The sequence below is a fragment of the Pelobates fuscus genome, chromosome 3, assembly GCF_036172605.1.
Source record: "Pelobates fuscus isolate aPelFus1 chromosome 3, aPelFus1.pri, whole genome shotgun sequence".
Lineage (NCBI taxonomy): Eukaryota > Metazoa > Chordata > Amphibia > Anura > Pelobatidae > Pelobates > Pelobates fuscus.
In genome coordinates, this window is record NC_086319.1 from 358,211,313 (window position 1) to 358,355,491 (window position 144,179).

Genomic DNA, 144,179 nt, shown 5'->3' on the forward strand with positions numbered 1-144,179 from the left:
TCCTTTCACTGACTCCTCGTCTTATATACCCAGATTGCATAGTTCACCTTACATCAGCCTTGTATAGGTTGTACCATATAGTAGCAAAGAAGTGATCTTATGAGGCTTATGCTAAGTACGGGGTACTGCCCCTGGTTATTAATCAGTGGTCTGCAATTGTTTTGTTCAGGCGGTAATATGCTTACATTGCCCTAGAAGGGAGTGAGCCAGAGTAACGATGCTAGTGTATCTGATATCTCCCTACCTGTGCTGGGGTTGTCTTGGTGTGTGCTCTGGGCTGTTTTGCATCTTGATCTTGTGTGACTTGTGTACTACTAGGGGGAGAGTCAGGTTATGCAGGCCTGGGCAGTACATCTCTTGGTGTCTTGCGATATATAGGTATGTCTACCAAAGAACTGGCATGATGTTGGTACACGTAGTGGGCTGGGCCAGAAACCAGGACTAACCTAGTCATTGTGCCCATCTATATTGCATCACCTGTGCTGTCTGTATCTCTCTTTGCTGGTAGTCCCTACTCGTAGGTATTGTCTATTCAATGGTTTGGGCCTTAGTGGGAAGGCACGTTTGTGCGTCATGTGGTCTTTAGGTCGGGATAGGGTGTGTTCCTATTGAGTGATAGATCTTGAGGTGTGTATTAAAAACATTTTTTAGCACACCCAATCGCTATCTTTTTAGTTGGCTATTAGGTTGTGCTAAAAATTGAAGAAAGAGTTCCTTTTTTAATAATATCTAGTCTCGTGAAATGTCCTTTAAATACGTAAGTGGATTTATAATACCAATAAGGAGTAAATAAGCCATTTCCTTTAACGTGGGAACTTTAACCCCTTAAGGACCAAACTTCTGGAATAAAAGGGAATCATGACATGTCGCACATGTCATGTGTCCTTAAGGGGTTAATATCATTCTTTTTTTTTTTTTTGACATTCTTTATTTGTAGTTTTTCAATACACAAATACGTTGGAAAATTGAACAACGTTAATAAAGTGGTTAAAACGATAGTACTTCACTTAAGTCCTCAAACAGGTATACATAGTCATGACAGTAGAAAATAACAATAGCATACAAGGATATTGGTTCAGACAAGGTTAACAACTTTCGCAGTGAGATACATATGCATGACAGTAATAAAAAGAATTGTGACATGGATAGGCTCATGCAGGGTCCCCCAGGCCCATGAACCAGGCCGCCTGGTGTCAGGGCGGACTTTCAATGTCTTAACTGTTACTGTTTAATTAAATAAGGCAACGTTTCTTATGTTAAGAGTCTCATGACCCAAATGCCCGATTAAACAACTCTATACACCATGTGTGGGTGCTTGTGGAGACTCTATACTGAGACAGTAACAGGTACTTCTGTATGTACAAGCAGGAGGGTTTTGCCTAGTTTTGTGCAGCATCGTAATCGTGAGTATAGTCTGCAGGTGGGGACAGTGGGGAGTACGATACCCGGGTGTTTGACACAAAGTCCCCTGTCCCGTGTGGGCGGTTCTTCTACAGATCTCAAGTTTCATGGGGTGTATCAGTTAACTTTAATGTCTGCTTCCCTTGTCGGGTGGAATTCATGTTGTGTCTGTTCACTACTATTCCCCCGCTGTACTGTCCTAGTAGTCGCTAGCGTTTGGCATTTATTGCTACCCCTATTTCTATCACCTTCCGTGTCTTTGATCACTAGTGGCGGTGGCAGTGTGAGTGCGGTAGGCTATATGAGTTTATGAGAGGAGTTTGGATCTAGGGTTTGGAGAGATGTTATCGCGGTCTACGTGCGTGTTATCTTCTACCTAGTCTCATTCAAGTCTAAGTCAGGTGGTAGCTGGCTCCCGTCCTGTTCTGTGTGAGTTCTGTCGGGGTGGCATGTGCGTTGCGAGTCTGTGTGTGATTGCTAATAGGCATCTGAGTTGTGATGGGGTGGGACATGTTTGGTGATGTGTAGTAGTACCGCGTAGCGTATGCGAGAGTGTGTCAGACATTTGTCTGTCTCATTGTTCTGCTATTTTCAATTTTCCTATCATGGTGTGGATACTAGTAATCTTTGCCAGTCTTTGTTAGTTGTAGTCGAACCAGGACAGTCCCCTCGTCGGGGGACCCCTCTTGCGCCGGTGCGTGGTCGCGTTTATCTGAGGGTGTCCTATGTATCCCGTCTAGCCTCACTTGCCGTTGAAGTCGTCTTGTGTTGTCTATACAGTGTCCGTTCCAACTTTACCTGTCGTGCACCTGTCAGTTGTTATAATCTGTCTGACGTCAAACCGTCCTGAGTAGGGAAAAAGGAATAGGGAGGAACGTAGGGGATTTCTGTCACAGGAGAGTTTAGTCGGGTATTGTAGAGTCAGTGGGTTCATGTCAGCCTGTCGGGTTCTCCCGTGCAGCGGCAGTGGTGTCCCCGTCCCCCTCCGTGTCGGCCCCCGCTGCTCTCCTGGATATATAATCCATCCACGGGAACCACGTCCGGGCACAATTGTCTGAGCGGCCCTGCAGGGATGCCGTCATCATTTCCATATCGTATATAGATTCCACTCTGGCTATCCATTGTTGGTATGTGGGCACTGCCGGGCTTTTCCACATCGTTGGTATGAGTGTTTTCGCCGCTGTCAGCAGGTGTATGACAAGACCTTTCTTGTATGCCTTCATCGGCGTGGTCGTGTGGTTTAGCAGCATAGGCAACGGCTGAAAGGGGACCTCCGTTCCCGTGATGTCTTTGATTGTCCTTTGCACCATTCGCCAGTATGGTATGATGTGCGAGCACTTCCACCATATGTGTATCCCTGTTCCGTCTTCTGCGCCACATCTCCAACACACACCTGGGATCGAATCATGTACATGCCGAAGAACGTCCGGTGTTCTGTACCAATGCGTCAAAATTTTGTAGTTACATTCTTGGTATTTGGTGCAAATAGTCCCTTTGTGCGTCAGTTGGAATATTTTTCCCCAATCTTCTTCCGTAAGTTCTACCTCCACATCTCTTTCACTTTTCCGTGAATCCTAGGGGTGTTTTGCCCCCGTTGTTTTGGAGCAATGTGTATAGGGTCGAGACCCCATGTGAAAGGTGCTGCCTTGCCGCACAGAGTTTCTCCAGGTGGAACAGTGGGCGATGTAGGTGGTTTTTGCCCGCCACTGAAGTAACATAGTGTTTAACCTGATGGTATCGGAATTCATCCAGTCTGCTAGGTCTACGGTCAGTTAGCAATTCCGCCATTGTTTTCAGATTCGGTCCAACACACCATTGGTTAATATGTACCCAGTCCTGTGCCCCTAGGTTCCGTAGGTCAGCCGGGTTGAGCCCCCCTGCCAGTTTCGGATTATTGGTAATGGGCGTGAGCGGATTGGGAGACGTCGTGAGGTTCCTGTTATAGCGCACACTGCACCAAACCCGCAGCGTAGCATCTATCATTGGGTTACCTGTGCGCAGTTCCCCAAGTGATGCGTCGCCTAGCCATAACTGTGCAGGGATCTTGCCTCGGGCCTGCTGTATTTCAATGTGAACCCATTGCTTTGTGCATGGGCTGGCATGCCAGTCGACCAGTCTATGGAGGTGGGTAGCCTGATAGTACATAACGATTGACGGCAGTCCCGCACCACCCTCGGTCTTTGGGCGTTCCAGTGTGGACCTTTTCACACGCGATGGTTTGTGGTTCCAGACGAACTGCCGGATGGTGGTCGTCACCGATTGAAAAAAGCTCCTTGGAATAGCCGTTGGTAATGTCTGGAAAAGATACAGAATGCGAGGCAAGACATTCATTTTTATGGCATTTATTCTTCCAAACCACGAGATATATATATATATATAGAGCCGTCCACCGTTTTATATCTTGTTGTATGGCAGCTAGAAGGGGTGCGAAGTTGAGTTGGTATATGTCCTTTGTGTCCTTTGGCAACCAAATGCCAAGGTAGCGCAGTTTGCTGGTGCATATTTTGAAGGGGAAATGCGTTTGGAGGTGATGTCTGAGCGCCTGGTCCCCAGTGAGTGGCATAGCCTCGGATTTGTCCAAGTTGAGCTTTAAATTGGATATTTCACCGTAAATACGAAATGCCTCCAGGAGATTCGGCGTCGAGATTCTCGGCTGCTCTAGGAAGAAGAGCATATCGTCGGCATATGCCGCCACTCTATGCTCCTTCCCTCCTATGCGATGTCCCGTGATCCCTCCGTGCTGTCGGACTGCTTCCAGAAAGGGTTCGAGTGTAAGAGCGAACAGTAGAGGGGACAGGGGGCATCCCTGCCTCGTGCCGTTGCTGATGTCAAACGAGTCTGTCAGTACTCCGTTGACCCTTATGCGAGCTGAGGGCGCGGTGTACAGCGCGGCGACCCAAGTTCGTAGTCGCGGCCCAAACCCCATGTGGTTCAGGGTAGCGGCCATATAGTGCCAGTCCACTCTATCGAACGCCTTTTCGGCGTCGGTAGATAGGAGCACCATATCTCGTTTGCCAGCTGCCACGGTGTGTATGATGTTAAGGGCCCGGATGGTATTGTCCCTTGCTTCTCTCCCGGGTATGAACCCTACCTGATCCGTGTGGACCAAGTCTGGAAGCGTCCTTGCCACCCTGGCAGCCATGGCCTTGGCGAAAAGTTTTACGTCCGCGTTAAGCAACGAGATCGGCCGGTAGCTGGAACAGTTGGTCGGGTCTTTACCTTCTTTCGGTAGGATCGCGATCGTTGCCCTCAAGGAGTCTTTAGGAAAGCTTCCCCCGTCTTGAATGGAATTGAGTCCCGTCAGGAGTCTGGGCAAGAGGATGTCCTTAAACGTTCGAATGTAGGCGACTGGAAGACCATCGGGTCCAGGGGCTTTGTGCGGTTTGGTTGTCTTCAATGCTCCCGCCAATTCCTCAACTGAGATGGGCTGCTCCAGGACGGCTGTTTGTTCTGGGGTCAGTTTACGTGTGACATGTTCCTCTAAGTATGCCGCAATCCGATCCTGATAGAGTCTAGCCTCATTCCCCTTTTTAGGCTGCGTTTGGGCATACAATGCTGCGTAATATTCACGGAAGGCCGATAGAATGCCTTCAGGGAGCTGTGTAATGGCCCCCGTTTTCGTATGAACCTTATGGAGGTGCCTAGATCTCCGCTTTTCTTGTAGCATCTTCGCCAGTAATCTCCCACTTTTATTTGAATGCTCGTAGAAATATCTCAATGATTTCCTAGCCGTATGGATCAGGCCCTGGGATAAAATATCCCTGAGCTCTCTACGGGCCTCCGTGAGGCGGAGGTAAGTGCCATCGTCTAGGGAGACTTTATGGGCCTGTTCCAGATCAGCAATTCTACGCGTTAGATCGGCAATTTGCGCCTTCCTTTGTTTCTTTCGTCTAGTGCTCGCAGTTATGAGGTGTCCCCGGATTACACACTTATGGGCTTCCCATAGCGTCAGAGGTTGCATGTCCGGGCTCTCGTTCGTCTCAAAGTAGTCGGTTAAAGTTTGGGTCATCGTGGTGGTGAACTCCATGTCCTCCAACAAAGATTCATTCAGCTTCCACTGCCTCTCTCGCGGTTTAAAGAGCGGCGAGCGTGTGTGAATCTGCACCGGTGCATGGTCCGAGTGGTCCATGATGCCTATGTCAGCGCCGTGCAACAAGTTGAGGTACTCTTGTGCTATAAAGTAGTAGTCTATGCGACTATAATGCGAGTGTACCGAGGAATAATGGGTGTAGTCTCGGCCTTCTGGGTGGAACGACCTCCAGCAGTCCACTAATCCCATTTTGTGTAGGGAACGTTGTGCTGCTCTCAGGCAGTGTGAGGGTATCGAGCTTTGGCCCCTGGATGTGTCCCGCAGCGGGTCCAGTGGCATCAGATCACCTGCCATGATCAGTAAGCCTTCCCTGAACCTCTCAAGCTTGGACAACGTTCGGCTAAGGAAAGTGTGTTGTTTCCGGTTTGGGCCATAGAGTCAAGCGAAGGTGTATACATGATCAGCGATAGTGCCTTTCAGGAAGAGATATCTTCCGTTCGGGTCTGCCAGGGATTGTGTACATTGGAATGGTACGGTGTGTGAGAACAGAATCGCGACTCCGGCCCTTTTGGCTTCGGCGTGATTCGCGTAGTATCCCAGGGGAAAGCGCTGATTTTCTAGTTTTGGTGCGTTCCCACCTTTGAGGTGGGTTTCCTGGATGAAGGCTACAGAGGTCTTGGCGCTCCACAGTCGGCGGTGCAGATGGGCCCGTTTTTCTGGGGTGTTAAGTCCCTGGACATTGTTGGACCAATATTTCAACTGTGCCGGGATAAACCCCTGTGCGGCAGCCATTCCACGGGGGAAGTGAGGGGCGGGGAGAGTCCCACTCGCCACTGCACCTGAAAGTTACTGGGAAGGGATTTGTCGGGGAAGTGGGTTCTAGGGGGATGGGACGGTCCGGTGTCCAGTCAGTCCCGTGGGTGGGGTACTCGTGAGTGTGACAATGACCCTGTACTGGTTTGTTGTGGATCCTATGGGTCGGCGGTCAGCCCTACCCGGAGCCCCGGTGATATTTACAAATGGGTCAGTCCCAGTGAGGTTGAGGCCGTCGTAACCAGTGGAGAGATTCGGTCTATATGTCCTTCTACAGCTACCGTCTCCCACAGCTCCCAACCTGATGAAGGCGTTGTGCAGTGTTTGATTGGGGGTGCGGGGTAAGTTCGTGACCCTCCGGTTTCCTGTGTAGCAGTAAGGTCTTCCGTGTGCCCTGTACTGTGTGTGTGGGGGGGTACGTCCCTCTACCCTGATATCAAGACCTCCCCCTTCGTGTGGTATCCGTGGGGTTGTGTGCTGGTCATTATGTCAGTGCAAGTCGTAATTCCTGTGCGCCCTCTGTGTGAATCCCGTGGGAAGTTGCAAGGTGTCACATTTCGGGTCCTACGTGTCATGGCCAAGGGGCCTTGCTATTAGTGTGCCTGTGCGGGTTTCCTTGGATTGCGTAGTAGACTGGGGCGGTGCGTTATCGCATCAGTCGCGTAGTGCGTGTACGGCAGTTGTGTGTGCTATAAGGTGTAACGTTACCACTGGCACGTGTGTGCGAACTTCCGTGGGAGGATAACCACCCCTAAATGTGTAATCAATGTGGCTGTGTAACAATCATGGGTGCCCACAAACATGACAACCAACTTAAACATGTTTAAACAGGAAAAAACATTGTGCTGTACAGTAACCTCCCGATTCAGATCCGGAATCCCAACAAACGGCATAGAATCTTCCCTCCCTTAGGCCCCCAGCCTCCCATGCCCCCCTCAACACCCCCCCACACCGCCCCCCCATTAATCAGGCTGTGGTCCATTGGGTATCCATGTATAGTGTTCGTGTACAGGGGACCACCCTTTGTAGTGTGTCCATTCACCATTCGTTGAGTCAATCTACTGCTTCCCGTCGTACCCCCATACAGGGCCCATCCCTCCCAACCTGGCTGGGATCCCCCTTGTCGGGAAACGGTATCGGAGGTTACCTGGGAGTATTTTGCCCTAATTTTCAATTCCCTGGGCTGATCCTCCTCCCCACCTAAGTAGATCCCACCCTTTATCCCAAGCTAATACTAGTGTGCAGTGCATAAAGAAAGTACATACCCCTGGTAAGCCGTCGTGTGGAGGGGACCGGTTCAAGGGGGCCCCGGGGCAGGCATCCGGGGCAAGATGTTAATCAACTGGGTCGCTCAGGATGGAAGTCCAGGCCAGCTGCTGAGGTCTGTAACCGGTTATTCTTCAGGATTCTCCGGGCCTCCTCTGCGTTGTGTCGGGGTAGGACCCACTCTGAGGTTATGTGCCACTTCCAACGGGCCCGTGGCCCTGGCCGGAGGTCCCTCCAGGATCCAATTTGGGATCTGTATTGCGGGCAGGCCCGCCGCCTGAAGAAAGCGGGGAACGTCATTCGGCCAACGGATGATGTGCCATACATTGCCAGCCCTCGCCTGGAGGCTAAAAGGGAACCCCCACTTGTAGTTTATCCTCCGTTCTTGTAACAGCCGGGTTAATGGTCTGAGCGCTCTGCGGGCATCCAAAGTAATCGTGGATAGGTCTTGGTAGAGGGAGACCTGTGAGTCCATGTAGGTTATCCGTTGCTGCGCCCTTGCGGCCTGCATTATTGCCTCCTTTAGTGGGAAGGAGTCAAGGGAGCAAATTATGTCTCGCGGGAGACCATCTCTTCTGGGCGCCCGCAGGGCCCTGTGTGCCCTTTCTATGCCAAAGTAATTAGGGGGCGATTCTCCCATGAGGTAGGTGAATAGGCCTGTCAGGTCCTCGTGTGGATTCTCTCCCTCAGTTTCCGGGAGGCCTCTAATCCTGATGTTCTTGCGGCGTCCCCTATTATCCAGATCCTCAACTTGGCGGCGGATGTCCAGGAGGATGTTTCCTTGCCTCCCGGTCGCCAGCTCTGCAGCTTGCATCGTTTGGGTGCTTTGCAGGCGGTCTACCTCCAAATTATCCACACGCTGCTCCAGGGCCGTAAGGTCCCTTCGGACTGCCGTGATCTCTTCTCGGATGACTGCTTTCAGTTCCGCGACCATGTCGGCTTTGTCTTTACGGGTAAGCATGTTGGCGGTGATATTAGCCAGCTCGGCTGAGATCTGGGACAGCGTGGGGGCCGTCGGCGAGGTCCTGCCCGAGAGCGCTATGCTGGAGGCCGGGGAAGACGGTGCCGGCGTGGCATTGCCGTCTAGGCCCTGCGGGCCATGCGGGGCCAGTAAAAATCCGTCCATCGGGCCAGGATTATGTTTCGCCGGTATCATCCCGGAATTGTCAGCAGTGTGGGATTTCCTTGTTTTCCCCATTTTTGACGTTTTTTAACGCTATTGTGCTGGGTTTAATAGGTTGGGGCCTAGGAGCTGAGTAGTAATGCGTCTCACTCCATCGGCAGTCAGGCCACGCCCCCCTTTAATATCATTCTATGCAATTACACAGTTCTAGATAGTAAGCTGATTTCAGCAAGGTCCTCAATCCTTCATAAATTCTTGTTCCTCTTGTCATATGTAATAGTTTCTCTTATTTGTGGTTTTATCATCTTTGTAAAACTGTACATAAAGGCAAATTAGAAGTAATCTGAAACCATTGTGTGTTTGTGTTTTTTTTTTTTATATATTTAAGATATGTGATAAAGCCTCATTGTGCATTATTGGTAATGAAGAATATGTTTACGTTACTGCATCTCTTTACTTGTATCTGCTCTGTGGGAACTCATTCGTAGCTTTTTGGTTAGACGCATCACATATCGTCTGCATAACTTAGCAAGTTCTGAAACCGTCCCAGAGTACAGTTCTAAATAATTTTAAGGACAACTATGCCAAACTGTACCAGGCATAGCTTGCAATGGAGCATAAGATTTGTGAAATGAACTGAAAACTTTGATCATGCAACTTACTGCTTTAGTGTATAGAACGGTATTTTTCTGTCATATGGTGGCAGTACCAGTGGGTTTTGCTCCTTCCTGTGGACAAGCATCTAACAAGCTTAATTAAATCAACAAAACCCCTCCCCCTTGCCCTATAAGAAGGGCTATCCGGCAAAACCAACCTCAGTTTCCTTTCTTGTCCCGAGAGGGAAGGACACAGCATCTGGAGGGTGAGACACACAGGCTGCTGGTCTGGGGGATTCCGGTCCGAGAGCTGCCCGGGCGGTTAGCTGAGAGACCATGCTACCTCCGTTATGGTTACGGAGCAAATGGATACATTGCCTCTTATGCCGAGAAGGTTCCGGCGAATACTTTCTGGAGGCGGTCTTGATGACCTGCGCACAGCGGTGGAACGCACGCCCGGGAGGTGATGCGTTCCACCAAAAGTTTCCGGTGGTGCGCATGCGCATGCCGAAACTTTATAAAAAAAAAAAAAAAAGCGAAGTTTGATGCTCGGCATAGACGAAGCTGTGCAGTACCCACTGACAGCATGGATGCTTGCCAGAAGTGGTACGCCGTGTCACCTACCCCCCACACGGTTAAGAGGCATTTTGAGGTAAGGTGAATTAATCTTTCCTTCAAAATGATCTCTGTAAAAGTTTAGACACTTCATTTGCAAAGTGTGAAGCCACGTGGTAAGAAGAGGACGAAGATGACGATATGCTCTAGGAGGAGTTACTGTGAGCAGTATATGTACCCACTTTATGCACTATGATGAATTGCTGTGAGCAGTATAGGTACTCTCTATATGCTCTGACGAATTGCTGTGAGCAGTATATGTACTCGCTATATGCACTATGACGAATTGCTGTGAGCAGTATATGTACTCACTATATGCACTATGACGAAGTGCTGTGTGCAGAAGATGTATGCAATATATGTACTACGATGTGTTGCTGTGAACAGTATATGTAATCACTATATGTTCTATGACGAGTTACTATGAGCAGTATATATACTCACTATATGCACTATGATGAATTGCTGTGAGCAGTATATGTACTCACTATATGCACCATGATGACTTGCTGTGTGCAGAAGATGTATGCAATATATGCACTACGACGTGTTGCTGTGAACAGTATATGTAATCACTATATGTTCTATCACGAGTTACTATGTGCAGTATATATTCTCACTATATGCACTATGACGTGTTGCTGTGAACAGTATATGTAATCACTATATGCTCTGTGTGTGAGTGTCTAAGATGACTCAGCCTCAGTAGGGGTACACACTATAAAGTCCTTGTATAAGGACAAGAACCTCTTTAGATGTATCCACTAGATGCGCTATGTCGCATTGTTTTGTTATCCACTCGACCTTAGTAGATGCACCCACTATATGCTCTATGCCGCGTTTGAAGTGTGGCCTCCGCTTCATTAGTTGTATGCACTGTATTCGTTAGGAATGAGAACTCAACCTCCGTGCATGCTCTGTTAGGAGTTACTTGAGGACTCAGCCTTAGTATATGCATCTACTATATACTCTGTCGAGTTGATGTGTGGTCTCAACTTTAGTAACCACTATAGGCTATTTTAGGGGGGTTCTTTTCCTTTTTTATACTCTATATAAAAAAAAAAGCCTCACTAGTTTCTGGGATATAGGTATACTCTATATGCCTTATGTATGAGGTACTGGGAAGACAGGGCCTCAGTATATGTCTTCACTAGTTTCTCTATGGATGAGTTACCAGGAGATGTATGCTCATTAGACGGTATAGAGATGGCATCTTCACAGTAGCTCATATATCTATATCTGTATCTATATCATCTCCACAGGAGTTGCGTAACCCTGGTATATGGCATAGGTTGTGTAGGTATGCTTTCTGTTCATACAAGATTCAGTATCGGTTACTGATATCTCTGGCAATTTGGACGGTTAACGCACACACACAATGTAGGTGTTTTTCATCAACACACTGCAGAACAGGATTAACCTCTGCCCCAGTCGTTTCAGAAATTGCAGTGGTCTAATAAATTCCGTTACTTGTAGCAGGTGATTAGCGTGTAACCTCGGTACTGTCTGAAGAAGTACTGTTGTGTATATTAAGGCGATTATTTTAATTTTTGGAGATCAGACGGAGCGTACAGAGGGAAAAATTTCTGAGACCGACGTTTCCCCAGCAATCCATATATTCTATTGCCTATTCATAAGAGTCCCTAGATCTCGTAACATGTTAAAAAAAAAAAAAAAAAAAAGAAATCCCACTGTTTTCTCTCCCCGATCATAGAAGAAGGGGTGTTGGTAGTAGCGGATCCAATTTTCTAATTAGATAGAGTTAATTTCAGGAAGTCTGTTTTCCGTCTAATGTTTTCTGGTTGTGGATCGCTACAGTTGCTCTTTTTTTTTTTCCCCTTCATGTTTCGTGGTAATGATTAAGGGAAAATCCGCAGATTCCAGGGGTTTTAAGGTGTATTGCCACCCTTCATCTCTTCATTCCGTAGATACGGCAGAAGGCTGTAAATATTCATGCGCACTCTTCTACAGGGTTGGTACATCAACCGGCAGGGAGGAACCGGTGTAGGCGCTCTCTCTCTCTCTCTCCTGCATGCGGTTATCTTGCTGAGGTGCAAATTCATCTAGTAGATATTTCGGTAGTTCCTTTCAGAGGGATTGACATAGCCGTCGAGCTCAGAGAGGGTATTTGGAATTAGGAAGTTTGGTCCTTATGTCCGTGTAATTTGACTCTCTGGAGTGGAAAATTGTTGTTCCAGCCAGGGCTCTGTTGACAAACTTTTCAACGACCAAGTCACTTCCTGTTTCAGTACAGGTCCCTCGGTGAGGGATTACTCTCTTTGTAATGTGTCTTACTTCCGCTTACGTTTTTTCTAGTTGTCTTAGAAAATTAGGTCTATCGGAGCCTTATCCTGGTTCTTATTCCATGCTGCGCATAAAGATTCTGATTCCCAAACGTTCAAAGCTCTATCGGTCTCATGATGTATAGGGATCTACCCTAGTGGTTCTGTAGAGTTTCAGGTTGATAGCCTGACTACGGCTAGGGTTCTTCTTCATCATCTAGGTCTGCGGGAAGATTTGTTTGGCTATGTTGCTTGGCAACTATATATCCTGTTTAAAGGTCTACTTTCTGATAAGGGTTAGAAATTTTGGGGGGGGGTTTTGGGAACACCCCTGCTGGTGTGTTTCATTCGTCTAAAAACCCTTGCTTTAATGTCTTCTGGTTTTTTGTTCGGCAGGCTTCGGCGTTTTCTGTTTTGAGGTCCAGGCCTTCAAGCCTGAGAATCCTGCTGTTCTTAGAGTTTACATCCAGTTTTTAAGCTTGAGTTTTTTTGTAATCTGCCAGGTCCAGACATCCTCCTAGAGTTCTGTTTTCCCTTCCTGGTATTTTTGTCCTTGAATTTTGATATATTTTTTTTTAATTCTTTTTAGGTAACACCCGTTTGATCCTGTTAAAGGGTTTCCCTCACAAGTTTTGTTTCTCCAGGACACCTTCTTGGGGGCCATCTTATCGGCTAATAGGTTCAGAGAGCTTCAGTCGTTTTCATCCCCAGATGATTTTTCAGTATTGCTCATGGACACGGTGGTTCTTCACGCTAAACATTTTTTTTTCCCTACGGGTTGGTACTAAGTGTAGCTTGAAGGAGCTTTGTAATGTCTCTTTTCCTAGGACTGAAGAGCTCAGTTATTCTGGTCCTCTGTTTGTTATCCTCCCATAAAAGGTGTAAGGATACAGTGATTCCTGCAACTCTTTTGTTTCATTTGACTCAGGCGAGTATGTTGGTTGGCCATTTTCTCCCGGTGGTCTTCAAGTTCCGGCTTCTCTCAGGACGCTTGGAGTATTGGCTGCCTCTGGGTCAGTAAGAACACTTGTTTTTTCTAGTGGCCATCTGTTAGGCACCATCTTGGGCTTACATTCCACATTTTCATAAAGCTCTACAGGTTAGAGATGTTCTCATCCTCTGAAACTGCTTTTTAGGCGTATAAGTTGCGACCTACGGTGACATTGAACCCGCCCTAGTTAAGGATCTTGCTATATCCCACTGGTACTGCCACCATATGACAGAAAAAACAGAAATTTTTACTTACCGTAAATTCTTTTTTTCTTAATATGGTGGCAGTACAGCTTCCCTCCCTCTATATTACATTTTCTTGATTCAGTATGAGTTCTATTTGGGATTTTTCTTGCTACTTACTGAGGTTGGTTTTGCCGGATAGCCCTTCTTATAGGGCAAGGGGGAGGGGTTTTGTTGATTTAATTAAGCTTGTTAGATGCTTGTCCACAGGAAGGAGCAAAAACCACTGGTACTGCCACCATATTAAGAAAAAAAGAATTTACGGTAAGTAAAAATTTCTGTTTTCCCTTCCTTAAGACTATTCAAGAGTCATGCCTTCTTATTCTTGGAATCAGACCTGAGTGAAAAGGTCATGCAGATCACATGCATCAAAGTAGGATATATGTATTTATCCATTTGTATGCATGTTTTTAACCCGTTAAAGCACCGTCACACAAAACTTACCTTTCTCCTGTTGTTGCTTATTTTCTTCCTCTCTCAGGATCTGTTCTATTCTTTCTGATCTAGTTTTCTTTAAAACAAAAGATACAGTTGGGACTACTTTGTCTTATGTATATTTACTACGCCTAACATTCTCAGGCACAGGAAATTGAGCTGACTTAAGCTTCTCCCTGTGTCAGAGAAAGTACTCACCCTTCTCCTTGACAAAGGAAATGGAGTTGAGTTAAGCTCCTCCTTTGGTCAAAGAAAGACAGACTTGGGGAAAAATACATAAGACAAAGTTCCTACATTATCTTATGTTTTAAAGAAGACTAGATAAAAAAAAAAAAAAAGAAAAGACTAACAGATTCTGAAAGAGGAAACGATAGGAGAAAGTTCTGCGAGACAGTGCCGCTTTAACCCCTTATGGAGGGTGGGTTTTCTATGCCGTCCTAAAGGAGCTGGGCCGTAATGTCCTCGCCACTTACCTGATCTGCGTTACTTATGGTCTGGGGGACTGCCTGACAGCCCAGACAGACCCCCCTCAGCAAATAAGGCCCCCACGGGCCATGTGATCACCCTTACAGGTCACATGGCTGCAATAGGAGTCTGTGGTTCTGCTTAATTGTTTGTGTTACAGATCCCTCTGTCTTAGAACTATAGTGCTTTCCCGGTGGATTTGTGTAATTGCCTGTCCGTACTTCCCCCGTTCGTTTGTTTGTTAATCTACCGAACAAACTGCCGAACAGCCGGCCACCCAGAAGAGGAGTGTGCTGCTGGTTAACCTATTGGCCCCAATTCGAACGTTGTGGTTAACCGCAGACACCTCCTAATGGAAACCGTATGCTGGGTGGTCGCCGTTCGTATGCCGATCACGAGGCGGCGGCCATCTTAAATGCACAAATACACAGCGGTGTTCGTCGACAAACTTATGGAACTCAAAACGGACACTTTTTTTCTCCTGAAAACCGCCGACCTCCATTCCTTGTCATCCGGCATACGAACACCGGTCCGTTCGGGACTTTTATTTCATGAATGGACTTAACCCAGATAGCCATCCCATGGAGCCCTTCGTATACCGAAAGAACAGTGTGAAAGACTTTGGCTCCATGGCGATTGAACTGTGTGTATTGGATCTGAGCGCCATTCGGTAAAAATGTGTGCTCAGATCTAGGCTATCTGGGGATACGTTATGTGTGGAATGCATTCGGTAGTTTTGAAGTTATGGAATTTTATGTATTTTTACTGTATTATTTATGTCTGAGCCACTGTGATTGGCTAATGTATCATACTTGTCAGTCTTCCATCTGGTCCCCTAGGGGAGTGTCCACCAGGTGGGAGACCTGCATAAATCCCGGGTAGGTAGTACTCATTAAAGCAGATTCCAGGTTTACCCTCAAGACGGAGCTTGGTCTCGTGTTTGGGTGGATTGCTACTATAGTGTATTCTTTTGCCTGTTCCAGGATAGGAGTTCGGATAATTCTCTGTTTGGGAGTTTAGAGCATTCCCTTATATTCCGTTCGAGAGTTTGGCGGTCTACAGCAATGGTGCCTGTGTCTCTAAAGGGGGAAGATCTACTGAACGGCGGTTTCACTCATTTATGCCGGGAGTGTCAACGGTTTGCTTTACTAATTTTATTCTTTATTTCGTTTTATTATTTTCAGCAGCAGGGATGTTGCCTGACAGCCCAGACATGTGTGTATGAATATATGAACCTTGAAAAAAAATAGCACTGGAGGGACTTGAAAATATAATAAAAATAAAACTTTTTACTTTTATTCAATGGATGATTGCCAAAAGAAAGACGTTTCAGTTCACAAGCAAACTTTTTTCAGGATAAAAGAACAGTGGATACAGTGGTTAAATGGCTAAATCTTCATGATGAAAACGAAAACAGAGTGCTCGTGCCCCTGTTACTGATTGCTGTGCTTGCACCTGTCCACAAAAAAAATGCGGGATAAAAATTAGATTTGCCTTTCAGCAGGGAAGTAAAGCGATCCTGTTTCAGTGTATGCGTTCTAGCCAGTTACCTCGGAAACCGCTGGAACGCAACTTCTGGGCTTAGGAGCGAGAGACTAGGAGTGTTTCGTTCGGCACTCGTCTGGTTCTTATAGTAAGTGTGTGTATATAGATTCATTCCAAGTCTATTTGGATAACGATATATTAATCGCAAAATACAGTTCGAATGAAATGACACATCTTTCAGATATGTTGATAATTTAATACTGTATGTATGCTATAAATAAGGACACTGAAATTGTTGATTTGTATATACTTTTCACAGTATAGAAAGTGGCTAACTTGTGCAAGATACTTACAATAACATTTTTAACTATTTTAATGTCCCCATAGGAGCCTTCAGTAACAAGCTATTTGTTAAATCTTGCCTAAAGGGAAACTTGTTTTGTGGCGATTACTTATATATTAGCAAATAAGTGATCGGCTCAGGCAGTAAGTGTAGTGGTGTTATGGAGTTTGTGGAACCAACAATGACAAAAAGAATAAGGTGAGGCCTAATAGAAAGCAGTTGTTGTTGGGGGATGCTCTCAAACGAGGTGTGGAGTTAAGAAAATAGTGGCTTTGTGGAGGTACTGCTTGCAGAGACAGGAGACGTATTTGTAATATTGTTAAGCGAGCAAAGCAGGAAAGGGAATTGGATGTACTTATCCATCTAGGGACAAATGACTTGGCTTGCAATGAGGTTTCAGATGTAAATTAATTTTTATTTATTTATTTTTTGGCCATTGATATACGGCATTTTACTTCCACACTGAAATTTTCAGAAGTTTTGCCTGTGCATAATGACAGGCGGATGAGGATTAGAGACTTTAACTTGTTGCCGGTGAATTGTGTCGGGAGCAAGGATTTGACTTTATTTCTCATAGTGTCTCTATTTTGAATGGAAATGAGCTGTATAAAAAAGATTGTATGCATCTTAAAAGGAAACCAATATATTCTCAGTGAGCAGTTCTGAGGTTTTGCTAGGATGTATTTAAACTAGGAGGGGGGCAAAAGGGTGATATAACATCAACCCAATTGCCCCCCAAAACAAGGACAGAAGGTGACTGTAGCAAGTGTGTTTTAAAAAAAAAAAAAAATCTTAGTCATGTCTACAAATGCTCGCTGTTTAGGGAATAATTGCAACTGATGTACATTTAGTCGCTGTTACTTAGACATGGTAGAATGAGAAAAATGACTGGGACATAGCAATACTCTATATGTAAAAAGACAGAGAAGGCAAGAAAGGGGAGGGGTGGCCCTGGATGTGAAGGATAGCCTAATAAAAGTTAATGAGGCGAACATAGTCTGTTTGAGTTACATTAGGATTTGGTAATCATACCGTGTGATGAAACTACCCTATGTATTCGGGAATTTGACTTTTTTTTTGGTTTGGTAGTTGAAACTACCGCACACAGACCATCCCCCTGGCTCATGAACGTCACAGTGAATTAAGTGCTCTCCCGGTGTGGTCGCCGTTCGTATAGTCTAACACCACAAGCAAGAGAAAAGGGCAGCCATCTTGTTCACACGAAAGGAGGCAGCGAGGCGCTGTTCGGTAGTTTTGTTCACACAAATTAAAGGGAACAGATGAGCCATGGTGTACTGTTCGTGCATTTGTTTGGTTTCAAGACCTTCCGACATAGACCGACCGCACAACCTAAAGTCATTGAACTATTTCTGGGCAGGAGCCTTGTGTGGTCGGTCAAATTAAGACATCCATAAAATTCCAAAACCCCTGAACTGATCTGGGTGATTTTTGGATATGTTTGTCACACAGATCAAGGCTATTAGGGGATATAACTTATGGGGATTTTATGTGTTTTAGGGTACTTTTTACATTTTATGAAAAATGTGTTTGGTTTAGTTTTTTGCCTGGAGATAATTGAGTTATTACAGTATCTGACCCGATTATCTCCCAGGCAGAGAGGAGGGATTGTGTGATATGTAGGGGAATGTCATACTTTGTAACCATGTTATTATTGGTTGTTAACTTTGTGTTGGAGTCCCCAACAAGGTCCATGTGGGAGTGCCCCTTGCATAAAAGCCAGTGTGGCACCATTAACTTCTTTCCTGTTGTACCCTTCATCTAGTCTAGGCTAATGTTTGGGCAACTGTCTACTTGCTGGGGAGAAACTACTTGGATGCTGCATTCGTCTGGAACCGTTCAAATCTACACCTTAACTGCAAGCTATAATCACTCAGGCTTCAGCAGTTTGGGAGAAAATAGGCGAACAGGGATCTATAAATTCCAGCGTTTGTAACATACAATAACTCCGGTAGGTGTGATTTGTAGGCCCCCCAGAACAAATAGAAGAGTTGGATAATCTACTAGTTGAGGAAATGGCTAAAATGACACTGATTGGGAAAGTTATCATCATGGGTGACTTTAATCTTCCTGATGTGAACTGGAAAACTAAAATAGCTGCTTGTGCCAGGAGCGCACACATTCTAAACTCCCTACTGGGATTATCTCTCAAAACAAGTTGTTGAGGAGGCCATACTACATTTAGTGTTACCGAATGAAGAATTGGTATCGGATATTACTGGATGTGAAAGTTTAGGCTGCAGTGATCACCAGTCAGTGTGGTTTAATATAAGAACAGTGACTGAGCCACACAAACAAAAGTTTAATATTTAAGAAAAACAGACTTTTCTAAAGTTAGAATATGTGTAAAAGAGTCATTATCAGACCGGAGCAATTTAAATGGAGTCTAAGAGAAATGTGATTATTTAAAAGTTGCACTACTGAAGGAAAGAGAAAATTGCATTAGGCTTGTCAGTAAGGGCAAAATATTAAATAAAACGTGGTACTCTGCAGAAATGGCCAAAATTGTAAAAAAAAAAAAAGCAAAAAGTTAGCATTTAGTAATTATAAAAAAAAAACAGTGAGGGAGACAGAATGATCTGTAAGATTAGGCATGAAGAAGCTAAGCAAGTTATAAGAACCTCCAAAGCACACACAGAAAAGAAAATGGCACAATCAGTAATAAAGGGTATAAAAAATTTTTTAGATACATAAATGAGAAGAGGAAAGTAAAACTTGGATTAAAAACAAAGGAAGGGAGGTATGTAGAAGAGGATAAAGGTCTAGCTGACTGCCTCAAAGAATATTTTTGTACAGTATTTACATATGAAAATTAAGGAAAGGGTTAGGTAGAAGGACAAATGAGTACCGTATTTTTCGCTCCATAAGACGCACTTTTTTTCCCCTCAAAAGTGAGGGGAAATGTCTGTGCGTCTTATGGAGCGAATATGAAGCTTTACTTACCTGTCTTGGAGCGTTGGCCGGCAGCAAAGGCGCACCGCGGTAGTGGAACTTGAATTTCATGTTCCGGTTTCCGGCGGGACTGAAAGGAAGTGTGCACAAGCTGAGTGCGCACTTCCTTTCAGTCCTGCCGGAAACCGGAACATGAAATTCAAGTTCCACTACCGCGGTGCGCCCTGTGCTGCCGGCCAACGCTGCAAGACAGGTAAGTAATTATGGGACAAGGGGAGGGGGACAGTATGGGAGATAAGTCTATGGGGGGGGGGGGGAGATGAAGTCTATTGGGTGGGGGGGAGATGAAGTCTATTGGGTGGGGGGGAGATGAAGTCTATTGGGTGGGGGGGAGATGAAGTCTATTGGGTGGGGGGGAGATGAAGTCTATTGGGTGGGGGGGAGATGAAGTCTATTGGGTGGGGGGGAGATGAAGTCTATTGGGGGGGGGGGAGATGAAGTCTATTGGGGGGGGGGAGATGAAGTCTATTGGGGGGGGGGGAGATGAAGTCTATTGGGGGGGGGGGGAGATGAAGTCTATTGGGGGGGGGGGGAGATGAAGTCTATTGGGGGGGGGGGAGATGAAGTCTATTGGGGGGGGGGGAGATGAAGTCTATTGGGGGGGGGGGAGATGAAGTCTATTGGGGGGGGGGGAGATGAAGTCTATTGGGGGGGGGGGAGATGAAGTCTATGGGGGGGGGGGGAGATGAAGTCTATTGGGGGGGGGGGAGATGAAGTCTATTGGGGGGGGGGAGATGAAGTCTATTGGGGGGGGGGAGATGAAGTCTATGGGGAGGGGGGGGGGGAGATGAAGTCTATGGGGAGGGGGGGGGGAAGGAGATGAAGTCTATGGGGAGGGGGGGGGGGAGGAGATGAAGTCTATGGGGAGGGGGGGGGGGAAGGAGATGAAGTCTATGGGGAGGGGGGGGGGGAAGGAGATGAAGTCTATGGGGAGGGGGGGGGGGAAGGAGATGAAGTCTATGGGGAGGGGGGGGGGGAGATGAAGTCTATGGGGAGGGGGGGGGGGAAGGAGATGAAGTCTATGGGGAGGGGGGGGGGGAAGGAGATGAAGTCTATGGGGAGGGGGGGGGAAGGAGATGAAGTCTATGGGGAGGGGGGGGGGGAGGAGATGAAGTCTATGGGGAGGGGGGGGGGGAAGGAGATGAAGTCTATGGGGAGGGGGGGGGGAAGGAGATGAAGTCTATGGGGAGGGGGGGGGGAAGGAGATGAAGTCTATGGGGAGGGGGGGGGGAAGGAGATGAAGTCTATGGGGAGGGGGGGGGGAAGGAGATGAAGTCTATGGGGAGGGGGGGGGGAAGGAGATGAAGTCTATGGGGAGGGGGGGGGGGAAGGAGATGAAGTCTATGGGGAGGGGGGGGGGAAGGAGATGAAGTCTATGGGGAGGGGGGGGGGAAGGAGATGAAGTCTATGGGGAGGGGGGGGGGAAGGAGATGAAGTCTATGGGGAGGGGGGGGGGAAGGAGATGAAGTCTATGGGGAGGGGGGGGGAAGGAGATGAAGTCTATGGGGAGGGGGGGGGAAGGAGATGAAGTCTATGGGGAGGGGGGGGGGAAGGAGATGAAGTCTATGGGGAGGGGGGGGGGGGAAGGAGATGAAGTCTATGGGGAGGGGGGGGAAGGAGATGAAGTCTATGGGGAGGGGGGGGGGGGGAAGGAGATGAAGTCTATGGGGAGGGGGGGGGGGGGAAGGAGATGAAGTCTATGGGGAGGGGGGGGGGGGGAAGGAGATGAAGTCTATGGGGAGGGGGGGGGGGGGGAAGGAGATGAAGTCTATGGGGAGGGGGGGGGGGGGGAAGGAGATGAAGTCTATGGGGAGGGGGGGGGGGGGGAAGGAGATGAAGTCTATGGGGAGGGGGGGGGGGAAGGAGATGAAGTCTATGGGGAGGGGGGGGGGGGAAGGAGATGAAGTCTATGGGGAGGGGGGGGGGGGGAAGGAGATGAAGTCTATGGGGAGGGGGGGGGGGGGGAAGGAGATGAAGTCTATGGGGAGGGGGGGGGGGGGGGAAGGAGATGAAGTCTATGGGAGGGGGGGGGGGGGGGAAGGAGATGAAGTCTATGGGGAGGGGGGGGGGGGGAGGAGATGAAGTCTATGGGGAGGGGGGGGGGGGGAAGGAGATGAAGTCTATGGGAGAGAGAAGAGGAGAGGGAGGGGGGGACACTATGGGACAGGGGAGAAAAAAAATATTCTGTACAAACTGTCCCATAGTAAGAAACACTATGGGACAGTTTGTTCAGAATATTTTTTTTCTGGGTTTCTTCCTCTAAAAACTAGGTGCGTCTTATGGTGAGGTGCGTCTTATGGAGCGAAAAATACGGTAATTTGTTACATGTGAGTTAACGGAGAAATAGGTTCTATTTCAACTGTCAAAAGTAAAGACAAGTCAATGGGACCTGATTTAATACACCCAAAGTTATTAAGAGCTTAGTGGTGTATTGGCGAAACCATTAACAGATTTATTTTACCAGTCATTAACGGGCGTAGTCCTAGATGATTGCAAACTCGCCAGTGCTGTGTCTATTCACAAGAAAGTTAGTAGGGAGGAGTCTGGCAACTATAGGTCAGTAAGCTTTACTTCAGTAGTGGGGAAAGTAATGGAAACCCTGTTAAAGGATAGGATTGTTGAACTTCTAAAATCACATGGATTTCAAGATCAGAGACAACATGGGTTTACGTCAGGGAGATCATGCCAAACTAATCTTATTGATTTTTTTTTTTTTGATTGGGTAACTAAAATAATAGATCAGGGTGGTGCAGTAGATATTGCTTACCTTGATTTCAGTAAGGCTTTTGACACTGTTCCACATAGAAGGCTTATCAATAAACTGCAATCTTTAAGTTTGGATTCTAATATTGTTGAATGGGTTAGGCAGTGGCTAAGAGGGTTGTAGTCAATGGCGTATATTCGAAGCAAAGTCTAGTTACTAGTGGGATACCTCAGGGATCTGTATTTGGACCCATTCTCTTTAATATTTTTATTAGTGATATTGCAGAAGGTCTTGATGGTAAGGTATGGTTTTTTTTGCTGATGATACGAAGATATGTAACAGGGTTGATGTTCCAGGAAGGATAAGCCAAATGGCAAACTAGAAAAATTGTCAGTTGTGACAACTGACATTTAATGTGGATAAGTGCAAGATAATGCATCTTGGATGTAAAAACCCAAGGGCAGAGTACAGAATATTTGATAGTCCTAACCTCAACATCCTGAGGAAAGGGATTTAGGGGTGATTATTTCTGATGACTTAAAGGTAGGCAGACAATGTAATAGGTTTTGTTTTGATCACAACTTGTATAACTGACTCCGTTCTTAAGGGGTTAAGGGATTAATACGCTTTGCACTTCTCCTTGCATGTACAGTTGTACTCAAAAGTGTACATACCCTGGCAGAAATTGTGAAATTTTGGCATTGAATTTGAAAATATGACTGGCCATGCAAAAAAAGTATTTTATTGAAGGATTATCATATGAAGTAATTTATTATCACATAATTGTTTGGCTCCTTTTAATTCATGATGACAGAAATCACCTAAATGGTCATGATCAAAAGTTTGCATACCCTTGCATGTATGGCCTTGTTACACACTCACAAAAAAATTAAAATTGCAATTAAAGGTTAATTTTGCACAGCTGTGGCTGTGTATAAACAGTCACTGAGTTTGTTAGCTCTCACGTGGATTCACTGAGAAAGCTAGATACTGAGCCATGGAGAGCAGAAAATAACTGTCAAAAGACCGTTGTAACAAGGTGATGAAATAGGATATAAAAGATATCCAAAGCCTTGAAAATGCCAGTCGGTACTGTTCAATCATTTATTAAGAAGTGTAAAATTTGGGGCTCTTTTGATACCATCCAAAGAATAATAAAGTGCGCCATACCTTTAAAACACTTAATATGTGTAAAACCTAAAATTCCATTACATATAGTATACCAATATTTTAAAGTGCATATGCAATATCCAACATGTGAAAATATGAATCCAAAGGAGGAGATACACACTTACAGATAATAACTGTAGGACGCTGCACTGGCGCTGATTACCCCTCAGGGTGATATACAAAGCAAGCACAAGAAAGAAACAGGGTAGTATGTAGCAATATGAGACACCCATATCCTACTTAGTAAAATAGAGATAAAACATAACAATTAGTGCATTATATATCTATTGCATACTACCCTATGTTTCTTTCTTGTGCTTGCTTTGTATATCACCCTGAGGGGTAATCAGCACCAGTGCTGTGTCCTACAGTTATTATCTGTAAGTGTGTATCTCCTCCTTTGGATTCATATTTTCACATGTTGGATATTGCATATGCACTTTAAAATATTGGTATACTATATGTAATGGAATTTTAGGTTTTACGTATTAAGTGTTTTAAAGGTATAGCGCACTTTATTATTCTTTGGATTGTATATGTAGTGATGTTTGGAGCTATTTTTCACTTTAAGGTGCAGCTTTTGGGTTTATAAATACTGCTTCACTTACTATAGATAAATATTTTTGATCACTATAATCACATAGCGCCTTCCTTTTGTTTGTAATATTTTTTATATTGTACTCTCTTGATACCAAGCCAAGGTCAGGTAGACCAAGAAAGATTTCAGCCACAACTGCCAGAAGAATAGTTTGGGATACAACGAAAAACCCACAGGTAACTTCAGGAGAAATACAGGCTGCTCTGGAAAAAGACAGGTGGTTGTTTCAAGGAGCACAATACAACTATACTTGAACAAATATTTCGCTGCATGGTCAATTTGCCAGAAAAGACTTTACTGCGCCAATGCCACAAAAAAGCCTGGTTACAATATGCCCGGCACCACCTTGACACGCATGGAGAGCAGAAAACTGGCGCAAGAGCATACTGAGAACAGGCAGCAGCTAAAATAGCCTGCCCTTCGGTGGGTCCCCGCTCAGTTCTCAAGCTGGTTTTAGCTCATCTTGTGCCATTACAGAGAGAACATCTCTGAAACATATCAGACTGGTCCCACCCATACGGGCGTCACAGCTTCTGGCACATCGTACTTTGGAGGGACGAGACCAAAATAGAGCTTTATGGTCACAACCATAAGTGCTATGTTTGTAGAGGGGTCAACAAGGCCTATAGTGAAAATAATACCATCCCCACTGTGAAGCATGGTGGTAGCTCACTGATTTATTTTTTTTTGGGGGGGGGGGGGAGGGTGAGCTCTAAAGGCACTGGGAATCTTGTGAAATTGATGGCAAGATGTATGCAGCATGTTATCAGAAAGTACTGGCAGACAATGTGCGTTTTTATGCACGAAGGCTACGCATGGGACACTCGTGGACTTCTCAACATGACAATGAACCTAAGCACAAGGCCAAGTTGACCCTCCAGTGGTTATAGCAGAAAAAGGTGAAGGTTCTGATGTGGCCATCAGTCTTCTGACCTTAATATCATCAAGCCACCCTGGGGGGATTTCAACGTGCGGTTCAGGCAAGACGACCAAAGACTTTGCATGACTTTGAGGAATTTTGCCAAGACGAATGGGCAGCTATACCACCTGCAAGAATTAGGAGCCTCATAGACAACTATTTCAAAATACTGCACACTGTCATTGGTGCTAAAGAGGGCAATACACAGCATTAAGAAATAAGGGTATACAGACTTTTGAACAGAGGTCATATCATTTTTTACTCGACTAGACTTCCGTTTCACTTCACTTGACAACCTATTCTAGCCTAGTTTAATGTAAGCCTCACTCTCTAGCTAACAGCACACCATAAATCCCAGTACCCCCCACTACACCACTCTTGGCAACTCCTACTATACAGGGACTTGGCACCTCCTCAAGAACCCCCAACGACACACTATTTTATATTCAGGTACAGCCTAGACTAATGAAACCCAACACACTCAACTTTGAATATACGTCATCCCCCAATCCCGAAGGTCCAGGAATACCTGCAGCACTGGGACACTACAACTAGGCTTATCTATGGCATTGGCCATGTGAGCCACAGATAGTGGTGCTGTTACCCCCACATAGATGAGTGGACCACACTCTCCTTTTCTTTATCCATACCTCTCGTTATAACCGATCAGTCCATTATAATAAAAATGTGCGAATTGTCACTCAATGATGCCATGTATTACCTAAGATATGCTCTTATGTAACATGTTAATGCTTTTGTGACCATACACTTATGACTATTACTTATTCGTACTAAAAAGAAAGATTTGTAAAAAAAGAAAACGGTACATATATTTCCAATTCTCCAAGGGTATGCAAACTTTTTTTTATTTTTTGTCGTGCAGGTAAGTACATAGCTTTGTCAAAGCGCCACAACAGCGTGTCGATATATAAATGCATACAGGCTAGCTAGTGGCATGAGTTTTTGCACATTTTTCATATATAAACAAGTGAAATATAGCTGATGGGTGTCTGCAGTGAAGACTAGTAAGTATGTGGAGTATGCTCATGGTGCAGAAGAATATTATTATTTAAGTTAGGCTCGGTACAGGCTAAGAGTGTAGCAACATGTGTGGCTCTCCTGTAGTGAAAGCAAGATTATAACACATTAAACATGATGGCCCGCTGAATTATAAGCGAGGTGCGCGTGCATAACTGATGTGTTCTGGTGGAGACTGTTTAGGTGAGCCTGTATAATGTTGCTAGTGAGGTTAGCCCCTGAAATGCCTCAATGTAGTATAAGGTGTACACAGCAGTACGTAGGCGACTAAAGAGTCAAAGATAATAATCAAAGGTTATAAAATAAAATTGCTGCATGAGTGTAAAAGGGCCTAGTATAGCACCCTGGTGCCAGTTGTGACATAGAGAACTGTGGCCCTAAGGGATGTGGGTGATGTGTTTGGAATGGCATGTCCTTGTCAGCCAATGCCTCTGCTCGGTATTGTGGGTGAGCCTCTGGGTTTTGCTGTATGAGGGAGGTACGCCATTGTATCGGTGTGGCTTCTCCAGGCTTGAGAGCGGGTTTGCTTCTGGGATCCATGGTCCAGGGCTCTGAGAGATAACAAGTCCCTCCCCGCCAGGAGACCGTGGAGGCTTCGGGTGGTCCATCGCTGAGTTTCCGCCGTCACGGTCTTTTCTGTGTAGTTGTGGTTGGACAGCCTTCCGACTCACTGTGTCTGAGGCAGGTTTCTCAAATGCTTTCAAGGATGCTTTGCCCATAGGGGGCTCAGGTTTGCTCTTGCTACTCCACATGTTCACTTGTAGCTGGGACTGTGAATGTAGCGTTCGGGCTTCTATCTTTTGCCAGAAACACTCAAAAAAAACCTCTCAAACACCTGATCCAGGCATTGCAGCATGTCGTCCACCAAGCTCGCTAGGGTAGTCTCCGGCCTGTGCAGTTCGCACCCCTGTTCATGGAGCTCGTCCACCATCTTGAACGTTTCAGCCGGATACACCATGTGGTAGGTGTCTGTCGAGTGCGGTGTTGAGTATAAGGGACTCGCCATGGGGGACCGGGATAACCCCTGCCGGTCCATAGGAGGGAAGGGGGGGGGGGCGACTCATCACCAGTCAATGCAGTAAGAGAGCGGCCGTCTCTCCTACGCTCGGTCGCTGGTAGGGTGCAAAGCCTCAAGTCAGGGTTTTCGGTGGCGGAGAGGCTCGTGAGAGGTGTCTCCTGCACCACCGGCATTTCAGGAACAGGCATAGTCTAACTCTGCGTCCAGGTAAGTGTTTGGTTTAAAAATATCATCGATTGTGAGATGCTAAATGCGGGAGCCCATGCAACACATGTCTAAACCGCTCAGCAGCCAGGTCCCCCCTCCCCCTCCCCCCCCCCCCCCCTGTTTTTGCAAACATTTGAGCATAACTGTGTAGTATTTACATTTGAGCATAACTGTGTAGTATTTACTTGCATGAGCCTAATATAGGAAACACCAGACTCCTTAGTTTAGTCTATTAAATATTGTTAAAGTGTGTGGCGGAAAAATAAATATGTATGTATATGTATGTATGTATGTATGTATGTATGTATGTTTGTTTTTTTGTTTGGGGCAACATCGATATTGATAATACAAGAATGTGTTGTGGCATAATCTTTTACAGGAAAAAGGCGGTTGAGATGTGCCGGTACCGACTATGTAGTAGGCATGGAAATAAGAGGGCAAAAAGGAAAAATACAATGCCGATGTATATTTATTTAGACAATGAACATAATACAGTGTATATTACATTATGAGGGCATTTTTTTTACAAAAGCCTGACGCATTTCCTGTACAGGTTGTGGTATATACAATGAATAAGCTGATGATTTCCATCGACCCAGTGATTTATTGACCTGCACTTGTATGTCTTGGCTGGATGCTGTAGAAGCCGCTCCTATCCTAAAAGAATGTCCAGAATATTAACTAGGTTTCAAACCTAGTCTCATTAGTAATAACCGTACGTATAACATACATTTTCAGGTCCTCAGGATAGACTTGTGTAATGACCGTAAAGGTTGTAATGGTAGTGTAGGTAGTGATAGAATGAATCCAAAACTTTAACAAAACACCATTTATTGTGAGTGGGGTAATATGGAATATTAACTCGTTGGCTAGTTTTAGAGATGGGTAGAGATAATATGTAATGATGTTTGACCAGATTGGATCTTTTAAGACAATTCTGGGAGTTGTTTCTGTTGTTAGTGAATTCCCGTGACCAGTGAACCCCATTAAAAACCGGGTAAACAGCTGTTTTGATGACTACGTTAGTGTTAGGGTCAAAAGGGGCTGAGTCCAGTAAGTCGTACATGTCTTGGAATAATTGTTTATGGATTGGTAACATTTGTTACTGCTGGCTTTTTGTGTACCTTAAAGTATAGTCTTGATCGTTTAAGATGATAGGAAGCTGAAATTGTTTGGAAAAGTAGAGAAGATGTGATGTTGTATGCTGGTCAGGTATAACTTGATAGTATTGTGAGAGTCTTAATTTAAGGTGGCAAAAAGTAGCAAATCCTACCAGTGATATTAAATCAGACATGTTGACAATGTTATTTTCAGATCTGAACCTCATGTATAATGAGAAGGCCTTATAATAGGAGCGACAAAGATTAAATGATAGAGCCATTTTTGACAATGCTTGGCTATGGGTCAACAACTCATCTAATCCATTATTAGTTTTTGGAACGATGGGGCGGCTTTGGCTAGTCGTGAGGCAATAGGAATGCCTGGAATTAAAAAAGGGATAGACAGTTTCTTACTCAGTCTTGGATACCTTCAGTACAACAGATATTCAACAATATCCTGGGAGGCAATCAAAAGAGAGACTAGGTTAATGTCTTAGCCTTCCAGGATATCTTTTTTGAAATTCGATGGCACCATGTGAGCTGAGTAGGGTCTTGTGGTTCAGTAGCGGGGAGGGCCCATTGATGGTATAGCAAGACTGTGTTTCTAGTCTTTCATTAATCTTTCCCATAGAGGACAAGAGTGATGATATCATTGCATGGATATCATAGTTGTTTGAGCTACTCATGCCCTCACTAGCATCAGATTTATCAGTTAGTATGCATGAGTCGTAACAACACCTCTTTCCTAGATGTTACTGGGAAAGGAATGTTACCCCTGCGTAGTTCTGCCGTTATACATGGAATGTTCCATGACCTGAGGGAATCAGGGCTATATATATCACCTCTATGTGCAGGTGTAGTGGACCTGGCTGGAGTGCTGTGAAGTGACATGTCATCACCTTCTTCTGGATTCTGAGACATACTGAAAATATAGCAATAATTTGCTTGTATCAAACTGTTTTACTGGCTGGCTAGCTAGTGCCAAGTGGTGAAGCAATTCACGCAGTTGGTGACAGATGAGGCCCTGCTAGTTGCCAAGCAGCTTGAGAGGCTCTGTCGATGCGTTGGCACGAGGGGATTTCGTGGCCACCGAACATTTTAAACTTTTAAAGCATAAGACCGATTGGGCATGACAAGTATGCAACCATGCGAGGCAGCTAACTATGCTTTGGACCTAGGGACATGGGTGGATGGGTGTTGGCCTTTAGAACCATCAAATGACCCACCTGTTGCCAGAATGATAAACCGTAACCTGATGTCCACTGACAGACAGAAACCCATCTATAATACTGTAACAAGAGGACCTAAAATTCATTGACAATATACATATAAATAACATATGACCATACACTTATAAATAACATGACACTTTTAATTTGACATGAGCCTGGATAACCACTTTTAACCTGCTTGAATGCAGAGCATAGAAAGGGCATACAAGGAGACATACTGTAGTAATAGGTATTGAGCACTAGAGGGCCACAAGCCAAGGATCTATTTTATATTGTTCGTTCGAAATACGAATGTGATTTGTATTATACAGTCAGAACTTAATTGGCGTTCAAACGTTTTAGTTTGTACTAAATCAGAGCTTGTGACCCTCGCGGGGCATTGTTTTTTAAAATGAACGAATGCCTCGCCGAGACCCCTTAAAGCGGCACTGTCATGCCGAATCCCGTTTTTTTTTTAACCCCCCTCCCGCCTCCACTACATCCAATCGACCCCCTAGTCACCCCCAAATGCCCCTAAGCCCCCCACATTACCTCTTTTTTTAATTCTTTATCTTCTGCCCCGATCTATATTCAGGGCGCCGCCATCTTTGTGTGGGTAGGTGAAGTCCCTGTGGGACACGTCATCTACCCACACTACACAGACTGTGAGATTCCCGCACATGCCCAGTGAAACACCTGGACATGCGAACGGGAATTTCACCTATTCATTCATTCATCAGACAGACGAATGAATGAATAGAAAAAATCAGATGAACAAACTAACACTGTGTATCAGTGTTGGTTTGTTCGTTCAGTTTATTACAAGGAGGGAGCTACCGGCGTGCAGCTCCCTCCTTGTAATATGTAACTATAGAAGCGGCAGGGAGCAGTGCTCCTCGCCACTTCCTAAGCCCCCCATGTCCCCCCTCACTCTATGGGGGTCAATATGACCCCCATAATAGGACATGGGAGATTAAAATCTCCCCAATACCCCTACTCGCTATACCGCGAGTAGGGGCATGTCCACTAAACAGTGAGCAGCCTGTGGCTGCTCACTGTAAAAAAAAAAAAAAAATGGTAATAAGGGGGGGACCTACTGTCCCCCCCCCCCCCCGGCCCCCACCCCTGCGCGGTGGGTGGGGGCCCTAATAAAACAATAAGGGGGGGGGACCTTCTGTCCTCCCCCTGGCCCCCACCCCTGCGCGGTGGGTGGGGGCCCTAATAAAACAATAAGGGGGGGGACCTATTGTCCTCCCCCCCGGCCCCCACCCCTGCGCGGTGGGTGGGGGCCCTAATAAAACAATAAGGGGGGGGGACCTACTGTCCTCCACCCCTGGCCCCCACCCCTGCGCGGTGGGTGGGGGCCCTAATAAAACAATAAGGGGGACCTACTGTCCTCCCCCCCTGGCCCCCACCCCTGCGCGGTGGGTGGGGGCCCTAATAAAACAATAAGGGGGGGGGACCTACTGTCCTCCCCCCTGGCCCCCACCCTCAGCATCAGGTGAGATGTAGTCTGCAACATCTGGAGTGTTGAAAGTTAACTACTTCTCAGATTCTGTGTAGACCTTAAGTTATCACTTGTGGAATAAAAATGCATGTGTAACTTGTACCCTGAGAGAAATCAGAAACCACAACTCTGTAAGTTAAATATCTTCAGACAGCCGATAAATTGTCAAATTGTTTGCAAACACTTTACCCACTTACATTGGGAGGGTGCCAGGCCACTCCTGGCACCGTAACCTACCTTGGGCTCTAGTTATTAGATTGCTTGAAGTGTTCCTCTACTTTCCATCAATCAACAGCCAAAGGATGGGGGAATAAGTGGTCAGTGTTGCATCCCCCTCTCCATGTTTTAGCCCATTGTCTGCTACCTGTGGGTGATGATTTGGGGAGTGAGTCGATTTTACAGGTACCATTTATGACTGTTTGCCTCTGGACTGCGGTATGGGGAAAGCTAGACATGTGTAATTCGTTGGACGAATTTCAGAAATTCGGACATTTGGATTCTTCGAATTTCTGAAAAGTGGCAAAACAGGATAGGGTTGGGGTTGGGGTAGGTTTAGGGTTTGGGGTAGAGGTAGGGGTAGGGTTAAGGTTAGTGGTTGGAGTAGGCTAGCCCAAACCCTACCCCTAAACCTACACTTACCCGAAGTCCCGAATTTCGGAATGCCGAACCAAATATTTTTCCAATGCACATCCCTAGGGAAAGCAATGATTCCAATCTACTTAATGAGTAAGTCTGTACAATTCACCTGGCCACTTAGTGACTACATTATTGCATTACAAAGTAAATAAAATCATTTTATTTATGATGTGGTATGTTTTTAATCTTTCGTTATTTAGTAATTCATTGATTTTGTATTAGGATGAATGTGGATGATAAAACATTTGACCAAATTTCCGTTATTTAGCACATTATATTCTCGTACCTGGGAGGGATCAGTCTGATATGGAAATGGTAGGAGTTCTTTCTCTAATGGCACAAGTGAGCAAAAAAAACGTTTGAGACCTGAGCTGGTACGACCTGAAGGGCAAATGATGGAGTTTTTGAGCGTTTGCCCATTCTCATTTTCTCTGGTTTTGCTTCAATGCGTTTTGTCATACCTGCCTACATTGGGGTTTTTAAAGCTGTGTCCCTTTAACAAAGGAGGCCAGCTGACCTCTTCCTGTGTTTTCCTTCTCAGAGTGAAACCAAACAATCCACCTGTTGTTTATTCACCTCTGTCCTCATTCCTTTCTAGTATACTGTTCATCAATGGCATTCTGATCCCACACAGAAACCAAGAAGGGGCTCTTCATTTCTAATTATCAAGAGAAAACTCCAGACACAGCCTGTGCTTTTATCAAATTAACTTCTCATTTTAAAGGCGAAATGTATTGCAGTGATTACACTTAATAAACCTCTCAGAATTTCTGAACTAATGAAATATACTGCTTCATGCTTTAGATTGTATTTAAACTGTTTATGCTGTGCTTGCAGATGGAAATCATTTTCTAGCCATTACATGTGTGTGTGTATGTTATTTTTATATATATATATATATATATATATATATATATATATATATACACACACACACAGTGTGTACATATGCTATATATATATAAAAATAAACATAGTAACCGCTATCATTCTCATCAGTCTGCAATTATCGTCCAGCGCACGCTATCCCATTTGTAACACCTAAAGTGCGCTTGCTTAGGTTTCATGGTATGAGTTATGTATTCTGCTCCTTGCTGGCACCGTGGAGGGAATCCGTTTGGCCACATGGAATTAATGTAAATTTAATGATGGTTCGACCCAGCTGGGAGGTTAAGACACAATACACACTCTGCAGGAGTCTGTCTGTCTCTGATCTGCAGCTGTTTGTTAATGACTATTGCAGGAGCAGGTGTATGCATATTCCTTGCTTATCGTTCCCGGCGTTTGCAAGCTTTCCAGATTCTCTCTACCTTTGTGTGGTTTCCTAATACACACACATTCATACATTTTTCTAGCGGTAACGTGTCCAGCATTTGCCTCACGTTTTTGTTGGACAGCATTTTCCCTAGTTCTATAAACACAAGGGTATTTATTATTGCACAATAGCCTTTTTTTGTAGCTTTTAAAAACTTGTATTTTCTATTCATGTCTATCTCACTAACTTTATATGGTCATATCATACATAACCACCATCCCGGCGGAGGGGATTAAGCTTCTATACTGCATTGTCTGCGTGGGATGTCTGTTTTTCCTGTTCCCATTGTATAAAACAAGATTAGAATCCAGCACTATTGTAGTGAAAGACTGGAGACATCTGTTTGACATGGACCTCAATATATTGATAGTAGAAAGATGATTTCAAAACAAAGAAAAGAAAGCTACAGAGATGTGTATAACTACTGTTTAGACTTGGCTAGATTTAATGCAAAATCTCCTAAAATGGAGCGAGTTAAAATTATGTGGCTCCTTATCTGGTCATTGGCTGGTCCCAAATCAGCCACTGTGCAATGAGAATGTGCATCAATATTAGCATAATGTGCATGCTTGTCAGCTGAAGTAAAACTCCAAACACCATTACCACTACAGTGAGCTGTAGTGATTATGGTGCCAGAAGTGATGAAGTAGCCCCCTGTGTAAATGGTCAAACAGTTTGCTACTAGTTTGACCACTAACCTGGGGTTTGCAGGATGCCGACTTCCTGCACTGAGCCTAGTACTATTATAATGTGAATATGCATTTTTTTTTTTTCCTGTCGTAAGTGGCAGTACTGTACAAGTGGGTTGTTTCCTCTTACATCTTTCCTCCAGTAGCTTTAATAGCTCGAATTGTACAAAAGATACATGCAGACAAGGCAAAGGTTTTAGCTATTCTCCCTTACTGGCCAAACCGGAGCTAGTTTTCCAAAATCAATCACTTGGCAGTCTCTCATTGGGTTCTTCCTTACTGGAACACCCAGACATCCCCATGGAATCTTTAAGCATGTTTCGATTGATGGCTTGGCTGCTGCAAGAGTAATTCTCAAAGAGCAGGGTAGTTCAGATGCGATCTGTGACACCCTCCTTTCCTCCACTTGTAATTCTACAACTAAGATTTACCTCAGAATCTGGTAAAAGTTTTTACAATGGTGCCTATCTAGGGACCTTCAAGGTTGGTCTTCCATTCCTTGTACCCTGGCTTTTCTTAAATCAGGCTTCAACTCAGGCCTTAGTGTATCATCACTTAAACTTCAAGTGTCGGCCCTCAGTCATTTTTTGTTAAAGGATTTGGCATCAAACAGACTTCTTCATAGATTCTTTAAGTCTGTTTATCTTAAACGTCCTCCTCGTCTTTCTGCCTTCCCCACATGGGATTTAGCTGTAGTGCTTAAGGCAATGTGCACGTCGCCCTTTGAACCTTTGCAAGAAGCTTCTTTGAAGATATTGACTTTAAAACAGCTTTGTTGGTAGCAATTACTTTGCCCAAAAGGGTTGAGGAACTACAAGATATGTCTTCCTCTCCAGAATTTATGATCTTTCACCAAGTTTTATTGCACCTCAGACCTACCTAAAGTGGTTTCTAGACAGCACTTCGACCAGCCTATTGTCCTGCTTTCATTTTGTCAAGATCACTCTACAGAAACAGAGAATTGGCACTGCCTAGATGTTAGAAGGGCCTTGGAAGTATTCCTCCAGCCCCTTACAGGATTTCAGACCATCTATTTATTAATTTTCAAGGTGCATTTAAAGGCAAGATAGCTTCCAAAGCTACGTTGGCCATAAATGCAATGGCTTACGGAGGCCATTATGTTGGCTTATGTTACCAGCAATGGCTCCCTTCCATTTCCGGTCAAAGCCCACTCCTCCTGAGCCATGTCAACTTCCTGGGCTGAGCAGGGTACAGAGGGTGGGGGAGTGGTGGAAAAGACTAGCCATCTGTTACACATATTGAAATATTTTTGAAATATTTGCCTATTAAATCCTATCAGCCATATTATAAATTACTACAGGTAACTGCACGTACAAATATTACAGTAATAAACTATCGGTAAAATGGTAACATTGTAATAGTAAATTTAATATGTAGTAAAAAGATGGAAGGAATCTAGTAAGGTATCTTATGAATCCCAGTCCATACCTTAAAACTGCAGCGTAAAGATTCTTAGTTGCAGGGATGGAAGTTAAATTAGTTGGGGCTGTTATGACATATAACATGTTTAAAAACCTGATTCCTTTTGCTGAACTACTAGTCCCTCTATCCCAATTTAGATCAGGGTAATTAAAATTTCCAATAATTAAAGGACCACTATAGGCACCCAGACCACTTCAGCTTAAAGGGACACTCCAGGCACACAGACCCCTTCTGCTCATTGGAGTGGTCTGGGTGCCAACTCCCACTACTCTTAACCCTGCAAGTGTAATTATTGCAGTTTTTCATAAACTGCAATAATTGCCTTGCAGGGTTAACTCTACCTCTAGTGGCTGTCTACTAGACAGCCACTAGAGGTCACTTCCTGGTCCATGGCACAGGAAACCTGTGCTAGAGCGGCGCTGGACGTCCTTACGCTGTGTGAGGACCTCCAGCGTCGCTCAAAACCCCATAGGAAAGCATTGAAATGATTTTCCAATGCTTTCCTATGGGGAGACGTAATGCGCGGCATTGCCGCGCATGCGCATTAGGTCTCCTCGGCCGGTGGCCGGGATCAGTCTCGCCCACCGGCCGACGCAATGGACAGGAGGAGCGTCGCGGAGGAGGAGACAGCAGCGAGGGACATCGCCGGTAAGTGACTGAAGGGGTTTTCACCCCTTCAGTAACCGGGGATTAGGGGGTGGGAGGGAGAGGGACCCTCCAGTGCCAGGAAAATGGATCGTCTTCATGGCACTGGAGTTTCCCTTTAACCCCTTAAGGACACATGACATGTGTGACATGTCATGATTCCCTTTTATTCCAGAAGTTTGGTCCTTAAGGGGTTAAAGAAGTGGTCTGGGTGCCTGGTCCAGCTAGGGTTAACCCTTTTTTCTTTTTTTTATATTTAGGTTAATCCAGCCACTAGTGTCTGTCTCATTGACAGCCGCTAGAGGTGCTTCCGCGCTTCTCACTGTGAACATTTTCACAGTGAGAAGACGCCAGCGTCCATAGGAAAGCATTGTAAATGCTTTCCTATGAGACTGGCTGAATGCGCACGCGGCTCTTGCCGCACATGTGCATTCAGCCGAGGAGGAGGAGAGCTTCCCGCTGGCGCTGGAGAAAGAGGTAAGTTTAACCCCTTCCACCCCCCTTAGCCTGGCGGGAGGGGGACCCTGAGGGTGGGGGCACCCTCAGGGCACTATATGTTTTCTATGTAACTATTATGTTTTCCTGGTCCTATAGTGGTCCTTTAATCATTTTACACAGAACAGCTGTTCTTCCTCATCAGTATTGACATTATGTGTTTTAACATATCCCAACCAATAATTGATTTCCCTTATTTTGCCCCAAGCAGATATCTAGCCATAAAGCTTCCACATTTTCCACGTCGCATTCAGCTTCCTTAAGATTTGGCTTTAACTTGTGGTGGACATACAAACATACCCCACCACATTTACGTTTTTTTTTTTTTTTTATACTTCCTAAATAATGTGTAACCATTCAAGTTAACACTTTAAAGCACACTTTGTTTATCCCCCTTCGGAGTACGTTTCTGTCTTATGCATACTTGTTATAGTTAGGTCATTAAGAGAACCTTTCCTCCTAGGCACCAGTCCTGGTATAGTACAAATATTAATTTCTCTGTAATGTTGAAGTGTCTCTCTGTCTGTTTACAGTAACCAGCTAAAGTCGGGTTGTTCCTGAGCTCCCTTTCAAACTCTTGGGGGGTGTTGCAAAATGGAGCAGGTTTGTAAATCTGAGTCAGGATAGATGGGCTTACCTGGAGTTCCTCAGAGAGATAGAGGTCGCCAATCCGGGCCTGCAGTCTGGTGGTGACTGGATATGTAGTCTCAGGAGCTATTGTGTCCCAAGTCGTTGATGAGTAGAACCTCAGCTGGCAGGATCTTCATAAACCTCACTATGGAATCCAGTACCTGAGCCAAGAAGGGCCGGGCAGTAGGGAGCGTGTGAATAATTCTTCTGGCCACCCTTACTTCTACAGTAGGACCAGTTTGTTCCAAATCAGTAATCCTGTGAGCCTGTACCAGCGTCTCGACCATTAATTTTGACCAGCTGCGACATGAGACACACAAGTATTGATGCTTCAATCTGCAGGACTGGGGCTGTGACTCTGAGGACTGATCTGATTCTGAGTTCAATCGGTTTAAATCCTTAATGATTGTTGCTTCTGTTAACTGTCAGATACTTCTTAACTCCATATTACTACTGCGGATTAATTGTATTGCCAACTGCAAAGGTTATAAGGAGTCTATACAGAAGCATAACCAAGCCCCGGTGCAAAAATTACCTACCCCCCCATTTGTCTCATCCTCCTCCCAGCCTTTAAATACATCTCATTCTACCCCGCTCTCAGTGTTCTCCAAATTCCCCCCAGCTCCCACATGTTTCCATTTCACCCTCAGTCCCTTCATGTGTCTCAATTCCCCACGCCCCTTCCATCTGTTAGTCTCCCCCGTACCTTCCAAGTGTCTCAATTGCCCCTCCTGTCCCTTCCATGTGTCTTGATTTCCCCCCCCTGTCAATTCCATGTGTCAATCCCCCCCAGTCCCTCCATGTGTCAATCCCCCTCCTGTCCCTTCCATGTGTCAATTCTCCCCCCCCCCTGCATGTGTCAGTGCCCCCCCCCCCCCAGTCTCTGCAGGTGTACATTCACCCCCATCCCCAACGTGTCAATTCACAACCCCGCTACTCCATGTGTTCATTCATTCACCTCCCCCGTCCCTCCATGTGTCAATCCCACATTGCCCTCTGTACCTGCTCTCTCTCCTGTAGCATCGCAGAGAGGACAGCGGTGCTCTCTCGGTGAGCACTGCCAATCAGATCAGGTAGAGGGAAACAGAGGCCCCTCTACCCCAGTCCGCTCGGCCATGCTACTTCTTGTGACCAGCATGGAGGCGGAGCACACTTCTGTGCGCTCCCCTCCTGCCAGTCGCCCGGCAACTGCGGGTCCCAGGCCAGTGTGACTGTGCACCGGCCCTGAAGTGATGGCTGCTCTGGGGCACAGCTGCTTCAGGGCCCCCAGGAGTAATGGGCTTGGTCGCAGCTGTGACCCCTATGAATGTGGTAGTTATACCACTGAGTCTATATGTATCCTGCTGCTCTAACCCTGTGTACAGTGTGCTGAGAGCTAATAGTGAATTAGGAGTAGCTGACATGGTTGGAGTCTATCAGCATCTTGATGCTTTAACCATGTTCACTGTGTTCTAAGATATAATGGAGTAGCCGACATGTTTCAACAGCAGCAATATTTAATAGAAATCTAAAGTTATCATAGTAGGAACACTACTGAAGTAAAATATAGAGAGAAAGCAAACGCATTTTACAGAGATATCTCTGTATTGCAGCTCTGTAAATTCTATCATGGTGATCCTGGCTGTGTGGGATAGTTCTGAGTATCTCCTTATTGCGCCCAGTTCTATTACTTCCCTGTTGTATGGGTATCTCTGTAGTCTGCCCAGCATGGATTATTGTATAGATATCTGTGTGTTGTGCCCACAACTCTGTGTATGTATATTTGTTCTCAGTTCTGTTTGTGGTATGATTATCTGTGGTATATGGTAATTAAATCCCCCACCAAACCTATTTTTTTTTTTTCTTTCTTTTTAGAAGGGGTGTTGGACATCAAGTCTTAAAAGGAACACTCCAAGCACCATAACCTCCATACTCACAGAAACAATTCAAATAATATTTTTTTTAAAAGCAGGATTATCTGTTATCGACGTCCAGAGTATGGGGTTAAACAGTTAATTAACGATGCACCCCCTTAAAGGGAGATTAAAGATTATTGCAATTAAGTGGTTATGGTGCCCAAAGTGTCCCTTTAAATCTTCAAATCAGATCACTCTAGTGAGAATTTCCTCTTCTTACATTTATACTTGGATGTCTGTATTTCCTTTCTCTTAACATATAGATGCATTTTTATTTTTTGAGTGATTTATCTCACCCATAGACAATGCCAGTAACTTGTACCCAAAGTTGAAAGGGTAAATGTTTATTTTATTAATAAATTAAACACACAAATAGGACTATCAATAAAGTCCAGTAAATGTTCAAAATTGGATACCAGTGCAAAGTTCTCAAATACACACATTATTTAGCATAAAAACTTACACAACACTCAGCACACATATTGCACACATTGATGTAGGGCCCTGGTGATATTGAACTCTACACACACTATGACATTAGCTCTTTGGGAGTGGAGCCCTGTTTAGTGGAATGTTTCTACCTCCACCACTGTCCAATCCCCTTGTGGGGAGACTTCCCCCTCAGGAGAGAAGCTGGTAACAGATGTGATGCTAGCACGCGATTCGTCCAGAGGGGACAGCAGTTCTGCCCACCTTCCCAGCTCAACTCCTCGCACACCTCCACGGCCCCCTCCCTCCGAAGCTGCAAGCAGCAGTGTCCGGCCGATGATCTGTTCCACCAGCCCCAGTTCTGACCCTCTGGGGCCACGCTCTTGATGCCCTCGCTCTGACTCATATATGGTGTATAATCCATCACAAGGTTGGGCTAACGAGTTACCTGCAGAGAGGGTCAGGGAAAACTAAGCATCATTATACAGAGTGATAGCTTGACTATAAATATTTAAGTAGTTATCATTTTGGTGGAATTGTGATGATAGTCCATATGAGTGTAGTGTTTAGTGGTATGCAGTATAAAATGGCAAAGTATATTCTTTTAGGGTAGAGATGCTCTGAATCATTAGCAGACACCTGGCTCTGTATTGCAAACTCTGGATAAGTCAATATTGACTTTTCTAATGTATATCTAACACCATCTCCTCTATTCTCTATTTTTTTTTTTTTATTTATAAGATTTTATTAAGTTTTTAACATAGATATATATAAACATTCATACAAAGACATTGTCATTTTACAAAGAGATATGGTACAAAAATTGCATATTAAAGTTCTTTCAATTGCAGTACAAATTCTATTATTCAGAACCAGTCTTTTTGTGTTTTCCCCTTCTTTTCTAACAATAATTCCATATCATGCAACAGACAAATACAAAAAATCAAAACATTTATTCTCCGATGTTGACATTACCTATGGATTTTTAGGTATTCGGTTCCGTTTTCTACCATCATTCCCCATCCCCAAATGTCCAGTTTATAAGAATAAAAATTATTTTCTGTAAACTTGCACAGCCTATCTTAATGAGGTGGTCAGACTCCATCTGCCTGTACTAAAAAGCACCAAGCTCTCTATGTCAATTTTTTCCCAATAAAACAACAATACTCACACACACACCTTTCGCTATACCAAGATTCGAGGGGGAGAGGGTTAGGGGGAACAAACTTTTTCAAGCGCTATAGAGCACAATAACCAGGGTTCAAGAGATGCTTGTCTCCAACCGTCTTTTTATACTACAGAGCCTTATATTTGTATACCTATCGGTCTATCGTTCTTATTTTCCCATAACCTTAAGACCCACATCATGTGTTGTTGCAAGAGTCATGGAGAGAAAGACTGGGGAAGACTCTATGAAACGTATTACGTTTCAGTCATAATTTGGCAAATTTTCATTCTGAAGAAGATGGTATTAAGTATGTTTAATAATTTGTTAAGGCCCTTTCCTTTTCTAATTCCCCTTTCCTCCTTCCTCTTGGTTATAAATCCCTTTCTTAGATGTTTCTACCTTGCCCTAGATTTCCCTATTGCCCTGGCCCTCTATTAACAAAACCTAGGGGGAGAAAAAAAAAAGAAAATCACACTCCCGCCGAGGGTCAGTCCCGAGTCAGTCTTAAGAACCCGAAGGGCAACACACATCCTTCTAACTACTAATCAGGTTTCTCATAACCACAAGTATCTTAAAGGTGAATGCACAGGGTTCACCCCCAGCCACAGATCCATAGCATACACATCTTAGTGTAAATTAAGAATCATTTCTTCTACCTAATTTTATAATCCATTTCTGCCATTGTTCAATTCTCGGATTAAAGTAGTGTTCTTGTCTTAATATCCCTATTTCCATTTTACAGTTATTCAAGACCTGCTGTTTTATCAGCTCCCAAGTCGGGGAGTCTGGAATTTTCCAGAATCTTGCAAGAGTAGCTTTAGTTTCTATGAGAATGTGGATTATTAACTCTTTTTTATCCTTTGGAATTATAGGCCAGCCCAAGTGCAATATCATAGAGCTACAGGTGTAATCAAGATCTACCTCTATTACTTCCCTGCAGAATTTCGCTACCTTTTGCCACAATGAAGATATAATCGGGCATGACCACCATATATGGACGTAGTCTGCTCTCAATGAAGCGCAACGCCAGCAGAGATATTGAGATCCTGGATATATTTTTGTTAATTTAGTTGGAACATAATGCCATCTATTGATGACTTTATAATGACTTTCCGTTAGGTTTAGGCAATGTGAAGCTTTCAGTACCGCTTTATTGGCCTTAAGCCATTCCTTTCTCGTAATTATAATTTGTAAGTCTCTTTCCCATGCTTTTAGGGCTGGAAATTCAGGGATTGCCTTATACTTACTAAAAAGTTTTAAGCTTTTAGAAACTAGATTTTTATTATGTCTGATGTTTATCAAGTCTACAAAAAGTTGTAATCCCTCGGAAATCTCAGTTATTCTGTGTCTCATTAGAAAATGTTTTATCCTTAAATACGCAAAACTTTCTCTATAAGAAAGCAAAAAAATTTGTTTAATCTCCTCAAAAGGTCTAATTTGTTGCTGTTGGAATAGCTGATCTATTCTATTAATACCTTTGCTTAACCATGGCTCTAGATTTAAGTCCTCCATATTACTGGCCAATACGTGCAGTGGTAGGTCAATGATAATTTTATCTTCAATCTTGAGTCTTTTTTTCCAGATTCTCCATTGACCCAATAGGTTAGCTAGGATTATACCCATATCATCTTTCTCAAACTTATCTATACTCCAGAATAAAGTCGTTAAGTCCGGAACTGCCGCTTTCCTAGCCTCAATTTTTTCCCATGTTTCACCACAAGAACTCTCTTTCATAGAGGAAATAACATGCGCAAATGAACAAGCTTCATATATGTCCATAATATCAGGGATTCCCATCCCTCCCAATTTAGGCTTTAAATTCAGAATTTTTTTATTAACTCTGGGTTTTTTCCCCAGCCATATATATTTGTCTAAAGCAGCTTGAATCATCATGAGCCATGGTTTAGGCATTTTCAATGGTAACATACGGAATATATAACTCCATCTAGGAACCAAATAAGACTTTACAATGTTAATTCTACCTGTCCATGATATCTCTGCTGTTCTCAAGTCCTTTAGTTGCTTATTAATTTGCATCATTAGAGGTAGAACATTATATTCCATAATCCTAAAAGGATTACTGGAAATCTTAATGCCTAGATAGGTAATACATTTTTTTGCCCATTCGAAACTATATTTCGCTTTAATATATATTTTCTCTTCCTTCTTTATATTTTTGGCAAGAATAGTTGTCTTATCTACATTTAACTTAAAGTTGGAATAGTACCCAAATTCATAAATCGCCTTTAACAATTCGTCTATTGATAATATAGGGTCTGATATAGTGATTAGGACATCATCTGCATAAAGTAAAGTTTTAAGTTCCTCTTGACCTATTGTTATTCCCTTTATTTTCTCGTTAGACCTGATGTCACAAATCAAGGGTTCTATATATATCAAATATAGCAGCGGGGACAGAGGACACCCCTGTCTTGTCCCATTTCTTATGTTAAACCACTCAGAGGTTATTCCCCTACCGATTGTTCTTGCCTTTGGGGAGCTATACAGGGCCATGATAGCGCTCAGAATCCAGCCTTCGAAACCAAAGGCCTTTAATGCCTCCCAAAGGAAGTCCCATCTGACCCTGTCAAAGGCCTTCTCCGCGTCCAATGACAGGGCCAGCAATGGAGTGCCCGATTCTTGAACGTGTTCCAAAATGTCAATCACTGTCCTTATACTATTATTTGATTGTCTGTCCTTCATAAATCCAACCTGGTCTCCATGGATTATGGACGGGAGTACTCTTTGTAATCTCTTTGCCAAAATACTTGCATATATTTTTATATCGGAATTTAGTAAGGATATAGGACGATAATTCCCCACTGATTCCGTCGATTTATCTGGCTTTTGTATGGGAATTATATTAGCATATAGTAATTCGTTGGGCAAATCTTTTTCTCTAGCTATGCTATTGAAAAGATCTTCAAGGTGTGTTACCAACACGTCCTGGAACTGTTGGTAAAATATATTTGGAAAGCCGTCCGGCCCCGGGGTTTTGTTTTTTTTTAAAGACTCTATCGCATTTATTATTTCTAGTTTTGAAAAGGGTTCATTAATAGAATTCAGTTGTTCCCTTGATAATTTTTTTAGGGTTTTATTTTGAAAGTATGTTTCTGGTTTATAAGGGGGTTCAGGTAGATTATACAATTTTTGGTAAAATGAGTTAAATGCTTTACCTATATTTTCAGGCGTTAATTGGATGCCATCATCTGTAATAATTTTTTGTATTAATTTGTTTAATTTCGCACCTTTAACTCGATTTGTGAGCATTTTATTTGCTCGATTTCCTTTATAGTACCATTTTATTTTTAGATATTCGAGTTTTTTTGAGGTTTGTAAAAGTAGAATTTTATTGATTTTATCTTTTATTAATCCTATTTTCTCACTTATCTCTATATTTGGATTATTTTTGTTAAGTTTTGTTAGTTTATAGAGAGACACATATAATTCTGTCAGGGAAGCTTCTTTTTGTTTTTTCTTGATTGTACCTAATTTAATAAACTGTCCCCTCAGCACGGCCTTATATGTACACCAAACTATGGCATCTGAAGTTCCTTTATTCTTATTCTCCTCAAAAAAATTGTTTGTTAATTCTTTTATGGTATTTATATCTTGAGCCTCCCTAAGAAGGAATTCATTTAGTCTCCAACTATTTCTAATTTTAATATCTGGTGAGATAGTGAGATCAAGTATTACTGGGTTATGATCTGACCAGGTTACGTCATGAATCAGAACCTTTTTAGTCTTGTATGAGACCTCTAACGAACCCAAAAACAGATCTAGTCTAGAATAGGTACAGTGTGCTTTCGAAAAGCAGGTATAGTCTTTTTCTGATGGATGGTTTATCCTCCAAAGATCTAATAATTCATAGTTATTTATCAACATTGAAAATTGCATTGAGGATTTCTTTCCCCTTTTATCTTGCGTTACCCCTGCCAATGAGTTCCTATCCAACGTGCCATCCAGAATACAATTAAAATCTCCTCCTATAATGATTTTACCCTTTTTAATTTTTTCTAATTTACTCAGCACCATTTGTATAAACTGAACTGAATTAGTATTAGGAGCATAGATATTTACAATAGTGAATTCTTCATCCTGTACTTTACATATGGCTAAGATGAACCTGCCATTTTTATCTATATCCTGGTATGTGACTTGAATATCTAAATCATCTGTCGCTAGTAAAGCTACTCCACATTTCTTTTTATCCTCTAATGATGAGCAGATTTGGATTTTAAAATTTTTGGGGATGAAACGTTTTATATCTTTCCTTAGCCAATGAGTTTCTTGTAGTAATACAACTTTTGCACCTTCCTTTTTAATATATTGATACACCATGGCTCTTTTAGTTGGGTTATTCAGGCCCTGTACATTCAGCGTCATAAACTTAACCATAGTCTAAGCCTTTGAAACTCGAGACCGTACCCCCCGGCGGGAGGGAGAGAAAAAAAAAAGAAAAAGAGGGGGGGGAGGAAAGCACATAACAATTACATTCATATGACCTCATGTAAGACGAACATAAGGCCACACATACCCACATTTGTTGTAAAAAATTCCGTCTCCACTCCCACTTAGTGGAAGACAGAAAATGCATCCCAGAACTCTGGGAATACATCCACAACGAAATATGGAGTTACTTGGGGGAGCATGAGAAAACCCTCCCCGAGAGTGCCGCTGGTGTCCATATATACCCAGCGGGAAGGAGAAGGGAAGAGAGAAAAAAAAAAAAAAAAAAAAAAAAAAAAAAAAACTTTTATGTACATATCAATCCTAAACCACGTTGTGAAAACTACTTTCAATATAATTTCAATTTCCTATCATACATCGTACTTTCCTTATGGTCTAAAAATTACTCTAGACCAGTAACATCTCGTGTATTCATCTTACTATTCAATTTACTCCAATAAATGTACTTATATATATATTATCCCATTTCCCTTTGGCCAAAAGTGCCTTTAAGTGTGATTATTTCAATTTCTTTATAACAGTTTTATATTACTAAAATCTGTCTTTACAGTCTAAAGTGTTATCCATACAATATCTTGTGGACCAGATAGCCAATTTAGCCCCAAAAATACAGTAAACAAAAAAAAAAAAAAAAAAAAAAAAAATATATGTGTACATTCTCCTACTCTTCACTACTACCTAGTAAGTTTATATTAGTGATTTCAATATTTGTGCTTTAGAGATTATTTTGAAGCAGTGTTCTATCATACAGAGGATTCCTATCAATTTAACTAATCAAATTACACCCAAAAGTGTCCATATCTATCATTATCTGTGGGTAATCTCGTTCTCCTCTGAGAGGATATACTTTCACGTGAGTGTCATTTATATATACCATAACCTGTTCCCCTGTTATGTAAAAATTATATAAATTATGTAAACAATTTTCAGTATAGATATTGCAATTTCCCATGTACCAACTGCTAGATTATACACCTTTATAAGCTGTAAGTAACCCGATCAGATCAATACCTTGTCAGCCATTTACAGTATAGTATGTCTGGTTATTATATTTACATCAGAGGAGAGAGAAAAAAAAAAAAAATTCATCCCTTAGTCGATCCGCTGGCATGTCCAAACTTATTGATTAATTTTGCATATGGACCTCCTGTAGCCATTTCCTGGCTAAATCTGAGTTGGCAAATACCAGAGTTTTTGCTTCATGAGTGATAATTAATTTTGCTGGGAAAGCCCAGAAGTGTCTAACATCATTTTTCCTTAGTGTCTCCAGAACCGAAGCGAATGATCGCCTTTTCTTCCTCGTTTCATATGATAAGTCTGGGAGAACTTTTATGTTCGCGTATTCTTCTTTTTTACTGCCTTGCCTTGAGGTTTTTCTTATTTCTTCTCTAAATAAGTATGAGTTGCAGCAAACCATAATATCTCTGGGAACTTCCATTGGGAGATTTTTAGGTTTTGGAATTCTATGATATCTCTCTAGAAATTTATGATTATCATCCTTCTGAATGCCCAGTTCCAGGAAGTATGAATCCAAGAATGCTTTTATTTTTTCTTGTGTGATACTCTCCGGGATGTTCCTTAATCTTAAGTTGTTTTGTCTTGATCTGTCTTCAAGATCATTTATCTTTGATTGTAGCTGTTGGATTTTCTGGTTTATTTCTCCCTGTTGCTGCTGTTGGTCTTTAATTAGTGAGTCAATAAGATCCATTTTTCTTTCGACTTGGTTAATTCTGAGGCCTATCTCTTTAATTTCCTTTTTTAAATCCTCATTATTGCTGAGAATTTCTTGTTTTATTGCTAATAGTTGCTGGTCTAGGCAGATTTTTAAAAATTCTGGCGTAACCATCGAGTTTTCCATTTGAGATGTTTCTAATTGGGATATTTTTTTCTCTCCCGCTGTCAAATTAATTTCTTTCACAGAACTCTCTGGGAATGATCTATCTGTTTGGGGGGAAAAGAAATTAGAGAGTCTTTTCTCCGTCTTGTTCTCTTTTCTTTCAACCTTCTCTTTATGTTCTTTATCTTTATCTTTGCCAAGGGACACTTTATTTTCTTGATTTCTTCTGGTTGACATAATCCCAGAGATATCATACAGCACAGAGAAAAAAAAAAAAAAAAAAATCACCAAAAGTATATCAGCTTAATTCCTTGTGTGAGATAGTTAATCAGCGAAAACGTGTTTCTGCAGCTTTAATAACGTTTTGGTTTATGTATCACGTTACGCCCTTAGATAATTGTTTGATTGATTAGAATTAGTTTTTCTTCTCTCTACTTCATCTTCATGGCATTTTTATTCTTGAATTCTTCTAGTTGACGTAATTTTTAGTGATATCGTGCAGCACAAAAAAGAACAAAACAAAACAACAAAAAAGAAAAATCACCAAAAATATATCAGCGTGAGTCCGTTTAGTCAATGTAAACGTATTTCTTCAACTTTAGTGACATTTTGACGTTTTAATTTATGTATCACGTTACACCCTTAGATAATTGGTTGATTAAAATTAGTTTTCCTTCTTTCTACTTCATCTTCATAACTCCTTTTTTTTTTTATTTTTTCCCTTTTTCCTTTAAGAGTATGCATTCATAGGTGGAGGTTCTTTATATGCACTCTTTACTTTTTCCAAGCTATGGTGTTTAACTCTGTTCAGTTTTAGGATAAATTATGGGAAATCATGGGTTTTCCCCCTCCTTCGCTTCCAATACACCGTTTCCCAATTCCTTCTATATTTATGAAGGCATGTAAATGTAAAAAAAAGAAAAGTAAACTAAAATATCACTTTCTCTGTCTTACTTTTCTTCCGCTTTCACTTTCCGTTGAATTATTTTTACCACCCCACGTTTAACTAGACCTGGGGGGAATTACTGCAGCGGGGAAAACAAGAAAAAAAAAAATTCCAAGATATTGTATTGCTTTGTCGGGTGCTGAGTGCTGAGTACCAATATGTATAATTGTTGTAATTGGTATAATTCTCACCCGTCTTCCTTAAACTGCAACCGCCAATCAGCCTTAAGTTACAGCCAGCAGCTTAAGCGTGTAGTTATGAGTAAGAAGTCCAATGCTCACAGGTCTCTGCCCCGACCTCAGCAATAATAGGGCGCCTCTATTTCTCCCGCAGTACATGTATCCACTCGGGTCGAAGGCACGCCCGGGCTAAACCTGAATCCTGGATCATAGATCTCGCGTTTCATTCAAATCTCCTCCGTCCGCCATCCGACTCCCACGGCACTCTCGGCGGGCTTCACTCCCTCCACCCCCCTTACGTAGCGCTCGCGCGCACGCGTCCTACGTCATCCCCCCCCCCTGTAAATTTACATTCTCTATTATAGTGTGCCAGCCCTCATCTATTCATTGTAATATTTCTTTCTCTAAAGATGCTACTTTATCAAAGGGATATACAGGCTCCCATTAGTCCACCGTCAACAACCACCCTTCCTGCAGGTTCAAGGTTATGTGGCACAGGGTCAAAACTAAATACTATGAAACCAATGTAACATGCAGGGACCAGATGAGTGAAGATGGCTCCTTGCTTGTAGGTGGTAATCACAAATATTATGGGAACATGAATTCCTCACTCCTTGTTTCCCGTAAAAGGATGTAGATATATATATAACTTTACTTACATAGATATTCAATGATTCACTTCATCTGTTGGGATGGTTGCCAAATTGGGACCTCTCAGACTTTGTGCATTTAATGCCATTAGTAAGGCTTTGATGTTTCTTGCATGTGCCTTCAGAAACTCCTGAGATCTCCAAATTGAAGTTCTATTTTTACTTCTTTATTTGTAGTTATTGAAATTTACATGTCTGCTTTGTGAAGTCATGACTAAATGCTACTCGTAATATGAAATGCGTTAAGTCTTTGAAACTTATCCCCACTAGCTAATGTTTGTCTTTTCCTGAAAAATAATTGCAGCAACAACAATTTTAGCACTGATATCAGGGCAATTCTACTTTCTATGTTTGTTGCTGCACTGAGTCTCTCGAGCAGTTTGACACCATGGACCAATAAAACATGGAATAAAAGTATTTAGAAAATTGTGCAGACTGGATGGGCCGAATGGTTCTTATCTGCCGTCACATTCTATGTTTCTATGTCTATGTGTGCATTCCATTTTTTTTTGCTGGAGGTATATCTAAAAACAACTTGCAAAAGCTGCAGTTCTCTTCTCTACCTCCTTTGCAAGTCTTCCTCTTCTAAGCCCACTCAGACTTTCTGTGACTGTCCAATGCACCTCCATGAGAAGTCTTTGGAAGGCAGGTGTTCTGGGACATTGCTGCCTCTTGAGTTTAGCTCCACTGAGCTAACCAAACCAGGAAGTAACAGGACCTGTTGTCTGCTTGAAAGCCAGTGAGTTATTGAAATCTTTTCTTTTCCATTTACAAAACCGTAGTGGACACACTCTTTACACATTAAAGCATTTCAATAAGCTAAACTGCTTTAAGGATTTGTAGTGCCCCTCTAACCCCTTAGTGACTGTGGACATACAGGTTACGTCAGACAAAAAACGGTCCTTAACGACCGCTGACGTGCCCTGTATGTCCGCGGCCAATATGAGTGCTGGAAGCGTTCATGATCGCTTCCAGCTGCTCTAAGGGTATTGCAGCGATTACTTCTGGGTTTCCCCACGTGGAGCCCGGCAGTGTACTGCAGAGCATCGGAAACCATCAGGCAAGTTTCCAATGCTCTGCCTGTATGCTAAGTGCCTCGAGGGGTTGAGGCACTCAGTGAAGAAAAATAAATAAAAACTAACCCCCTCCCCAATATTAACCCCCTCCCATTCACTTACCCGATCGCCGCCGTTCCCCTGCTGGTGATCGGTCTTCTTCTCCGTCTGGGGGGGACTGTCTGATAGCCCAGACAGTCCCCCCCTTGGAAAATCAGGACCCCCAGGGGCCATATCACATGCCCGCAATAGGCGTCCATAGGGCTGCCTGCAGGGAGACTGGCAGTCCCCCTGCTCGTGAAAAAAGTTTTTTACAATAAAAAAAATATTTAAAATAAATAAATAAAACTCATATATATATTTTTTTATATATTAATACTAAGTGTATTTTTTTATTAATATATGCATATTGTAATATAAAAATACACTTAGAGTAAAATTATGTGTGTGTAAATATAACTATATATTATACAAAATGCATAATTACATACATATGTCCACATACATAACATAAATCATTTCTTAAATATACATGTAGACTTCAGATATATAAATATGTATATATATTTAAATTCTACATGCATATTTATGTAATATCTTTACATAATTAAGTAATGTTATTGCAATTTGGGGGACCTGCCTGACAACTGAGGCCAAAAGTCCAGATAATTTAATTTGCTAGCACTGTATTTAATCCTGTAACTTTTCAAGACACCCTAAAACCTGTACATGGGGGGGGGGGGGGGGGGGGTGTTTTACTCTGTAGACTTTGCTGAACACAAATATTAGTGTTTCAAAACATATCACAGCGTTGATATTGTCAGTAAAAGTGTTTTTTGCATTTTTACACACAAACGGCACTTTCACTGATGATATCATTATTGTGATATGTTTTACAGTTTTGAAACCCTAATATTTCTGTTCAGCGAAGTCTCCTGAGTATAACAGTACCCTCCTATGTACAGGTTTTATAGTATTTTTGAAAGTTACAGGGTCAAGTCTAAGGCCGTTTTTTTCACATTGAAATTTGCCAGATTGGTTATGTTGCCCAAGAATGAGAATTACCCCCATGATGGCATACCATTTGCAAAATAAGACAACCCAAGGTATTGCAAATGGGGCATGTATAGTCTTTTTTAGAAGCCACTTAGTCACAAACACTGGCCAAAGTTAGCATTCATAATAGTTTTTTTCATTTTTAACATACAAATATAACTGCTTACTTTGGCCAGTGTTTGTTACTACAGTATATACTCGTGTATAAGTCGAGTGCAGTTTTGTGACCAACAATTGTGAAATATGCTATGCCTCATGGATAAGTCGAGGGTAGTCTTGGGGCTATGAAATTCTGTTATTTTTAGAACTATATACACACACACACTCATACAAACACACACTTTGCATTATATACACACTCTGCTTTATAAACACACACTCTGCATTATATACACACACACTCTGTGTGTATATAATGCAAAGTGTGTGTGTGTGTGTATATATAATTAATGCAGAGTGTGTGTGTGTGTGTGTGTATATAATGCAAAGTGTGTGTGTGTGTACATAATTAATGCAGAGTGTGTGCGTGTGTGTGTGTGTGTATATATATAATGCAGAGTGTGTGTGTGTGTGTATATATATATATATATATATATATATATATATATATAATGCAGAGTGTGTGTGAACTGGGTGGGGGGAGGGCATTTTTATTATTTTAAATGTTTTTTTTTCTTTTAATATTTAAAAAAATATATTTTAATATTATTTTTTTATTATTTTATTTTTATTTTTTTGTCCCCCCTCCCTGCTTGTCAACTGGTCAGGGAGGGGGCTATCTTAATCCCTGGTGGTCCAGTGGATGGGCAGTGCAGGGGGGGGAGTCGGCAGGAAGCGTTTACTTACCTTTCCTGCAGCTCCGTGCAGCTCCCCTGTCTGCTCCTACATTAAGTTTTGCGGTCTGCGTGCCGCGCTGAGCATTGCCACGGCAATCCGTGGCAACGTTCTGACGGCCGCGGGTCTCGCGAGACTTACAGTGGGAGCTGACAAGGGAGCTGCACCAAGCTGACAGGAGCTGCAGGAAAGGTAAGTAAACGCTTCCTGCCGGCCCCCAACAGGACCGCCGGGCTTAAAATGAGCCCGGCGGTCCTAGTCTGTATTATGGCAATGTAAGTTGCCATAATACAGACAGTGACTCGAGTATAAGTCGAGTGGGGCTTTTTCAGCACAAAAAATGTGCTGAAAAACTCGACTTATACTCGAGTATATATGGTAAGTGGCTACCAAAAAAGACTACACCTACCCCATATCGAATACCTTGGGTTGTCTACTTTTAAAAAAAAAATATGGTTTGATGGGGGTAAATTACATTGGCTGGCTTTAAAAAATTTACCAAATAGGACATTGGTGCATGATGATCAGCTTTGAAAATTCCAAGTTGGAAAACTGGAATGCGCACCCTCCAAATAAGGTCTTTTAGCCCCCAGAGAACCCTACACACCTATACATGGGTGGTATCCAGGGCCGCCATCAGGGGGTGACAACCATGATGGTTGTCACGGGCCTGGAGGGCCTGGCCGCCCGGGCCCCACTGAACTGCCACCGGTGCATCTGCACCGGGGCCTACACGCTGATGGGGCCCATCAGGTGGACCAAGCATTTGGTGCCACCCAATGGGTCCTATTACCTTCAGGGGCCCAGTCAGCGCTGTAATAGCACGACCGGGCCCCTTATTAAAAAAAAATGCAGCCGTAACGCAATTGGTGCTGGGAGGAAGTGACGGCCGGTCACTTCCTTCCAGCTTACTCCGCATGGGAAGGAGGACGCAGCCTGAATGCCGAGAGGAGAGGCAGCCGACGCCAATCATCCCCAGCCACCCTCCTGCAATGCAAAGAGGAAGAGGAGGGTGGCTGAAAAATTAATTTTGTGTGTGTGTGTATGTTTGCCTGTATGCATGTATGTATGTATGTATGTCTGTCAGTATGTATGTGAGTATGTATATATGTATGTATGTCAGTGTGTTTGTGTATCTGTATCTCCTTGTGTGTGTGTGTGTGTGTGTGTGTCTGTTTCAGTATTTGTATCTGTTAGTCTGTGTGTGTCTGTGTGTGTATTCCTGTGGGCGGGATTTGGAGGCGGGCACCCGGGGGCCCAGACCTTGAGCTGTGTTCGGGTTCCCAAAATTTCTGATGGCGGCCCTGGTGGTATCACTGTACTAAGGAGATGTTGCTGAACACATATTGGGGGTGTTCTTTGGCAGTAACCCTTAAAGTTCTCAGTACATGTGTTCTTAAATTGCTATGTGTGTCCAAAAAATCACCAATTCTTTTTTCTTTTTCTGGCATAGATTGCTGGTAAAATGCTTGCATGAAAAGAGTCAAAATACCCCAGGTTTAATACCTTAGATTGTTTTCTTGTAAAAAAAAAAAAAAATATATATATATATATATATATATATATATATATATATATATATACATGTGTAGGGTTATTCAGGGATTCCTGACATATATCAGTGTTACAATGTAACTTGGGTTAATTTTGAAACAAAACAAAAATGGTTTGGAAATATCAATGTCCTACTTGTACCTATAGCCCTATAACTTGCAAAACAAAAATTCCTAAGAACATGTTAACATTGGTTATTTCTAAACTCAGGACAAAATGTAGAAACTCTTTAGCACGGGTGTTTTTTGGCCGTTGTAGATGCGTAACAGATTTTGGGGGTCAAAGTTAGAAAAAGTGTTGTTTTTTTAACATTTTTTTTTTATCAACTTTTATTATTTTTTTCTTTATAGTAAATTATATGATATGATGAAAATAATAGTATCTCTTTACAAAGACCATTTAATGGCGAGAAAACTGTATATAATATGTGTGGGTACAGCAAATGAGGAAGAGGAAAATTACAGCTAAACACAAACACTGCAGAAATGTAAAAACAGCCCTGGTCCCAAACGGTAAGAAAATTGAAAAGCGGTCTGGTCACTAAGGGTTTGATAAGAGAAGTTTACATTTTATAATCCCAAATATATATATATATATATATATATATATATATATATATATATATATAGTGCATTCTTACCTTTGCTCATTCTATGTTCCGCTAAATTTGCATTCATACTTTGTCCTCACATGCCACAGCACACTCTTGGTACCGAGTATGGCTCTCACAACATGATCTCAAATGAGGTCCACACACCATGGTCTGACCCCATACACTAACCTCACCATCCAGCGTCAACTCATGGTGTCACATTCTGACCTCACACTCAAGGTGGTGGCACCCTATTCTGACTGCGTACATTATACCTATGTTCTCATGGTGGTTGTAGTGCCATTTTCTGATTCCACTAAGATACAAGTTGTGGAAAGTGCCAACCAGACTTCTTGTCTAGCAACGCTGAGCTGGCAACACTAAATGAATACATTTTAATTTGCAATGTATTTCTTTTTGCAGGCAGGTTTGTGTGTTCAATTTCAACATATTGAATTGAAATGCTCACTCTGCTGCACCATCCCACATATATAAAATTGATATAGTTTATCAAATCACTGATGTTGTTTAACATATGTCACCCATTGGGACTCAAAGGTTTAAGCCATAAAAGTGAATCTGCCACAAAAGATGCAAGTTTTTGGTTTGTAATTTTTTGGGATGCAGTTTAAACATCATTCAAAGCATAAATATGCATAGCATTATACTCGCTAGTGGCAGCTTTCTCTGATAGTGAAAAAGAATTGGCGGAATTTACTATAGGCACTATAACAGCTTTAAATGAAACAACGGGGGGAAAGGGCTGCGCTAAAAAATAAGATACAGTAAAATACAGTACAGTGTAAACCAGACCAAATGGTCACAATTTGGTAACAACGGAAAGTGTAAGTCTCTTTGAACCAGGTGAAAAAATAGTCTGTAGAAAAATATATATTTGAAGAGAGTCTTTGCAGATAAAAAAAGTATACAATGTAAAAAATGGTAAAAAAATGAATGAATGAATAAAAAATGAATAAAAGATGAATAAAAAATTAGTCTCACTGATATAGCTTGGTGGGATATCTGTACAGTCCTCAGGAGTTGATCCGTCCGGGTAGTAGGATAATCCGTATATGTGGAGACAAAATAGGAGACACGACAAACTGCCAATAGTGAAGAATTGTGGCTCCAAGGGTGAAGTGAGAAAATAATATGATAATACACTCACATTTGTGGGAGCTTTGGACCAGCTCTGGACTTATAGGCGTTGCAGCGGTATGATCCCCGCTACCAGGATGAACTGGAGAAGACGTCTGGCGATCCAACCTTGGTACTCCGGAATGGATAGGAAACAACAATAGTGCTCTCAGTAGGCAGGGTATGTGAAATAACAGTAGATAAAAATTATACTTACAAATATAGAGCAGGAAATACTGCTCTATTAATAGGGCACTGGTGGAATAATCCCCACCTAGGATTTCTTTGGATCAGGATCCGAGTGTGAAAGGTGAAAATAGTAGTGGTTGTAAAATAATAATGATAAGAAATATATGTATATATATAAAAAGGAAAAATAAAATTATGGAACTATATATATATATAAAAAAAAGGAAAAATAAAATGTAGAACTGCCAGGATTAATAAAAATAATTGTCAAATAAAAAAGGAATTGGTCCTATAGAGAAGGTAACCAAAATCACTTTTAATATTTAAAAATACACAATTTAAAACCATTAACGCGTTTCACCTAAACAGGCTTTTTCAAAATGGTAATGTGACAACCACTACTATTTTCACCTTTCACACTCGGATCCTGATCCAAAGAAATCCTAGGTGGGGATTATTCCACCAGTGCCCTATTAATAGAGCAGTATTTCCTGCTCTATATTTGTAAGTATAATTTTTATCTACTGTTATTTCACATACCCTGCCTACTGAGAGCACTATTGTTGTTTCCTATCCATTCCGGAGTACCAAGGTTGGATCGCCAGACGTCTTCTCCAGTTCATCCTGGTAGCGGGGATCATACCGCTGCAACGCCTATAAGTCCAGAGCTGGTCCAAAGCTCCCACAAATGTGAGTGTATTATCATATTATTTTCTCACTTCACCCTTGGAGCCACAATTCTTCACTATTGGCAGTTTGTCGTGTCTCCTATTTTGTCTCCACATATACGGATTATCCTACTACCCGGACGGATCAACTCCTGAGGACTGTACAGATATCCCACCAAGCTATATCAGTGAGACTAATTTTTTATTCATCTTTTATTCATTTTTTATTCATTCATTCATTTTTTTACCATTTTTTACATTGTATACTTTTTTTATCTGCAAAGACTCTCTTCAAATATATATTTTTCTACAGACTATTTTTTCACCTGGTTCAAAGAGACTTACACTTTCCGTTGTTACCAAATTGTGACCATTTGGTCTGGTTTACACTGTACTGTATTTTACTGTATCTTATTTTTTAGCGCAGCCCTTTCCCCCCGTTGTTTCATTCCCAGTTTGTTTTTAGGGTTTTGTGGGATTCCCTAATTAGGGTTGCAGCTTTTCTTTTTGTTATTGATCGCAGACTCTTCCCTTTGTATTACTATAACAGCTTTAGCTTAACCCCTTAAGGACACATGACGTGTGTGACATGTCATGATTCCCTTTTATTCCAGAAGTTTGGTCCTTAAGGGGTTAAAGAGAGACACTATAATCACAAGAACTTGTTTTTTTTCTGGTGTCTACTCTCTGTCCCTGTAGACATTTTCATGTAAACGCTGCCTTTTTGCAGGAACCCAACAAGGCCCAGGTAAGTTGCCATATCGTACTAAAATAACACTACTTATCATGAGACCGGGTAAGGGCATTCCTGGCACAATAGCCACTAGAGCTTAATGTAGTGGTTATAGTGCTTCGAATGTAACTTGTATGTGTCTTAGTGGCAATACTGAATACAAAATTGCACTATAACGTCTCTTGAATTCTCAAGCTCTTGTAAGCACCATACCAGGGTAGTGTATGAACCAACACACATTTTCAGCACTCTTGAGTCTATACAGTTTTTTACCTCATCTGTATCTTGTAGTTTACCTTTCTCATTCAGCAGAGTTTACCTTGTGGGCAGAAACCGCACAAGCTACAGTTTATTTAGACCTGTAATCTGTAGTTTTAATTTTTCACTTGCCCTTTGTTGTATTAGTTTATAAAAATGCTCATTAACAATACTTCTCATAGTTTCAATCCATACACAGCAGTGATGGCATACCTTGTAGTGCATGGCACTACTTGAGTTAGAAACGGTCATGTTTAAGTTTCTCTCGCATTTTAAGTGCATCCTAGCTTTTCAATGCTATAATCACCTAGTCGTACTCATTTTATCAGCCTCGAAAGAAAATCTGTGCTCATACCAGGAACTGAACCTCTAACTCTGAGATTCTGCAGTTGGAGATATAACTGCAAAGATTTCTCGAAGGCTGTAAATATCAGGAAATATCTATACAGTACACACATAGTTCGTTTAACGACATTGGCTTTCAAACAGTGGTATGGAAATGAATGTACCCACAAGCTAGTTAACACACAGTAATACTCAGACAAGCCATGTGAGAGTGTGTCAATACCACATACTACTTCTTTTCAACCTCACAACTGAATAAAACACACGGAAGTTATAAAAATATGAAACAGAACACATAAAATGTATAAAAACCATCCAGTCATGATTTGAAGAACAAATGCAAGCACCACGTAACAGGGTTGTTGATATGAATGTTGCAGAGCACACAGACACAGGCTACATACACAATGGCACCAAAAGCACACAGGTAACACAAATGAGTGACTTAAACATGTAACATCCTCATATGGCACATGCATAAATAAAAACAGAGATCACAGGTTGTAGAAAATAAAGTTTATTAGAACATTAAAACCAAAACGAACAAAACAACAACAAAAAAAAATCTACACATCTTTGATAGAGAAAGTTGCAGACACGTTATGAGGTACAGGAGTTGGATAGAAAAGAATGAGAACTGATAGTGGATCACAATGCTACACCCAGGAAGTTAAGAAAATGAAGAATGCAAACAAAGAGGTTGAAAGACATATGAGGTGGACATATGTGTTTTTGATTTTAAATTATGTTTTGTCTTGTAAGGTATTACTATATTAACTATTTCCTTTGTCATCTATTCTGCAAGCGTGCTAAATTAACTGTTTGAGTAGCAGAGATCTGTTGCCCAACCATCTGGCATTCAAACATGTTAAACCCTGCCATGTCAAAACATAGAGAATATCCAAAACTGTCAGTCACACATTCTCCCATTTGATCAAATGAAATTAGGGATTGTTAGCCTGGCAGATCATTCACATTTTGTTTTAGCCCAATTAGTCATTACCTCTCTGGATGCTTCCTGCCCCTGCTTTCTCCTCCTGCTCCTGACCTCTTGCCCCCGTTGAATCCTGTGAGCAGTTAAAACCAGTCATCTCCCTTTTACATCCTCCTGGGCCACTCTCTGAATGGTCAAGGACCCCAGTTGGAGCTGGCCCTTGAGACAGATCCCCATTATCTGCATCTCGGAGAGGATGGAGTGTCCCTTTGCCCTTTGGAGCAGGGGTTCCAGCTGGAGTCTCCCCTCCCTCCTCCTGCCCCATGTGGATGCCCAAATCAGGGTCAGGTGTAAGCGTTGTTGGTGGAGATGTGGCAACATCATCAGAGTGGGATTCCACTCCAGAGCTAGAGTCCTCATAAGTCCTCAGTTCTTCAGGAGTACTAGTCTCACTACTGCTCTGTCCTGCAAGCTGGGGGTCACTTAGAGTGCTGCACCGTGAGGTTTCACCCTCCTCACCTCCCTTCCCTTCTTCCTCATTGTCATCTTCTTCACCCTCTTGGTTCAGGCTGACTGGTCTTTGGGGTTTTTCTTCTGTTTCCTCTTCTTTGTAGTCAGCTAGCTCCTCCCTTTGCACCAGTACCCAAGGCTCTCCCTCCCCCTCCTCTGTAGACAACCGTGGTTCTATAGAAACTTGAAGAGACACTTTTGTAAGCTCACCTGAATGGACCTCAGAATGATGATCTGGTGGCAAGACCTGTTGTGAGCCTTCTAACTGTTCTTTCTCAGCAGCATCCATTGTTTTTACGGAAGAATGTGTTGGTTCCAACAGAGATTTCACAGTTTCATTTGAAGTTTCTATGAGCTGTGCTAATGGTTCTCCTGCTACTATTCCTACTTTTAAGTCCACTGATGGTGTTATTAGCTCATCTACCAAGGTTACGGTGTTCTTTGGATAATTTAATTGATCATTCACTTCCTTAGCTGATTCTTCTGCACCAGTCATGGTTGACATAATTATTTCAGTGGAATTATTCATTTGTTCTAGTTTCATGCATTCATGTTCACTTGGTAAATGGATTAGTCCAGAAAATGTTTTTGTAAGTTCAACTGGAGATATACACGGTTCTGCATGGCACAATATTGGTTCATCTAGTGGCTGAACAGTTTCCATTACAAGTAGAGGTTCCACTGAAATCTCTGCAGTTAATGTCTCAGTGGTTATCAGTTTCACAGTTGCAGTCTCAGAGGTTACTAGTTTAGATGTAGTTATGTCTGTCTCAGATTCCTCTAGACTGTGTATTGGTGCTTCTACAAAGCTTGTGACTTCTTGAGGCATATCTGCCAGTTCTGGGGATTTTACAGATTGATTCTCTTCTGGTTTAACAGTCATGGAAGCGGTGGTTAATGGTTTAACTTGAACAGATGTCGTTTTTACTGGTTTACTTGACTTCTGAGATCCTGAATGTGATGGTTTACTTGTCAGAGATGTTTTGCTGGTTGACTTTACTGGTGTAGACTGATTTTTATCAGCTTTAGTTGGCACAGATGCTGGTTTTACGGGTGTACTTGGGGTTTTGTCAGGCTTTGTTGGCACGGGTGCTGATTTTACTGGTGTATTAGAGGCTTTGTCAGGTTTAGTTGGCACAGACACTGCATTTGCTGGTTTACCTGGTGTAGACGTCATTCTCGCAGTTTTGGCAGGTACAGTAGTTGTATGGTTCCCTGGTTTCATCGTATTAGAGGAAGATTTTGCTGGTTTAGTTTGCAAGGCTGCTGCTCTTGGCGATTTAGCCAACACAGAAGATTTTGTCACTGGTGATGGAGAGTCTGTTTGCTTAACTGAAGCAGATACAGTTTTAGCTGGTTTTGCTGATAATTGTGCAGTGCTGACTGGTTTTGCTGATGCAGGTAGAGTCTGAAGTTGTTTATTAGGTGACACTTTCGTGGGTTTAGCAGAGTCTACAGACTTGGTTAATGACTTAGTTGGCACAGAAGCAGTACTCTCTGGTCGTGGACGTAGCATCTTATCCTTTGGTTTAATTCCCTCTTTACTGGCACTTCCATTCCTTGGTGTAGGTAAAGACATTTCTCCTCCTTGTACCAGGCAAGTTGCACTGACCTGTGACCCATCTGCGGGTTTCATGGGGGAAGTTGTCTTCTGATGTTCTTTGTCCATTTCCTGATTAAGAGTTGACTTTTTGGATGAATGTTTGGTGAGAGTTGACTTATCTGAAATAGAGCAAAGAGAATATAATTTTGCATGGCACTTCCACTGAGCAAAAGAGAGAGCAATGCAGACCACCAAAATGAAAGCAGAACGCATTGATAGATTTTTACAGGTGAAAATATTAGAGGCCAGTATGGGTTTTAAACGGTCAGTATCCTGTTTTAGCAGGCAGCATTAAATAGCAAAACTCTCTTGTGATGGTAGTCCTCATCACCTGTAAGACCCTGGACTACACCTATATCTAAACCACCCTGTGCCCATTATAGGTGCAGGGTGTGTATTGTTGGATGTTCTGTGTGCTCTTCTGTCCTGCTGATGCTTACTACCAACTAGGTGGATTTGGTTGTAGCAACAGCTATATGCACTACCTGAAAAGCCAGGCTTGTTAAAGGGACACTATAGTCACCTGAACAACTTTAGCTTAATGAAGCCGTTTTGGTGTATAGAACATGCCCCTGCAGCCTCACTGCTCAATTCTCTGCTATTTAAGAGTTAAATCCCTTTGTTTATGAACCCTAGTCACACCTCCCTGCATGTGACTTGCACGTCCTTCCATAAACACTTCCTGTAAAGAGAGCCCTATTTAGGCTTTCTTTATTGCAAGTTCTGTTTAATTAAGATTTTCTTATCCCCTGCTATGTTAATAGCTTGCTAGACCCTGTAAGAGCCTCCTGTATGTGATTAAAGTTCAATTGAGATTGAGATACAATTATTTAAGGTAAATTACATCTGTTTGAAAGTGAAACCAGTTTTTTTTTCATGCAGGCTCTGTCAATCATAGCTAGGGGAGGTGGGGCTAGGGCTGCATAAACAGAAACAAAGTGATTTAACTCCTAAATGACAGTGAATTGAGCATTGAAATTGCAGGGGAATGATCTATACACTAAAACTGCTTTATTTAGCTAAAGTAATTTAGGTGACTATAGTGTTCCTTTAATTTGCAGATTCAGGTAGATTTGCTTGAGAGCTGCACATTGCAAGCAGAGATGCATACGTGCCTGCAAGGAAAGCTGCAGAGGAATAGGCAGAAGGGATGATAGTCAAGCATCGGCGACTGGGGCTGAATCGCTCCAGGTTCCCGGCAAGCGACTAGGAAGCGAAACGGGTGGAGGTACTCGATCAGAGCACAGGAGCTCCGTCACATGCCTGTAAAGGATCATTCAAAGCCCCAAACCACCCGAATTTAATTAATGCACTTGCGGTCTTATTCCTCAATTCTCTGCCATTTCGATGAAATTACTTGTATTTCTGCATATCTAGCCACACCTCCTACCTGTAAATCACACTGTATCCCTGCACACTTACTGACAAGATTAACAGGGGTGAAAAATCTGAAGTCTCTGAACGTGTTCACATCTCTGTAATTGCTTGCTAAAGCTGACAGAAAGCATTCACTCTACCAGCAACCTACTGTGTAAGCAAAGAGAAGGCAGTAAACCAAGGTTTCCACAGGCAGGCCTATGATCCAGTTCAGAGTAAGGCATGAAACATTATTTTACTTTTAATAGCATAACAGACCAGCGTATTTGTAAAGCTAATAATATCATGGTGAGGTGGATATACTGATTAAAGAACACGTCATTTATACACTTGTCCAGGGCTTCCCAAACGCTTATGGGCCGAGACCCACTTTTGAAAACTAATTTTTTGAGACCCACTTGCTTTTAATGCATATTTTTTAAAAATGAACACCATGGCAATCCACTTCAGAGGCATACAATTGGCACACCATGGCAATCCGTTTTGATGCATAAAAGTGCCATATCATGGCAGTTTTAGAGGCATAATTTGGGGTATCACAGCAGTTTTAGAGGCAGAAACTTGGCACATCATGGTAATCTGTTTTATAGGCATACAACTTATGTATGTGTGTTTGAATGTAATCAACTTTTTTTAGTATGGAGTATGTGTGTGAATGTTGGTGTTTGAATGCAGGCGTGCATTTGTGTGCAGGGTGAGAAATGGATACAGTGGGGGGGGCACGGAGAGAAGGGGTCACAGTGTGGGGAGGGGATAGGGAGAGAAGGGGTCACAGTGTGGGGAGGGGATAGGGAGAGAAGGATTTACAGTGTGGGGGGGCAGGAAGAGAAGGGGTTACAGTGGGGGGGGTAGGGAGAGAAGGGGTTACAGTGTGGGGGGTAGGGAGAGAAGGGGTTACAGTGTGGGGGGTAGGGAGAGAAGGGGTTACAGTGTGGGGAGGGGGCAGGGAGAGAAGAGGATACAGTGTGGGGGGGTCAGGGAGAGAAGAGGATACAGTGTGGGGGGGTCAGGGAGAGAAGAGGATACAGTGTGGGGGGGTCAGGAAGAGAAGAGGATACAGTGTGGGGGGCAGGGAGAGAAGGGGTTACAGTGTGGGGGGCAGGGAGAGAAGGGGTTACAGTGTGGGGAGGGGGGCAGGGAGAGATGGGGTTACAGTGTTGTGGGGAGCAAGAAGAGAAGGGGTTACAGTGTGGGGAGGGGTGCAGGGAGAGAAGGGGTTACAGTGTTGGGGGGAGCAGGAAGAGAAGGGGGAGCAAGAAGAGTAGGGGTTACAGTGTGGGGGGAGCAGGAAGAGAAGGGGTTACAGTGTGATGAGGGGGACAGGAAGAGAATGGGTTACAGTGTGGGGGGGGCAGGGAGAGAAGGGGGAGCAAGAAGAGTAGGGGTTACAGTGTGGGGGGAGCAGGAAGAGAAGGGGTTACAGTGTGAGGAGGGGGACAGGAAGAGAATGGGTTACAGTGTGGGGGGGGCAGGGAGCGAATGGGTTACAGTGTGAGGAGGGGGGCAGGGTTAGAAGGGGGATTGACTGTGTCCTACCTTTATTAAATTCCCTGGTGGTCCAGTTTCCTCCCTGGTGGTCCGTGGGTTAACGCTCCAGTCTGCATCTCCGCTGGGTGCAGAGTTGCAGGCCGTGTGATAGAAGTTTTGCGAGCTCCCAGAGTGCTGCCATGGTAATGCTCTGGGTGCTCGCGAGATTTCTATCACATGGTCTGCAGCTTTGCACCCGGCGGAGCTGCAGACAGGAGGTGCTGGGCAGACTGATTGGAGGGAGCCCGGCGGCACACAGGGCAAGCCGCCAGGCCCCCTCCTGGTGTCGAGTCTGCCTACCTGTCTGTTAGGTTTCCGGCGGCCCTGGAGGCATCTGTCACACACTTTGGGAAACCCTGCCCTATTCCATTTCCATGTCGAACTGAATGGCTTACCCCCATCTGAAGCACTCGATTTCTTCGGTGAAGAGGTAACCGTTCTGTAATACAGATACAAATTTAAATAATATAATGTGCTTCAAATAAAATTAAAATAAATATAATATATATATATATATATATATATATATATATATATATATATATATATATATATATATATATATATATAAAAAAAAAGGAAAAAACCTTGCACTCCAACTCACATTTGTTTGTAGACCCGGTGCTCGATTGCACTAATTGATATCCGTAAGAAAAAATCAGCACTCCCAGGATTTATACGAAAAAAAGAAATTTGGTCTTTATTCCAGAGGTCGACGTTTCAGTTCCACTGGGGAACTTTCATCAGGACAGAATACAGATACACATACAAACAATCTGGTTTAAATAAGACTAGCAATCATGTAAACTCACGGTTCAGATGTGTTAGAGATCAATCAACCTATCCGTCGAGCGTCTGGGCGGGTGCAGGATGCTTCCGTGTTTCTAACCGCGCGCTCAGCTTACTTCCTGGTTCCCCGCGTCCTCCATTGCTATGGAGACGTCGGGCGCATGCGCGTTTACTTCCGGATTCATATCTGCATCAGCCCTTCGCTCGGCGGTAGGATTTAAACAGAATCAGATAAAAAACATCACGGGAAGCTGCTACCTCCATATAAAGAAAAGCAATATAAATAGAACAAGTAATTAATAGTTACAAAACGAAAAATATGTGATAGACTATTAATAGTCATACAGTGTGATAAATTCTTGCAATGTAAAAGAATCACTTTGTCCTTATTGAAACTCAAGTATTGTGAAATATAATCAGATATTCTCAACAATTAATCTAATCAAAGGAAGGTGATCTACTCCCACTAATAAGGGAGTCACTATAGAATGTGATGTAGTGTGTGACATTAGATACTTACTATATCCATCTACATGTGTTATACTTTATAATCTAATGTGATGCAGTCAATATATTAAACTGTGGAAGGTGTTAATGCATCCTCAAGTGAAGTGCTACTGTGTACTCTTAAAAAGTGTTAAACAGTGTGCAGAACTGACTATTCATTATGTCCTAATATAGCATTGCTGATTACTCCTATGTGTAAGCTAAATCTATACATCCGGGATGCCTACCTTATATATAAAGGGGAGACTTGTTATAGATAGATTCTCCTCAACTGCCTTCTCTATATGCCCTTTGCCCATTCTTTGGGGAGCACGAGTAGGTGAGAATCCCAATCTCTCCCCTATATTAACCAGAGCCCACAGAGAGATGAGTTTGATATAAACCATATAAAGAAATTTAAAATTAAAATATTTTCTTGGGAAATGATCCAAAAAAATTAAGTTTAAAAAAATATTATCCTTTTATCGGTAGCCTAGTTATTTAACGTTTATTATGTCATATAGTGACCCCAGTGTTCTAGTGACCCCCACTATTTCTTTATGTACCCCGTTACTTTCCATATCGTGCCACTATTTTGGCCTCATTGGCAAGTAATCTATCACAAGAAGGGGATGTAGGAAAGTTTCTCGTTAAGGCCATTTGGAGCCATAGTCCCCAATTTCTGAATCCACCATGTCTCTTTCTGTAATAGTTGTTCCTGTCTGTTGCCTCCTCGTCTTGAGATTGGAAGATGGTCGATCGCGATGCACTTTAAAGAAGATAATGGATGATTTTTTTCCAAGAAATGTCTGGCAACCGGTTTATCAGATTTGTTGTCCCTATAGGCCAATCTGATGCTAGACCTGTGCCCCCTTATTCTTTCACACAAAGCGGTTTCCGTCTTCCCGACATAATTTAAACCACAGGGACATGATAGTTTATAGATCACATGATCTGTCCGGCAACCAATCCTATGTTGTATTTTATACACCTGACCTGTATTGGGGTGATTAAAACTTTTGCATGCTATAAGATGTCCACAGGTCACACAGCCTAGGCATCTTACACATCCAAGGCTTGCCACACTTCGTGTTGTAGATGTATAACTTTTAATTGGGATATATATAGAGATAGATATATATATATATATATAGATATATATATAGATATATATATAGATATATATATAGATATATAGATATATACAGATATATATATATATAGATATAGATATAACTTGTTTAAGGAAACATTTTCATTAGTATCGCATATTTAATGTAACACACCAAAAGCCAGAATTACAATTATTTATATAGTGCCAACATATTTCACAACTCTGTACAATAGGAAATCCAGACCTTAACCCCATTGAGAATCTTTGGGATGTGCTGGAGAAGACTTTGCTCAGTGGTCCAACTCTCCCATCATCAAAAAAATTGTTTTTTTGTGAAAAATTAATGCAACACTGGACGGAAATAAATCTTGTGACATTGCAGAAGCTTTTTCGAAACAATGCCACAGCGAATGCGTGCCATAATAAAAGCTAAAGGCGGTCCAACAAAATAATAAAGTGTGTGACCTTTTTTTTATGGTAGTGACTTTTTGGGGGGCCAGGCAGTGTATATCAGAGTGGTTATAGCCCTATGCCGTTGTAGTATCGCTGTCTCGCCTAAACACTAGCTGAGACTCAGTGAAGGGTGAAGAACTGATTTATTGGAACAATGGTCACACTTTTATACCTGGGGCTTTGCCAACATGCCCACAATAGGGCCATCCCTGAGAAGCTCTCTTCTGAGCGCCCACTCTGTCCAAAAAATGCTCAGATCGGAGGTGTCTAGCCCAAGTTAGATGGAAGGTGAAGTTTTCAGCATGCCATGACAATCCTCTGATCCAATGCAGAGTTCCACATTGCTGTTTCGGTCAGTACATGGAGCTTGGTGTCGTTCATCATCTCGCAATCATCTCAAGTCCTTGGTGTTGTTCATCATCTCGCAACCACCTCTATCACCCCTCCAAAAAGCACCATAATAGGTTATTCTGGGACCAAGAGCGCCCTTGTCAAGGTTTTACCGTATCATGGCAACTCCACAATCTGATCAGAGAGTTTGAGGGTTGCTCCCAGTCAGGCACACTGTCCCTCAGCGGGTTTCTTGCTGGCCTATGAGGACTCCTGGGTCACAGAAAAGAAGCGCTGGGCTGGGAGGCATGGTATGGAGGAGTACAGGGAGGGAAAAATGTATTTGATCCCCTGCTGATTTTGAATGTTTGTCCACTGACAAAGAAGTTATCAGTCTATAATTTTAATGGTAGGTGTATTTCAACAGTGAGAGAATAACAAACAAAAAAAAATCAGAAAAACGCATGTCAAAAAAGTTATAAATTGATTTGCATGTCAATGAGTGAAATAAGTATTTGACCCCTTCAAATTAGTACTTGGTGACAAAACCCTTGTTGGCATTTACAGAGGTCAGACGTTTCTTGTAGTTGGCCACCAGGTTTGCACATGCCTCAGGCGGGATTTTGTCCCACTCCTCTTTGCAGATTCTCTCCAAGTCATTAAGGTTTCGTGGCTGACGTTTGGCAACTCAAACTTTCAACTCCCTCCACAGATTTTCTATGGGATTACAGTCTGAAGACTGGCTAGGGCACTCCAGGACCTCAATGCGCTTCTTCTTGAGCCACTCCTTTGTTGCCTTGGGGGTTACAGTGAGGGGACGGGGGCATAGAGAGAATGGGTTACAGTGTGGCGGGGAACAATGTTTTGGATCATTGTCATGCTGAAATACCCATCTACGACCCATTTTCAATGCCCTGGCTGAGGGAAGGAGGTTCTCACCCAAGATTTGAGGATACATGGCCTCGTCCATAGTCCTTTTGATGCAGTGCAGTTGCCCTGTCCCCTTAGCAGAAAAACTCCCATGTTTGACGGTGAGGATGGTGTTCTTGGGGTCATAGGCAGCAGTCCTCCAAACACGGTTGTTGAGTTGATGCCAAAGAGCTACATTTTGGTCTCATCTGACCACCACACTTTCACCCAGTTCTCCTCTGAATCAGTCAGATGTTCATTGGCAAACTTCAGACAGGCCTGTACATGTGCTTTCTTGAGCAGGGGGACCTTGCGAGCGCTGTAGGATTTCAGTCCTTCACGGCGTAGTGTGTTACCAATTGTTTTCTTGTTGACTATGGTCCCAGCTGCCTTGAGATCATTAACAGGATCCTCCCGTGTAGTTCTGGGCTGATTCCTCACCGTTCTCATGATCATTGAAACTCCACGAGGTGAGACCTTGCATGGAGAATGGAGCAGACCGAGGAAGACTGACAATTATTTTGTATTTCTTCCATTTGCAAATAATCGCACCAACTGTTGTCACCTTCTCACCAAGTATGTGTATTGTGTAGGTCTTCAATTTTGTCCCTGACATCCTTGGACAACTAAAGAACTTTGATCTTGGCCAGGGTGGAGAGTTTGGAATCTGATTGCTTGATTCCTTCTGTGAACAGGTGTCTTTTATACAGGTAAAGAGCTGAGATTAGGAGCACTCCCTTTAAGACAGTGCTCCTAATCTCAGCTCGTTACCTGTATAAAAAACACCTGGGAGCCAGAAATCTTGCTGGGGATCAAATACTTATTTCACTCATTGACATGCAAATCAACTTGTAACTTTTTTTGACATGCGTTTGTCTGGATTTTCTTTTTTGTTATTCTGTCTCTCACTCTTAAAATGCACCTACCATTAAAATTATAGACTGATCATTTCTTTGTCAGTGGGCAAACTTTCAAAATCAGCAGGGGATCAAATACTTTTTTTCCCCCTCACTGTAAATAGTGGTGATTATAGTATTTTTGGAGCAAGGTAGCATTTGGGAGACAAGTACCAGTCCTGGGTGACTAGTTGGTCTGTTACAAGTGGGAGAATCAAATCAGAATGCACTGAACATGCAAAAGTTATTTCAATTTATGCTCTTTGTTGCTGTGGGTTGGATTTGATCAAATGTCTTAGAATTGCAATAGTTACAGTATATCCAGATTTTTTAGGATTTATACCAAAATAATGTAACACAACCAATGGTACTAGTATCCTCCCCAAGCACCGTTCACTAGTACCATTATAATCCTCCAAATATCCTCCACAGCACTGTTCACTAGTACCATTATCATAATCCTAGTATCCTTCCCAGCACCGTTCACTAGTACCATTATCATCCTCCAAATGTCCTCCCCAGCACCGTTCACTAGTACCATTATCATCCTCATAGTATCCTCCCCAGCACCGTTCACTAGTACCATTATCATAATCCTAGTATCCTCCCCGGCACTGTTCACTAGTACCATTATCATAATCCTAGTATCCTCCCCAGCACTGTTCACTAGTACCATTATCATCCTCCTAGTATCCTCCCCAGCACTGTTCACTAGTACCATTATCATCCTCCTAGTATCCTCCCCAGCACTGTTCACTAGTACCATTATCATCCTCCCCAGGACCGTTCACTAGTACCATTATCATAATCCTATTATCCTTCCTAGCACCGTTCACTAGTACCATTATCATCCTCATAGTATCCTCCCCAGCACTGTTCACTAGTACCATTATCATAATCCTAGTATCCTCCCCGGCACTGTTCACTAGTACCATTATCATAATCCTAGTATCCTCCCCAGCACTGTTCACTAGTACCATTATCATCCTCCTAGTATCCTCCCCAGCACTGTTCACTAGTACCATTATCATCCTCCTAGTATCCTCCCCAGCACTGTTCACTAGTACCATTATCATCCTCCTAGTATCCTCCCCAGCACTGTTCACTAGTACCATTATCATCCTCCCCAGCACTGTTCACTAGTACCATTATCATCCTCCCCGGCACTGTTCACTAGTACCATTATCATCCTCCTAGTATCCTCCCCGGCACTGTTCACTAGTACCATTATCATCCTCCTAGTATCCTCCCCAGCACTGTTCACTAGTACCATTATCATCCTCCCCAGCACTGTTCACTAGTACCATTATCATCCTCCTAGTATCCTCCCCAGCACTGTTCACTAGTACCATTATCATCCTCCCCGGCACTGTTCACTAGTACCATTATCATCCTCCTAGTATCCTCCCCAGCCTTACAGTTCCTATTCCAGCCCCCACTTTTAGTACTCACACTATCCCCCTGTTTAAGTACACTTCCAGCCCAGCATGCATAACATGTTAAAACATTTACCCATGCAATATACTGGCTGACTGTCAAGCAAATATACAAGCGGATATTGTGCAAATAATGTATTACATTCCCAGTGTCTGGACTGGCAGTTTTGCATGTTTCTCACCTGGCATTTTCTCTGCTCTGTTCCAAGAGGAAAGCATTCTGGTATGAACTACAATGAATGCTCGGTCAGCCATTCAAGCATAGACATTCTGTCCCGCTTGATTAAAGCTCTGTGCAGACAGATAGTGTCATTACAGCACAGCATATATAACTGTAGCAATAGCTGTAGTGTAAGGCAGGAAGCGGCAGTGTCCCCCACACCCCCCTTACATTGCAGGTTTAGGGGGCTTAGGATTCAGATTCTAAATTTCATGACCTGCTATGACTAAGAACCAACAGCACTGGTTTTAACTAGGGGTCAAAACTATGTCTAAAACAACCCTTGTATCCTCTTTTGAACTGACAAGACCAGTGTGTGTCAAGCAAAGGCAGCAGACAAGAGATCAGCAGTTTTTAGAGCTGTTTTTACATATAATTCAAATGAAAAATTACATACTAAAATGCATGCACGTTTTCATTTGTGGTATATCTACTAAACAGTGATTTTTCTTTATTTTGTATTTGGGCAGTGGAGTGTCCCTTTAAGTGTAACACCAAATGAAAAAAGCATGACTGGATTTAAAGACGGGGAGTGGTCCCAGACTGGGTTTGTCCTACCTAATGGAAAAGAGGTGGTAAAGAAAAATAAGCCACTTTATGGTCTCTGCAGAACTGTATGTATTTTTTTATTTTAACTTGCAATGCTCTGTTGGGCATTCGTAAGCTGCTTACCCCCCTCTTAAATCCTAAAGAAAAGAAGCTAAACTTTCCTGAAATTCAGCACCGGGTGAAGCAGATGGCACTGCTCTCCACTCCTTCATTCAACAATATAACTGCCCTTCCGTTGGCCAAGTAAATGCTTTTCATAGTGAAGCATTTGATTGGACCATTTCAGCAATAGAGGGAGAGGAGAGCAAGGCTTCCCCTTGCAGGCATGCTGGAGAAGATCATTACGCAAGTTGCCAGTGCACTGATGACAGATATTATTTTTTGCAAAAGATTTCTCCAGGTGGTCTAAATCACGTAAAACAAGTCACAAAAGTGAATATTGCCAGGACTGACCCTAATACACAGATCTAGGTTGAAACAAGGTAGGTATGCGTACCGGTCCTTAGAGTGGCTGGGCAAGCACTGAGAAATAAGTCAGTGTCTACAAATAGGCACAGAATAATGTTAACAAGCAGAGGTCAGGGATAACAGAGGTACACAGAATTGAGATACAAGCCAAGGACAGGGTTACAGAAAGTAAGAATGGTCATACAAGCCAAGGACAGAAAACAGAATAAGTACAACAATATAATGCACTCTCAGTTACACGGAATCCAGGACAGGGCAAGGAACGAGGAACAGGTATGTGTGATGTCATATGACAACAACACATCGTAAGGTGCCCTGTAACTGTAAATATACAAAGAGGCAGCGTGTAAGCGTTTCAGCAATGTTAGAACAAGGCGTCACAACGAGCATGAAGCGCCGGAGGCTGAAAATGGAAGTGTTGGGAACACACAGTGCACGGCGCAGCAAGGAGGTAATGCGACAGTTATTATTAATTTGACAGCCTCTTCAAATCACTGAAGTGGTCATAGTGGTTGCAGTAAACCATTATGGTTGGTTGCTGTATAGGGTATGTCTGGATGGTGAATGTGGGGGCGGGGGGGGGGGGGGGGGAGGGAGCAGCAGCTCTATAAACTATAAAGTATATTTAGGTGTGAAATGTATTCTGTGTGTTAATCACGTTAAATGCTGCACTGTGAGTGACCACCTGCTGTGGGAGCCAGCAAGTCTATCCACTACAGCAAAGGGCTGTGTTGATGTAACCAGAGATTGCTCTGAAGGATCAGGGGGTCGAACCAAGATAACCTTTTGTTGTCATGGTGTGTTGGCACAGGGGGAGGTGATAACTAGAGTAAGGAATCACTTTGTTGCTTTGTAGTTCTTTCTCTATGACCTGTTCTATATTCCCATTGGTGAAAGTTTTGGATAAATTGACTGTACCATGTCCCATTAAACAGTTCAGTTGAGTTGACTCCCAGGACTATGTTTCGTCTGGTTACTGGGAGAAGGGCTATTTACTTTGTGCTTATAGTTCCACAGTGGCTGAAGGAAGGCAATAGCGGAGGTAACCAGTCGAGTTACCCGTGGTTTGCTACATCTATAATAACTCCCAGTGTCCCAGACCTGGACCATAGTCAGTGGGCAGAAGGCCGGCTTCAACACTCCTCCAGTAGTCTGTGGCAAATGTACGTGGGAAGGAGCGTTTGTCACATAGACGCTGTAGTGTATGTTGGGGAATACACTCTTTAGGGGATGGGGGGGGCTATAAGATTATGTTTGTTTTGGACAGGAGCTGTAGGTTGTTGAGGGATATGGGCTATATGTATGTATGTAAGTATGTGTTTGGAAGGGAAATTGGTGTTGTATCGTAGGAATGTGGGATGGATATAGATTGTAGTGTGCGTTTAATTACCTTGCAGGGTTAAGTCCTCCTCTAGTGGCTGTCTACCAGACAGCCACTAGAGGGACTTTCGACCTCTTTGATGACTTTTGGTCGTCTAAACAACGCTGGGCGTTCTCACCCTATGCCTGAAGACCTCCAGCGTCACCGGAATCCCTATAGGAAAGCATTGAATAATGCTTTCCTATAGGGAGGTGTAATGCGTGCATACGGTCATTGCTGCACATACACATTAGGTCTCCCCCGCCGGCGGACGTCGGTGGGGGAGGATTGTGGGCGGAGCCTGACCTAGCGCAGAGGGACAAGTGTCAGAAAGGATTTTAACCCCTTCAGCTACATGGGATGGGGGGTGGGAGGGGAGGGGGCACTCCAGGATTCTACACTGCCAGGAAAACAGGTTTGTAATATGTAAATTAAAAAATATGCAATTCAAAGTACAAACTGCTTTACCTTATACTTTTGACTTTCAGGAAAAGGAGGGCAATATCAGTACAAATCAGTCAGTTCATTAATCAGTTAATCCTCATAAGTTAACGTCTCCTTGCATGAAGTTCAAAAGATTTTAAAGAAAAGTCTATGAGAATAATGCTGTTGAAGATCCTAGTGATGCCAGATATTTTCTAGAGGAAAGTGCTCTGTTTTCTTGTGCATGTGCCATACAATGACGTTGAAAAAAAAAAAAGCTTGACAAAGACCTTGAGCTTTTTAAAAAAAAAAATATGTTAACAAAATTTGTGGCAGGTGAGGCCAAAAAAGATCATCTAAGAACGTCCTGGTTTAAATCTGATTTCCAAATAGATGGATGGTAAATGTACACACAGGACCAGATTTCCCATTAGGCAGAGCCGGATTAAGGTGGCCCTGGGCCCTAAACAGGGTGCCAGATTTGTGTGAATGTTGTGTGTGTTCAAATGAGTGTAGTGGCTAAGTGTTGTCTGTGGTGGAAGCTGTATGGGAGGTAGCTGAGTGTGTCTGTATGTGTGTTGTATGTGGTGGTTGAATTTTGTATGTTTAGGGGAGTCAGAGTCTGTTGCTTGAGTGAGAATGCTATGCCTGCAATGTCCAATTTATAAATGTATTTTGAGGGGGAGCGCCTCAGAGTTCTGTGCCTACAGGCACCTCATAAGTAAATCCGACCCTGTACAGAGGTTTTAAACTCAACATCACACAGACCAATAGTGAGCAGACACACCAATAGCTTGATTCTGTTGCTGTGCAACTCATCAGCCAATCATGATTACAAACCATAAACCAATCAGTATTCAATACCACAAGCGTGCAATGAAATATTTTGCACTAGCTTAATGCAATTCAGGATATTCTAGTTAAGTATTAGTTGATAACATTGTTATAATAATAATAATAACCGTATTATTATTTCTTACCTGCCAGTGCTGGATTTTGTTGACAATGTATCTTTTAACCCTGTGGATTTAGTAGCCGCAGGTCTTGGTGATGCTCCTAGGAGTACATAGCAATATATAAAATGGTTTTATAGACTTATCAGGCACATAGGAGCTCGGTTACCCTAATAAACTATCACAGGTGCAATAAGTTTAGTCAGACGTTGGGCTACAATATTGTAAAGATACTGTGGTAATAAGGCAGTAAGGTTCCTGTAATAAGCTGTTGCAGGGTTAATAAAAGCACTCAAAAGCGGGCTACTATTATAATACATTACATGGCAATAAGAACCCGGAGAACAGAGACAATTCATGTAAATAGTTTGGGCTTCATTACTACAATATGCTATTACTTTATCATTAGCTGATCATAGGTGATTGTAGGAAGCATCATAATAATGATGGAGTGTACCACTCACCTGCGGCCCGTAAGGTTGTAGGTCGAGAGGTATTTGTAGCTCCTTTAGGAGATTGATAAGGGGATCCATTTTTCACCCCTCTGGAAGATAAAGGTTTCTTTGATGTCTCCCCCTTGGCTTGACCGTCGGGAGACTTATCCATTTTGTCCTTCCCTGTAGCCAAGAAAGGTTACAGATCACATATACTCTTGTTGGTCACAAAATGTACAATTATCCTGGTCAGAACTGAGTGCCCACTTTGCTCAAGTCTAGGTGTAGGCTAGTCGGTTGGGTATCTATGTCATATTCTAAACACTGACCCTTATCATTGGCCTCAGCCTTTTTAGGTTAGATCTTCTTGCTTTATAGTCCTGTGAATTGTGTATCTCTCACCTAAAACCCTGAATCCTTTTCAAACCCTACAGTCCAGGGAGCTGTGTTTTGGACTGTCTAGTCCTAGAGGCATTAATTATACAGAAAAGCCAGATGCTGCCTACACCTCCCACACACAGATTTATTCATACACGTTGAGATAGAATCTCCCACAAGGATATAAACATGAAGATGCATATGTATAATCTGTACATACCTTACAAAAACACATATGCAGATTTCTATCTATATCAATTTACAATATATTTCAATATATAAATTGAAACATTTAAACAAAAATAAACACATATCTTAACACATAAACAGGCACAGAAGCTGTATATATAAATAGCTGTCAACACAGGGTCTCACAAAATCCAGTCCAGAACACCCTATTCAGATTGAATGAGATTAGAGGGACTTTGCATTTCAATGGATGTTCCCTTCCCCCCATATCAAATCTCCCAGACACACACACACAGATCCAGGGGCACCAGCAGACAACCCCCACATGCACGCATCAATAGCCACCGACAGGGACATGCAACAATAGACACAAAACAATCGTCATGATGATGTATGGTTGCAGAAAACAAAATCACAATCGCAGGCTGCTCAGAGATACTTCTACAAAGACTGAAATGCACGATGGGCTCTGCACATGCAAGCCATGCACACACACAGCAATCACACGCAGGTACATAGAAGCTGTGCTGTGTTTCTGCTCACCTCTCTGGTGTAGGGTGTGTGTGTCTGTGTGTCACTCCCCCGTTCTTCTTCTTTGCACAGAGCTCAGTGTCACTGTGGAAAGAAGGGAGATGAATGGGAACTGGGTACCCAGGAGAATGCAGAGGCCAATGAAATGAGAGCAAATAATTTAGGAACACACCCCTTGACAACCGTCTCACCATCCGTATTGTTGTTCAATCTGAATATTCATGCCCTCTCCAGGGAGGATTAACGCTCTCTATCCTCACTCATCGAGACAGCTTAACAGATCAATAGTGTTACATGTTCAGCACACAGTATAAGCACTTCATTAACTCCTTAAGGACACATGGTATGTGTGACATGTCATGATTCCCTTTTATTCCAGAAGTTTGGTCCTTAAGGGGTTAAAAGGCAGGCAGCAGCCTTACCCCAATAACTATTAAAATCATCCACATGTAACAGCATAAGTTCACCATAAAACACCTTATTACTTCCAAAAACCAGTACACCTCAACATGTAGGACAGGACTAGAACACAACTGGAACCAATCACTTTCTATTCACACCTACACAAAGCCAATATATACAGACTGCTACTGTGTTAGATGAGGATATTAGCTTTATTCTTCAGGAAATGCAGTGGCCACTGTATCATGTTAGAAAACACAGGTACATTGCTTGGCAACAGCTGCTCATCCCTACCATGAAGCACCAGCAGGCACTGATGGACCATAACCTAGCAGGATATACAGAACAGGTAATAAGATGACACTGCTAGTAACCCCCAGCAAAAAATCACTGTGCAGATACAAAAATCACAGATAAAATGGATGTCAGTAATTCAATACCTGATCCCAGCCGACTAATGTACCATGCAATATGATGTAGCTCACCTCAGGTATAGAACTGGCAAAAGCAACACTGTTACTTCATCATATATCGCCTCAAATACACACTGCTGCACTGCAGCACACCATGGCACATAGCACAGACATACACATCTACATTATACTGTTACACTAGAGTGCACCTTACAATGCTTCTCCAACTCCCCATTCTCTAAACTCTGTTCTACAACTCACCTTCAATAGAAAGGAGCTTTAGTATTTGCTAAGAATGACATGACTGGAGTGACCATGTAACAATACAACCTGTGTCCTTTCTGCCATGTTTATGGAGGGCTCTGAGGAACAATAATACTGAACTCATCGGCCTATTGGCTGTAGCAACATGGCACCAAAAAGTTATTTTGGTCAGCTTTGTTTTCTGTGTTCTATACCCTGCTTTTCCCATAAGTTGAAACATCTTATGGGGAAAAAAATCCAAAACATCTAGACAGAAAATATATTTTAGTTTCTTTTGCAAAGATTAGATGTACTATACAAATAGAATAAAACGCTCATTGGTGAATATTTTTTTTTGCAGGTAATATTGGCCTAATAATGTTTTGGCATCCTAGAAAATCATCCTGGCATATCTCTGAAATGATAGTGTAAGCAGGAATTCAGCCAAACTTGACCCTAAAGAAGGATGGAAATAATCTCTGAAAAAAAAGCGCAATTTTAGGATGGTTACACATTGAAAGTCAAGCCAGGTTCATAAGTGGCGAGCCACTGAATAACAGATGACAATCACATGTAGGCTGTGCAAGAAATCCAAATCTGTTAATGCATTTGTAGCAGACCCTGGGTAATCCAACCGGTTACCTCCGCTAATTCCTTCCCTCATCCACTCTGGAACTGCGTACAGTGTAAAGACACCCATTCTCCCCAGTAACTGGACGAGACACAGCTCTGGGAGTACAACACCCTTTTATTATGCCACACACAGCTTTTATACATAACCCCTTGCAAGGGGTCATCCACACCGACAACCGGGGGTTTCTATCCCAAGATCCTCTGTGCCTGGGAACCCGGGCGTGGGAAAGGGGACCTAGTCTCTTTGTCTCCCAGGCACAGAGAGCCGCCAGAATAGCTAGTGCCCCCAAAGTGTCCCCACCAATCTTAGGAACCCCTGACTGGTCTCCATTCATGAGGCTCCTGTGTGAATACCAGGCAAGGAAAGCGTCTCCTTTTGGGATACGAATGCTCCCCCTGGTTGGCGTTCATCTTGCGGTTTCGCAGTTATGTTACTGGTGTGAACGTTCTAATTAATTGGGGTAACATTCTAATGGGGCACCAGGGTGGTCCCAGCTCGGGGGACGAATGGGTTCTGTTCGTATGGACGCTCCTGAAAGGGGACCTAGTATCTTTGTCTCCCAGGCACAGAGAGCCGCCAGAATAGCCAGTGCCCCAAAAGTGTCCCCACCAACCTTATGAACCCCCACACCAGTACATTTCCTGACCAGTCTCCGTTCATGAGGCTACTGTGCGAACACCAGGCAAGGAAAGCGTCTCCTTTCGGGATACGAATGCTCCCCCTGGTTGGCGTTCGTCTATACGAAATGGCGGCCACCCAGGGGAGCACTCATTAATTACTTCCCTTGCAGTTTTGCAGTTATGTTACTGGTGTGAATGTTCTAATTAATTAGGGTAACATTCTAATGGGGCACCAGGGTAGTCCCAGCTCGGGGGACGAATGGGTTCTGTTTGTATGGAGGCTCCTGAAAGGGACAACAAGGTACAGCACACGAAATACAAGGGGAAACACACAATACAAGTAGAAAACACACGACTAAGCAGTGGTTCTGCTACAGCATTCATTCCTTTCTCAGTGCCACCGAGGACCTCGAGGAGCTACCACCAGGCCCGGACTGGCCATCGGGCAAACCGGGCAAATGCCCGGTGGGCCGCGATGGCCACGGGCCGAGGCCAGGGAGATCTACCTGGTCTATGCAGGGCCGGCGCTATCCGAGCGCCGGCCCCGCTGTGTTCCATGAAGGGCCAGTGGGGAGATCAAGGATCTCCCTCACCGGCCCACATGCTGTCAAATGCGGCCGCCGGCGGGGAGAGAGGGAGGGAGTCAGCCAGTCTGGAGAAAGGACCCGGCGGAGCTCTAACTTGCAGCTCCGCCGGGTTTCTCTCGCGAGATCCGGGCCGTTGCCATGGCAACCGGCCGGGTCTCGCGAGAGTGAACTCTAGCCCCAAAGGGCCACCAGGGATGGATGTCAGCAGCCCCCCCCCCCCCCTTCCAGGCTACGGGTAAGAAGGGAAGGGGGGGAAAGGGGGGGGGTATAATCAATTTATTTTTATAATAAAACTTTGAAAAAAAAAGACATCAATATTGGCATTTACCTGCCTCCCCCCAGCACCCTAACACACATCACCCTCATACAGCACCCTAACACACATCACCCTCATACAGCACCCTAACACACATCACCCTCATACAGCACCCTAACAGACATCACCCTCATACAGCACCCTAACACACATCACCCTCATACAGCACCTTAACACACATCACCCTCATACAGCACCCTAACACACATCACCCTCATACAGCACCCTAACACACATCACCCTCATACAGCACCCTAACACACATCACCCTCATACAGCACCCTAACACACATCACCCTCATACAGCACCCTAACACACATCACCCTCATACAGCACCCTAACACACAGCACCCTAACACACATCACCCTAACACACATCACCCTCATACAGCACCCTAACACACATCACCCTCATACAGCACCCTAACACACATCACCCTCATACAGCACCCTAACACACATCACCCTCATACAGCACCCTAACACACATCACCCTCATACAGCACCCTAACACACATCACCCTCATATAGCACCCTAACACACATCACCCTCATACAGCACCTTAACACACATCACCCTCATACAGCACCCTAACACACATCACCCTCATACAGCACCCTAACACACATCACCCTCATACAGCACCCTAACACACAGCACCCTAACACACAGCACCCTCATATAGCACCCTAACACACATCACCCTCATACAGCACCTTAACACACATCACCCTCATACAGCACCCTAACACACATCACCCTCATACAGCACCCTAACACACAGCACCCTAACACACATCACCCTCATACAGCACCCTAACACACAGCACCCTAACACACATCATCCTCATACAGCACCCTAACACACATCACCCTCATACAGCACCCTAACACACATCACCCTAACACACACAGTGCCCTAACACATCACCCTAACACACACAGCGCCCTAACACACAGCACCCTAACACAGCACGCTAATGCACACACCACCCTAACACACACAGCGCCCCAACACACAGCACCCTCACTCACACACACAGAACCTTCACACAGCACCCTAAAACACACACACACACACATCACCCTCACACAGCATCCTAACACACACAGCACACACACACACTGCACACCTCAAACACACAAAGCAGCCCCAAACACGCTGCACCACGCACACACAATACTACACACCAAACATATATGTATATATACTACAGAACCCCTCACACACATACTGCACCCCTAAACACATTAAATTCCAGACAAACACTAGATTCCTACCCAACTCTACAGATATACACACACTAGATCTCTATATACACTCTGAATCCTCTACACACGCACACACACACTCACTAGATCTCATATACACGCTCCTGAGTCCTTCAAACACACACTAGATCTCCTACACACAGACGCTGCACCACCTACACACACTACATTTCTGACATACACACTCTGGATCCCCCATGCACAAACTAGATTCTATTTAAGCAAACACATAGTGTCTCCATAAATGGGATACAGTGAGTATCCCAATTATGGAAACCACTGAGACAAGTTTCAAGCAAACACAACGCAAGCATGTATTAAATTTGCTTGCACTGTGCAGAAAAAATACAGGGCCCTTTTCTCATGCCCTGGAAGAGCATTGAACCAACATGCTCACTGAGATGGGGCGTGCTTGTCATTGGGGATGACAAAACACACCCTATCTGGCCCCGCCCCCTTTTCAGTGGGCCGCTGTGAACCAAAAATGCCCGGGCTGAATTTTTTTCCCAGTCCGGGCCTGGCTACCACAGCTACTCCTAGCAACCTGGTCGTTTTCAGTGGTATCTCACAATCATCCGCCAACCATTGGATGAACTAATAGATTTTTTATTTAAACACTAGACAAGCCTTAGTAGAAGGACAAGATGACTGTTTTTCTGCATAAAAGACAGCATATTTATATAGTACAAGATGTGAAATAAAGGTAGGACAAACAAGTAAAAGTGTGCAAGGACTTGACCGGAGACTGCATGGACATAGTGGGATCCAAATTATTGCCTTGTCTCAGTCCTCAAGAGAAGAGTAACCAGTCCCAATCTGCAGTTCTTATTTTAACATAGTACATATGTGGTGGAATCTCGGTAAAAATAAATTTAGTAGGCCGAGATTACCACGTGGCATGTGTACGTGCATATGCTGACGTATCGATCAGTTGGTTGCACGAGGCAAGATACGATCAGTAGTGTACGGAGCATGTGCAAGAATACAGGATATAGTATTCCCCTCCTCCATTGTGCTGGACAAGCCATGCGGTCAAACAGGAAGTTAATTCTTATTGTGTTGATTGGTCAAGAGAATGTGCGGGTGGAGCTTAATATGGGAGGAGTTATATGCCTATATAAGGAGCCTGCACTATTGTCCGGGGCTCAGAACTTGTGGTATTTTGGTGACGCTAGTCCCTCTGAGTCCCGATCGGTGATCCAATAAAGAATCTCTTCCTTCCTGAAGAAACCGGTGTCCATCTCTCTGTGCTTGGCTTCCGTCAGTTTCTCCGGTATCATTTGGTGCATTGGCCGGGAAGCTCATCGTTCAACGGTAGCTGAGAGGCAGAGGCGTGAGACGGTCTATCTTTGCCCACGTTCTCTACGGCTGCACCCCTGAACTTCTGCGTGGACCTCCCTTCGTCTCGGCGCCACTGGGCCGTTGTCCAGGAGATCATCGGCCTCTACGTAAGAAGTGCTGGGGTGTCCCCGTCGATGAGTGTGAACTCAGGTTCAGGAACGAGGAGGTAAGACAACTGCTGTTTTAGACGGCAGGACCCACTAGGGGTATACCGATTGTGCGGTAGGCCCAAAGGGGTTTTGAATCTGTGTATCTGCCCCCTCTGTCGGAGGGAAGGAGCGAAGGCGCACCGCTCGATCGAACGCTCTTTAGTCAGACCGTTTGATTTGGTTAGTCAGGCGGGGTCCTGGTGTAAATAGCCCTAGCCGGACACCGGTGTCTTGTCTCGACTAGCGTTCTAGGGTGTATATTACGTTCGCTAGGTCGGAGGGACCGGGAGACTAAGCGGCGCCTGTGTAAATTCGGTTCGCTAGTTCTCATCCTATCTGGGCTAAGTGGGAAGGCGTGTAAATTTGGAACCCACTAGACTTTTGATAGTGCGACTAAGAGGCGCCTGTGTAAATTCGGTTCTCTAGCTCGCTATATATGTGGTGATTGGGCAGTGTGGCTAACCAAAACGGGTGTATATAGTTTTAGGTAGTCCATCAAGGTACTGGCCAATAGTTTAGTTGGGAATTGTAAATGTGTTAACGATTGTTTTAGTAAAGTGTATATCTTGTTAGATAGCGCGAGCTCAGCCGTCTAGCGAGAGTGTTAATAGTGTGTTGCTGTATTATAGTGCACGGTACCATAACCCTGTATATTTACTGACATTGTACATAAGTACTAATCATTGTCGTCAATTGCATGTTTAACACCATAACCACTAATAATTGTATTGTGACCTTAACTTGTGCTTTGACCTATGCTAACCGTACTGTAACCGCTATTTGTAAAAGACGATGTTACTGGGGTGTGTTATAGACGGGTAATTCGTATATAGAGAATTATAGCGTGGGTGACTGTATAGTTACGCCAAAGGGCATAATATTGATTATATAGTGACTGGTGTAGCAGCTGTGTGTGTACGGGAATTCCCTGAGTGTTTATTGTTATTGTGTACGTTTCACTTGGTAACCGTACCACGTGGTGCTGTTGCCAGAGGAAACGGGTGTGATTGTTGAATAGTACGTGTGTATAGTATTCGTTGTCGACGACGTTCCATTGTTAAGTATGGGTGCGTCGCAGTCAACGATTCCGGATCCCTTAGGTTGTATGGTGAAGAATTTTAAAAAGGGATTCAAAACTTGTGATTTGGGGGTTAAGATGTCTCCTGTGCGTTTAGTTACTTTGTGCACTAGGGAGTGGCCTACTTTGGTTGCGGCATGGCCGCCACGTGGCAGTTTGGATCTAACTCTGGTACAGCGCTTACACGTGGCTGTATCAGGTAGGCCTGAACTTTACGGCCAGTTTCCTTATATTGACTGTTGGAGACAGGCCGTAAATGACTCGCCAAAATGGCTCCAGACATGCCACGAGGAGCAGTGTCGCCTCATGGTAGCTAGGACTTGTTCGTCCACTAGGACTGGTGTTAGGCCCATTTTGGACACGCCCCCTGAGTCCGAGATCCCTTTGCCGCCCCCTTACTTTCCGTTAAGAAGAAGTGACGCAAACGCAGGAAGTCCTGCACCCCTCCCCTCATTACCCTCATCCACTTCCGCTTCCTCCTCCAGTACAGGATCCACCCCCCCTCGTACTAAATCTCCCCTTCCGGAACCAGAACCCACCCCCATCAGAAACGAATATCCTGATTTGGCGCCACTTCAGACTTCCGGTCAAGCTTCATCTAGCTCGGCTCGAAGTGTTTTATTTACAACCTTTTCCCAAAACCAACCTCCCACATCCCCATACCCTATCTCTCCCCGACCGGAACCCATGACTGACGCCTCTCTACGTAGCCCCATCCAAACCCGACAGTTGACTGGTGCCCAACAATTAAAGCACTATCAGATGCCTCTTCGCCTAAATCCCGGGTCAGCTTATATCGATGCCGCAGGTCAAATGGCACACGCTGACCCAGTCTTCGTATATGTCCCATTTACCACTACCGACCTTTTAAACTGGAAGACCCATAATTCCTCGTATACTGAGAAACCACAAGCCATGACTGATCTGTTCACCTCAATAGTACAGACGCATAATCCGACATGGGCTGATTGCCAGCAGTTATTAATGACTTTATTTAACAATGAGGAAAGGACAAGAATAAATCAAGCAGCCATAAAAGCACTAGAGGATAGAGCCCGTGCTTTGAACCAAGCTAATCCAGCAGCATGGGCCGCAACACATTATCCCAACACTGATCCCGATTGGAACGTAAATGGTGCTGATATGGTTCAACTCAGAGCCTATAGAGACGCTATAATTGCTGGCATGAAAGCAGGAGGAAAGAAAGCCATTAACATGTCGAAGACAGTTGAGGTGATTCAGAAAAGCGATGAAGCGCCCAGTGTCTTTTATGACCGATTATTGGAGGCATACCGCTTGTATACCCCCTTTAATCCGGAAGACGCAGACAATTCCCGAATGGTTAACTCCGCCTTTGTCAGCCAAGCATACGGAGATATTAAGCGCAAGCTACAAAAGTTAGAAGGGTTTGCAGGTATGTCCATCACCCAACTAATGGAGGTAGCAAATAAGGTCTATATGAACAGGGATACAGAAAGTAAGAAAGAGGAAGAGCGCAAGATGCGTAAAAAGGCTGATATGCTAGCGGTAGCGATCACAGGCGTAGATAAACGGGGCCCAGATAGAGGCAATAATAGATGGAGTAGGGAGCCTTTGAGTAGGGATCAATGCGCGTATTGCAAGGAAGAAGGGCATTGGAGGAACGAATGTCCGCAAAGAGAGCAGTACAAGAGAGACCAACCCAGGGCAGGCTACGGAAACTTTAGAGGCAGAGCGAGAGGTAGAGGAGGTCCCGGAGGGAGTAATGGTTATAGAGGGAGTAATGGGAACAGAGGAAGTGTTAGGGAAGACAGGTATATTCCAGCAGCGCAAAGGTCCCGCGATAGAGAAGGTAGGGACTTTGTAGGATTGGCTGACATGGTCATGGAGGACTATTGATACCGACCGGGCTCCATCCCCCTTGGTCGAGCGGAGCCTATGGTCGATGTATCAATAGGGGGAAAAAGGAGTGCGTTCATGATCGACACTGGTGCTGAACATTCAGTGGTGACTAATCTAGTTGCTCCTCCATCTGGAAGGACTATTACTGTGATAGGAGCAACTGGAAGAAGTGCTGAAAAACCGGTTCTTAAAAGTCGACTCTGTACATTGGGAGGCCACGTAGTAAAACACCAATTCCTTTATATGCCTGAATGTCCAGTCCAATTGCTGGGACGTGATATGCTATCAAAATTACAAGCGCAGATTACATTCCTACCAAATGGAACAACATCCTTAAAGTTTAATGGACCTTCAGGTATTATGACTTTATCCGTACCAAAGGAAGAAGAGTGGCGACTTTATACAGTGTTGACTAGCCAAAACCCTAGGAGTGATGAGACATTATTTAACATACCAGGAGTTTGGGCAGAGAACAACCCACCAGGACTGGCCCGCAATATTCCACCTATAAAAATTGAACTAAAACTTGGGGTTTATCCAGTAAGCCTAAGACAATACCACATCCCGCAGAAGGCTAAGAAGAACATCCAATCCTATCTGGATAAGTTCATACGGTATGGTATCCTAAAATTCTGTACTTCCCCCTGGAACACCCCATTGCTGCCTGTTCAAAAGCCCGGTACAGATGAGTATCGACCTGTGCAGGACTTGAGAGCAGTCAATGATGCGGTTGTTAGTATACATCCAGTTGTACCCAATCCATATAACCTGCTTGCTTTAATTCCGGGCGGGGCTACTTACTTCACAGTCTTAGATCTCAAAGATGCCTTCTTTTGCCTCCGAATTGCTACAGAAAGTCAATGTATTTTCGCTTTCCAATGGGAGAATGCTGTAACGGGCTCAAAACGCCAAATGACTTGGACAAGACTGCCCCAAGGGTTTAAAAATTCACCTACCCTATTTGGTTCAGCCCTAAGTCAAGATCTATTGGATTTCGAGTCCATCCCAGGAGAGTGTGTCTTGTTACAATATGTAGATGACTTGTTGATAGCAGCAGTTACAAAAGAAATCTGTCAGCAAGCAACGCACGATCTACTACATATTCTCTGGAAGGCAGGATACAAGGTGTCTAGAAAGAAGGCGCAGTTGTGTCTGCCAACTGTCAAGTATCTGGGATTCCATATCTCTGAAGGTCAAAGAATTATGGGGCCAGAGAGAAAAGAAGCTGTCTGCCAAATACCAATACCCAAGAATAGAAGACAAGTGCGAGAATTCTTGGGGGCAGCAGGCTTCTGTAGGATATGGATTCCCAGCTATGCGATACTAGCAAAACCTCTGTACGCAGCCATCAAAGGTACAGAGCACGACCCCTTCTTATGGACTCAAGAACAGCAAACGGCATTTGAAGATGTGAAGAAGGCTTTGATGAGTGCCCCAGCATTAGGTCTACCTGATCACACACGACCATTCTACTTATATGTACACGAGCAAAGAAGAATGGCTGTGGGAGTATTGACACAGTACTTGGGATCATGGCAAAGACCTGTTGCCTACATGTCTAAGCAATTGGATGCAGTGGCCAGCGGACTTCCACCTTGTCTAAGAGCCGTAGCTGCAGCCGCACTGCTAGTAGCTGAAGCCGATAAACTCACTCTGGGTCAAGAACTTTATGTACGAGTCCCACATGCAGTACAGACGTTGTTGGATTACAAAGGAAATCATTGGTTTAGTAACAGCCGTATGACCAAGTATCAAGCAATGTTGTGTGAAAACCCAAGAGTGCATTTAGAGACTGTAAATACCTTAAATCCAGCTACCCTTTTGCCGCAACCTACTGAAAGTCAACATGATTGTCTGGAAGTAATGGATGAAGTATTTTCAAGTAGACCAGATCTTCGTGATTTTCCCATCCAGAACCCCGATGTTCAATATTACACCGACGGCAGTAGTTATGTGAAAGAAGGGATCCGCTATGCAGGATATGCAGTAACAACAATAGACAAGGTGATAGAAGCTCGGCCACTGGCGAAAGGAACATCAGCACAAAAGGCAGAATTAATAGCACTAACACGAGCGTTACAATTGGCTGAAGGTTTAAGAGTAAATATCTATACGGACTCTAAGTATGCGTTTTTAACCACTCATGCCCACGGAGCTTTGTATAAAGAAAGAGGACTACTGAATTCAGAAGGCAAAGAAATCAAATACGCAGCCGAAATCCTACAACTATTGGAAGCAGTGTGGGAGCCGAAAGAAATCGGTATCATACATTGTCGAGCGCATCTGAGAGGAGATGGTGATGTAACCAAGGGAAATCGGATGGCAGATAGTGCAGCTAAGCGTGCTGCTGAATCAGGAAGACAGGAGTATGTGGGGCATATAGCTGCTCTAATACCAACCCCACTGTCTCAATGGACTCCAGTTTATACAACTCAAGAAGAGGAGTGGTTAAAGACTGAACCGGGAAAGTATTTGGAGAACAAGTGGTATCAGCTAGAAGATGGAAGAATAGTTATACCAGCATCACTAGCAGTAGAAATTGTCCAGAACTATCATAACGGGACACATTCTGGGAGAGACAGTACTGAAGAATCTCTCAGAAAACATTTCTACATACCAAGATTGTCCAACTTGACTCAGGCCATTGTACGAAGATGTGTAACGTGTGCTAAGAATAATGCTAGACAAGGACCAGTAAAGCCACCAGGAGTCCAGTTTATGGGGGGACTCCCCATGTCCGATCTACAAATAGACTTTACAGTGATGCCTAAATCGGGTGGACATCGTTACCTGCTGGTAATTGTGTGCACCTATTCAGGCTGGGTAGAAGCATGTCCTACTCGTACAGAGAAAGCAGGAGAAGTTGTGAGATTCCTGCTACGAGAAATAATACCCCGATATGGACTACCCTGTTCTATAGGATCGGACAATGGTCCAGCTTTTGTTCATCAGTGCCTACAACAACTGACTCATATGCTTGGTATAAAGTGGAGGCTTCATACTGCATATAGACCCCAGAGTTCTGGTAAGGTAGAGAGAATGAATAGAACTATTAAGAACCAGTTGGCTAAACTGTGTCAGGAAACCCAACTTAAGTGGAACGTTCTCTTACCTATAGCTCTATTGCGAATCCGCAGTACCCCTACCAGAAGGATGGGCCTCTCTCCTTTTGAAATTATGTATGGGCGACCACCTCCCGTACTTGGTAACTTAAGGGGGGATTTGAGTCAGTTGGGAGAAGGAATTACCCGGCAGCAGGTTGTAGAGTTGGGTAAGACTATGGAGGAGGTACAGAAATGGGTACAAGATAGATTACCTGTGAATATTTATCCCCCTGTTCATAGTTATCATCCAGGAGACCAAGTGTGGATTAAAGAGTGGAATAATGTACCGTTAGGGCCCAAGTGGAGAGGTCCTTATGTTGTTCTTTTGTCTACCCCTACAGCGATAAAAGTAGCCGAAGTGACTCCGTGGATACATCACTCCAGGGTTAAGCCAGCAGCAGTCGATTCTTGGCAAGTTACAGCAGATCCAGAGAATCCCTGCAAGATCCGGTTGAAACGCACTACTCAGTCGGAGTAACGAGGAATTATTGTGGATTACAAATTTTATTGTTACAGGTGTGAGTGAGAAGGCCATAATAAAGCCTGTCCGCTTACCAACACATAGTGTATAAGCCAGGAAAGTCTCGAAGGGACACCTGTGAAGACGAGCAGAACTCCATTCCCTGCAGCCCTCACATCCTGGAAGCTGAGGTTCCATCGCACGGACGAAGACTGAGGATGACGGCGAAAGATGTGCTTTTGATTGTGTTTATTTACATTTGTTTTTATATTCAGGAAGGTAGAGGTACCGACACTCCTAGCTGTGAGGTATGCATTAAGACTACGAGAACAGGTAACCATATTTCCCAAACCCTAATTTGGCATTCACAATACGAATGTAAAGGAGAGGTATCAAGATGTAGATACCTAAAAATAGACTATAGTGTGTGCCATTTAGGAGTAGGAGAACCTAAGTGCTTCAGTCCGGAGTATCAACCTCGTACAATTTGGTTGACTCTCAGGAATGGAGATCCTCAGGGGACCCTAATTAATAAGACGGTGTTAGAATCCGTACATTCTTCGGGTGTTCTGCTATTTGATGCGTGTAAAGCGATATCGAGTGGTAGAAAGCCGTGGAATGTATGCGGGGATCTTAGATGGGAGAGGACGTATGGGTCTAATGATAAATATATTTGTCCCAGTAGTAAAAATAAATATGTAAGTCCTAGATGCCCAAATAAAGACTATAACTTTTGCCCATATTGGTCTTGTGTGGGGTGGGCGACTTGGGGACAGACAGTAGATAAAGACATGATAGTGACTAAGTTGCCGACTAGCCCTTATTGTAAGTCTATGGAATGTAACCCAGTCCATATACTTATTAATAACCCCGACAAGTTCTTAGACAAATATGGCAATTTATTTGGGTTTCAAATATACGGGACGGGTTTAGATCCTGGGACATTATTGTTTATAGGAATAGAGACTGATACGGTATCCTCCCAGACTCATCAAGTATACCATTCCTTTTATGAAGAGATGAGTATAGATAATAAGATCCCCCATAATGCTAAGAACCTGTTCATAGATTTAGCCGAAAGTATTGCCGGTAGTCTTAATGTTACCAACTGCTATGTGTGTGGAGGTACTAACATGGGAGACCAATGGCCTTGGGAAGCAAAGGAGGTAATGTCCGGTTCTGAGGCAGTTGACCAACTAATATCTACACAAGCCGATTATCATTTGAGTGTTAGAGGTAAATCTGAGTGGAGATTAAAGACCTCCATCATAGGTTATGTTTGCATAGCAAGGAAAGGAATAATGTATAATACTTCTGTAGGAGAATTAACTTGTCTAGGGCAAAAAGCTTATGATGATGATACTAAAAATACAACTTGGTGGTCGGCTTCAAATGTCTCAGAACCATCTAACCCGTTTGCTAGATACGCCAATTTAAAGGACGTGTGGTTTGATTTATCCATCACATCTACCTGGAGAGCCCCAGCAAATTTGTACTGGATCTGTGGTAAGAAAGCCTATTCGGAGTTGCCACAGGACTGGGAAGGGGCATGTGTGTTGGGTATGCTCAAACCATCCTTCTTGTTACCGATTGAAACAGGTGAGACTTTAGGTGTTAAAGTGTATGATGTGAATCATAGGAAGAAAAGGGGACCCATAGAGATAGGCACCTGGGAAGATAATGAATGGCCTCCCCAGCGTATCATAGACTATTATGGGCCAGCCACGTGGGCAGAAGATGGTACCTTTGGTTATAGAACCCCTATTTATATGCTCAACCGCATTATAAGATTACAGGCGGTGGTTGAGATTATCACTAATGAAACATCACAAGCGCTCAATCTTCTAGCGAAGCATAACACCAGGATGAGGACAGCAGTATACCAGAATAGATTAGCCTTGGATTACCTTTTGGCAGTAGAGGGAGGTGTATGTGGGAAGTTTAACCTAAGCAATTGCTGTCTTCAAATAGACGACGAAGGGCAAGCAATAGCTGAGCTTACTAGCCATATGGTTAAACTAGCGCATGTGCCTACTCAGGTATGGAAAGGGTATAATCCAAGTAGTTGGTTTGGTAGCTGGTATGAGTGGTTTGGAGGGCTTAAGGCAGTGGTAGGTGGAGTCCTACTGATTTTACTGTTGTGTCTACTCCTACCGTGTCTTATACCCTTAGTAGTTAGGTCTGTGCAAAGCCTGATAGGAAGTATAGCAGAGAGGAAGGCTGCTGCACAGATAATGGCGATATATAAGTATAAGGCTCTAGATCAAAGAGAACCAATGCAGGAAGATGAGTGTTAAAAGATTCACATCATAAGATAAGTCTGGTCTGGTTCAAGGTAACTTGCGGTGTAAGCAAAACTAAGGTTATGTGATGCCTCAAGTAATTGTAAAATATCAAGAGGCATCAAAGGGGGGAATGTGGTGGAATCTCGGTAAAAATAAATTTAGTAGGCCGAGATTACCACGTGGCATGTGTACGTGCATATGCTGACGTATCGATCAGTTGGTTGCACGAGGCAAGATACGATCAGTAGTGTACGGAGCATGTGCAAGAATACAGGATATAGTATTCCCCTCCTCCATTGTGCTGGACAAGCCATGCGGTCAAACAGGAAGTTAATTCTTATTGTGTTGATTGGTCAAGAGAATGTGCGGGTGGAGCTTAATATGGGAGGAGTTATATGCCTATATAAGGAGCCTGCACTATTGTCCGGGGCTCAGAACTTGTGGTATTTTGGTGACGCTAGTCCCTCTGAGTCCCGATCGGTGATCCAATAAAGAATCTCTTCCTTCCTGAAGAAACCTGTGTCCATCTCTCTGTGCTTGGCTTCCGTCAGTTTCTCCGGTATCACATATGGGTTAATCCTTGTGCACACAAATACTTCTGCCAGTTAGCAGTGAGCCTTTCTGAAGGGTTCTTTACAAGCCGAAATGTGGATGGTCAAATTTAAAAAAAAATTGGGCCCAGATGGTATACAAAGGATGTATTCTGAGGGTCAGGTGTTAGGAGAAATTGTGAAATGTATGGTTTACAAAGATTTTCAAAGAAGCATACTTTATAATCTCCCTGAAAGGGTTACTCAACCAAAAACCAGTGTTTTCATAAAGCAATGTGTGGCGGCCTACTCGCTGGGGACCCGAGTGTCGCTGCCAAGGATTCCCTTTCCCTTAGTGATTATAGCGGATTCACCCAAGCACTAGCTGAGACTTAGTGTAGGGTCAAGTAGAACTGTTTTCATTGCGTGAATGGCATCCTTTTATACCTGGGTTCTCAACAGGAGATCTCCTGGAGAACAATGCATATTGCGATATACCTGGGGCCTACATATCATTTCCTGAACAGATAATGTAATTAATGGGTGGGTGTACCAGCGCTAATATGTGAAGCCAAAATATACCAAATGGTTAAAATTTAACACGAGAAGCTGCTAAAGCACCAAAATCTTATCTTAAAAACTAAGGAATGAAATACAGGGTGATGGTGAAGCGCTATATTTAACTTTAAGATGTGGAAACACGAGATAATTCAGAAGAAGTGTGAATGTACCTGAATAAGATTGTTTCTTGAAACCTTAACCTTGATATAATTTCCTTAAAAGTATAAACACAAAAAACATATCATAGCGTAAAACTGTAAAATATGCAATGCAATATCTATATGAGAAAATTCCCACTCACACTCTGAAGAGCCAAAAGATTTTAGCTCAGTTCTTGCGCATGCAGGGTCCGTAAAGGCGACCCTCACCCTTCTTGGGAACCTTTATCCTTCTTATTATCAATCTAGGATACAGAGCATATATAGTGCAGTACCTTTAATATATTTATAAAATCGATAAAATATTAGATGAGGTACTCACAAACCCAGAGCCTTCGGAATAGGCTCAATGGAACAGCTTGTGTGGTTCAGGACCACACACCTTCTTTCTTGTAGCAGGAAAAATTTTGCCAAATAGTATTTAGGTAAAAAAATATATTTATTACACTATCACTTTAAAACAGTATCTATACAAATATTCACTATATAGGCAAAAAATAAAAGAGTCCAATAATTGAAGTTTCCAGGACGCGTTTCGCCAAATAGGCTTCCTCAGCTGGATCAAAACCCAATCAGACAAGATTAAACACGATTTTTTAGAAAAGGGATACAACGAACAAAAATTGGAAAAAGCTAGAGAGGAAGTGAAGGGAGTGGAAAGAAACAGCCTTTTAATATATAAAGAGAAAAAAGAAAACCAAATGAAAGAAATACCCTTTATATGTAATTTTAGTACGGATAATTTTAAAGTAAGAAAGATCATTTCTAAATTTTGGCCAATTCTACTTCAAGACCCCACTGTCAAAACATTCCTCCCAGACAAGCCCAGGTTCATACATAGAGGGGTAAACAATTTGCGTACAACCCTGACATCAAGTTTCATAAGAAAGAAAAAAACAGAAAACTCATTCTTTAATTCCGATAAAGGTTTCTTTGGCTGTGGCCAATGCCTGGCCTGCAAAAGAACCACAAATAAAAAGAGACATATAAAAATGTTTACGAATAAAGATGGCACAGAGTATCCTATTAAAGATTTGCTAACTTGCCACTCGAAGAACTTGATTTATGCACTAATATGCCCTTGTGGCCTCTACTATGTGGGAAAAACTACTAGAGCCCTACACATCAGAATAGAGGAACATGGCAGGAATGTTACAAAAGGATTTGAAAACCATAGTGTTTCATTGCATTATAAATCTTTCCACAACTGTGAGTTTAAAAATACTACATTTCTAGGCATAAAAAAAGTAGATAAGGACTGGAGGGGGGGAAATTTCGATGCAAAAATGAGCAAGCAAGAAATGGAGTGGATTTTTAAACTTAACACCCTAATTCCAAACGGGTTGAACGCAGATTTTGAGATGTGCCATTTCCTTAAATAGACCCCCACCCTCTTGCCCCCTCTCCTCCTCTGTCCATTTTTCCCGTATATATATATATTTTTTTTTTCCCGTATATATATGTTCTATACACTTCTTTATGGTATTTATTTTTATAATAACAACATATGTTGAGAGACACATCTCTTAGACCGATATAGTTTTATAGTGTTATGTATTATGGTGACGACTCTGACTTTTATGAAGCATTTTAAGGGGAAAGTATTTCTTTTATATAAAACATCACGTTCATCACTTTTTAATATTATGTATTTTAAATCCATGCTAAGCACCTTAAGTGGTTTGTTTTAATCTGTGCACTTTCAGTTACGTAATTAATTTTAAAACATACTGTACCCTAAACCCCATAGTGGTTTGTCTTAATCTGCACAATTTATTGATCCATCCTAGGTCTAGAAATGCTTCATGTCTCATTTGATACTAGGATAAGTACACAAATTGCACTTAAAGTGGTCTATTCTTATGGATATTTTTAATTTTTTAAGAAATATTTTTAAAAAGATAAAAGTGTATACAATTGATACCTTTAAGAATTACAAATGTATAGAAAGCCATTCATAATGAGAGTATATATCTTTTATTCAAAGTTAAATAAGCATTCATACATATATAGTCTGTGAGATAAACATTGATAAAACTTAAAGCATCACAATATGTATTATTAAAGAGAACGAATCATAGAATATGAAAACAAAGATTAAGATGTATCATACCGATATAAGTTTAAAAAAAGAATATGTTATTGAACTTTCTCGGAATGTATTCTCATCCTCTCTCCCTCTGTAATTATGCCGATCCGGAAACACCTACGAATGAACCGCAAGGTGGAACGCATGAAAACAACGGAAATACGTCATACCGGAAGTGACGAACACGGAAGCAAAAATGCAAAAGAGGCTTGACACGCAGGGCATCGCCGTTGCCATGACGATAGCCCGCGAAATTAAAGAGCCCATAGAGCAATTATTTGAACTACAAGAAAGGTATATAAAGCAGGAACCAGTCCAAGGATCTTCACAAAGACTTTTTGATCCAGCTGAGGAAGCCTATTTGGCGAAACGCGTCCTGGAAACTTCAATTATTGGACTCTTTTATTTTTTGCCTATATAGTGAATATTTGTATAGATACTGTTTTAAAGTGATAGTGTAATAAATATATTTTTTTACCTAAATACTATTTGGCAAAATTTTTCCTGCTACAAGAAAGAAGGTGTGTGGTCCTGAACCACACAAGCTGTTCCATTGAGCCTATTCCGAAGGCTCTGGGTTTGTGAGTACCTCATCTAATATTTTATCGATTTTATAAATATATTAAAGGTACTGCACTATATATGCTCTGTATCCTAGATTGATAATAAGAAGGATAAAGGTTCCCAAGAAGGGTGAGGGTCGCCTTTACGGACCCTGCATGCGCAAGAACTGAGCTAAAATCTTTTGGCTCTTCAGAGTGTGAGTGGGAATTTTCTCATATAGATATTGCATTGCATATTTTACAGTTTTACGCTATGATATGTTTTTTGTGTTTATACTTTTAAGGAAATTATATCAAGGTTAAGGTTTCAAGAAACAATCTTATTCAGGTACATTCACACTTCTTCTGAATTATCTTGTGTTTCCACATCTTAAAGTTAAATATAGCGCTTCACCATCACCCTGTATTTCAGATAATGTAATTAAGACTTCAGCATCAGTTAACAATTTCTAATAAAAAAAAAAAATGGGTTCCCATTCCCACATCACAAAAAAATGCCGCACCTAGACAACTCTCTTCTGAGTGCCACCTCTTTCCAAAAAGCACTCAAATTGGAGGTGGCTGGCCTAGTTAGCGGGAAGTAAAGCTTTGACCAGGCTGCAACAGTCCTCCTATCTGACACCGATTTCCACAGTGCTGAGTGGGAAATCCTGATCACCTAAAATGATGGAGCTTTTAGTTATCATATGGAACTCCCCCAATTTCTGAATATGGTTTGATGCCTCACCATCTACTCTTTCACACCTCCAAAGAGCGCTCTGTTAGGTAACTCTGGGACCGAGAGCGCCCTCAATGAAGTTTTACCGGATTGTGGCAACACTGCGATCTGATCAGGAATCCAGAGGGTTTGGAGGCTGCTCCCGGCTTGTTTTAGAGACTGGAAGGCTGTTTTACATTATAGAGACCACAGGACCTGCCTAGGAACGTTTTTCTTAGTAAGATCCGTTAGGGGCTCTGCAATAGCTCTGTAGTCGGGAACAAAGCTTTGGTAGTAATCGTCTGTCCCCATGAAGGCCGTGACTTGTGTCTGTCCTGATGCCAGCGTTTCAGCTGGGGGTGTAGTGAGCTCCTCCGCTCTCACACCTGCAGGAGCAATAGCAAGTTGGGGGAAGAGGCCAGTTGCACTGTGTCTCGATGCCAGTTCTACAGCTGAGGTTGTGGTGAGCTCCTCATTCTGCTGCTGGTGAAAAAGCCCACTCAGCTCCACTCCCTGGTACATACTCAGCACCTACACTCTTTGCTCCCAGTAACTTTGGATGCCTCTGGGGAGGAAGACCTACACTCTCCACTCCCGATAACTCTGGCTGCAATTGGGGAGGGAGGCCGAAACTCTCCACTCCAGAGGATTTGTGCAGGAGTCCCAGTGGTGTTCTGTTTGGAGGTATAACCTCTTCTTCATCATTCCAGATATATATTTAGGGAGACGGTAGGTAAGTAGCATTTCCTAATTTTCTTCTACTTTTTATCATGACCGTGAGAGCAAATCCTTTCAAATGGTTATGTTACACAGAAACTGAAACTGAAGTTGGTCAACAACTTGGTCACTGCTCTTTACGGCAATGGTCTTGTAGCTGTAGCACCATGGGCAATCCAGTTATTACTCTGGATGCAAAAGTCTGCTTCCAGTTTGCTTTTTCATTTCATAGTGAGATACTTTCCAGTAATAAAAAAATAGAGGAAGCCATGGCTAACGGCTAACAGCAAATGTCTCTCCTAACCTCACGAACAGAAGGATCTTTAACACATTGAATGTGTCTTCTACTGACAGCACATTCTATAAGTCAGGATGGTCAGTCTGGATCTTTTTGATCCTTTCCACCCAAGAACCTTCCAGCCTTTTGTAGAGGTAACTAAATTCTAACTATGACCCAACCTAGGGAAATATTAGTTTTGCACTTTTCTGAACTCCATAATCCCCTTTTGAAGAGCTTAGGAATCCAAAATAAACCTGTAAATGAAACTGTAAGTGCCACAAATGCTTTATTGTCGTTTATAATTTGGTATAGTGAGTCATGAAAAATTAAATTTTGCCTCTTGATAAATAAGAAGTAAGACACCATCATCACATCATTGCAGTACTTTATGTCACCAGCTTAGAAAAATAAATTTCAGTAAATGCACGTTGTCTAGTAATGTTATCACTAGTTTACTTATATATTAGAGGGTAGGGGAGGGGGGGGGGTGGCGCGAAAGATATAAATGTCCCTATTGTGCCTTCGAGGGCACCCCTTAACCCTGTTAAATGACCCTAGCTTATAACGCCAAAAAGAAACAAGCACCCACTTAATGAAAAGGAGAAACCTAAAAGTCAAAATAATAATGAGAGTAGTGGAAAAAGCCACAAAAACAGAACTTGAAATAATAGTTCTTAAAAAAGCCAGAGAGTACTGCAATCTGTTGGTGGACACAGCAGTGACCCAAAGCCCCTGACGCACGTTTCGCTGGATCAGCTCATCAGAGGGGAACCGGAAAGTAAGTAGTGCCGTTTTTTAAAGGGGAGGGCTGGACTCTGATTGGAGCCCTCAAATTTTAATGCCCCAATCAGATTAACGTATAGACCGAAAGGAGATATTAGCAAATAAGTATGTAGACAGTCTTACACCAATAGGAGGAGATCAAATATACAATATTGTATTGTAATGTGGAGACCGACTAATGTAATATCGATATCAAATGCTTATTATCATAGAAAATAATACAATTCATACCACTGATTATTTCCCAGTAATTATTATATAAGGCTTAATGCATTGTAGACAGAAGAGTCTGACTTATAACTGTGCAAATGATGCTGCAACAATTAATCAAGAGTTTGTTAAAAGTCTGCTTAATATTTTATTCTGTGATACACAAAGAGAGCAGCCATATATACACGTTAATGTGTGTTTGTTAATTAATAGCCTATCGTCAGCGGACAAAAAATGCCCGCTTATTACTGCATTTTTACAACAAGCGGGCGTTTTTTGGCCGTTGACGTTTTGGGGTCTAAGGTCGGATTTGCAGGAGGGTTATTTAACCCCTTAAGGACCAAACTTTTGGAATAAAAGGGAATCATGACATGTCACACATGCAGTGGTGTATTTTGGATTTGTGCTGCCCTAGGCACGACTAAATTCGGGCACCCCCAAAATCTAAATTTGCCCCCCCCAATTCGTGTTAAGGCCATTTTTTTGACTGACAGACACATGCCGTCATTGATACATGAACTGATATACACTCACTGACAGATACACAGTCATTGGCACACACTGTTTAACCAACACACACTTACACTGACAGACACACACTGACACACCCACTCACTGACAGGCACACACTCTCAGATACACATAAAATTACATACAAACACTGACACACACTCACAGGCACACCTATTCTCACTCACAGACACACACTGACAGCTACACTCACTCACTCACAGTAAGCTGGACAGCCCCAGAACACGAGGCAAAAAAGGCATTTGTCTGGGAGCTTGGGGTGGCATTTTTTGGCGATCCCCCCTGAAAGTGCCGCCCTAGGCAAATGCCTTGTTTGCCTTGTGGTAAATACATCCCTGCACACATGTCATGTGTCCTTAAGGGGTTAAACTCATTTTCCCTTCCACTCATTGCCCTGTCGTGGTTTCCCTTTGCTGGTTATCCGAGAGTGTGTTCCTGATCGTATTATTTCTGTTTTTTTACTTTGGCTTCCTTTTAACTTCCCTGATTTCTGGTATCCTTAACTTTTGGCTTTCCCTTGTCGTTGTTTCTCATTCTGTTTCCCTGACCTTGGCAAGTATTTTGACTATTCTTGGGTACATTAAGTCCGGCCATTCTAAGGTCTGGTTAGGCGTTATCCTTTGTCCTAGGTGTGACACTATTTCTGCATGCTGGATCAATTAGTAATCCTGACACCATCACCAGGTACACCAGGCTTCCTCAATTCTACAGTTGGCACCTGGACGTGAACTGGTCCGGGAACCCCCATTACGCTTACCCCTCATTTTCCATGATTCCCATGACTCTTATTTAACTCAGATGACAAGCAGCAACGATCTTGTGAATCACCCCCTTCCAAACATAGTTCCTGCATGTCCTATAACTAGCCATAGACTCTCCCAGATTGCTCCCTTTGTTTACTAGTCTTCTGTATGACCCAGATGATCGACCTCACCCTCTGATTCTCTACCTACAGTTGTCCCTTCTGGCATGGCTCAAATCCGGGGACCTTGGGATCCCCAAGTAATTTCAGATTCGGCTTGAAGATTATTGGCAGCTTCATGGAACTCCTGGTGCGCTTGAGCTGGTTAATACCTGGCAAGGGACGTGGATCCTATTTTGGCCATGTGACATTCATATTGGACTTTCTTACGTCTCTGTGATGCTGGCAGTGCCTATCGGTCTATCAATCTGTACCGCTCTACCGTCTCGTCGAACTATATCCGTTTTGCTGAAGGGAGCCGTCTCATCCGAAATACTCTTGTACATGGGACATATGGCGATTGGAACTACTGTATATTCATGTTGTGTATGTTATTACGTACCTGCACTAAATTCTAGCTCTTTCTCCTTTTCCCTTTTTAAGTCTGAGACTCTACTTGGATCCTGCAGTGTTCCATCACGTCCTCCATGTTGTTAGTCCGTTCTGCTTGCCGATTGAATCATCAGGTTCTATGGATGGTTCTTCTGACTCTTCAATGGCTTGTTCTTACATTCATATCCAATAGTTCAATCTGTTGTAATTGTTTTCTCACTGCAAAGAAAGATGAAGTGTTGGGGGGTGTTTTAAGGTTTTATAGGGCTGATGTTATGTTGGGAGGAGTATGTGGTGTGGAACACTCTGTTTATTATGTTTTACTCTTTGATTTTCTCTTTGCAGGGCCGGATTAACATAGGGGCTGATGGAGCTGCAGCTCCAGGCCCAGGCCCATGGCATAGGCCCATTTAAAAAAAAATAACTTTTTTTTTTTTTTTTTACACACACACTACTCTTAGGTTTGCCACCTGACTGGTATTTTACTGACACAGCCGGTATTTGAGGCTGCCTGGCCGTGCCGGTATTGCAGTAATAACGGAGATTACTCTGCAATACCAGCACCGGCCAGTAGGGGTCACTGTGTGTGGAGAGAGGCAGGGATATGAAGTTACAGCATATCCCCATAGACATATAATACCTAGATGCCGTATTGACCTCGGGGGGCCATGAAATGCGGGCGCCATTTTGGGCCGGTCACCCGGTGCGGTATTATATATCTATATATTACCGCTTGGTTGCTTCATCTAAGTGTTGCTTCTAAGTGTGTGTGTGGTTGGAGATATTCTGGAGAGTTTTACAGAAGCTTCAACTGTCTAAGAGCTGTGCTAAGAGTTCTTTTTTACTGTTACAGGTAAGATTCATCTGTAGGAAAAGGTTACTGACTGCACAAGGTTTGATTTCCTGTTGGTAATTATAAGGCATTTGATTGGATTAGGTAGCTACTTGCTATTGATTTCTATTTAAATTAGCTATTGTTTGCTAATAAGCAGAGGCCTACCCAGGTGTTAAACATTCCTAGTGGGAGGTGATTTTAGGAGTATATAAGGGTAGTTGTCATTAGCTTGGCTAATAGAGCTTGGTTGCTTCATCTAAGTGTTGCTTCTAAGTGTGTGTGTGGTTGGAGATATTCTGGAGAGTTTTACAGAAGCTTCAACTGTCTAAGAGCTGTGCTAAGAGTTCTTTTTTACTGTTACAGGTAAGATTCATCTGTAGGAAAAGGTTACTGACTGCACAAGGTTTGATTTCCTGTTGGTAATTATAAGGCATTTGATTGGATTAGGTAGCTACTTGCTATTGATTGCTATTTAAATTAGCTATTGTTTGCTAATAAGCAGAGGCCTACCCAGGTGTTAAACATTCCTAGTGGGAGGTGATTTTAGGAGTATATAAGGGTAGTTGTCATTAGCTTGGCTAATAGAGCTTGGTTGCTTCATCTAAGTGTTGCTTCTAAGTGTGTGTGTGGTTGGAGATATTCTGGAGAGTTTTACAGAAGCTTCAACTGTCTAAGAGCTGTGCTAAGAGTTCTTTTTTACTGTTACAGGTAAGATTCATCTGTAGGAAAAGGTTACTGACTGCACAAGGTTTGATTTCCTGTTGGTAATTATAAGGCATTTGATTGGATTAGGTAGCTACTTGCTATTGATTTCTATTTAAATTAGCTATTGTTTGCTAATAAGCAGAGGCCTACCCAGGTGTTAAACATTCCTAGTGGGAGGTGATTTTAGGAGTATATAAGGGTAGTTGTCATTAGCTTGGCTAATAGAGCTTGGTTGCTTCATCTAAGTGTTGCTTCTAAGTGTGTGTGTGGTTGGAGATATTCTGGAGATAAGCTGGAGGTAATCCGAGGTATTCAGGAGGATAAATAAAAAGTTAAGGTTTGTTTGATTTAAATTATTCACCTCATTGGAATGGCAGACTTAGTTCAGTGTAATAGTTGCTTTGCATTTGTTTCACGTTCCACTTTTTGGAGGTTTGGTTGTTGTCTAATCTGTAGACAGTTCTCTATTTTGCGGCAGGAGATTGTATTTTTGAAGTCTGAGATTTGTAAATTATCTGGTAAACAAACTCAGGCTGGAACTGCTGCAAAGCCACTGCCGCAGAGACATACTAGGAATGGCAGATGGATTACTGTAGGATCTGGTAGACTTGGAGTTGTGGATAAAAGGCATATTGCACAGTCTGTTGCTCTACATAATTCATTTTCTGCACTTTCAGAGTGTAGTGGTGTCGTGGAGAGAGGCACTGAGGCTAGTGGTGTTGTGCAGAGAGGCACTGAGGCTAGTGGTGTTGTGCAGAGAGGCACTGAGGCTAGTGGTGTTGTGCAGAGAGGCACTGAGGCTAGTGGTGTTGTGCAGAGAGGCACTGAGGCTAGTGGTGTTGTGCAGAGAGGCACTGAGGCTAGTGGTGTTGTGCAGAGAGGCACTGAGGCTAGTGGTGTTGTGCAGAGAGGCACTGAGGCTAGTGGTGTTGTGCAGAGAGGCACTGAGGCTAGTGGTGTTGTGAAGAGAGGCACTGAGGCTAGTGGTGTTGTGAAGAGAGACATTGAGGCTAGTGGTGTTGTGCAGAGAGGCTTGGTGAGGCCTAATAGAAAGCAGTTGTTGGTGGGGGATTCCATCATAAGAGGTGTGGAGATGGACAATGGTGGTCTTGTGAGGTGTCTTCCCGGAGCTACTGCTCACAGAGACAGGAGACGTATCGGTAATATTGTTAAGCAAGCAAAGCAGGAAGGGGAATTGGATGTACTTGTCCATTTAGGGACAAATGACTTGGCTTGCAATGAGGTTTCAGAGGTTAAGGAAGTTTTTAGTGTTTTTGCCAATGATATACGGCAGGTTGCTTCCACATTGTCATTCTCTGAAGTTCTGCCTGTGCATAACACTCAGAATGACAGGCGGATGCGTATTAGGGACTTTAACATGTGGCTTGGTGAATGGTGTCGGGAGCAAGGATTTGGCTTTATTGCTCATGGTAGCTCTGTTTGGAATGGAAATAAACTGTACAAAAAAGATGGTTTGCATCTTTCTCAAAAGGGAACAAATGTTCTCAGTGAGCAGTTCAGAGGTTTTGCTAGGATGTATTTAAACTAGGAGGGGGGGGCAAAAGGGTGATAAAACATCAATCCAATTGTCCCCCAAAACAAGGACAGAAGGTGCCTGTAGCAAGTGTGTTAAAAAATGATAAGCTTAGAGTCATGTCTACAAATGCTCGCAGTTTAGGGAATAAGATCCATGAACTTGTGGCAATAATGGCAACTGATAGTGTAGATTTAGTCGCTGTTACTGAGACATGGTATAATGAGAAAAATGACTGGGACATAGCAATACCAGGGTACTCTTTATATAGAAAAGACAGGGAAGGCAAGAAAGGGGGAGGGGTGGCCCTGTATGTAAAGAATAGCATAAAATCTAGCCTAATAAAGGTTAGTGAGGCGAACATAGAGTCAGTTTGGGTTACGTTAGAATTTGGTAATCACACAGTAACTCGTGTAGGTGTGATTTATAGGCCCCCAGGACAAATTGAAGAGTTAGATAATCTACTAGTTGAAGAAATAGCTAAAATGACAATGAAGGGGGAAGTTATCATCATGGGTGACTTTAATCTTCCTGATATAAATTGGAAAACAAAAATAGCTACTTGTGCCAGGAGCACACATATTCTAAACTCCCTACTGGGATTGTCTCTAAAACAAGTCGTTGAGGAGCCAACTCGTAAAGAGGCCATACTAGATTTAGTGTTAACAAATGGAGATTTGGTATCAGATATTACTGTAGGTGAAAGTTTAGGATCCAGTGATCATCAGTCAGTGTGGTTTAATATAAGAACAGTGACTGAGTCACACCACACAAAAACAAAAGTTTTAGACTTTAGAAAAACAGACTTTTCCAAAATTAGAATATGTGTAAAGGAGTCATTATCAGACTGGAGCAATTTAAATGGAGTCCAAAAGAAATGGGATTATTTAAAAGTTGCACTACTGAAGGCAACAGAAAATTGCATTAGGCTTGTCAGTAAAAGCAAAAAATTCAAGAAACCACTGTGGTACTCCACAGATGTAGCCAAAATAGTAAAAAACAAAAAGTTAGCATTTAGTAATTATAAAAAAACCCAGAGTGAGGAAGACAGAATGACCTATAAGATTAGGCAGAAAGAGGCTAAGCAAGTTATAAGAGCTTCCAAATCACACACAGAAGAGAAAATAGCACAGTCAGTAAAAAAGGGGGACAAAACCTTTTTTAGATACATAAATGAGAAAAGAAAAGTAAAACAAGGATTAGTTAGATTAAAAACAAAAGAAGGAAGGTATGTAGATGAGGATAAAGGTCTAGCTGACTGCCTCAATGAATATTTTTGTTCGGTATTTACAGATGAAAATGAAGGAAAGGGACCTCAGTTAAGAAAAAGGATAAATGAGTCATTTATTACACGTGAGTTTACAGAGGAAGAGGTTCTATTTCAACTGTCAAAAGTAAAGACAAATAAGTCAATGGGACCTGATGGAATACACCCAAAGCTATTAAAAGAGCTTAGTGGTGTACTAGCAAAACCATTAACAGATTTATTTAACCAATCATTGATAACAGGAGTAGTCCCAGAAGATTGGAAGTTAGCGAATGTTGTGCCCATTCACAAGAAAGGTAATAGGGAGGAGTCGGGCAACTATAGGCCAGTAAGCCTAACTTCAGTAGTGGGGAAAGTGATGGAAACCATGTTAAAGGATAGGATTGTTGAACATCTAAAAACACATGGATTTCAAGATCAGAGACAACATGGGTTTACTTCAGGGAGATCATGCCAAACTAATCTTATTGATTTTTTTGATTGGGTAACTAAAATTATAGATCAGGGTGGTGCAGTAGACATTGCTTACCTCGATTTCAGTAAGGCTTTTGACACTGTTGCACATAGAAGGCTTATCAACAAACTACAATCTTTGAGTTTGGATTCCAATATTGTTGAATGGGTAAGGCAGTGGCTGAGTGACAGGCAACAGAGGGTTGTAGTCAATGGAGTATATTCGAAGCTTGGGCTTGTCACCAGTGGGGTACCTCAGGGATCTGTACTTGGACCCATTCTCTTTAATATTTTTATTAGTGATATTGCAGAAGGTCTTGATGGTAAGGTGTGTCTTTTTGCGGATGATACTAAGATATGTAACAGGGTTGATGTTCCAGGAGGGATAAGCCAAATGGAAAATGATTTAGGTAGACTAGAAAAATGGTCAGAGTTGTGGCAACTGACATTTAATGTGGATAAGTGCAAGATAATGCATCTTGGACGTAAAAACCCAAGGGCAGAGTACAGAATATTTGATAGAGTCCTAACCTCAACATCTGAGGAAAGGGATTTAGGGGTGATTATTTCTGATGACTTAAAGGTAGGCAGACAATGTAATAGAGCAGCAGGAAATGCTAGCAGAATGCTTGGTTGTATAGGGAGAGGTATTAGCAGTAGAAAGAGGGAAGTGCTCATGCCATTGTACAGAACACTGGTGAGACCTCACTTGGAGTACTGTACACAGTACTGGAGACCCTATCTTCAGAAGGATATTGATACCTTAGAGAGAGTTCAAAGAAGGGCTACTAAACTGGTTCATGGATTGCAGGATAAAACTTACCAGGAAAGGTTAAAGGATCTTAACATGTATAGCATGGAGGAAAGACGAGACAGGGGGGATATGATAGAAACATTTAAATACATAAAGGGAATCAACACAGTAAAGGAGGAGACTATATTTAAAAGAAGAAAAACTACCACAACAAGAGGACATAGTCTTAAATTAGAGGGACAAAGGTTTAAAAATAATATCAGGAAGTATTACTTTACTGAGAGGGTAGTGGATGCATGGAATAGCCTTCCAGCTGAAGTGGTAGAGGTTAACACAGTAAAGGAGTTTAAGCATGCGTGGGATAGGCATAAGGCTATCCTAACTATAAGATAAGGCCAGGGACTAATGAAAGTATTTAGAAAACTGGGCAGACTAGATGGGCCGAATGGTTCTTATCTGCCGTCACATTCTATGTTTCTATGTTTCTATGTTTCTATGTTTCTATCCCTAATTTTTTTAATTTACTTTGACTTAGTGACAAATCTCACTTTAGTAAATAGTGATGTGATTGTTTGATTTCTCCTATTCTCTTTATGCTATCTCCATGCGGACTTCAAAGTGCAAAAGACAGAGCTCACAATAATAAAGAGTTGTAGATATCTACATTTTATTTTGCACAGTTCCAAAATCCATATTAGTAAAAAATAGGTGAAAAGTAAATACATTACAAATCAGGCAAAGATCCAGTCCCACTTTAAAACATGTATATTAAGATGATAGATTGTGGGGTTAGTTCACTAAACTTTTAATTTTAGCAAACCTAAATCCAAATGCAATGCATAGTTTCAATCTGGAAATTCAAATAATTTCTATGTATTGAGTAAACTTAGTCGATAATTCAAATAACCACAGAGGTCTTAAAGCAGCAAATGTCAGTTAATTTTATTTAATATCCCAGGATTAAACATCATGCTACTGGATCTATACACCCTCCGGGTGGATTTTAAGACTAACCATGTTTACTTTGAGGACCTTGCTCTGCAGATCATAGACATATATATTCTATATATGTCTATGCTGCAGATCACACTGTGACCGATCCAATATGGCGGCCCGCGGCTCCTCCGCACCAATAGGAAGTAGCAGTCAATGCAGCATCTAGGTATTATATGTCTATGCATATCCCTGCCTCTCTCTACTACTAACTGATCCGTGGGGAGCAGCAACACAGCACAGAGTCCAGACAGCAGCTCTACAGCTCAGGTAAGTGAGGTATGGGGGGAAAAGCAGCAGGGACACATAGGGACACTGAGACACTAGGGGACACATGTGGACACTGAGACACTAGGGAACATATGGGGACACTGAGACACTAGGGGACACAGACACTAGGGGACACTAAGACACTAGGACACATGGGGACACAGACGCTGGGAGACCTGGGGACACTGAGACACATGGGGACGCTGTTTCTCAGAGTGTCCCCATGTCCCCCATCCAGTGTCGCTAGTGTATCAGTTTCCCCAAGTCTCCCAGTGTCTGTGTCCCATGTCACTCACTGTGCCTAGTGTCCATGTGTCCCAGTGTCCCTATATGTCCCAGTGTCCCCATGTGTATGTCCACAACTGTCCCCATGTCTCCCAGTGTCCCCAAGTGTCTGTCTCCCAGCCAGTGTCCCCTAGTCTCTCAGTGTCCCCTAGTCTCCCAGTGTCTGTGTTCCCATGTCTCTGAAACATTTGGGGACACTAAGTCACTAGGGACACAGTGTCCCCATGTGTCCCAGTGTCTGTGTCCCTAGTGTCTCAGTGTGCCTAGTGTCCCCATGTCTCCCAGTGTCCCTATATGTCCCAGTGTCCCCATGTCTATGTGCACAACTGTCCCCATGTCTCCCAGTGTCCCCAAGTGTCTGTCTCCCAGCCAGTATCCCCAGTGTCCCCTAGTCTCCCAGTGTCCCCTAGTCTCCCAGTGTCTGTGTTGCCATGTCTCTGTGTCCCTAGTGTCTTAGTGTCCCCAAATGTTTCAATGTCCCCATGTCTCCCAGTGTCTGTGTCCCTAGTGTCTGTGTCCCCATTTCATCCCAGTTTCCCTAAATGTCTCAGTGTCCCCATGTCTCCCAGTGTCCCCATGTCTCTCAGTGTCCCCAGTATCCTAGTGACATAGGGGCACACTAAGACACTGGGAGAAATGGGGACACTGAGACACTGGGAGACTAGGGGACTGGGCGACATGGGGACACTGACACTGTGATACATAGGGACACTGAGACACTGGGTGACTTGCGAGACTGAGACACTGGGAGCAATCCATCTATACAGCAGAATCAAACTGTGAGTAAAATTACAGAATTTTCTCTGATGTCACTCCTTGTGATTATACAAATGATTAAGGCTGGTATTTTTTTCCAAGAAAGGTGGCAACCCTAACTACTCTTCACATACTCTTGCTTAAAGCACTATAGGGTCAGGAACACAATCATGTATTTCTGACCCTATTATGTTAAAACCACCACCCTGGCCCCTTCTATTAAAATATAATTTGTATTCAAGTCTGCAGCTGCTGGCTCTGCCTCTGAACGGACTGTCTGCTAACATCATCAGAAGTGTTGATCTGAGCAAATTACTTCCCCATAGGATTGGCTGAGACTGTCAACTAGGCAGATCAGGGGCAGAGCCAGCACAAGTCATAGTCCTGGCCAATCAGCATCTCCTCATAAAGATAAATTGAATCAATGTATCTCTATGAGGAAAGTTCAGTGTCTGCATGCCGAGGGTGGAGACACTGAATGGCAGTGCTGCACACTAGGCAGTACTGCCCCAGGAAGCACCTCTAGCAGCCATCTAAGGAGTGGCCAGTGGAGTTATTTTCTCTGAAAAGACAGTGTTTACTGCAAAAGGCCTGAATGGAATGATTCTACTTACCAGAACAAATAAAATAGGCTGTAGTTGTTCTGGTGACTATAGTGTCCCTTTAAGTTTGGAAGCTTAAGAGGGATGTATGGGAACAAAACTTGTGTAGACTGACTTACAATAAAATTAGTTTAGGTAATGCAGATGTTGGTCTCTGTAACACTGTGGCATGTCCCCATTCTTCTACACTCACTACATACACCCTTTATCTGTCTCAGACTATATACCAGGAACTTCTGCCTGCTAGTAAGAAGGTAAGGAGACAAGTGGACCAGTGAGTGCAAGGGGACAGTCCTTAGAAAGCATGGAGTGAGCGCATCATTAGACGCATTTATGTCAAGGTCAGGGTGTTGCCTGCATAGTTTGCCCTTAGTTGGACAGCCTGCAGGATTGGCGGGCAGCCTGACATCCAAATTCTTTGGACAGGCATGTCCCCTTTTTGGGCATGTTCTCTCCTTTTGGCAGGTCTGGTCACGTGATTCGCACCAGTGGCCCACCCTTTTACCCTGCCCATTGACTTCCTGCTTCACTGGACACTGCTGTTAGTTGGTATGGATTTACTTGAAAGATGAAAGCATAAATTAGAGAGAGATTAGCATAGAGCATGTGTTTTCTTCTGCATCTCCATCAGATACATGACGCTTGGGAGGTATGGTTGTTTTAGTGTTTTTGGTCGATAAGATTCTGTAATTAGGCCCATCATAATTGTCAGCACCAGGCCCAGTGTGCTCTTAATCCGGCCCTGTCTCTTTGCTGCTGTGGGAGTTAAATGCACAATACTCATTCATAAAATCATGACATTTCATCATGGACGAGTAAAATTATATAATTAATATCCCTCCCCCCAGACATATCAGTTGCAGAGACACAGCAGTGGAACATGGGTTAATCTAGCTGAACCAAGGTTTTGCCTTGTCCAAATTACATACGCAAAGCTTCCATGAGCAGTACCATTCATTTGTAATTTACTAAAAACAATGAATGCAATTAAACGTAATTTAGAACAAGAAAATGTATCTTATTTACACAGTCCGCTGTCTAAACCATTCATTTTATTTTAAAAACACATTACTGTGAGTATTATTGCTCTGACGCTCTGTAATACACTCAGACACACCAACAATACGGAGCTCCTACAAAAGTGTGACATTAAGTTAAAATAAGGGGCCGATGGATTTGGGCCCAAAATAGGAATGGTCTCTTCTCAAGAGGAATACTTGGGAGGTATGCACAATATGCACACAGCAAAATATAGCTTACACAATCCAAGTGTACACAGAAGAGGCACATTATAAGGCAGGTGAGATAGCTCAGTGGGCTAATGCATCCCGGCAGGGTTGACTCAGCCCTTCATCCTTCCGAGGTAGATAAAATGAGTACCATTAAATTGGGTAATAGTAACAACCACTGGATGCTGGGCTAAGTTAACATCCCCAGGACATACTTGAAAACCAGAATAATCTGAATGTATGTACACAAAAGAAGAATATAATCACCTACACCTAAAAATAATAGGGTAGTGAAAAAACACTTATCTCTATGGATAGTGGTAACAGCTTTCTCCCGGGATATCCCAGCAAGTATCCTTTTTAAATACCATATAGATGCAAAACAAAAATGGAGAATCCAGCTGCAGATCTACAACACTGTTACATGTAAAACTCACAAGATAGAAAAAAATATTTTGCCCAAGGGTGCCTCCCCCGATGAAATTGGGGGGGCTAAATCCTTTCCTTTAGTGATGATAAGACTGGACTCAGGATAGATGGATGTAACAATTCTGCTTTATTTTAAAGAATATATAAAAACACACTGAAAAGTGGTAATGTACCAGGTCCTACGAAAAGGACTTGTTCATGGTCCTCCTGGTAGTCTAAGCCGCCAAAGTGGAATACAAACAGCAAATGTAAAAACAGGAAATAATTAAACAAGCAGTATAATCCGCGCCCTCCTGCCCTCTCACTTGCCCTCAAACTTGATGACGTCACTTCCGGTGTGCAGGTTCCGGATGTCGTCTTCTAATGACGCATGCGTTCCATTGCACGGTCATCTTGCGTTCCACCTATATCTCATAAACGGAGTGTTACTTATGGAAGCCTGTAAGGCTCCAATAACATGACTCAATACAAAATAATCTTAAACAGTAATAGACAGAGATCATAGGACAAGTGTGGTAACTGTTGAGGCCATTTCCCATATAGAGGACTTATATAGTTTATGAAAATTCCAATTTGATTCCAGTTTTCTTAAAAACAAATTCACAGATTATGTGTAATCTGAATGTTCCTTTCCTGGTTAAATACTTTGTTATTATTATTATAAACACATTGCCATCCTCCATTTACAATGTAAACACAGCAGGTATATGCAGGTATAAGCATAGTGCCAGCCTACATTCACACAGCGTACACACAACAGATATACAGTATAAGCACAGTGCCAGCCTACATTCACACAGCGTACACACAACAGATATACAGTATAAGCACAGTGCCAGCCTACATTTACACAGAATGCTCACAGCAGACATACAGTATAAGCACAGTGCCAGCCTACATTCACACAGAGTGCTCACAGCAGACATACAGTATACGCACAGTGCCAGCCTACATTCACACAGAGTGCTCACAGCAGACATACAGTATAAGCACAGTGCCAGCCTACATTCACACAGAGTGCTCACAGCAGACATACAGTATAAGCACAGTGCCAGCCTACATTCACACAGAGTGCTCACAGCAGACATACAGTATAAGCACAGTGCCAGCCTACATTCACACAGAGTGCTCACAGCAGACATACAGTATAAGCACAGTGCCAGCCTACATTCACACAGAGTGCTCACAGCAGATATACAGTATAAGCACGGTGCCAGCCTACATTTACACAGAATGCTCACAGCAGACATACAGTATAAGCACAGTGCCAGCCTACATTCACACAGAGTGCTCACAGCAGGCATACAGTATAAGCACAGTGCCAGCCTACATTCACACAGAGTGCTCACAGCAGACATACAGTATAAGCACAGTGCCAGCCTACATTCACACAGAGTGCTCACAGCAGACATACAGTATAAGCACAGTGCCAGCCTACATTTACACAGAGTGCTCACAGCAGGCATACAGTATAAGCACAGTGCCAGCCTACATTCACACAGAGTGCTCACAGCAGACATACAGTATAAGCACAGTGCCAGCCTACATTTACACAGAGTGCTCACAGCAGACATACAGTATAAGCACAGTGCCAGCCTACATTCACACAGAGTGCTCACAGCAGACATACAGTATAAGCACAGTGCCAGCCTACATTCACACAGAGTGCTCACAGCAGACATACAGTATAAGCACGGTGCCAGCCTACATTCACACAGAGTGCTCACAGCAGACATACAGTATAAGCACAGTGCCAGCCTACATTCACACAGAGTGCTCACAGCAGACATACAGTATAAGCACAGTGCCAGCCTACATTCACACAGAATGCTCACAGCAGACATACAGTATAAGCACAGTGCCAGCCTACATTCACACAGAGTGCTCACAGCAGACATACAGTATAAGCACAGTGCCAGCCTACATGCACACAGAGTGCTCACAGCAGGCATACAGTATAAGCACAGTGCCAGCCTACATTCACACAGAGTGCTCACAGCAGGCATACAGTATAAGCACAGTGCCAGCCTACATTCACACAGAGTGCCCACAGCAGACATACAGTATAAGCACAGTGCCAGCCTACATTCACACAGAGTGCCCACAGCAGACATACAGTATAAGCACAGTGCCAGCCTACATTCACACAGAGTGCTCACAGCAGACATACAGTATAAGCACAGTGCCAGCCTACATTCACACAGAGTGCTCACAGCAGATATACAGTATAAGCACGGTGCCAGCCTACATTTACACAGAATGCTCACAGCAGACATACAGTATAAGCACAGTGCCAGCCTACATTCACACAGAGTGCTCACAGCATACATACAGTATAAGCACAGTGCCAGCCTACATGCACACAGAGTGCTCACAGCATACATACAGTATAAGCACAGTGCCAGCCTACATGCACACAGAGTGCTCACAGCAGACATACAGTATAAGCACAGTGCCAGCCTACATGCACACAGAGTGCTCACAGCAGACATACAGTATAAGCACAGTGCCAGCCTACATGCACACAGAGTGCTCACAGCAGACATACAGTATAAGCACAGTGCCAGCCTACATTCACACAGAGTGCTCACAGCAGACATACAGTATAAGCACAGTGCTACACTTTATAGTGACAACCTCCATTCATGCACAGTGTACACACAGCAGATATATATACAGTTTAACCCCTTAAGGACACATGACATGTGTGACGTGTCATGATTCCCTTTTATTCCAGAAGTTTGGCCCTTAAGGGGTTAAACATTCGCAACCGCCATTTACTCCATATACACAAAATACACAATATAAACCACAATATCAGGCTATACTTGCCAAGTGTTACACATGGCAGATTTAAAGAGCAGCGCGAGCCTCAATTTCTGTATATTGTACATACAGCAGAAATACAGTATACGTATTATGCGTACCACCACTTACAAAAAATGTAAACTCAGAAGCTGACCTGTATTAGCCAATCTCCACTTACAGTGTACATTCAGCAGATATACAGTTAAAGGACAATATCAGTCTCTACTTACACACAATGCACTCACACTTGATTTGAGTATAGTGCCGTACCCACTAACATATAATGTACATACACTTGATAAAAACAATCAAATATGCTACTGAGTTAGAGCTATAAATAAGATGGAGAATTGATACAATTCAGCTATTTCGGTCTATAATTTACAAATTCCATTGTATAAAATGCTGTACTAACCTTAACCCACAATGTATATACACCCTGATATACATTATAATCACAATGACTGCTTAGAGTCATACACAGAGATATAAAATGTAGTTGTTTTTTTATAGGAAAATCATTATATTATTATAGCATGATGCCCCCCCTCCTCCCACACTGATATACCTTCCATGTACGCACAGCACAGGTACAGCACAGACAGTGACAGAGCCAACGCCTCCTCACTTTCAGCACCACCTAATCACACTCATAACTAGGTCATGTAAACAGGAATATCTAGACAATCTTGTCACTTATACACCAATTTAAAAATATGACATTGGCAGAAGAACCTAGTCTATGTCCCTCCCTTAATGTGACAAAAACAAAAGTAGATGTAATACTCAAATGCTACCACCAGGTGTCACCACTGTACCCAAAATAACTTTTTTTTAACCCTTCCCTGCAGTCCCCCCTCCTTGTTTTTGCCCCTGTCTCTATGACAATATGCCTTGTTAAATGCATGGAAGGCAGGAAGGAGAATTTACAAGACTCACGGGAGGAAGCTGAGCTCCATATTTTTGCATTAAAACATATAGTATGTGTTCACAGGAATTCCTTTTACCGAAGGACACAGAAGGAGAGTTCAGTAGACCTAAAGAATAAACATTCTAAGTATTTTAAAGCATCAATATAGACTGCATCACTATAAAATGAGAACAGAAAAAAAACATTTTGACAGCGCTTTCATACATTTTTTAATAAGATGTACACTAGCAGGGTTATTTTACGAACATCTTGAAAAACTCCCAGATGAATCTGGATATGCTATTTGAATATTTGCTAAAGGTAAATAAATCCAGGGGATTTTACGAATGTGCAATCCTGTTTCTGGTTTAAAAACAATTTACAGGTGTGAATCACATGCAAAGTATAGGATTTGCACGATTATCAAACACTGACAAATTACTGGATACACTACAATAGTGATGTCCCGAACGGTTCGCTGGCGAATAGTTCCTGGCGAACATAGCATGTTCGCGTTCGTCACGGATGGCGAACATATGCGATGTTCGGTCCGCCACCTATTCGTCATCATTGAGTAAACTTTGACCCTGTACCTCACAGTCAGCAGACACATTCCAGCCAATCAGCAGCAGACCCTCCCTCCCAGACCCTCCCACCTCCTAGACAGCATAAAATTATTATACATTATCCTCCCATAGCCAGTAACCTGTGCTTATTATACATTATCCCCCCATAGCCAGTAACCTGTGTTTATTATGCATTATCCCTCCCATAGCCAGTAACCTGTGTTTATTATACATTATCCCCCCATAGCCAGTAACCTGTGTTTATTATACATTATCCCTCCCATAGCCAGTAACCTGTGTTTATTATACATTATCCCCCCATAGCCAGTAACCTGTGTTTATTATACATTATCCCTCCCATAGCCAGTAACCTGTGTTTAGTATACATTATCCTCCCATAGCCAGTAACCTGTGTTTATTATACATTATCCCCCCATAGCCAGTAACCTGTGCTTATTATATATTATCCTCCCATAGCCAGTAACCTGTGTTTATTATACATTATCCCTCCCATAGCCAGTAACCTGTGTTTATTATACATTACCCCCCCCATAGCCAGTAACCTGTGTTTATTATACATTATCCCTCCCATAGCCAGTAACCTGTGTTTAGTATACATTATCCTCCCATAGCCAGTAACCTGTGTTTATTATACATTATCCCCCCATAGCCAGTAACCTGTGCTTATTATACATTATCCTCCCATAGCCAGTAACCTGTGTTTATTATACATTATCCCTCCCATAGCCAGTAACCTGTGTTTATTATACATTATCCCCCCCATAGCCAGTAACCTGTGTTTATTATACATTATCCCCCCCCCCATAGCCAGTAACCTGTGTTTATTATACATTATCCCTCCCATAGCCAGTAACATGTGTTTATTATACATTATCCTCCCATAGCCAGTAACTTGTGTTTATTATACATTATCCCTCCCATAGCCAGTAACCTGTGTTTATTATACATTATCCCCCCCATAGCCAGTAACCTGTGTTTATTATACATTATCCCTCCCATAGCCAGTAACATGTGTTTATTATACATTATCCCTCCCATAGCCAGTAACATGTGTTTATTATACATTATCCCTCCCATAGCCAGTAACCTGTGTTTATTATACATTATCCCCCCCATAGCCAGTAACCTGTGTTTATTATACATTATCCCCCCATAGTCATTTATCGTTGGACCTAGGCAGCATGATGTCTTAGGCCGGCCCAGAGAGTGAGTGAGTGAGTGAGTGAGTGAATAATATAATATATATGTTCAGAAACATATTAGTAATATATGTAAATCGGGTTCATGCAAAGAGGGTGAAAAGGTATTAAGGAAAAACACACTTATTGCATCAAATTTACAAAGCCAAACTTTTAAAAGCTTTCCTTATTTCTTTCTCGGGATGAGGAATATATCGGTTGTAGACTGAGGATTTCCATCTGCCCAATCTTTTAATAATATGCACTGGAGTGTCAGTGTTGAAGGAGACCGAAGCTGCCCCTATTCTAAATGAAAGACCCGAGACATGGATACAACCCAATCTTAGGAGTAGTGTTCTGATGTAGAAGATGAATTAAGCCGTAGTCAGAGGGTTTCAGTGAGAGTAGTGGTGAAATGTGTGTGGCATGACTGATTGTGGGTAAGTAAGAGTCAAGTATTTTAACTGAGCACTAGTTCTAGGTGGGATAAAGTGGTATAGCGGATGGATGAGTAGTTTGGTTCGTTTTATAGGTTTGTAGAAAAAGTATATAGTGATCATGATTTTTAGCGATATCAAATATTTTTAAGGTGGTTTCAAACAAACATAAAATGCTATATAAAATTTGTGGGAATATCGAATAGTCGTGTACAGTAAATCAGAGAGGGCTCAGAATATCGAACCATCGATCGGTAACCCGGATGAAGTAGGGGGTCTATCTGTTTTATTAAATACGCAGTAATATGCTTTTAATGGGATAGGATGTTAGGAAAGGTGTGTGATTGGGATAAGTGGTTGTGGCTGTATTTACCTTATCCTGGGACCGACCTGGCTCCTAAGCTTGAGCCGCGCGTGGCTGGATCACTCCTGCCTCCACACGAGCTGCATGTGGCTTGATCTCTTCTTCTGACTTAGCCGCATGCACTGACCACAGTGATCGGTCACATGGCCCGCCTGGCACTAGGAGCACGGCTCGAGTCACAAGCTCGCTCTTAAAGGGGCAGTGGAAGCCAAAAGTTGATTCAGGCTCCCATTGGCCCACGTCATTCCAGCACCCCCACACACAAACGTTTTGGGGGCACAATAGCTTGCATTTAAAAAAAAACAACACTTTTTTGACTGTAATATAATAGCAGTCAGTTTCCTTCACACGTGTGCGTTTCAGGGCCTGCCAGGGCACAGTGTCACACCAGTGCAACTCATATCTGGTGTAACAGTAGTGTAAATTAAAAAAAAAAACTAGAAATTTGACTGTGAAATAATAGCAGTCAGTTTCCTTCACACGTGTGCGTTTCAGGGCCTGCTAGGGCACAATGTCACACCAGTGCAACTCATATCTGGTGTAACAGTAGTGTACATTTAAAAAAAAAATACAGGGGGCTTGTTGTCACCTTTCGGGGACCCTTGGTGTTGCACGTGGCTGGGTGGAGGAAGAGACCTTCAATGACATCAGTGAGGACCTGGAACGGGACATGGCTAGCTTGGTATCCAACCTTGTGCAAATGGGGAGTTTGCGGTTGTGCAAATGGACTGTTTGCGGTTGTTTGCGGTGCGTTAAACGGGGAGTTTGGTCTGTCACTGTGAAGCGGGCGTAACCCTTACACTACCTGATCGATACAACATCAAACCTGATGTTTTAAAGCACGTTATTCCAAACAATTTAGGAATGTTAGGTGATTTATGCCCTTTATGGATTAAAACCAGACTCTGCATCAACTATGTAATTTTCCATGGGAGTTTTGCCATGGATCCCCCTCCGGCATGCCACAGTGTTAATCCCCTTGAAACAACTTTTCCATCACTATTGTGGCCAGAAAGAGTCCCTGTGGGTTTTAAAATTCGCCTGCCTATTGAAGTCTATGGCGGTTGGCCGGGTTCACCCGTTCGCGAACATTTGCGGAAGTTCGCGTTCGCCGTCTGCGAACGGAAAATTTTATGTTCGCGACATCACTACACTACAATCTGTTCTAACAGGAAGCACATTTAAAAAATACACCGGAATGGCCTATTCCCCCACCTTTTTGTCTATGACCCAGGCACTTTACTCGCATGTCTTCTCACACCAGCTAAACAGAGACTGCATGGCCTGATGTGTGTAGTTGCTGGCCTCTTGCCAAAGAACCAAAGAAATTGGTGCACTTGAAATAAACACTGGACCCTTCTAACCGCAATGCCACTACGAGTTCAAACAGTCCCAGTTTAATATGTTCTTTATTCCAACTTTATTTTGATTAAAGTACAATCCAGATTCAGTAACCGATTGATCATGATTGTTGACTTTCAGTGGGTATCAAAGGAGTGCTTTCAACATCAACACAATTCACAAACGTCAAAACCTTTTACTGCCAGAAATGGCATTGAAGTAAAAAGTATTGTTGACTTAACACTAGGTTTAACAGGGATTTTTTTACTTGTATGGAATAAGTAAACCTAAACATAATAAAATATTGCTGGAAGTGACCGTTGCATTCTCGGTTGTCATTGTTATTAAACAATCTCGAGATTGCAAGGTTAACGATAAACAAAATAGATCTAACTTGGAAAGATTTATTTGACTCTTTGACCCCTTTTATAGTGCGGTAATAAAATTAGGAAGTATTTGTCATTAACTTGATGTTTTACAGACTAACACTTATATGTATGTATGAAAAAACACTTTTGAGAAAGCCTCTTGCCAGGTGAAACACGTTAAGTGTATTTAGTGTATTTTATACTTATATTTATTACCTTTAACCCCTTAGTGACCAGACCACTTTTCAATTTTCTTACCGTTTGGGACCAGGGCTGTTTTTACATTTCTGCAGTGTTTGTGTTTAGCTGTAATTTTCCTCTTACTCATTTACTGTACCCACACATATTATATACAGTTTTTCTCACCATTAAATGGTCTTTCTAAAGATTCCATTATTTTCATCATATCTTATAATTCACTATAAAAATCTAAAATATGAGAGAAAAAAAAAACACACTTTTTCAAACTTTGACCCCCAAAATCTGTTACGCATCTACAACCGTCAAAAATCTCCCGTGCTAAATAGTTTCTACATTTTGTCCTGAGTTTAGAAATGCCCAATGTTTACATGTTCTTAGCTTTGTTTGGAAAGTTATAGGGCTATAAGTACAAGTATGAAAAAAGTGAGAAAAGTACAAGTAGCACGTTGCTATTTCCAAACCAATTTCTTTCAAAATTAACGCAAGTTACATTGTAACACTAATATCTGTTGTGAATCCCTGATAAACCATTCACATGTATATATTTTTTAAAAGAAGACAACCGAAGGTATTAAACTTGGGGTATTTTGACTCTTTTCATGCAACCATTTTACCACCAATCTATGCCAAATAAAAAAATAAATAATAATAATGGTTGATTTTTTTGACACACATAGCAATTTAAAATACATGTACGGAGAACCTTAAGGGTTACTGCCAAAGAACACCCCAACATGTGTTCAGCAACATCTCCTGAGTATAGTGATACCCCCATGTATAGGTGTGTTGGGGTCTCTGGGGACTAAAATATCTTATTTGGAGGGTGTGCATTCCAGTTTTCCAACTTGGAATTTTCACAGCTGGTTATCATGCACCCGTGTCCTATTTGTGAAATTTTTTAAGCCGACCAATGTTATTTACCCCCATCAAACCATATATTTTTGAAAAGTAGACACCCTAGGGTATTTCAAATGGTGGTATTTTAACACTTTCTATGCACCAATTCTACCACCAGTCTTTGTCAACCTTTTGGGTAGTCATTTTTTTGTGTTATTTTTCACACACATTGTACTATAGGCATGGATTCTCAGCTCCTGTTATGCATTACTGCCAAAGAACACCCCAATATGTGTTTAGCAACATCCCCCGAGTACAACAGTGCCCCCAATGTACAGGTTTTATGGGTTTTTGCAAACTTACAGCGGTCAAATGTATAGCTTTTCCCTTTTCCATGTTTACATATTGAAATTTGCCAGATTGGTTTGCTGGGCCTATGTTGCCTTTGAGACTGTATAGCAGCCAAGGAATAAAAATTAACTCCATCATGGCATACCATTTGTGAAAGTAGACAACCCAGATATTCAAAATGTCCAGTCTTTTTTTAGTAGCCACTAGTAGTCACAAACCCTGGCCAAAATTAGCATTTATATTTGTGTTTTTTTTTGTTGCATTTTTCACACATAAACCGCAGGCACCCAGGGGAGGGGATTTAAGATGCTCTAATTCGCCGCGGTCCTTAACCCCTTCCTGACCATGGACATACCAGGTACGTCCGACAAAAAACGTCCGTTAACGATTGCAGACGTACCTGGTACGTCCGATAGTAAATCCCCACTTACCTGAACGCTGGCGATCCCCCATCGGCGATCGCAATCCTAGGGTCTGCCTCTGCCCGATCTGGCCCTCCCGTGCAATGTGATCTCAGGGTCCTCGTGTTTTTAAAAGTTACAGGGTCAAATATAAAGCCGTTTTTCACATTGAAATTTGCCAGATTGGTTATGTTGCCTTTGAGAGCATTTGGTAGCCCAGGAATGAAAATTACCCCCACGTTATATAATATATGTGGGTACAGTAGATGAGTAAGAGGAAAATTACAGCTAAACACAAACACCGCAGAAATGTAAAAACAGCCCTGGTCCAAAATGGTAAGAAAATTGTAAAGCGGTCTGGTCACTAATAGGTTAAACAAATGGAGGTTATTTAGTTATGGCCATTAGAGGGAATGCCCACCTGCCACGTCAAGGCAAACCTCCTAGGTGGGTCCCACACTAACCATTCACCTTGCTTCCTTGATCTTCTGGCAAATATATATCTAATGAGATCCATTTCCCAAGTCCCTCTGTATATTTAAACAACTTTAAATGTATAATAAGTGTTACACTACACAGTGCATAGCAATTCCCATTTCCTTAGAGGTTTACACACTGCTCTATGCTTTCTTATTACAAATTCCTATACAATTGTATAACATAAGCAGAGGAAGTGTATACAGTATGCTTGCCACTAATGTTGCAAGCAATAATCTTAATTATGAGAAATGTTCTAATGGATCGGATACTAAACAGTGAGTTGTATTAAAAGTGGTAAATACAAAAACATAATTTTTAGTCTAAAATAGCAGCTTTGGGAGAAAAAGAATCAGAGAAAAATACAAATCATGTTACAAATCATGTATTTAAGTTTAAAATGTTCAATGTCAGCTTGTAATTGAACCCCACACCCCCATTTACCTTAGTGTAGCGATGACTAATCTTTGGAACTGCAACGTTTGTGATTATGTCTAGTTAAGCATTGGGAAACATAGTTCCCATCAACTGCATTGCTATTACTGCGTTACTTCTTCAACTTAAATGGTTTACTGTTCCCACTAATAAGAGGGACCTTTGAAAGCTGATGATATTCCTGCTCCAGTATTTCCATACTCTCTCTCTCTTTTATCTTGAGGTTTATTCTAAGTGCATTAGGGAGACTCTAGGCCTGATCATTGTTCTTGGATTGTACACAAAAACACTAAAAATAAAAAAGTATCTGTTGAGAGAGATTATATCAACCTTCAATCTCCATTGTGGTTTGTCTTACTTGCCAGAATACCAGAATGCTCCTTTTTAGCCCCTCCACCCAAAAATGACTGTACATCTCATTGTGATGTAAATCAAAAAAACAATCAGCCCCCTCATATTAAGAAAATAGGTTTTATTTTATATTCTTCCACTATTTCTATTGCCATATTTCTATACAATTGGAATAAACATATACCATGTTATTAAAGGATACTGGTACCAAATATTAAAATAAAGAGGAACACACTCTCTATAGAGTTAAATGTTTATTGAATTCATACTAATATATGTCACATATCTCAGCACAAATAGTACCAAATACAAAAACATACATATATATTGCAGAAAACAAGAAGATATGACCAAATTAGGTCAACCCCTGCCAAGGTCTTACAGCATAAAAGACCTGATACACGAAAGTATGAAACAAAGAAATAAATAAAAAAAAAAATACATTACATACCACAGATAACTTGCTATATACGTATAGGAGAAGGAAATGTGCATGCCAAAAAAAATAAAAAAAACACACCATTTAGTTGAGATCAATGTTTACACCTAGTAGGGATGAAATCAGATTATCAATAAATATTAATCTGGAAGGGAAGTGATTGGCTGTGTTAGAGTAAGTAGGATGTTATCTACGAATACATTTACTTGTATTCCTGCTCTCCTACTCTTAACCGTTGGATGGATGAATCAGCTTGGAGGGATGTGACCAAAAGTTCCAGTGCTAACACATAAAGTAATGGGGAGAGAGGACATTCGTGTCTAATACCACTTGTGATACCAAAGGGGCCCTACAGGAATCCCACATTTAAAACACTGGCTTTAGGGGTGCTATACAAACCTGTAATGATCGAGACAAACTGCTCCGGTAAGCTGAATTAGCCCAAGACCGCCTCCAGGAACCGCCAATGGAGACAGTTGAAGGCTTTTTCACCATCCAGTGCTACTACACCACCCCTTTGTATTTTTAATGCTATGTATCAGGTCTAATACCTTTCTGGGGTTGTTAGGCCTATTTATGATGAAACCAATCTGAATGTTATGTATAATATGGTGCAACAAACACCCCAGCCTGTGTGCAAAGATTTTCGCCAAAAGTTTCAGATCCGTACCTAATAAAGAAAATAGCTGCCAGGGAGAAGGGTTGAGTTTAAAGAGACCCAGCTATAGTCACTTCTGTGACACTCCACAATTGCAGGTTGCTTCTTTTTGACCCATCATCAAAGTTCGTAAGCCGGGCCTTGTAAGCCTCCATTTGTGTTTCCACCTGCTGCAGCTGATCAGCAAGGGTGTTACGAGCTTCCACTAATTCGTCTGTTACAAAACTATCCTAATTAAGCAGAAAAGACTGATATTCACCTTGCTCTGATTCTTTCCTTCCTAGCAGATACTAACAGACGAAGCTCTGTGCAAGCTGGCAGGCTAGGTCCGGAGCAAACCTTTAACCAAGTGGCAATCCTACATCATGTAGTGGTCCTATTCATACATTTGTAAATGTAGACAGCTGACGGGTCGAGCTATCTGAGGATCCCTTATATGTAGCGAGGAGGTATTTTGCTAAGGCGCCTTGATGTCTGAAGGTTTGTTAGATTAGCGGTTCTTGATCCAGTTATCTCCCAGACACAGAGGTGCCTTGGTGGGATCTGTATTGCTTTAGTTAACACAGTGTTTGTGTTCATCAGATTTAGATTGATGTCTGGGTGGGCGGCTATATCACTGAATACTCTGCGGGAAAAGGAGAGAGACTTTGACAGAGATACTCTGGTGGAATATCAGAGCTCCGCCACATCGTCCAACTAAGATTTAACATGCAACGTCCTGGCATCTAGATCTTGGATTGCGTCCTTGAGAGTTTGGAGGACCCGTTGTGTCACCGTTGAGTTTGTTTGTTCATGTGTGTTGCTTGACGTGTCTCACTCTCTATCTTTGCCATTTTGGGTCAAATCTTGGGATGTCGGGTGTTTGCCTTGCATGTTTCTTGCAGCGAAAAATTGTCAAGGTGGTGATACTATGTCTTTCGGCTTTCTTTTCAGTTCCTTGACTACAGGAGTTATCTTAAACTTGTAGTTCACACAATTCTAGAATGCTTTCACATGCTTGAATACATTTATTCTGCCCCAAGCTATGTGGTAGTGACAAACTCATAATTTACTTTACCAATAACCCTCTCGCAAGTAGCCTGCATAATCACATATAAGGGATTAATAGCAGTCTCTAACTTGCTATGTATTGGGTTCTGGCATTTATTGGGCTATATTCTTCACCATATAATTGTCAGGGGTCCGCGGGCGGCTAGTAGGGGAGGCAGCTCGCAGCACTCACCCTCAGTCCATCGCCGCCCGTGGTCTCCCCTCCTCCTACCTGTCGGCGAGCGGCGTCTCCTCTCCGCCGCTCGCCGCTCGCATCCGTCACGCCTCCCAGCGGCAGCATGTATAACGCTGCACGCTGGAAGGTCGTTGATTTATGCAAACGCCGGGGTCACGTGAGTGACCCGGCGTTAAAGCAACAGTACCACAATCACAGTGGGAGGCTTAGATATCTCCCACGTGTGATTGTTAATTCTGATTGGAAGTTATCCAATCAGAATTTAACCTAGGGTATTTATACTCACCTTTCCTGTTCCTCCCTGCCCTGTTGTGGTCTTTGCTGTATAGTATTGATTCTGAACTTGTGATTTCTGGTTACGTACTCTCTGGCTTGTTAATCTGACACTGTGACTTTCTCCTACCCTTTGACCTCGGCTTGTTTATCGTTATCCTGTTTTCTGGTTCCCCTGACTCGGCTTGTCTCCTGACTATTCTGTGGGTGCTTAGCCCGGCCACTCTAAGGTCCGGTACGGCATCTTTTCTGTGTGTGTGTGTGTCTGTTAGCGTGTTGAGTTCCCGGAATCGTGACAATAATGCTAACTAATATATTTTCAGGATATGTAGGTCATAACTAGTAAAAATATACTAAACCAAACACCTTAAAAAGCACCAGTTAAAATTTGAATAAAAAGAACAATTGCCCTGTGATGACTGCTGCTTGTACTATGTAAATTAAATTTATAGTAAGAAAAATGTAGTTTAAAAAAAAAAAAAAGATGAAATGTGTACACCAGGACCCAATGAGCCCGGTATACAGTGCCTAAAAGGACAGACTCGGACTGTCAAAGGGCTTAACCCTAGTCTCTAATGAAGTTACACAGACAAATTAGAAAGTTTTCATTTCTTTTTTTTCTGTGTTACTATTTTTGAATCTTGCTTAAAAACATCAGCTCACTGTAGTAGTTATGATGCCAGAAGTTCCCTAGCACCATCCTACAATAAGAACTCACATTGTTTGGTTTAACAACTTACCTGGGTCTCCAGGTCTTACCTGGGGCACATATGCTACATCCAGTATTATCCCGTAGGAGAAGATGTCTGTAGAGATGTTTCTACAGAATAAAGCACAGCCTATACTGGACCCCGCTGAGAGCGCTAAGCAGGGGCTCTATGCCAAACTGCATGCTTCTACATGGTTTTGCTTATTTCTGAAGAGTTACCCAGATTCTCTTCCAGGAGAAGACGTAAAGCAGGTGTTTTGGGCACCCAGCGGACCAAGGTAAGTTGTAAAACCATTTTAAAACGGTAGGACCACTTACCATGGGAGTACAGCAGGCTACAGTCATTATGGTGCTTGGAGTGTTCCTTTAATACACCTGTAATAATAAAAGAGGATATACTTTAGATATACATACAAGGAGCCCCCGTACCATGCTACAGCATGATGAATACAGACTAACTTGTTGCCCACGGCCAATAAATGCTATTGAAGAAAGTGACTATTTTTAAAATAGAATTTATGACGGGTCTCTAATAAGGTATCCTGCACTGATATCACAACAAAACAAAGGTTAAAGGAATAGTGTAGGTAAGGGTAGGCAACCTTCTGCACTCCAGATGTTGTGGTCTACATCTCCCATAATGCTCTTACAAGCATAATGCTGTCAGAGCATCAGGGGAGATGTAGTCCACAACAGCTGGAGTGCTGGAAGTTGCCTACCCCTGCTGTAGGCATTCTAACTACCTCAACTGACTGAAGTGGCTGAAGCCCAGAGTCCCGCATTACTACTAAACGGTATACTCACCATTTAGCAGATATGCTTGGTCACCAGCAGACTGATGGAATGGTGGAGGCATAGCTATGCTTCCGCCTTGTGCCATACCAAGGATTGGGACATACCAAAGACTGGCTGAGAGCACTCAGCTTATCACTGACTGCTATCCCTGGTAAGTAGTAAAGCGGACTGCAGGCTGCTGGGAATGAGTAGCTCTGTTAATCAGTAAGTAAACTGTTTAGCTGTGACCCAGAACACATGGACTCCAGGCACCATAACCACTTAAATCAGAAGTGTCTATTGAAGTGTCCTTTCAGTAGTGAGTGAATTTCAGCACCAAACTGCTTCCCTGCCAGCATAGAGCTCAAACCAAGCTTGATAAGACATTGTGCAGTGTTGAGTATTAAATGATGTGGATCTGCAATTGAAAAAAAGCATATGCTAAAACAGCGATATCAATTAAGGGGATTCAAAAGGAAACTCTGAATAGAGTTTACCCATGGTAGTCGCTTTAAATCTGCAAATGTGTGTATGTTTAGAAAAAAAAGCGTACAGAAGACTGCAGTCTACATTTGAACTAATTCCTTAACCTTTAAGTATGTGGCAACTCTTCTTTACACGTGAAAGAGCATTTGTTTAGCAATCACAAATGTTTATGTAAAAGTTTCCATACTTTGAGAACTGAATGTTAAACCATACTTCCTGTTTGTTTGGTTCTCAGCTTCTAATATGAAGGAATCAATTTGCTGCCACACTCCTAGTTTTCACAAGAAGCATTCTCAGAGCCTTACACATAGAGAGGTGTGTGTGTATGTATATATATATATATATGGATATATATATATACACACAGGGTGGACAGAAATTCAGAGTAGGATTTGACAAGTAAATAACGTACTTGTTAGTAGTTTGCTACAGGTACATATTATAATGGAGTTTTGGGAGCTTGATCGTGGGTAATTTCACAAAGTAACAACAAGCAAAAATAGCGGAATTTTAGTTTCAAAATGTCAGGTCCGATATCTTGGCACACAGAGCTTACCTCTTACCTCTGCCATTTCATTGTAAGAAATTGACCTTTCAGCTACCGATTACTTCTTGAGGGGATACCTGAAGGGGCTGGTGTATGTGAACAAACCCCGTACACTTGAGTAGCTTAAGGAGAAAATCCATGAGGAATGTGAGCGCTAGAACCCCAAACATTAGCTAAAGTTATGAAAAATGTAATCGAAAGAGCCCATTTTCCAACATCCCTCTTCTCTCTCCAACAATTCTCACGCCGGCCGTGATAGCTCGCCCCTTTCTAATACGCGGTGGGCTGACGTCATGACACTAGTGATGTCACAGCCTGCCAAAGCACACTATAAAAGGGAATTCCAGGGCATGACCCATTGCCCTGTTGTGGTTCCTTATAGTCCCAATAGCACGTTATTACTGTTTATATTTCTTGGTTTTGACTTTGGCTACGTTTGACTATTCTACCTTCTATACTCCTTTGACTCGGCTTTCGTATTCTCGCTGTTCCCGACTTCTGGCTCCCTTGACCTCGGCTTGTCCCTGTTTACTCTCTGTCCTTGTGACGTTAGCCCGGCCACTCTAAGATTATTATTCTACTACACGCTGCGTGTTGGATCCCTATATATTTCTGACACCCATCTTTTCGAGGCAGCATTTAAAAAAGGTTATCTTCCTTACCTAGTCAAAGAAATCTTCATATGTTAAGCATTGATTGTATTTAATACCACTGAGATTTGTTTATTAATAAAAAAGGTTATTGGCTCCTCAAACCCGACCCTGGATTTTGGCCAATATATGATTAACACTAACATGGGACAATTGTTCTCTTGGGGTAGTCACTGTTCAAGGTTTACATTGGGCTCTGTAATAAAGATAAAGAATCAATAGCAACAGGCCCGGTCTGGTTATCGGGTGGCGGGCGGGTGGGGGCCCTAAATACTAATAAGGGGGGGGGGACCTAATGTCCTCCTCCCTAGCCCCCACCCCTGAGCGGCGGGTGGGGGCCCTAAATACTAATAAAGGGGGGACCTAATGTCCTCCCCCCTAGCCCCCACCCCTGAGCGGCGGGTGGGGGCCCTAAATTGTAATAAGGGGGGGACCTAGTGTCGTCGTCCCCAGGTGACTAGGGGTCCCCAAACCCCTAGTCACCCCCTCCCCCAATAAAAAATATCCGCCTACCTACCCCTCTCACCCTAAAAACTAATGAGGAGGGGACTTTTAACTAAGTACCTGTAAAAAAAAAAAAAAAAAACTTACCATTCCATGTTTAATTTTTTCTAAAATCTTCTTTTTTCAGCCCCAAAAAAGGCCAAATAAAAACCCATAAGAACTGACGCAATTATAAAATAAAAAAAAACGAGCGCAAGAAAAAAAGAATCCTTCTTCACCCATGGAGAGCTCCGCGCAGACTGAGCTCTGCAGGGCCCTGCAACTAGGCTCAGAGCACTCTGATAGGTGGGTTTAAGCCATCCAATCAGAGTGCTCTGACAGGTAAATGAAGAGACTGACAGGTAAGTCTCTACATTTACCTGTCACAGTACTCTGATTGGTTGGTTTGAAATCCACCGATCAGAGTGCTCTTTGTCATTTTACACGGCGTGGGAAAGTTCTTTGGAATTTTCCCACGCTGTGTAATTTGACTCATAACTCTCTGATTGGTGCATTAAGTAACCAATCAGAGAGTTATGAGTCAAATTACACAGCGTGGGAAAATTCCAAAGAAATTCTCTTTATTTACCTGTGAGAGCACTCTGATTGGATGGCTTAAACCCACCAATCAGAGTGCTCTGAGCCTAATTGCAGGGCAGGGCAAGGCTTTATAAGCCTTCCCCCGCCCTGCAGAGCTCAGTCTGCGCGGAGCCCTTCATGGGTGAAGAAGGATTTTTATTTTTATTTTTTTATAATTGCGTCGGTTCTTATGGTTTTTTTATTTGGCCTTTTTGGGGGCTGAAAAAAGAAGATTTTAGAAGAAAGAAAACATCAAATTTTTCCCCTCATTATTTTTAGGGTGATGGGGGAAGGTAGGGGGATAATTTTTATTGGGGGGGGGGAGAGGTGACTAGGGGTTTGGTGACCCCTAGTCACCTGGGGGGGGACATTGTTTTTAGGGCCCCCACCCGCCGCTCAGGGGTGGGGGCAAGGGGGGAGGACACTAGGTCCCCCCCCTATTCCAATTTAGGGCCCCCACCCGCCGCTCAGGGGTGGGGGCAAAGGGGGAGGACATTAGGTCCCCCCCCTTATTCCAATTTAGGGCCTCCACACACTGCTTCACATACACACAGTCAGACAAAGTACAAACATTGTAAATGTTTTATTAGTGATTTAGGAAATTTTCTGCTTCCAAATGTTCTCGTTCTTTTATGTACGTTGTGTGCTGTGATGTGAAGCATATATAATTAATTATGTAAATTAGCAGGCCGGTATTTTTTTCCAAAAAGGTGGCAACCCTATTCTCCCACACACATCCCCCTACACTACACGTGGGCTGCCCTGAAAGGCATTAAACAGATATGCCCACTTTAGAGAAGCAATCAGGTAATTAGTGATGATACAACATGCACCCTCTCGGGCCGCGGCCCTCTTAGGGCTGCTCTGCCTTTAAATGCCCAGGCTCAATTTTTGTCCCAGTCCGGCCCTGGATAGCAATGTATTACTGGCCCTTATTGGTGGCCAAGCTGAAACCTGTAAAAAGAAAGGTGAACGGCAGTAGCACAGGCAAAGAGACCATCTGTAAACAAGTCAAATTCAGCAGATATTGAGTAACATGTAATCAGATAATCAAGACAAGGTCAAAGATAACTAATACAAGAATAAACAAGGACACAGGAGTCAGATGCCAGGATAATCCAAATATAAGCACTCTATGAAGGAAAAGTTTTAAATGAGCACAGGTGACTTCTAATTGGTCAAGGTTATAACTGCTACGCCAAAATGTATGTGGCTGATGTCACACAAATGACACGCGTTAATGTATCAGAATTGATGGCATAGGACACAATAAAATGACATAAGAGTGTAGCATCCAGCAACAGACATAACACCAGAATGATGCAGTATACTATAACACGTGGCAAAATGAAATATTTTATTGAATAAACACCGTAGGGTAAGATTCCCAAATACAGTGTTTTGGCCTAGATTTTACATTTCCTTTGCCAACGCTCCCCAATTTAGAATTCAGTTAAATTTATAACGATATTGCAACACCCTGATTTGTAAACTGATTGCACATTGGGAGCATATGATTTTCACCTACCATTCTCAAGCCCTGAACCGATCTATATCCAACACCCTCAATGCAATTAAATATCTCTACATATAAGGAAATGGATACCAAATATTTTAGTTCAGTAAATGAAATGCAACTGCTAAAATGCTGCTTCAGATTTATATATGATACTGTCTCATCGAAATATAATTTCTAATTATCTTATTAAATATGTTGCGTGAATATCCCACAAAATGACACTATGATACTAAATATCTTGGTACAATATGATAAAATGTTGGCAGGCAAAACAAGATTCTAAGACGAACACTTGTTTAGTGGGCATCAAGGCCTCTTTGTGGGGTATAAATTGTTAAAAGCAAACAAACAAAATTATGATGCACATGAAAAGTACCCGTGATATGACTGAACAAAATTCCTGCAATGCAACTCTTTCCTTGCTGTCCTATTGTTTAAAATATATCCTGCTGTCCTATTGTTTAAAATGTATAATTGAATACTGAAAGAAACCTGCAATTTACAAGATGTACTTATTGTCAAACTAAGTTATTATGAACCAATAATGGTTAAAGGGGAGAGTTTTAATTTCTGCTATCTATCTAAAGATATAGGTTCAACATGATGTATTTAATGTTCCGTTTCTGCTGTTATGCTTTATATTTCCATACTGCCAATTACTGTGCTAGCTCTGTGTCGTTATTCATGACTGCTTTTGTATGGAGTTAGTCCGTTCATTTTATTTTGTTCTTGGCAAATGTATCTAGGAGTTGACTTCTCTTCTCTTCTTTAGTCCAGCCTGCCTCGATCTCTGTCCATGGTACTGAATAGAAGAGAATGGACATTTAATGCTGCCAACTGTAATTCCCATATTGCATGTAAGCAATCCCTTCAAGCACTGGAAATCGTATATGCATTACTACCACTTTAGCCAGGCAGGTAGTTACCCTAATGGGGAAAATAACTATATTTTCTTCTATTCACTTGTGAGATTATCTGCTCTTCTCTCTCTCTACAGCCACTGATTACAGGAAATGGATGATATGTACAGAATTAATACGTTTGACTAGAACATAAAAGTAAGGAGGGGACTGTGTATAAATTCTCATCCAACGGAAGATCCGGTACCAATTATAGCAACAATCCTGTGATTCGATGACGGCATTTTCATTTCTGAGAGCACATTATTACACTGTGAGTGCTTTAGATTTTATAAATGACTCAATTACAAGATGCTACCTTGGAATGGTTCATCGTTCCATACTGGAATACATTGTAAAACCTGAAATGATGCGCAACGTTCCTCAATAAGGCCCCTGGGCGAAGCAAGAAAAGCAACACGTAACTTTATTTCACTGGCATATGAGTTCCGTAGCACAAAATGCAGACACAAGTCAGCAATGCTCAGCACACAGTCACTCCAATTATCACAGGGTTTCCTCCGTGCAATGGATAGTCAGACAGGGTTATTCACTAAACTGCGAACTACTGGCAATTGAAAGGGCAATTCAAACTTTAGGAGAAGGACAGATTAATATAATTGCATACACTCCCAATCTGCTGGGTTTTTTTTTCAATTTGACCCAATCTGCTGTTTTGACATAAAATTTGAAAGTCACTTAAATTTCTCAACAAATCACCTATTAATAGGGTTACTCACTAAAGGTCAGCTAAGCTTTCAGTTCGGCTACTTTAGCCTAACATGTGAAATTCTCCTTCACCCTGTTAGTGAATAACCCTGAGAGTTTCTGTGTGTATCGACAGCGTTACTGAATTACGTTATTCCCATACCTTGGCATGCACCGCATCATTCACTTAACCCATTATATAAACTAGGTTGGATTGAGGACATTCCCAAAAACATTCCTGGGTTAATCTACGTGGGGATGGGGAAGTGAAGATGTTTAAATGTTCATCTATCTGGCTCTGGCAGCAAAAAGTGGGAGAGACTCCATAAATGTTGTATATGACAGAATGTCTTATGTAATCCTCGCTAGAGTCTGTGGCATATTTGTAACTTACAATTTCGCTGCAATGTCTGTCATAGAAACATAGAAATATAGAATGTGACGGCAGATAAGAACCATTCGGCCCATCCAGTCGGCCCAATTTTCTGAAATACTTTCATTGGTCTCTTATATCTAAGATAGCCTAATGTCTATCCCACACATGCTTAAATTCCTTCACTGTATTAACCTCTACCACTTCAGCTGGAAGGCTATTCCATGCATCCACTACCCTCTCAGTAAAGTAATACTTCCTGATATTATTTTTAAACCTTTGCCTCTCTAATTTAAGACTATGTCCTCTTGTTGTGGTAGTTTTTTTTTCTTTTGAATAGAAGGAAAAAAAAAGAAAAGAAGAAATGTAAAATATGTATTTAAATGTTTCTATCATATCCCCCCTGTCTCGTCTTTCCTCCAAGCTATACATGTTAAGATCCTTTAACCTTTCCTGGTAAGTTTTATCCTGCAATCCATGAACCAGTTTAGTAGCCCTTCTCTGAACTCTCTCTAAGGTATCAATATCCTTCTGAAGATACGGTCTCCAGTACTGTGTACAATACTCCAAGTGAGGTCTCACCAGTGTCCTGTACAATGGCATGAGCACTTCCCTCTTTCTACTACTAATACCTCTCCCTATACAACCAAGCATTCTGCTAGCATTTCCTGCTGCTCTATTACATTGTCTGCCTACCTTTAAGTCATCTGAAATAATCACCCCTAAAACCCTTTCCTCAGATGTTGAGGTTAGGACTCTATCAAATATTCTGTACTCTGCCCTTGGGTTTTTACGTCCACGATGCATTATCTTGCACTTCACTTATCCACATTAAATGTCAGTTGCCACAACTCTGACCATTTTTCTATTTTACCTAAATCATTTGCCATTTGGCTTATCCCTCCTGGGACATCAACCCTGTTACATATCTTAGTATCATCAGCAAAAAGACATACCTTACCATCAAGACCTTCTGCAATATCACTAATAAAAATATTAAAGAGAATGGGTCCAAGTACCCCACTGGTGACAAGCCCAAGCTTCGAATATACTCCATTGACTACAACCCTCTGTTGCCTGTCACTCAGCCACTGCCTTACCCATTCAACAAGATTGGCATCCACGCTTAAAGATTGCAATTTATTGATAAGCCTTCTGTCATTTGTATTATATCTGTCAATGTCTGTCATTGGCACCCTGTACGTTGAGCGACATCTTATTATGGATCAACATTATTACGGATCCTTCTTTTGGATCAACAGCAAAAAACATATGTGAGGAGGGCTGAACATGATGGACGCAAGTCTCTTTTCAGCTATGTAACTATGTAACTATGTAGTGATGTGCTATTATCAAGGGCTTAAAATCGCAAGTCTACAAGCCAGCACTTAAAAGTGACTTGTCCCTGCAAGTCTTGAGGGTCCATGACACACTGACCAGGGGTGTATTTCTACTTGCCAGGGTTAAATTATCACTCTCCACAATGAATCATATCAATTCATATGCTAATTTAAATTATCATTTAGCCCTTTAGTTTGAATGCAATTATTTTTTAGATTTTTGTCACTGGTAGATCTTAATTTAACAGTGATTGGTGCACATGAGAAGAACATTAACAAGTAACCCACAAACTACACAGGCAAGATATACAGTGATGAAAGATTGTATGTATTTCTATGCCTTGAATGAGCGATTTGCTGAAGGCCATTCCTAGAGGACCTGGATCTCAAGAAAATGAAAAGCTGGGAGAGGAGAACTGAGGTTTGACACATTAAACAGACTCAGGGTATGATACTTTTCAGACCTAGAACTAGCTTGGCTAAATGACCATTTACAAATGTGCAAGGATGGGAATATTACTAAGGGACGTAGAAATCCTAAACCAGACTACCTGATTTTTAGTTTGACCATTTTAGTCTAACGTTTGTGATTTCCATCTTAATGAATATGTAGAGTAAATGGTGGGAACCGCACTCATTCCCAGCGGCCACGGGTGCTCCAGAGCAGGACAAGCAATCCCAGAATAATAGGTAAAGAAGAAAGACTCACAGGCACTCCAAATTCAAACCGCAGGCAGTTTTATTGTAACAGAATGTAACGCAACGTTCCGACCGTAAAAAATGACCTTTACAGTCGAAACGTTGCGTTACATTCCGTTACAATAAAACTGCCTGCGGCTTGAATTCGGAGTGCCTGTGAGTCTTTCTTCTTTACTTAATGAATATGTGACTGATTTCCCATGGTTAGAAACTGGTCCAAGATGATTGTTGAGAAGCAGGAACCTGGTAAACGGACACTGACTACCTTTTGGGGAGTTTGTTGGATGTGGATATGGGATGTAAAGCTGTACAGTTGTTTATTAAAATAGTTTTTGAATGAATATCACCATATTGTCATAATGTGCATGGAGCAGTAACGATTTGCCATATTTACAGGGTTTGCTGGGAATGTAATTTGTTAGTTACACAGGAGAGTTATATAAATCATGTGAAGAGAATGACCTACAATCTTGTGGTAACACAGTCCAGAGATTAAATTCATATCTTGTGCCAATATGTGACGAGAATATATTTACATTTCCTGAGTAGTTTAGAAAGCATGTCTGCAAGTTTAAGGAACTAAATAAGCAGGAAGAATAGCATACAGGACCTTTATACAAATTAACTTCTGCAAGGAGCATATTTTAAAGGGTTTCTCCATACACCACGACCACTTTAATGATTCGAGTCTGTATAAGCAGTGTTCCAGTATAAAACGCTGCACAAAATGAGATAAAGCACTATGCCAGGGGTGTAACTCTACCTCCGCCAGTGTCCCTAGCCAGCCTGGAACAAGAGTATAATCAATTTTTACAATAGTTTTAATTTGTATTTATATACTTTTATTTACAGTCACAGTTACAGTTTTACTTGAATGGACTCGCATTGTATAATATTTTGTATTGTTTTTACTGTTTGCATCACATGATCTCTAGCTACTATTGTAACCCCATATCTGTTCTTGTCATTTGATTTACAGTTTGTCTATTTAATACTCCACACTCGATGAGGATGCAAGGATCAAAATGATGCATAATATGGTCTCTGGGTGCAAATAAATCAGACATAAGTTGACTCTGTACATAAATGTCTTGCTTTTTGGCAGGAAAAGGACCATTTAACATCTATGTGCCTAAAGGAACACTATAGTCACCTAAATTACTTTAGCTAAATAAAGCAGTTTTAGTGTATAGATCATTCCCCTGCGATTTCACTGCTCAATTCACTGTCATTTAGGAGTTAAATCACTTTGTTTCTGTTTATGCAGCCCTAGCCACACCTCCCCTGGCTATGATTGACAGAGCCTGCATGAAAAAAAAACTGGTTTCACTTTCAAACAGATGTAATTTACCTTAAATTATTGTATCTCTATCTCTAAATTGAACTTTAATCACATACAGGAGGCTCTTGCAGGGTCTAGCAAGCTATTAACATAGCAGGGGATGAGAAAATCTTAATTAAACAATACTTGCAATAAAGAAAGCCTAAATAGGGCTCTCTTTACAGGAAGTGTTTATGGAAGGCTGTGCAAGTCACATGCAGGGAGGTGTGACTAGGGTTCATAAACAAAGGGATTTAACTCCTAAATGGCAGAGGATTGAGCAGTGAGGCTGCAGAGGCATGTTCTATACACCACAACTGCTTCATTAAGCTAAAGCTGTTCAGGTGACTATACAGGGAGTGCAGAATTATTAGGCAAATGAGTATTTTGACCACATCATCCTCTTTATGCATGTTGTCTTACTCCAAGCTGTATAGGCTCGAAAGCCTACTACCAATTAATCATATTAGGTGATGTGCATCTCTGTAATGAGAAGGGGTGTGGTCTAATGACATCAACACCCTATATCAGGTGTGCATAATTATTAGGCAACTTCCTTTCCTTTGGCAAAATGGGTCAAAAGAAGGACTTGACAGGCTCAGAAAAGTCAAAAATAGTGAGATATCTTGCAGAGGGATGCAGCACTCTTAAAATTGCAAAGCTTCTGAAGCGTGATCCTCGAACAATCAAGCGTTTTATTCATAATAGTCAACAGGGTCGCAAGAAGCGTGTGGAGAAACCAAGGCGCAAAACAACTGCCCATGAACTGAGAAAAGTCAAGCGTGCAGCTGCCAAGATGCCACTTGCCACCAGTTTGGCCATATTTCAGAGCTGCAACATCACTGGAGTGCCCAAAAGCACAAGGTGTGCAATACTCAGACATGGCCAAGGTAAGAAAGGCTGAAAGACGACCACCACTGAACAAGACACACAAGCTGAAACTTCAAGACTGGGCCAAGACTACGGTTTTATGGACTGATGAAATGAGAGTGAGTCTTGATGGGCCAGATGGATGGGCCCGTGGCTGGATTGGTAAAGGGCAGAGAGCTCCAGTCCGACTCAGACGCCAGCAAGGTGGAGGTGGAGTACTGGTTTGGGCTGGTATCATCAAAGATGAGCTTGTGGGGCCTTTTCGGGTTGAGGATGGAGTCAAGCTCAACTCCCAGTCCTACTGCCAGTTTCTGGAAGACACCTTCTTCAAGCAGTGGTACAGGAAGAAGTCTGCATCCTTCAAGAAAAACATGATTTTCATGCAGGACAATGCTCCATCACACGCATCCAAGTACTCCACAGCGTGGCTGGCAAGAAAGGGTATAAAAGAAGAAAATCTAATGACATGGCCTCCTTGTTCACCTGATCTGAACCCCATTGAGAACCCGTGGTCCATCATCAAATGTGAGATTTACAAGGAGGGATAACAGTACACCACTCTGAACAGTGTCTGGGAGGCTGTGGTTGCTGCTGCACGCAATGTTGATGGTGAACAGATCAAAACACTGACAGAATCCATGGATGGCAGGCTTTTGAGTGTCCTTGCAAAGAAAGGTGGCTATATTGGTCACTGATTTGTTTTTGTTATGTTTTTGAATGCCAGAAATGTATATTTGTGAATGTTGAGATGTTATATTGGTTTCACTGGTAAAAATAAATAATTGAAATGGGTATATATTTGTTTTTTGTTAAGTTGCCTAATAATTATGCACAGTAATAGTCACCTGCACACACAGATATCCCCCTAAAATAGCTATAACTAAAAACAAACAAAAAACTACTTCCAAAAATATTCAGCTTTGATATTAATGAGTTTTTTGGGTTCATTGAGAACATGGTTGTTGTTCAATAATAAAATTAATCCTCAAAAATACAACTTGCCCAATAATTCTGCACTCCCTGTAGTGTCCCTTTAAGCCATTTTATACTTTTATACTGTCTGCAACTCTGCATGTAACAACATCATTACATTTTGCTTTTTTTTTTTTTATTCAGATCATGCATTTTTAGTAAACAACTTTAATCTGCAAAACCTATCCAAACAATGAGAAAAGCCACCAGGAAAAAATGGTGAAAGTTTTGCAAGGTTACTTAGTGAATAACAACATGGGAATCTTTAATAAATATATAGGAAATGATAGATTTTGTTGTGATAACTGGCACCATAAGGGGACAGGAGACCACCCATTTGAAAGGACAGACTCTTTCATTCCACCTCTAGGGGGTGCAAGGGTAGAGATATTGGTGGTGGAAAGAGGGCCCTGCACTCAGCAATAAGGAAGTGCCAATGTCTCTCACACAGCCATCACACACTGTGTACTCAAGTCACACAAGCCTGGATGTGGAGTATTAAAAGTTATAATGGGGAAGGGTCATTTGGTCATCCACTGCATTTCGGAAGTGCTGTGGATGACGACACCATTGTTCACGGCTAAAGTGTTAAAGAGGAAAAGTCAGTTTGTAATAACTAAACTATTTGCTATGCTATTTTTAATTGGTAGTCACCTACTTAAGATGAAAGCAGTTTAACCACAGCCTGGCATTCACTTAATATCTGACGATGTCCCATGATCCCCTGGGTGCAAGTCAGAGCATAATCTTGGATGAAAATACAGGGCATTGTGAGAATATACTGAAGCAGACATATATGTGTTTTGTTGTTTTTTTTGCTTTTTTACCTATGCTGCACATGTGACCCCTGTAAATGCCCTATTAAGGTTCATCTCTTAATCTGTGTAGTCCTGTATATACTATATACTACATAGATCAATCGATACACAGTGAACAGAAGATCTATTCCAAACATCTTCACTGAACACAAAAATCAATACACTCTATTTAAACAATTAGTTGTCTAAATTATTCATAGAGTTCTATGAAAGGCTGTCTCATTTGTTACCATGCTGTCTCACTCACTGGAAAGCAGTCTCTGTTACTATAAAAAATATTGCATGTTAAAAGGTTTGTTGTATACTACATGGCAATCAAACACGCTGAAAAGCAGTCTCACTTGTTAAAAAACTTAATAAGCAACTGCAGTCGCCAATATATCAGAATGGTAGCAGAATATGTAACTGCCTAATGCAAAGTATGATTAAAGTGGACCTTACTTCTATAAATCCGTGATGACATGGTGAGACCCCTTCGGGTAAGTTATAAATGGGAACCGCCAGAGCAGCTAGAAACATTTATTTTATCATACCCCTATCCTATACACATCTACCTGACTTAGGGTGTTGGAAATCATTTTTTGCCCTCTGCAAATTTTAACCACTAGAGTTCTATAATTAATAGCTCTCTTATAACGCTGATGCATGTACCAATCTTTGTATATTTGGTCACTGGACCATTATAAGTTACGTCATTCGCATACATTAGGTCTTCTTGATCTTTATTATAGTAGTTCCCTGTAAAGGAATCTGCCTTACTATAATTAACCACAAATGTATTTTCCGCTATGCCTGTAGTTGAGTGATGGGTTGTAAATATGTCCTTTACCACTGTGCTCACCTCGCTGCCACTCACAAAAGGCAGCATATTATAATAACCCTTTTCTTTTCTGAATCTATTACCTGAATAAGCCCTCTTTTGCAGGCATGCCATCAAGGTCCATTCAGGCACACCACTGCCGACATAAGCCTCCCTATTACTTTGCTGTAAGCACTCTGCCTTAACCCCTTAAGGACACATGACGTGTGTGACACGTCATGATTCCCTTTTATTCCAGAAGTTTGGTCCTTAAGGGGTTAATGTCTCAGACCACAAATACAAAACAAGTCAGCTTTTGGTAAAAATATATATAACGTATTTGGAAATTTAGGCAAAATTGCCAGTAGATGGGTAATTAGAACTAGTTCTATTCAGAGGCGTAACTAGAAACCCCGGGGCCCGGTGCGAAAATTGCCCTGGGGCCCCCTCAATGTGTCTCATTTCCCCATGTGTCTCATTCCCTCCCCCCAGCCCTTTCATGTGTCTCACCCCCCACCCCTCAAGTGTCTCAATTCCACCAAAAGCCCTCCATGTGTAACATTCCCTCCCCCCAAGTCCCTCCACATGTCTCATTTCCCCCAAGCCCCTTAATTTATCTCATACCCCCCAAAGCTCCTCTCTAAGTGTCTCATTGGCTCCCTCCAGACCCTCCATGTCTCCTATTTCACCCACAAGCTCCCTTCCCCCTCCTCCATGTGTCTCTCTCCCCTGCAGCCCCTCCATTTCTCTCTCCCCCTCCCTTCTCCCGCAGCCACTTCATTTCTTTCTGTCCTCCCCTCCCATGCAGCTTCTCAATTTCTCTCTCCCCCACCCTTTCTCTGCAGCCCCTCCATTTCTCCCCCCTTGCAACCCCTCCATTTCTCTCTCCCCCTTCCCCTGCAGATCCTCCATTTCTCTCTCCCCCTGCAGACCCTCCATTTCTCCATTCCCCCTTCATCTGCACATCTTCCACTTCTCCTGCCTTCCCCTGCAGACCCTCCATTCCCCCCCCCCCACAGACCCTCCATTTCCCTATTTCCCCCTTCCCCTGCACACCCTCCATTCCACCCTCTCAGTGAGCACTTCCCATCAGACCGCTTGGCCGTGCTACACACAGCTGCAGGAGGGGAGCAGCACCTCGCTCCCCTTCTGCCGGTTAGCCTGTGACCACGGGCCCTTGCCAGTGCTGCATGTGCACCGGCCCTAAACGTCTGCTGGTGGCCGGGCAACCTGGAGTGATGGACCCGGTCCCAGATGCGACCCCTGTGACCGTGGTAGTTACGCCACTGGTTCTACTTACCTAAAGATCTGCCTTCATCATGATAACTACCAGAAACTGACATGGCCACACTCAAGGTTTACACTACAACAATGAAATGCGTGGCTATCATTTGGAGCTGGGAAGCCATATATGCAGCATATGTGGTGTAACGGAGCTCCCTGTACCCCTGGCTGGGTACCTCTACCAAGAACCGCTTCCTAGCTGGAACACGGGACAAACTGCAGCACTTCTGCCCATAGCCGCTGTGGCTTGACTGGGGTCCTGGTACCACTCCTTCCTGGAGCCGAATTAGGGACTCTGTCTATCCACCCCCAGGCACTGCATGACACTCAGTACTGGGAGCTCTAGTCATTACAAGGACTTTCCTTGTTGAATCCTCCACACTAGAACAGCGATTAGCCTTTTCCCCTCCCAGTAACCAGACAACACATAGTTCTGGGAGTACAAGCTGGAATGTTTTAATCTGGCCAGATGGCCTGCTTTTATACATTTCTGAACACAGACAAGCACGCCCATGACACTCCCACAGAAAACATGATAATCCCTCCCCTATGCCTAAGAGATAATTGAGTCAGGAACTGTACAAAACTCAATTATCTCCAGGCACAAAACACACACATTTTACAAACACCCCAAAAGTATCTTAAAAATACATAAAACTCCCCTAAAAGTTACATCCCCTGATAGCCCTAATCTGGGTGACCAACATATCCAATAATCACTCAGATCGGTTTGGGGGTTCGGGAATTTCCTGGAAGTCTTAATTTGACCAACCGCACTCAAGGCTCCTGGCCAAAACATTTCCACAAGATCAAGGCTAGCAGTCGGTCTAGTTCGGCAGTTTAAAACTGAAGAAGCTAATGAACATAGTCAATAGTCTTACTCTGGAGCTTGTTCGACTTGTTCGTGGGAACGTTTCCAACGAACAGTGTCCTCCTAAGTGTTGTAGAACCGAACGCAGGCGATGCTGGAAGTCTAGCGGTGTTCAGGAGTTTCTGTGTCTGTTTTCAGTTCCATGAACTTGACGACCAAACACCGCTGCCTGCGTTCATGCAAACAAGATGGCCACCACCTTGTGGTCGTCCACAGGAAATGCGGACACCCAGACGAACACTTAGAACACTGTGGTGGAAATTGCTACAAAGTAGCATTAGGATTAACAAGCTCCCGGGTGGTCTCCGGTTCATGCGGCTTTTCGGTTCCCAAACAATATAGTCCAAATTACAGGGCATATTACAGGGCCCATAATCTGTGGGCAGGAGGCTGGCAAGCAAGCTCCTCCAGGAGTTAGTGGCAAACTTACGTGGAAAGGGGAGTTTGTCACATGTGGTTCTCCATGACACAGAAGTGTGTTAGGAAAGATTATTAATTTGCTATGTTTTTGGATCACAAAATGTATATATTAATAATAATATTATTATTATTATTATTATTATTATTATTATTATTATTATTATTATGTTATTTATATAGCGCCATCAAATTCTGCAGCGCTTTACAATGGGTGGACGAACAGACATGTAGTTGTAACCAAAAAAGATGGACACACAGGAACAGAGGGGTTGAGGGCCCTGCTCAATGAACTTACATGCTAGCGAGAGTGGGGTAAAATGACACAAAAAGGTAAGGATAGTATTAGACTAGTAACAGTTGCAGAAGAGGAATCAGTGGGGAGCTATTAACAGTTCAATTGATACGCTTTTATGAAGAAGTTAGTTTTTAACGATTTTTTTAAGGAGTGGAGACTGGGTGAGCATGTAACGGAGGAGGGAAGCGAGTTCCACAGGAACGGTGTAGCCCTCGAGAAATCTTGAAAGTGAGCATCAGAGGTGGGAGTACGGACAGAAGATAGACGTAAGTTTTCAGCAGATCGTAAGATGGGACATACTTGTGTATAAGGGAGGATAGATAAGTGGGAGCAGCATTATGTAGCAATTTAAAAGGAAGAACCAGAATTTTAAATTGAGCTCTATATTATATAGGAAGCCAATGTAGGGACTGACAGAAGGGTGAGGCATGGGAGGTGCGGGCGGACAGGAAGATGAGCCTCGCCGCCGCATTCAGTAGCAGCACTACTGAATAGGGATTCAGTTATTTTTGTTATGTTGTGCTTGCTGTGGTGTTCCCATTGCAGCACACCATCCATCAATCCTGGATCTGGTAGCACAGTCATTGTTAGGTGCTGTATGAAACACCTGCAGGACATTTCTTCTCGCTGGCCATGCATAAACTCTTCCATATTCAGCACGTCATCACAACTTTACTGGACAGCAGGGTTGCATGACAGCGCAGAGCACCCATCCATTCATTGCCTCAGTAGCAAGCCCATTTTTTGTCTCTGTCATCTGCTTGTTCTACTTTAATATCTTGCTGCACCTATGTCCTTAAGATGCATAAACCATTTATAAGGTAGCTTGACTGGCTGGTACATTTTACTTTTTGTATTTTTTTTTCAAATGTCCTTACTGCAAAATACCAGAATGAAGAATCCCACTGAGTATGTAGAGTTTTACTATCCCTTGTGATCCTTGTCTGCAGGTAGCACAGTCCTCTAGGGTAAACAACATGCACAGTCCTTTTATTTTCATATAATTCAGGCACTTTATTTGTAAGTCCACACAGGAGACAGCAGCAAATGAAAACATAAATATAACACAAATCCCTATAAACAAAAACCTAGCTCGTCTGAGCACTTACTAACATTAGGTTCCCTATCTCTCAGGGGTTAAACTAGAACAAAACAATACTGCTTTCACCAACCTAGTGTCTTTGTCAGCTCTCTGCACTCCAGTGCTTAGTCAGCCTGTTGCTTTCCTTTTTACACTCCCAGTGCTCCAAGCCAGCCTTAACTGCTTTTCTTTCTGCACTCCCAGTGCTCCAAGCCAGCCTTGACGGCTTCCTTCTGCACTCCCAGTGCTCAGTCTCCTTGACTCTCTCACTGGAGAGAACAGCCTCTCTCCTACCTGCTTCCAGGGAGGAAGCCAGCAATCTCCATTTACCTGCCTAGCAGGGATGGGTTTATTCCCACTGCTACAGCTGATTATCTGCAGCTGAGCAGTGGGTTGGAGACGGTTCCAAAAAACTCTGGCCTGGAACTTCTTTCTCCTAGTTGTCTGCAAACTGCGGAGTGGAGCATTGGCCCACCCTGCTCTCCAAATGCTCCACCCCAGGGGCCCATAACTAAACTTTGGTTTGTGTTGCCTACAACACAAACTACACATACTCCCCCTGGGGTTAAATGGCCTCTCTGCCTTCACTTTATCACACCCTTGTAAGCTGAAGCATCCATGTGATGGAACCACTTTACTCCGGCTGAGTAACTCCGCCAAGTTTGCCTCCTCGCTGCAACCGCGGATACTGGTGCACTTCAGACCCAGTTGCAGCAGCTTGACTGGCGTCTCTTCAGCATCATTCCACCCTGAAAAGGGTTACAGTGAATATAGCTCTGAAGTCCCTCTCCTTTCCAGAGCAGTAATTATAGCTTCCAGATAGAGTCTTTCCCCCCATACGATGGACAAGTCTAAATGCTGGAGATAGAACAACCTTCAATGAATCACACATATATAGCAGGGTCATCAAAAAAAACAATACAAGTCACTCCCTGGCATCTTGGACATAATTAGGTTGAGACTCCAACAAAGACGCGTTGCACAAGAACTGTAATACAATAACCTAATTACCATACCTTTTAAATTAAAAAAATAATTAATATCTCAACAATAACATAACGTAGCTTCACATTCTATACCTCGAACCTTTATTCCTCCTTGCACCCATATTGTAAAAAAAAAAAGCAATGTGATTGGAGAATCCGCGATCGAGTTATGAGCTAGTAAAGTTTTACCGGGTTGCAGCTTTTCTCCAAACAGCCTCAGAGTTCCAGACGTGTGCCTGCTTTTCCCAGGCTTAAAAAATTGGGTTTCTGGGGCTCCAGGGAGGCCGGTACCCCCACGTTAGGTGTCCTTGCAAAACTCTTCTCTGAGCAGCCATGCTGGATAAATAGTGCTCTGATTGGACAATCCGCACCCTATTATTTAATCTATACTAATATCGCAGCTATTCTCCGATCCGGCTCAGAGTTACAGGCTGTTAGTTCATAAGTCCTGGTCACTTTCTCCAGCCTCAAGCAGGTCCGGCAGCTCCCTCAAGTCCATCTTTGATACCTCTCTTCCTTCCTGATTGCCCCTACAAAAAGCATTCTGATAGGTGCCTCTGGGATCGAGAGCGCTCTCCACCAACATTTAACGGACTGCGGCAACTCCGCTTTCCAACCAAGAGTTCCATAAAACTTATAGGTTTCTCCCTATCAGATGCGCCGTGTCTCTATAGTCTCAGGTAGGAGATGACTGTCAGTCCTGCGCCAGTTGTTAGAATAGCGATGTAAGTAAAATAACTTAGTTCAGCTGATGAATGGGGTCACCGGGACCAGGCCCATAGTATTTAGATGTGGCACGCCACTCCAAGATTCTGTGGCATGGGAATTCCCATCACACTGCACTTATCCTGAATAGAAATATAGTCCAAACTCCAATATTTTAAATATGTATTATGTCCAAGTAAACACATGCAAAATCAATGCTACAGATTTAAAAGGGACATATACATTTACACATTATCAATAACGGCAGATGCAGTGAGGCAGATGGTGTGTCGGGAAACTTAAACTGGATATTTTCTGGAAATATATTTAACAGTTGCAGAATTTTGTAGAAGCAAGGCTTTCTAAATAAAAACAAGGAATCTAAACTTCTTTTGACCATACAAGCATTTGTATTTTTTGTTGGGAAAACTTTCCACCTCCAGATCCCTAAAAGAGCGTTAGTCATGGCTGCAAAGTTAGTGGATTAGGTGAATTACAGTCCAATTCTCAAAAACTGAATGTGGCTGTCATTCGGCTGATATGGTATGGGTGCTATCTGCTTATTCGGGAGGAATATTCAATCCAAACAAAACACCTGGAATAGACTGAGGACTAGTTGCACTTTGATTCGGTTTTAATATCTAGTTGTTGATTAATTTCAGTAATCCGCACTTTGTTCTGAATATCATTGTGATTCATCCTTTCTCTCAAGTTTTAATAGCTCGGGTCCTTTTATAGATTATGTGAGTGCATACGAACCATTGAAACTTCACACACAGAGCGAAGGTCAATAATTATGGAGAAAAAAAGGGTACTAAATTGAACATATTCCACAGATGTTGACCTTATTATAACTTTATTAATCATCAAATGTTGAACTTATTTAATGACCAATGTGTTTTCACAAAAATTTTAAAGCCACTCATAATACAGTGACATTGAAACTTGGTGCAACCACTTATCAACACAACTATCATGATGCTTACCCTGCCAAATAAAGGGGACTTATCCTGCTTCATTAATATAAGTTATAAAAGTCGAGAAATTACCATGGATACCAATTAAATATTATTGTTGATTAGATAATGTTATATATTTATGCCAGAATTAGAAACTGAAGCAGATCTAGTTTAAAGATAGACCATGATGTGTTTCTGTGTTTATTTATTTTTTGTTTTGTTTATTGCCCAACTAACTCATACTATACAATATTTCAGCATAAAAATTAATGCATTAAGATTTAATTGTCTGTATTTTGCCCACCTTCTTTCAGGGCAATCTAACCTTCTAAGAAGCAATTCCATTCATAGAGCCAAAAGGTATTGACATATTAGATGGTCATAAATCACATTGCCTAAGATATAATGTCACTAAGAAAAGGAAATTTAGATTTACTGGAAATGGCACTACAGTTAATGAGCCCCTTGATCAAATGAGTGCATCTACAGTCTCCATAAAATTAATAAGGTAGTCCTTTATGCTATTCTACTTTGAGATAAGGGTTGAATATTCTAATAACCCATCTGCCACAGTTTATAACTAGGTACTAATTCTATAATGCAAAGAAAAAAACAAAACAAAAAAATAATGCCAGGAAAAGCAAGTGCTCCAAATTCAAAAGGAAATGTTTTTTTCCACAAGGTACATAGATAAATATAGGAAAACAAAGCCATAGAAATCTTCCCTACATGTTTCGGTCCTTTGACCTTTAAATTCATTTGTACTTCACAGCACAGTGTTATGAGCATTCCGGTTTCCAAGTACTTTTTTCTGTTACTAATTCCATAAATCTACATTATAGCTAAATTATACCTATCACAACCCTAAAGCAAACCTCACTGACTGACTCCAATCATCAAAGGAACAAAACACAAGGTCCCTTAGGCATATTTGTCAGTTACTGGATAAGCTGGGTGGTAAATGTGAAAAAGGGATTGTGTCACTATACTGATAAAACGCAGAAACAGGTATGCTGACCCATAAATGCCGTTGTAATACTCTGTATGCAAAAAATAAATAAACAAATATATTAAATGGACACTCCAAGCTTTTCTTGCAAAGGAATATCTGTCCCTGCACATAAAGCTTATTCTCCCACCTGCACACACAAATAGTTGTACTGTATGTGCCTGCTGAGTAGGAGCCAGCTCTGCAAGTTCCATCTCCTCTTACATGCTCCTGTGAAAACTGACCATTTTAAATGCTGAGCACTATCGCAGTTAAAGTAATGCAAATATGTACAGTTGTGTTCAATGTTTGCATATCCTTGGAGAATTGGTAATTAGTGAGGAGGTACAGGGTCAAAGTTTACTCAATGATGACGAATAGGGGCCATCGCATATGATCGCCCGCCGCGAACAAGCTATGTTCGCCAGTGAACGGTTCCCGGCGAACTGTTCGGGACATCACTATTGGTAATATATGTACCATTTTTAAAGAAAACATAAGTGAGCAGGACAAACACATTTCCTTTATTTCTTATTGGATTAATATTCAACTGTAGATTATAACAAAATGGCACAATCATAAAACAAAACATGGCAACAAAGAAAAAAATGAAATGATCCCTGTTCAAAAGTCTGCATACCCTTAGTTCTTAATACTGTGTATTGCCCCCTTTAGCATCAATGACAGCGTACAGTCTTTTATAATAGTTGTCTATAAGGCCCCTAATTCTTCCAGGTGGTATAGCTACCCATTCGTCTTGGCAATATGCCTCCAGGTCATGCAATGTCTTTGGCCGTCTTGCATTAACCGCACATTGAGATCTCCCCAGAGTGGCTCAATGATAT

At 42.5% G+C, this 144,179-nt stretch overlaps 1 protein-coding gene across 4 annotated transcripts; it reads right to left on the reverse strand.

Annotated features, from left to right (window-relative positions):
- Window positions 1–38,654: 38,654 nt before the first annotated feature.
- On the reverse strand, window positions 38,655–111,023 carry PRR36 (proline rich 36). 4 transcript variants are annotated; one of them, XM_063449236.1, is made up of 6 exons: window positions 110,935–111,023; window positions 73,179–73,331; window positions 72,742–72,817; window positions 62,724–62,767; window positions 58,032–59,543; window positions 38,655–39,154 (listed from the first exon to the last, which is right to left on the reverse strand). In XM_063449236.1, the coding sequence occupies exons 1-6, from the start codon at window positions 110,939–110,941 to the stop codon at window positions 38,841–38,843; spliced, it is 2,106 nt and encodes a 701-aa protein (XP_063305306.1). In that variant the 5' UTR covers window positions 110,942–111,023; the 3' UTR covers window positions 38,655–38,840. The 4 variants fall into 4 exon arrangements, with proteins under 4 accessions (XP_063305306.1, XP_063305303.1, XP_063305304.1 ...); XM_063449233.1 differs by having other exon boundaries at window positions 57,381–59,543; XM_063449234.1 differs by lacking the exon at window positions 110,935–111,023 and adding an exon at window positions 74,259–74,729 and having other exon boundaries at window positions 57,381–59,543.
- Window positions 111,024–144,179: the final 33,156 nt, after the last annotated feature.

Bases quoted from the DNA above. Each gene is read 5' to 3' on its own strand.
- PRR36 (XM_063449233.1), bottom strand. The intron at 72,818-73,178 runs GTGAGTGGTACA...ATGTACTCCTAG, and splicing joins TACAACCTTACGGGCCGCAG to GAGCATCACCAAGACCTGCG. The intron at 59,544-62,723 runs GTAAGCCATTCA...GCTCTATTTCAG, and splicing joins ATCGAGTGCTTCAGATGGGG to ATAAGTCAACTCTCACCAAA.